This window comes from Phocoena sinus, chromosome X (assembly GCF_008692025.1).
Source record: "Phocoena sinus isolate mPhoSin1 chromosome X, mPhoSin1.pri, whole genome shotgun sequence".
Taxonomy (NCBI): Eukaryota; Metazoa; Chordata; class Mammalia; order Artiodactyla; family Phocoenidae; genus Phocoena; species Phocoena sinus.
This window is the reverse complement of record NC_045784.1, coordinates 38,984,031-39,116,421: the sequence shown is the minus strand read 5'-3', so window position 1 is coordinate 39,116,421 and position 132,391 is coordinate 38,984,031. Positions and strand designations below refer to the sequence as shown.

The 132,391-nt window shown below is 42.4% G+C and overlaps 1 protein-coding gene across 1 annotated transcript; it reads right to left on the bottom strand.

The window, feature by feature from the left end:
• Positions 1–13,880: 13,880 nt before the first annotated feature.
• Positions 13,881–89,405, bottom strand: MAOA (monoamine oxidase A). The gene is made up of 15 exons (XM_032620525.1): positions 89,114–89,405; positions 71,259–71,353; positions 61,431–61,568; positions 42,150–42,254; positions 41,368–41,459; positions 33,666–33,807; positions 30,660–30,809; positions 30,071–30,230; positions 29,087–29,183; positions 25,414–25,467; positions 21,551–21,608; positions 19,963–20,060; positions 17,460–17,571; positions 17,198–17,260; positions 13,881–17,011 (listed from the first exon to the last, which is right to left on the bottom strand). The coding sequence occupies exons 1-15, from the start codon at positions 89,184–89,186 to the stop codon at positions 16,865–16,867; spliced, it is 1,584 nt and encodes a 527-aa protein (XP_032476416.1). The 5' UTR covers positions 89,187–89,405; the 3' UTR covers positions 13,881–16,864.
• Positions 89,406–132,391: the final 42,986 nt, after the last annotated feature.

The following is a 132,391-nucleotide window of genomic DNA, read 5'->3' as shown; positions in this document are numbered from 1 at the left end:
ATCTAATCAGACCCTGCACTTAGCCTGGGCTGCTACTTTCTGATGTGATTGTTCTTGGCATTTCTGCTGAGATCACGCAATGAGTCACTGACAAGTCGTACACAACTCCGGCAGAAAGACATTCCAGCCTCTGGCCTCCATCCATGATCACCTTGACCTCTTCTTTCACCTTTCTTTACATCTCTAATCCTCCACCATTTCTTCCGTAAGCATTCTGGTTCAGTTTATTCTCCTTGAAAATCCATTTCCCTGCAAGGCAAAATGCTGAGTGGCACTGAGCTTTTGTTCTTGAGTTTGACATATCTCTTTTACCTCTAGGCCATTTCATTGTATTATAGTTTCTTTTCCCTAACCCGCTGTCAAAAATCTTTTTAATACCAGAATCTTCCCTGGGTTTTAGAAAATCAAGCAGAAAGTCCTGGAGTTATGTGGGAATAGTGAGAAGGAGACCACCAGCTGTTTCAGAAAAGACTTAGAGCTGGCCTGGGCCCTAAGCCCCTCATCCCCACGGTTGATCCCTCCTTTCTGGTCTCGTGTTGTCCTCTACCTGCCCTTCTCCTCTTCTGCTGTTTGACCTCCAGTGCTGTCAAGCGCTCAGGCCCTTAGTCCGCTGGTGAAGCCTGGGTTTGAATAAATATAACTCTTTCTGGAGCTCGAAACTCAGTGATAATGTTGGCCCTTTGGACTATGCATCCCTATATTTTGGAAGCGCTCCAAGGACAAAATTTGTCTTCAAAATAATGTCCTCTAAAAGTTGCTTGGAGGGAGTTCCCTGGTGGTCTAGTGGTTAAGATTCGATGCTTTCACTGCCATGGCCCAGGTTCAAGCCCTGGTTGGGGAACTGAGATCCTGCAAGCCATGTGGTGTGGCCAAAATAAAATTAAATAAATAAATGAATACATAAATAAATTAAAAACTGCTTGGAATGTTAAAACCAGGAAATACGTTATGTGTCTTTCAGAAATATAAGAGCCTCCCTGCCAGCTCCCTGAATCCTTGAGCTTCCTTTGTTTTAGGTGCCCAATGCCACAGGCGCTACTTAAGCAAAGGACAGTGTAGGCAATGAAACCCGGCATAGAAAGGAGCAGTATAACGACAAGGTTCACAGAGGGAGCCCTAGGCATTACTGGTCGTTCCCCAACGGCCATCTCTTTTTGAGCCACAAGTTAGGACAGAAGATTGGGTATTAGACTTACGCAATATTCATCCTTCCACTTCCTTCCTAGTAGAATCTTGATTTTGTTTAGCTATTCACCCACCACTATGCCTCAGGGTAACTAGGCTGGCCACATCCTCAGTCCTAAAAGATGGGCACTGGTTAGTCTAAGCTGATCGTGGTGGGCCTGTTTCCTTTGTCAATGGTTACCTTAAGCCTGGGTATGTTACGTAATTCTGGCTAAGGGCAAAAAAGAAGTCTTCTTAGGGGGTGGGGGGTGGGGGGGCTGGAGCTTCTGGAAGAGAGTCTGTCACTCTTAAAAACAGACCCATGAAAGAAAAAGTCCCATCCCATCCTTTCTCTGGACATCATAAGTGTCTGGATGTGACACTTGTAATGGCTGCAGCCATCTAACTTTCAAGCTAAGGATGAGGCCCATACACAGAAAAGGTCAGGGCCAGAAGAGTCACAAAAAAACTGAGTTGTGGTCCTGATGCACCCCGCTTACAGCCTACCCTGTCCTATGAGTGCTGGTCATAGGAGAAATAAATTCAACAAGTTTGCATACAGATTTTCTGATACTTACAGTCCAAAGCATCCTAAAAGATACACCTGACTTGGCAAAAATTAATACCTTCTTCTAAGGCTACCTTTGGATAATAATCATGCTTATTGTTAATTATAATAACAGCTCCTTTCATTAAACATGTATTATATAGAAGACACTGTACATTATCTGATTTTATCATGAAATCACCCCCACCTACATTTGACAGATGAGGAGTCTGAGTCTCAGAGATGCTATGAGGCTAAGGTCTCAGAATCAGTAAGTACTGGACATGGCTTCACACCTACCTGGGAATTGTTCTTAACCTATGAGTGTTTTCTTCCCTGTCTACACTCCCTGATCCAGCCTTATAAGATCACTTATCCAGAATACTTAGGACCTGCACTTTTTTTTTTTGCATATATCTTTTTAAAAATATATCTTTATTTGAGTATAATTGCTTTACAATGGTGTGTCAGTTTCTGCTGTACAACAAAGTGTATCAGCTATACGTATACATATATCCCCATATCTCCTCCCCCTTGCATCTCCCTCCCACCCTCCCTATCCCACCCCTCTAGGTGGTCACAAAGCACCGAGCTGATCTCCCTGTGCTATGCGGCTGCTTCCCACTAGCTATCTATTTTACATTTGGTAGTGTATATATGTCCATGTCACTCTCTCACTTCGTCCCATCTTACCCTTCCCCCTCCCCGTGTCCTCAAGTCCATCCTCTACCTCTGCGTCTTTATGCCTGTCCTGCCCCTAAGTTCTTCAGAACCTTTTATTTTTTTAGATTACATATATGTGTGTTAGAAGACCTGACCGTTTTTTTTTGTTTGTTTGTTTTTTTGCGGTACGCGGGCCTCTCACTGTTGTGGCCTCTCCCGTTGCGGAGCACAGGCTCCGGACGCGCAGGCTCAGTGGCCATGGCTCAGGGGCCCAGCCGCTCCGCGGCATGTGGGATCCTCCCGGACCGGGGCACGAACCCGTGTCCCCTGCATCGGCAGGCGGACTCTCAGGCACTGCGCCACCAGGGAAGCCCAGACCTGACCTTTTTGAATCACTAGTATTTCCAAAGCTTAGACATTTTTATTTTCGAAAGAGCTTTTTCTTGCTCTCTTACCACGCAATCTAGTCCCAACATCTTCTTGATGATGTTCTTTTGCCTTTTCCACAATGTGGATCAAAGAATGAAAATCATTCAACAATAACTCAACAAATATATATTGAACACTCTCTCTATTCCAGGTATTTTTCTAGGTGCTGGGAATAGAGTCGTGAACCAAAGTGAGGAAGACTCTTTCCTCATGGAATGTAAAATCTAATAGGTAGACAGTAAATAAGTCAGTAAATAAATAAATGAATGCTGCCATATATTCTGTCAGTGGAGAGACTGACAGTGTTATCAAGAAAATGTAAGCAAGGTTAGGGGGTGGGCAAAGGGTGATGTGGCAGTGCGGGATGGCTGTAGGAAATTTGGTGGTCAGGTTAGGCTTCGCTGAGAAAGTGACTTTTAAACAGTGGTCTAAATGAAGGGAATGAAGCATGGTGCTATTTGGAAGCAGGGCACTGCAGGCAGGAGAGACAGGAGGCACAGGGCCCAGAAGGGAGAGGGGATGGTTGGAGTAATAAGGGAAGAGAAAAGGGGCCAGGGTGACAGGAGGAGCGGTAGCAGAAAACGAGTGGCAGGAAGTGAGGCTGGAGAGTTAGATAGGGGTCAGATCAGGTAGGGACTCTTAGGCTATACATAGTAAAGGCTTTGGCTTTTATTCTAACTGTGAAGACAATCCACTGGGGGATTTCTAGTAGGGGAGTAGGGCTGACAGATGTTTACTAGAATCACTCTGTGGTAGATACTGTGGTGCACTGCCCACATCCTACCTTCAGGACTGCTGCCCTCATTCTCCCAGCTGCTGGAAGCTGGGAGGCTGACAACTCATGGCTGTGTCCCTTTCTGTGGGCTGAAGAAAGCCCCCAGGCCCAAAGATATGCCCCTTCCTAGGGGGAGCCCACACCCAATGACTGAGCAATGAGGACCATCCCAGCTTCACAGCTTCCGTGGGATCAGCTGATGCCTCTGTTGTAATTGCATCGGAGTTCAACTTCACTTTCTGCCCCGTTTTGCTTCCTTCACTCCCTCCCGGGTGTTGATCCCAAGGGCACCCTCCAATAAACTTTGTGCGTGCAAATCTCCATCTCAGTGTCGGCTCCTTGGGGAATCCAGCCTGCGACACGCTTTGCAATGTAGAGTCACGTACAGGAAGAGGGGAGGCAGGAGGCTAGTTCAGAGGCCAGGGCAGTTGTCCAAGCCAGAGACTCTGGTGGCTTGGTCTAGTGTAGTAGACTGAAGATATGTATTAGATATCCGTGGACATCCAAGTGGCAATGTTGGGTGGTCTGTTCACTATATCTGTTACAGTTTAGGGGAGAGGTTGGGGCTGGTGATATAATTTGGGGAGCCATGGAATTGAGTGTAGAGAAATGTCTCCTTTCAGCATTTCTGTTATATACTTCAGGAGTTCACACACCTGGTTAAACAATCTGCTGCTATATTTAGGTATTTATTGTCTGCTACCTCCCAAAGAATTTGAGACAACATCCAGTACATGTAAATATAAAGTTAATAAAACAAAAACAGAAAATCAAGGCTCATGCCAAAAGGAGTTGATAGGTGAGCAGTCAGTGGATGAGGAGAATGTGGACACGGGGAAGGCCAACTGCTACATAAGTGGGGAATCCGAGGAACTTAGCAGAGACACCCTGACCCAGGCCTGAAATGTAACTATTTCATTTTGTCGCACTGGTGAAATATTACGTCAGAAATCCTGTGGGATGGGGGTTTCTCAAAATGCACATTCAACTCACCAAGTGGATTCCTGGCACATCTCACCCTAGTGTGAATAAGCTTCATCAAATTGTAGTCAACCAGGAATAAAATCTACTCTGAAAATGAACTTCTGGGCAACATCAGGATGTTGGGAGACCCAGTGACTCCTCCTTCCCCATGACTTCCTGGGTTCCTCTTTCTGCCCTTCTCCTCCATGTCAGCTTTTCCTCGTGTCTCTCCTTGGCCTCCTCCTGGAGCCCTTTCAGTTGGTGACCTCCTCCTTTCCCAAGGTCCTGCTGATGCCCAGAGATAAGCCCACGCACCCATGGTCAGCTAATCTACAGCAAGATTGGCAAGAATATACGATGGAGAAAAGACCGTCTCTTCGGTAAGTGGTGCTGGGAAAACTGGACAACTCCATATAAAAGAATGAAATTAGAACATTCTCTAACGCCATACACAAAAATAAACTCAAAATGGATTAAAGACCTAGATGTAAGACCGGATACTATAAAACTCCTAGAGGAAAACATAGGAAGGACACGCTTTGACATAAATTGCACCAAGATCCTGCTGATGGAAGGAAGAGGGTCCCATGTGCGTGCAGTGCTTCCCAGGGGCCAGCAGGGGGATGCTAAAAGATACTTCATGGCTCGGCCTCAGAAAGATGGGTTCCCTATTTGAAAGAGTTACATGAAAAAATGGATGGGTAAGAGAACTAAAATAAAGATAGGTGAGGGGGGGAAGACTGCAATGAGTTTGATTGGCTTTTTGTCTACCCAGCTGACTGTGACCTGAGAACCTCCCCCTGGGACTTGCCCCTGTGAGCAGTACTATTTCCTCTCCCTTGGGCATCCTTCCCTATTGTCAGCCTGGAGAATGTCTACATTTTGTCTTCAGCCACTCAGCTCCAGAATATCTTTCTTCAGGAAGCCAAGGAGAGGAGAGTCATCTGGGTCCAGTGAGGGTTTTCCCCCGGGGCAACGCATCAAGGCTCTCAGTGCCAATCACACTAGAACACCTGGCTTGGTAGGGTGACCCAGACAGGTGAGCGGGGCAGAGCACAGGATCCCAGGTCGGGCAGGCAGGTGATTTAGTCGAGGTTCCATGGAGACTAGTGCAGGTGGATTCAGGGGCCCAGACCTCAGCAGGGGTATGAAAAGTCATATTCAGCAGGAGGGTGGGGAGGGTAGGAGATTGGCGGTGCCTGGGTTCCAGCTTTATCCCTGCTTCCTAGGGAGACATGGTGAGAACATGGTAGTTAAGGGGCACAGTGCAGACCACTGGCCTAGGACTGGATCTCAGGTCCCATATTCTCACGAAGGGTCTGCCTGAGGGGACAAGACAGAGGATTCCATGCCCAGTAGCCATCAGCAGTCCCCTGGGAATTCTGTGGGAGGCCTAGCAGCCTCTGCTTCTTTTGTGTGTGTGTGTGTGTGTGTGTGTGTGTGTGTGTGTGTGTGTGTGTGTGTGTGTACAGGTCCTCCTGCCTGAACTTGAAAGTGTGCCCTGCCCTGGATTAAGATTTGCTGCTGTTATTCTCTGCCAACCTCCCTAGAAAACTTGACTGAGGCTCGCTGGACACTTGCATGGCAAGCCCATCTTTCCCCCTGAACGTTCCCTGACCACCAAGACTATCGTTTCCCTTTGCTTACCCTGGCCATGCCCCTATGTTGCCTCTGCCTCAGGAGATGGAATTGTACCAGGCACAGTCTCCTTCTTTCTGTCTCAGGGGGACTGGCCATGCAGATCCAGTTTTCCTAGACATTGATCCATGAAGGATGTTATCTGCCAAGCGCTTGAAAGCACCCACCTGATGCTAAACAACCCTCATATTGTCCCAATACTGTCTTCTCTATTTACCTAACCAGGAATATCTACTTTGGACAGATTCATGTGTGTGCCTGGGTCTGGGGGCACAGAGGGTGGAGGAGAAGGTTGGCCTGACTTTGAGAAGCCAGGGGCTGTCCTTCCCGGGTGTGCCCTGTGTCAGTCCCAGCCCTTGAAGTGAGCTGAGGTGAGGCTGGATTTGTTCCTTTCTGTGCTTGTTAATTTTAATTTGTTAATTTTGTATTTCAGCCAGATACCCAGCTTCCCCTCAAGACTGGGCATGTCATAAATGATTGAGTGAAATAAATAATGAATAAATGCTTCTCACTTGGATTCCAATTTAAATCCAGGGAGCCCTGGTGAGATCTGAGGACTGGTCTTGTCAATTATTTCTTCCAGACTAACCTCCGGTTACTAATTGGCTCATTTAAATTCCTTCTTTTGAGGACATGTTACAATGGAAGTAAGATAATTAAAGAGCAGCAAACTTGAATTTGCGGTTGGATACGTTTGAAGCTATGTCATTACCATTGTGATACTGGGCACCATATGAAATTGTGGTCCAGGGAAACAACAGTCAGTTTTAATCTTTCTCCTGCAAATGATGTTTCATAGTAAAATCTGAATATTAACGGTGATCCTTGATTTTTACTTGCTTATATCTCTATGTGTACCCAAAATACTAGCTTTAAGGCAGTAATTTCCAAACTTTTTCACATCAAATTACATAGAAAAAAAATGACTGTATTTGTATGGCATATTTTGTAAATGGATAAGGTTACTCCATGCCTGGAAGTGAAGAGCTTGAGGGCTCTAGGCACGCGAGACACATCCCTGTGCCCAGAGGGCTGATGGCCTCCAGATCGCTGCACACATATAACCCATTTGGGGTGGGACTTATCATCTGGGGAGACATCAAACATCATTTAAACAAATATGTAATTTTAAATCTTTATGGAGGGAAAGTAAAGATAAGGAATTATGATGGTGAATTAATTGTGAGGAAGGTATTGTCAGGAAAGGCATCTCCTAGGAAGCGATATGTCATCGGTGACCTGAAGGATTTAGCCAAGTGAAGAATGGAGAAAAGAACCTTCCAGAGAGAGGCAACTGAGACAGAAAAGGACCGGCTATGTCTGAGGATTTATAAGCAGAACTAGATGGCTAGAAGGTTCTGAGGGAGAGAGGAGGGATAGGCGAGGATAGGGAAGCAAGCAGGGGATAGACCAGGCGAGGCCTTGGGAACCATGATCCGTCATATCCAAAGTGCAACAACAGCTATTGAAGGGATATCGTCTCTGACTGAGGATCAGATTTGTACTTTTAAAGAGATCACTCAGGCTACTGAGTGGTGTGGTTTAAAAAAACAAAAAAGAAAGAAAGAAACCAGGGCATTTTGATAGAAGACTAACGGGAGACATGATAGTAGAGGAGAGAAGTACTTCAAGATGTATTTTTAGAAGTAGTAGTAATAACAGACCACAAACTGCTACTGCATCTTCATTTTTTAAAATTAATTTTTATTTTATATTGGAGAATAGTTGATTTACAATGTTGTGTTAGTTTCATGTGTACAGCTAAGTGATTCAGTTATACATATATGTATATCCATTCTTTTTCAGATTCTTTTCCCACATAGGTTATTACAGAATATTGAGTAGGGTTCCCTGTGCTATACAGTAGGTCCTTGTTGGTTATCTATTTTATATATAGTGGTGTGTATATGTTCATCCCAAACTCCTAATTTATCCCTCCCACCCATTCATTTTTGTTTTTGAGGCTATCACTTACTGTTACTAACAGCTTCACCTGCCTTATCCTATTCAATGCTCAGAACAAGTGAAGAACTCCACTTAACAGGTAAGAAAATCTACACTCAATACCTAGATTCAAACCCAGGACTAGCTGGCTCCGGAAACCTGAGCTCTTCACACTTATGCTCTTCTACCAAGGAGGGTGATTTAACCAAGAATCTGTTTCCAAAGCAAATTCTTAGGGCTAATAAATCAAAATGTACATGTAAGAATAATAAGTATTCTCAGTTCTGTGTCAAATCTAAGAACTACAACCAACATACTTTCCTGTCCCTGAGCTAAACAATATGAGAACGAATCAAAAGTAACTTGGGGGCTTCCCTGGTGGCACAGTGGTTGAGAGTCCGCCTGCCGATGCAGGGGACACGGGTTCGTGCCCCGGTCCGGGAAGATCCCACATGCCACAGAGCGGCTGGGCCCCTGAGCCATGGCCGCTGAGCCTGCGCGTCCGGAGCCTGTGCTCCGCAAGGGGAGAGGCCACAACAGTGAGAGGCCCGCGTACCGCAAAAAAAAATAACAATAATAACTTGGCTACTTGTCCCAGGAAGTACTTGCTCCTTGTATACAAAACTTTGAACCAACAAAAATAGACTATTTATTGAGATGAACAGCTTGCTCATCAAGACCCACTTCAAGACCCCCGCTTCAGTGTGCCTACCATCCTAAGCTATTATGTCATAGACTCTGCCAATCCAAACCAGTTTTCTGCCTTTCAAGACTGGCCTTAAAAATCACCCACCCCAAACTGAAACTTATAAACCCTATAAACCTATAAACCCTATAAACCTATAAACCCTGCCCTAATTTCTCCACTCTGAGACACTGCTGAGACCCTGTCAATGTGATATTCGCCCTTACAGCAGTGAGTCTCATAAACTTAGCTTTGCTTGATCGACATGTTTCCTGGTGGTCTTTTGGGTGGTCAATGGTTGACAAGTGTCTGGTAGAAAGCTCTGTTACCTAAAGGGAGACCTGAGAAGAAGGTTCTCATAAGAGCACAGTATTCAGTTGTGTGCAGAATCTGAAAGAATTTGGATTAGAGAATAGAAATTTATTTGGATTGGAGAACAGAAATCTCTGTTCTCTAGTTTATTAAAGGTGCAAAATTGAAGTCTAGTTTTGTGCTTACGTAAGACAAATACACTTCTCAGGACCACAGATTCCGATCTTTTTGTATCTAAAAAGCAAAACTGGGAAATGGCTATATTCAGGTGTGTGGTGGGGCAGGGGATGGGGCATTGGTGGGAGCAGAGGACAGCCCATATGGTTTTAAATCATTCAAAGTTCTACTTAATGCTCCAAATTCAGGTGCCTGAACTAGCAGGAATTTGAGGACAGGCCAATACTGGCATTTAACTCTTCCCTCTCAAGAACATCAGGGCCCACGTGGTAAGCTGAATAATGGCCCTGGAAAAGATGTTCACACCCTAACCCCAGAACCTTATGTGGGAAAAGGGATTTTGCAGATGTGGTAAGTTAAGGAGAGTAAAATATGGAGATTATCCTGGGTTATCCGAGTGGACCCAGTGTAATCATAAGTGTCCCATAAGAGGGAGGTAGGAGGGTCAAAGTGAAGAGGAGGTGATGCGTTCATGGTAGCAAGAGATTGGGGTGATGTGGCCATGAGCTAAGGAATGCTGGCAACTTCTAGGAGGTGGAAGAGGCAAGGAATGGATTCTCCTCTGGAGCCTCCAGAAGGAACCAGCTTTGTTGACACCTTGATTTTAGCCCTGTAAGACCCATTTCAAACTTTTGACCTCTAGAACTGTAAGATAGTACATTTGTGTTGTTTTAAGCCACTAAGTTTGTGGTAATTTGCTACAAGAGCAATAGGAAACTAATGCAGCCCATAAAATTAAATGGCTGACATAGCAAAGGTATTCATGATGACTGTGAGAGAAGCTGATCTGCTCTCACTCCCTCTGGCCCACTTCCCAATGAACTTGACTTCAGGGTGCACATTATGGCCTGCTCTGCACGGTTCAACACCAGCAGATGGGCCCCCATCTGCACCTCCTGTGTTCCCTGGCTGATGTTGATACACTGACCCACGGTAGCTGGCTGAAGACACTTACAGGGCAAGCAGAACTCCTTTACTCATTTTCTTAATAAAATCGAATTCACTGCTAGACCTATTTGGTGTCTATTTAGTCTGCGGTGCGTGGTTTACCAGCTTAGATGTCGGTCTTTTCAGGGTAGAGTGGCTGAGGTTCTTTATGTTTAGCTCCACTGAGATCCCATAAACGGAACCTACAGGACTCTTAGGCATCGTTCAACATGTCAGGCACTATTAACCATATATTTTTTGAATTCATATAGCCCAGAATAATATAGGCTGTTTGGGGGACCTCCAAGTTAATCCCAGTACAATATGATGTGTAATCACAATTTTGACTCCCAGTGCTCAAAGAGTGGTTGCAGCAGTTTATTGCACCAAACGACTCCAAGTCAAGCTTCCCCCCAAACCCTCCTTACATTCTGTCTCGCTACGCTGTCAAGGCAGCTTTTGAAAACCCCTCCTTCTCTCCGCCTGCACTCCAGAGACCCAAGTTGATTTTCTGAAATTTTCTCTTCTTCTCCCCACTTCCCTTTTCTTGCTTTTCCCGGATTAGTTCCCTACCCGATTTAAGGTAAAAGCCATTCCACCTCTCTCAGCTCACACCAATGTTCTTCCTTACCCATTACCGAGATGGACACAGCAGAGACTGAAGAACCAAGCAGTTCTAACAAAAAAATCTTACTGGGAGATTAGGGCAGTGGAAAGGCTGTAGATACTAGACATGAATATTTTTGATCCATGTCACAACCGGAAAGTAAGAGAACCACAGGTAGATGTGTTTGGAGGAAATTCTGGAGGTGACGCCTCTTTAGTTTAGAGAAGGATGAAATTGTCTTGAACACTAGGTTTTCCGTTGGAAGGAAACAGCAGTGTTTGGCCAGAAGATGGCACTCTTTTAAAACAAATTTAGGCAGCCCTTCAGCACAGGGGGCTTGGGAGACAGTGAGTCCTAGTTGATAAAGATCTCGGAGTTCGGAGAAGGGCCAGGTAGAAGGGAACAGATGACTGTAGGGGTGAACAGTAGTCAGTGGAGCAAAAGGGATTTAACATTCAGCACTTAGTGATGCTTGTTGTGGTTTTCCTTAACATTTAGCCATGCCATCTGCTGCGGTCTGAATGTTTGTATCCTCCCAAAATTCATGTTGAAATTCTAACCCCGAAGTTGCTGGTATTCGGAGCTGGGGCCTTTGGGAGGTGATTAGGTCATGAGGGTGGAACCTTCATGAACAGGATTAGTGCCCTTACAAAGAGGCCCAGCAGAGATCCTTTGCCCCTTCCACCATGTGAGGACACAGCTAGAAGTCTATGAACCAGAAAGCAGGCCCTTATCAGACGTCGAATCTGCCAGTGCCTTGATCTTGGACTTCCCAGCCTCCAGAACCGTAAGAAATAAATTATTGCTGTTTAAAAGCCACCCAGTGTATGACATTTTTGTTATAGCAGCCCGAACGGACTAAGATACCATCTCATTATTTTTTATTTCCTTTCTCTGCCCTATGTAGTGTTCTTACCGACTTGCTCCACAGTGATGCTTATAGAGGTTTGAGGACAGATCCTCAAAACCTCCCCTTAAATCTCATGTCCTTCTAGAAACTCCCCTTGCGTTCATAATATCTCAGGCTTTCCTGCCATAGCCACAGTGAATGTGTTGGTGTCTACAGTAGGCTATGTTCTCCACGAGGTAGCTGTGGCTCTATCTGTCTTGTTCACTGCTGAATCAGGGAACAGAGCCCTAAGTTCTGATAGAGGAGAAGAAATTCTTACTGTTACCCAACACCTTCCTTTGTTTCCATCCTGGTCCTCCAATGTCTCAGCCAGCTTCTCCTGGCTAAGGGCTATGTCTTGCACTTTTACCACGATCTCGGTGTAAAGCGGACAGTGTGGTTTTAAAAAGTTAATCCATTCAATATTGATGTGCTGCTTACCAGAATGATATCATAGTCAGCAGAGATTAAATGCTGACAAAAGAGCTACAAGTTCTATCTTATATAGTGAGGGTGCAGTTTTTCTAATAAACTTTGGCACTGCTCTCATCATCATGGCATTGACACAGCAGAAGATAAGGATTGTCTTGGGATGGGCTGCTGGAAGGGTTATTTCTTGAGGGGAATTTCTGTTCTAAGAGGGCTTTTTTCTAACTTTTTCGGCCCTATCTTTTTGCCCTTAACCAGGTCTTTCTTACCCATTCCCAGTAGTTTTACAAAATGGTTGCTGGTCTTGGTACTCGTTTTTCAGAAAATCAAAGGCATCCAAAAAGAATTTGTCATTCACGTGATGTAAAAACCAAACCTTGCATTTATTTATTAGAGACCTGAGAACGATTTGGACTTGTGAGTAAAGCCTTCATATGTTTTGCTCGGTTAGGAATCTTTTAAAGGAATTTGAATATAAACGTTCTTCTGAGGGGCAGATACTTCCCAGGTCAACCACAGTCCCTACTACTCCCTAAAGTCTCATGCCTGCTGCTGTTCATTTTTAGCTGCCTGACTCCTGAAGACATTGGATTTTGGACTCCTGCTTATAAATGCACATTCCCCACACCTCCACCTTTAATCTTTCTATTAGTAACCTGTAGATGGGGCTCCTTCATTGAGACAGAGTTTGAATCATTTCCAGAGTACCTTCCAATTTTGATTTTTGATTTTTCTTCCACATAAATAGTGAAGAATACAATCTCCTATAACACAAAAATAGTGCAGAAATACAATCTTCTAAATGCAACTCTCTTACCTAATAGGGATATGTTCACAGAGAGAGCTCCATTCTACCCGTAAAATCAAAGCTCGAGTCCACAATATCTTTTACCTGACAAAGGGCAACTCTCTATATTTTTGGAGCATGTAAAGCGGATACCGTGGGTGCCCCTCTCTGGACTCCCCAGCAGCAGGGATTCCAGGTGGAGCTCAGTACACAGCTGCAGTTCCTCACCCAAGGTAACACCCCTTCCTAGAGGGGGATACAGAGGCCAGACCCCTTTGCCTCAATGGGGGACGATCCTGAAGGGCCTCCCCAGCTCCCCTTTAGGATCTGCTGAGGCCCCGGCTGCAACTGCTTCGTAGGTCAACTCCTGCCCAATCCCGCCTTCCTCACCCCCTTATGTGTATTTCCTGAGAGCCACCCCCAATAAACTTTCTAACCTGACTCTGCATGTCAGAGTCTGTTTCTAGAAAACCCAACCTAAGACAAGCAGTGAACCGAGATACAGAAAGGCTGAGTGACTTGTCCCTGCCGTACTGATAGGCGAAGATAGATAGAATTCTGGCAACAAATGCATAAATCACATAATGTTGCTGTGAAAAGAATCCTTGGAAGCTATCAAAGGCAACCCACCCTTTTCCAGACAGGGAGACTGAGGCAGAGAACCAAAGCATTTGTTCAAGGAATCATAAGCTAATTAGGTGAGAAAGCTCTGATCAAACTCCACATTTTCTGTGGCCCAGTCGGGCAGACAATATTCTAGCATTTAATCAGCTCCCAGGAAACCTTGAGAAAAATAAAAGTCAAACTGAACTTTGAGAATTTGGAGTCAATACCAGGTGGCTTTTTAAGCCCATCCTCCACGGACACCGTCTCATTGTGACCTCCTGCTATATGAAGCCATTTAACCTTCAAACCATCACCTAAATAGAGGAGCCAGGTCTGAATCTGAGGTGATAGTGTACTTTATTAACAAACAAAACAGTACCACACAGGCAAAATCGTACTTCAATGGCAACACATACACACATGTGTACTCCCACGTGTAGCACTGGGGCACGTTTCAGACAGAACATTAGGCGCCAAGTTCACAAACTAAACACAGTTCACAATCGTTCGATATTTTGTCTTCAGGCTAATATAAGTGCTTATTTAACAGCTGTGACAAAAAGGTTAACTTTTCAAATCTCATTCTCAACCTTACTATGGAGTGAGGCTGACTCAGCCTTCAGAACTGTGAAGCGGCTGACTTAACAGGGCCAGGTTCGATCAGCTGCCTAAACCGACTTGAGTATCTCTGGGTGGAAGAGAAGACCTATGGCATCTTGGTGCTGGACCACCTCATGTATGTTGGGAGCCCTCAGCTCCAATTTCATGCCTAGGCACACCTGGGCTGGCCTTTATTTTTGATAATCTGGAGCTTAATGGGGCTGATCTAATTAGGATGAATTCATTGGTTTGCTAAAAAGTTTGAGGAGAGGGTGAATCACATACTCTGGAGTCCTTCAACATTTGAGACTTAGATATGTTAACAAGCTGATGACTGTTAAAACCATTGCCAGTTAAGTTGAAGTCAGCATTTCCCAAAAGGTGTGTCAGAACCGAGTTATTCAGTAAGCAAACAGAAACAACTGAAATAGATCAGGGATGTGATTTCTCAAAGCAGTTTGGTATAAAATGCAGCAAGTCCTTATGTATTGGAGCCTATCCAAGACAATACCATAATTCCCAAGTTAGCTAAAACACTTTTCAATTGCAAGGTAAGGAGTGGCAGAAAAATCCTGCTCTTTGCTTTGAGGATGTAATTTTGGATTTACAATAAGGTTAATTATGTAATAAACTTGGGTTGGCTCCTCTGGCAATGTTTAATTCCCATTCGATAAAAAATAGACAGTGGATTAGATTGCGTTATGGGGAGATAAAAAGGATATGAAACGAAATACTGAATATGGGAGAAGGTAGAAGCAGCAGACTCACCAGCTATAAAACAACTGGGTGACATTTAGTACAGGGGCAAAGACAAGGGTATCACTATTAAAAATGTCATCATTCTACTATAAATGGTATACTCTATGATAAAAGTATAAAATAATCCAGATGCAGAATGATTGACCTGATTAATTTTAAAAAAGGAATTTAATCTAGCTTATATAATAAATGTGTGGAAGTAGGTCCATCAAAATTTTAATTGATTTAAAAATTTTGGCACATAAAGAATAAGCTTCAGCTAGCTAGAAACTTCATTTAAAATGAAAGGCCTCGTTCATCAATGATGCAGGATAAGGTATTAGTGGGTATCTACCACCTGGGTAGCTGAGTCCACAGAATCTTCTTAACGGCTTTATTTGATCACATCTGTGTTGATTTTTCCCAGATATTTATATTTAAAAAAAGATACTTTATGGCTGAAACCTTTGGAAGGGGTTTTTAAAAATCTGACAGTCTTTTTTTTTTTGGCTGCACCTCAGGGCTTGCGGGATCTTAGTTCCCTGACCAGGGATCGAACCCAGGGCCCCCGGCAGTGAAAGCACCGAGTCCTAAGCACGGGACTGCCAGGGAACTCCCCTGACAGTTTTTAAAATGGGAGAGATAAGAGGTGAGCACTGTTCTGAGCCCACATTTCTCCTAAGACAGAGAACTTAGTCTTCATATATAAAATCACTCAATTTCATGTCTTTTATAAATCTTAATAACTAAGGCAAGTGGGGTTATAGTAAGAGCCCTCATTTCCTTTCAGTATTTGATAGTCTTGAGAAATAACACTCTCAGCGCCCCCTCGATGCTCTTAGCTGAGTGTCCCACGGAGCCCAAAGCATTTACTTTGAAAAAATTAGTGTTCAAAGCAGGCCCCCCCCAAAAAAAGAAAGAAAGAAATAACAATCAGAAATTTGTCATGTATTTCAGTACTTATTTGAGAGAAATTGGCAAGATGGTATTTACTCAAAGGTAACCATGTTGAAGACATGTTTAAGTTAACAGATCTGCCTAATTTTACTATGGCTGTAGAAAAAAAAATATGCCACTAGGGGCCTTCAGAAGGCCAGGGTGTACCTGAAAAAAGGAAACTACAGTTTCCCTGGAATTGGCAGAGAATGTTATGGACAACAAGCCAAGTCTAGCCACCTTCCAGGAGGACGAGAAGAAGCCTATTGCAGTCGGTCTCACGCAGAGCGAGTCAGGGAGGCCTCCTGGGGGACACTCTTGCCACTATCTGAGTCTGCTCACCTGGGGAGCTACAGACAAGTCACAGCAAGTCAATTTATGCATTCTACCTTGGTAAACACTGTCCTCTTTAAGAAGAAAAAGAGGACAAATACAAACAAACCAGCACGAAGCCTAGATGTCTAGAAACTTCACAGGCATTAGAAGCGGTCAGGAGATTCCTGAGGCAGCTGCCCACAAGATGTTGTCCCCTCACTGGTCTGAGGGCCTGAATCCTACCTCCACTGCTTTCCCTCATCCAAAGTGGGAGCTGCTCACCTCAGGAAGCTGTGAGTCTCTGGGGTCTGGGCCTACACTTCACCCTTTGTTAAGGACTTCAAAGGACAGTCACAGGCTGGGCCTTAACCTACTCGGCCTCTACAGGGAGAAAGTTAAATGCTTCACTTCTGCGTTCATCAGACGTTTTGTGTTAAAGGGGAGAAAAACAGGACACAGAAATTGTTTCTTATGAGCATGTCAACTTTAACTTCTTGAAATTAAGAAATTGATCACAAGGTTATCTTCTACCAATCAATACGAGCTGGTCTACAGACAAATCACAAGATGGAGTTTGATCTTACGGAAATTAAGGAGGTGATACACTGAGATTAAACTGAGGGGTTAAATCAGTGCACTTAAAAATGATCCGATGACACAGCCTTTCAATTTGTCAACATTTTACTTTTGATGATGCTGGGAAAGAGTAAGCAGAAAGCATGAAGCTGAAACTTCAGCATCGGGTCAGCAGCCTGAATTTGCACACCGCAAACCACAGGGCAGTTATCGATGTGGAAAATCCGACGATCTTCAGCAGGCCTGTCACGGAAGGCAGGTTCCTCTCCCAGAAGGTGTGGGTGATTTCTACAGCTGGAACATCCTGGATGAATGAACATAGATCTTTAGCAGAAAACTCTTACATGGACAAGGAGGGGCAAAACATATCTGTAAAATCAGTGCGTGGATCTGCCCTGGAGAGTGGCATCTACAATGACATCAGAGGCTAGAAGATGAGAGATTTTTACGTGCAATTCCTGGTCTATGCAGACGGAGCTGCCAAACTTACCTCTGATTCAGGTTCTTGGACCCATATGTCTTTCTTTGCCACCTTCCCCAAAGCATTCAAGACCTGAAAGAAAGTGGCCATGGTATTATGAAATGAGGTTCTTCGACAGATTCAAGGCCCTGCTGGCCACAGATGAGCCTTATGTGTGGAGTGAGGGGCAGAGAAGTGGACATATAGACCATCAGTGGTAAGATCTGGAAAGACCAGATGCCAACTATGTTGCTGGACTTGGGAGGGAGGGTGACTAGGCTTCCTGTCTTACCTCTCTAGCTGCCCGTTCTCCGGCCTCTACTGCTCCTTCCATGTAACCGCTCCACTGTGTGGCCGTCTCCGTGCCAGCAAAGTAAATCCTGCCCACGGGCTGGCGGATCACCCTTCAAGGGAACAGAGAGGCCACACAGAGTTACCTGGGAAGGTGCTGAGGATCAATGAGCCAGTTACTGCCCTCATCTACCCCGCAGAAGACAAGGAAACTCTCAGATTGTTTCCAAAACTCTCATGCAACTCAGCCAAAGGTGAAAGGTTCCTCCTCGTTTCCTGGGCCTGCACCGAAGGATCTGAACTTTCAAGCCAGAGACGATCAGGCCGTCAGTTCGTCAATCACTAAAGGTGATGATGACCTTTTTCTAGCCAGCCAGAATTAGAAATATAAGAATGTGCATTAAGATCACACTCAGATCTATGTGCTGCATGTTTCCTGTTTGCAGCCCGTTCTGCTACCTACAGTAAGGGGTGAGTTCTTCATGAGATCACATCTGACTGCAGACCCCAGCCATGCAGATACTCCCAGGGTGCCGGGAGAAACCATGGTGGTGAGTGGGAAGACAGGGAGAGAAACTGATTTCTAGCAAAGGAAAGACCCGAAGGATTATATGTCTATCTCCTTAAAAAACAACCTCTGGTGGGCTTCCCTGGTGGCGCAGTGGTTGAGAGTCTGCCTGCCGATGCAGGGGACACGGGTTCGTGCCCCGGTCCGGGAAGATCCCACATGCCGCGGAGCGGCTGGGCCCATGGGCCATGGCTGCTGAGCCTGCGCGTCCGGAGCCTGTGCTCTGCAACAGGAGAGGCCACAACAGTGAGAGGCCCGCACACCACAAAAAAAAAAAAAAAAAAAAAAAAAGAACAACCTCTGGGAGTTTGGGGTTAGTAGATGCAAACTATTATATATAGAATGGATGGACAACAAGGTCCTACTGTATAGCACAGGGAACAACAGTATATTCAATGTCCTGGGATAAACCATAATGGAAAAGAATATAAAAAAGAATGCGTATAAGTGCATAACTGAGTCACTTTGCTGTACAGCAGAAATTAACACAACACTGTAAATCAACTATACTTCAATTAAAAAAAAACTTCTGTACAGTTAGTTTCTATGGATTTATCTAGAGACTGCCTGAGGGTAGCAAAATGGGCCTTCTCTTATGAAGAGGTCCTAGTGAAGAGACCCACGGAAAGGTTGGGCTGAATGAGCAACTGTCACCTCCTACCTTGTCATCTTTGACTCCTGCCACGTCTGCAGCCATTTTCATGAAATCTCCTAAACCGTTACCTCCGCCCCAAAGGCCTTCACCTCAACCCACTGTCACGCCTTTTTCCAACTCAGAAATCCTTAGCTTCAGCTATTCATGATCCTCACCCCATCTTCTAGACTCCAGAAGCACTCCAGTTCATCAATACAGTTATCCCTAACAAAGGCTATTCATTCTCAGCTTGAGATCTGACACAAATAGCCAACACTAACTGTCCTTTGGAAAAGGAATTGTAAAAAGCACCCAAGACCTAAGTAGATTTTCCCATGAATCATTTAATCTTTCATCAGATATTGATGACTTTCACTGAAATACTGCACAAGTCTAAAATGATTGATTCTGGCATAAACCTAAAATTGAACTAAAATCATTGCTTATTTAATAATTCAATCAAGAAAAAACAAACAAAAAGCTCATGTAAGGTAAGGGTTAACAAACCCTTCTTCCTTCTCTGTGGACACACGTGACCTTGAGTTAATCTTCTAGTTCTGTTCCTCTAGAAACCTGATGAAGGTATAATGCCATATGTGTTGCCAGGCAGCACTGCCTGTGGTGAAAATGGCTCTCTTGCATCCCCACATTGGTAAATTGTATCTGGGATGGGAAACTGTCATGAATTGTAATTATCTGGGAAGAGTCTATATAACTTTGGGCTTTCTTGAGTGTGGTACATCTTGTAACTGGGCATGTCCCTTGCGGGGACCCTGGACACTGCCTATGAGGCTGTTATAAGAGACCATGGCTCCTGTGACGCATGGGGCTTCTAAGCTAAGGTGAACTCTCCCATCTTGCACGCGTGTCAACTCCCCGTGAGTGAGGATGCTTCCCCGTGAAGAGGAATGTCTGATGCTGCTCTGCCGGCAAGACATGTTTAGCCCATGTCCTTCTATGTAGACTGCTGTCCAGGAGCCTAGAGTAGTTGTGCGAGACTAAATGTTTAGTTGAGCTCAAGAAGGCCCCTTGGAGGACACTGCAGCTTGCAGAATTCTCACACGTAGCGCCAACATCTGAAATCCTCACCAGTGCTCTACGATTATTTTATGTGCTGTCAGCTACTGTCCTAGGTACGGACATACTTCTTTTCCTATGGACATCCAGAAATATACAAACTATCTGGGACATTAGAAATAAGAATGCTGATTGCTATTTTTTAAAATTCCCATTGAGCTTTGCTTCTCTATTTCTAAGTTTGGCTCACGCCTTGTATCAACTGGTATAGCGTCTGGGTAGTACCTTCCGTACTGAGTCATGATACCCGGGGGGAAGTAGGCCGTGTAGCAGCCCCCGGAGTACTGCTCCTCACACCAGTTCTTCTCTTCATAGTGCACCGGCTGCAGTTAAATGGGGAGAAAATTTCAAAGGGAAGACAAAGCTGAAAGGCCACCAGTCAACAATAAAGGCTCTTATGTACTTTGCTTTAACAGAAAGTTTACATGAAAAAAAAAGCAGCACTGCTCCTGGGCTCTGCGACCACGTGTGCTAGAATATCTAGTCACCTTCTCACGGCCACCTCTTCCTGTCTCTCATTTACAGATTCAAGGCATGTGTATGTCTCCTTGTTAGAATCTGCACTGCTTAGGAATCTTGAGAGATGAATCTTCTCTACCTCCAGAAAGAGGGACTTTAAATGTGGGAAGTTAATAAAATATAAGGAAAGTATTCAAAGACGTTGGATAGCTACAGATGATTAAAATCCATGAGGATGAAGATTTTAAGTGTTCTGTGAGAAATAAAATTATAGTCTGTACCAAAAAAAAAGCAGCACCGTTTTTCTAACTTAAGGGGAAACACGACAGTACCAAGTAATGGCCTTTTGTGAGGTACCAACTGACAAAACGTGTATACTTTGACTTTCTCAACCTCTTGCCCAGGAGAGACGTGAAGTATTCCAATATCTGGAAGACAGGGCATCTCCATGCAGATTCTGATCAGAACCTGATCAACAATCAGATTCTGGAAAGGTCTGCTCCAATCTCCGCATTCTCTAAATAACAGACTTTACTTCCCCATCTACCAAGGCATTACTGCCGGAAAAAAAAGGGTGGGAGGGTAGAAGAAAAGCACAGTGTCTAAGAAAAAGGCTTTTTTCAGAACCCCTTCTCTCAGCTGGAAACGTGAATGATGGGAATCCTGCTAAAAAGGGAACAATTAAAGATGAAAAATGTTTCCCAAGGGACATGAGAGAACCTTCTCTGATCTCCCTAACACATTCTGCAAGTTTATTCTTTGAACAGTTCAGAGATAATCCCCTGAAAGAGCCCCCAGCTATCTGGTAGGGCCTTTAAAAAGAATTTCATTCTCATAATTGCTTTCAGTGGTGGATTGAAAGCACTGAAATTTCTAAATGAAGTGTGAATAGAGTCTTCAGATAGAAAAACAAATTAGTATGACTTTGACCTGGGCAGAGAGTCCAGATTCAGTCTATCTTATCAAGTATATACTACTGTGTCTTCACCAACAAATGACGATACAGCTGGGATTTTATTTTGCAGCAGTCATTTGACATTGACAAGAGGGCAGGGCCTCTGTTCTGGGAACTGATCTCAATCACCCTGGAGATAATACCTGTAGCTCCTGCCTCTCATTACAACTGGCTGCCAGTTATCCAGTGAACATTTAAACAGCCCAGGAAACTGCTGCATCAGAAATTGCATGCACTGACAGCCGCTTTTAATGGTGTTTTGTGATTGCTGAAGTTAAACCGCCAGTAAGCATATTCCTTCTCTTCATAACACTGTCAGGAAACCAGAATCTGCTTTGCTTTACCACTTAGAGCAAACAGAGCAGAACCTGCTAGGGATTAAAGCTGGGGATTTCTTACTTGTAAAGCTTCTTGGGATCCTAGCACTTTGGCGTACAGCTCACAGATTTTCCTCTTCCTATAAAAAAGAACCAAAAAATGTTAAGGAAGTAATGACTGATGAGTACAGAATAAACACAATGAGTTCCAGGGCTCTTGCCAATGAACTAGATTTATTAAGGGAAAAATGAAAATCAATGGCCTTCTGTATGAACACTTCCATGAATCTCTGCACTCAGATTAACTCTTTTCCTGAATACAGTCATGTGCTTTGAAGATGCAACAGAATTTTTCTTCTCTTTTACATTTTTGCCTCTTTCACTACCTAATACCATAACTATTCAGTTAAAATGGGGGAAATGAGATGAAATTCAGTTTTAGGAGTTGATTCTAAGTCACTTTTCTGGAATATGTAAAATTCTAAAATAATCTCTTTTACAAGTCTATAGTAAGTATGATGGTGTCTTTTAACTATCCTATATTTATGTTTTAAAGATCTATGAACATATAAAGCTCATTTAATCTTTTTTTTTTTTTTTTTTTTTTGTGGCACCGCATGGCACGTGGGATCTTAGTTCCCCAACCAGGGATCGAACTGCACCCCCTGCCGTGGAAGTGCAGAGTCTTAACCACTGGACTGCCAGGGAAGTCCCCATTTAATCTTTTTTTTTTTCTTTTTTTTTTTTTTTGTGGTACGTGGGTCTCTCACTGTTGTGGCCTCTCCTGTTGCCGAGCACAGGCTCCGGACGTGCAGGCCCAGTGGCCATGGCTCACGGGCCTAGCCGCTCCGCGGCATGTGGGATCTTCCCAGACCAGGGCACGAACCTGTGTCCCCTGCATCGGCAGGGGGACTCTCAACCACTGTGCCACCAGGGAAGCCCCCAATAAAACTTTTTAAAAAAGTGCTCCAAAATATTTTTTACAGGCTAATAATCAACTGTAAAAAAATATGGAAAAGGGTTTAATTCAAACCTGTAAGACAAGCATTAGAAGCTAAAGAGACAAAAGGCAAAACAATGTTGAGCTGGGAAGAAAGGGGGGAAGGGAAGGTTATAGTTATTAGTAATAAACAGATTTTAAAAGACGCCAATTTTGGAATTCCCTGGAGGTCCAGTGGTTAGGACTCTGCACTTTCACTGCCGGGGGCCCGGGTTTGATCCCTGGTCGGGGAACTACGATCCCGCAAGCCGTGCAGCACAGCCAAAAAAAAAGACGCCAATTTAATGTTGCCAAGTTATATTAGAAAATATTTTTTAAATGTGTCCCCAATCTCTCTGAATAATGTGGGACAAAATGTAACTTTATAAATTTATCCAAATGCTCACACTTACACCATTTATACAGCTCCTTCAAGGAGCTGTTCATACTACAGATCAATAATGATAAAGGAAAGGCAGAACTGGAAGAAGTCTCAAGACTACTGTCCACCTGACTGCCTCTCTCTGTCTAATCCAAGCCCCTCATTTCAGACATGAGGAGGCTGAGGCTCAGTGCACGGAAGAGACTGGCTCAACATCACTCAGCTAATTAATGGCAGGTCGAGGGTCTACTCTCCTGAGCATCCCTCCTATAGTAAGTGCTCAATAAAATTTTACTGAATCAAAATCCATCCTCAGCCAAGTATGGTACCATCTTTCCTATTCTATGATAAGATAGGTGACTGATTCTTACCTACTTCACATGAGTGTTACAAGAAATAATTCTGACATTTTGAGTCAATTAGAAAACAAAAGTATTGACAATCATTATTCTGAAAAACTTAATAATGCTTAACTTATTTTCAGTATATAAAGAATAATAAAATCTTTGTTAAAACAGAGTGAACCTTAAAATCTAATCAACCTACTTCGTAGGCTATTTTTCATTCATGAACAATAAACTAGTAATAATAGAAATATGTCATTATTTACTATACTTCACATTATTAAATGAGTCAAGGATTAGCTCATACAAACACATCAGGAAATTATCTTCTCCATCCCTTCCTCCCATTAATACAAAAATTTTTTAGAAAAGTTATATAAGATAAGGATGTTGGAGCAATGCACCGATTGATTAGCTGGACTCTAAAAATAACACAACATACTTTACTATTTTTTTAAATTAATTAATTAACTATTGGCTGCGTTGGGTCTTCATTGCTGCGCGAGGGCTTTCTCTAGTTGCAGAGAGCGGGGGCTACTCTTCGTTGCAGTGCACGGGCTTCTCATTGCGGTGGCTTCTCTTGTTGCAGAGCACAGGCTCCAGGCGCACGGGCTTCAGTAGTTGCAGCACGCGGGCTCAGTAGCTGTGACTTGTGGGCTCTAGAGCGCAGGCTCAGTAGTTGTGGCGCACGGGCTTAGTTGCTCCGCGGCGTGTGGGATCTTCCCAGACCAGGGCTTGAACCCGTGTCCCCTGCATTGGCAGGCAGATTCTTAACCACTGTGCCACCAGGGAAGTCCCAACAGAGCATACTTTAAATGATGGCCAAAAGAGGTCATTGTGCAAGTTGAATTTACCCACTGGTTTCTAAATCTGGCTGCTCATCATAATCACTCAAAAAGCTTGTTAAAAAATACAAGTACTCGGGCCCCACCCCTAACCTACCAAATCATAATCTACCAGCCTCAGAAAAATTTTCCAAACATTCTTTGGGAAATGTTGATGCAGTTGGTCCTGAGAACCATTACTTTAGTCAATGACATTCGGAGTTCTAAGGGTTTTTGCCTTATAAAAATTTTGAGAAGTTTAGCCACTATGTGGAATCATAACCAAATGTCTACATCCAGGCTGGTATTTATTTTACTATTAATAAGGAGGGAATGCAGGAAATCCAAAAGAAAATGTCAAGCTTAGTGTGACGTAATGAAAAAAAGCACACATTCGATGCTATTTTTGACTTTGTCAGAAGCTAGCGGTGGAGCCTTGAACAAATCATTCCCCATCACTGGACCCCCAAATTCTTCCTCTATTGAGTGAGTAGGCGAACAACAAAAGGGTTCCCCCTTCCTGACATCAAATCTCACGGCTGCTCAAATAAACAAATCCGTGTGCAAACGTGGGAACTTCTGTGGCCTTTCTCTGACTTGCAAAGTCATCAAAGTAGCTCTCAAAGCAAGGGCTGCTAGTGGATTTGCTGCTTAATTTTTAAATCAAATGCAGAGAGAAGTATACATTTGCCTGCGTATTGGCCCTCTTCAAAAGCTAACAAAGGATTTAGGGTTACCCTAAAGAAGGGAAGCCCAGAAATGTCCAGAGGCAGCCCCCGCCAACAGCCTAATGAGTGTTTCCAGGTAAGAGTTCCAGGTAAGATTTTACTTGAACAAAGGATCCCAGTGCAAAACAAAGCAAAACAAATACAACAAAACAGGAAGAGAGAAAGGGAGACAAAAAGAAAAAAGCCATTGTCCTAAAATAATTGTTTTCTACTGGGAAGCTCTTGGGAGAAGGGAACATCAGAGCTGTATCCCAGATAATCAAAGGAGCATACTTTTATGTATACAAGTTGGAATAGGTTGGAAGACCTATGTATAGATTTGCTTTTCAGAAAAAGTACATGTCAGAGAACCTTGGAGAAAGACTAATGGTCTGGCAAGGTGATTGGGACTTGTCCTTTTAAGCTTTATTCACAGCTAACTTTTTAAAGTGATTTTTCTCCATCCATTTACTGGGAAAGCCTACCTCCCGACCACTGTAAAATGAACACAAAGATGTGACACTAAATTGATATACGCATATGGGCAAGGACTGAGTCAAGGGGGCGTAGTGAAATACAAAAAGGTTGATTTGTTGAGATTTTGAGATTAATGAATTATTGCAGTTTTCATAATGCTGTCATCCTGTTGTTAGTGCAACAAGCACAATATAAAGCTAACCTTTTATACGTTTCAGGTGTAAATACTTACCTTAGTTCTTTATGGACTTTAGCAAGGCGGTCAGCTTTTCGAGCAAGGATGAAGCTGGAGAGAGAGGTTACATTTGAACGATTAGGCGACAGTGGTTTATCTTAAGAGTTGTCTCTTTAAAGTGTTCTTGCCTCCACCTACTCAGCATTAATAGACTCTCCCACACCCTCCCATTATTTCCCTCTACTAGAGCAAATGCCAGACTGTCTTCATCTGCCTCTCTGTCCTCCCTGCTAGGCTGTGGGATCCTAAACAACAGGTCACCTCCTACTCAATATTTTACCCCCAAAGTTTAGCACAGTCCTTGGCATACAGTAGGAAATGAACTGTCAGATGAATTAATGTTGCTTTAAATGATTATCCTGGTAATGACTGTTGCTGTCTGACAAGTACTTGATAAAAGCTGGAGAAACAAATATCAATAAGTGCTTGTTGGGAATTCCCTGGCGGTCCAGTGGTTAGGACTCTGTGCCTCCACTGCAGGGGGCACGGGTTCGATCCTTGGTCGGGGAGCAATGAGATCCCGTATGCCACGAGGCGTGGCCAAAAAAAAAAGTGCCTGTAGTGGCTGCCATGGTGGGCCACCCAGATCCCTCTTCAGGACCAAATGCTCATTACCCTCAGCTCACAACCAAACCCCTCCCTAGCAACTGCACTCTGTAGCAGAGAACTGCCTGGTGCAATGTCCCATCCCTTCCCAGAATGACTGGCTCTGTTGTGTGGTGGGTACCAAAGCCCACCCCCTCGTCTCAGTGCAGACACCTCTGAAGGGCCATCCCCGCTCCAGAGTTTCCCAAGGGATGGCTTTGGCCTCTGTTGGGGCAACACCGGAGCCCAGCCTCTCCCTCTGCTCAATCCTGATTCCTTCCCTTCCCCCCAGGTAGCGGTCCCCATAGCAGTTCCTGAAGAACCTCCTGCACCCAAATCTCCATCTCCGAGTTGGCTTCCTGGAAAACTGGCCTAGCCTATGCTCAATTCAGTGACTCAGTAAAACTCAGTTATAATCTCTCTGCTTCCCTTTAATCAAATAGATTCTATTTATTATACTGATATTACTAATTGCATGTATATTTTAAAGAATTGAATTGTGACAAGAAATCCTTAGTTATGCTATTATTAGAAAGCTTTCAAAAAATCCAAATGAGCTAAAGGACAATGAAATTATTTCTCCATTTAAAAAAAGTTTTAAAATTGTATTCTTTTGTTCTAGACCGAAAAGACAAGTAGATCAAGACTGAAAATGTGAGGGCTGAAAACAGGTATTTCATCCTCTCCCTCAAGCTCCCCTCCCAATTAAACTGTTCTTCAATTTGATTGGCAATTCCTTTAGAGTTGTTATTCGAGATCATTCTGCGAAACAAAGATACAAAGCTGTGGACTGTTTAAGAAATTTGAACCATTGAACTTCTGGGGACATAGTCATGATTTTGGTTGATTTAACTAACACTTTATGTTGTGGCTTGCTGGTAATGATTTTAGTTAAATTTTAGGTTTCTGCAAGAATCAATCATTTTAGACTTGTGCAGTATTTCAATGAAAATCACCAACATCTGATAAAAGATTAAATGATTTATCTGAAAACCCTTTTAGATCTTGGGTGCTTTTTACAATTCCCTTTTCTAGTGGGAAGCAGCCGCATAGCACAGGGAGATCAGCTCGGTGCTTTGTGACCGCCTGGAGGGGTGGGATAGGGAGGGTGGGAGGGAGGGAGACACAAGAGGGAAGAGATATGGGAAAATATGTATAACTGATTCACATTGTTATAAAGCAGAAACTAACACACCATTGTAAAGCAATTATACCCCAATAAAGATGTTAAAAAAAAAATAAATGGCAGTTAGGTTTGGCTATATCTGTCAAATCTCAAGTCATGAATGAAATAACCTCTTTGATCTAATTGTAACAACGGACAACTATCATTGAACTTCCTTTGGTGTTTTATTGGAGAAATTAAACATCCTGGCTTTGGGTTGGGAACATTTCACAGCTCTAAAGTACAAGGTCCTTTCTAGTTTCCAAAAGGCACTAGTTATCACAAACAGTGCTGGGCAATTATACCACCCCTGTCTTCAAGGCTTTCATTGCCTAGAGCAAAGAGCAGGGTAGAGGCAATATAGCTTCAAGGCAAGAACAGGGTGGAAGCGATTGTCCAGATAAAACAGATCAGAGTATCACTTTCTAGGAGCTGCCTAAATAAGCCCATTACCACCTAGAAGGCTTCTGCAATACATGTCCTTGTTAAAAAACATAAAGAAACGCCGGAAGAGCAGATGCCGCAATATTTAATACCCAGGGCAAGAAGAACATCAATATTCTTTCATCTACAGTTGGATTGATCTTGACCGACAAGTCTCCTGAAACCTCTGCCTCAACCTCCTGCATTTCTTTGGCACATAGAAGGCGACGGCAAACTGCCCAAACAATCTATGTATTTTCTTGCCCAGGGGGGTCAGAGATGAACAGGGTGCAATGTTCCTATAGTCTTTACATTGTGAGCACCTGCCCTTACCAGGGAGGCTGGTGCTATTTCTTATATTTTACAGCCAGAGAAGTAGTTATAAATTGTCTTGTTGGCAGTCCAGTAGCATAGCCTTTTTCTAAGTCCCTAGGGTCATGGGTCTGCTCCTTTTGATTTTGTAATTTCCCTTCAGTGACGCAATGCACATGAGCTCAACTCTCCTCGGGGTGAAGGGGAAAACCACTGGTTTCTAGAGTCACTGACTGCTATAGAAGCTGTGCTCTTTTATTGCAATGTGGTAGAATAAATAGCCCTTTTGTTTGTATTGCTTTGAGGAGGACTAAAAGACATGGCAACTGGGAGGCTACGGCACTCCTTAGAAATCTCTTTGTGGGAGCTCCGATTCCCTCTCTGGACCCCTAGTCTCCAGAGGGCAGAGCAGCTGTGTGAGGGGATGGTAGGAGAGAAAGAGAGCTCTCCTCTTCCAGACACAGAACCTTGCCCTGGACCATCCCTGGTGAAGTAGCCATAGAGTGACCTACTGGAAAAAGTGCCCTACACTCAAGGCCTGGTTCTCCTTTGAACTGCACTTCCTCATTAGTCATCCATCTTATCTCCCAGGGTAATAATTAACATATTTTTCTTCACTTTCTTTCTTTTTTTTTTTTTCTTGGCTGTGCCACACAGCTTGTGGGATCTTAGTTCCTCGACCAGGGATCGAATCCGGGCCCTCGGCGGCAAAAGCGCGGAGTCCTAACCACTGGACCACCAGGGAATTCCAACAATTAACATATTGACACTTGCTAGGTAGTGATGTCTAGAATGGAGAAAGGAATAAAGCCCAGAAAACATTACTTTGGAAGGTTTTACAGGATAAAACAGTTCTCATTCCAGAATGGTTGTCAACATCCTGTAGGCAAGGTGGTCTACCATCCCGCCTGTCTAGCTGCGTTTTTTTCTCTGTCCTCCACGTGTAAGTTTATGGGGGAAAGAAACATATGGGCACAAGTTCAAAGTGGTGTTAATTTTAGTAAAGTTTCTCAGTGTTCTTGTGCCACATACTCTAATATTTTCATACATGGAAACGTGACATAAATTGTCTGTAGGGTTATTTAGCATTGCTTGAGCTCTAGTGCAAAACAACATGTTCTGCCAGCACACACACCAATACATCAACAGAGTTTGAAAAATGCAGAACACCCAGCTCTAACTTACCCCATGATGGCGGGCAGCGATCCATCTGGCTTGGTGTCATCCAGGGTTATTGAAATCGGAGCTTCCTCGTCTTCGATGATCATACAGCCACAGTAATCTTAACCAGAAGAAAATCAATAGGAGACTGAGTAACCTCACCAGAGATTTAAGAGGGATATATATATATATATATATATATATATATATATAAAACTCTTTTGCTAAGAGGAAGGCAAATCTTAAACTATTGGTCTTTGCCCCAACTCTAGAAGTTATTTACTATTAAATACGCACACTGACTATACAAGGATGTTTGGTTGGTCACCCAGACACATTAGAAAATGACCCATCTCGGTGACCTTTACATAAATGTCAGGTATGATCAGTGTATGAGTAAAATGAAGATGGCCCTGGAGTCCTGGAATACACGGGAAAGAGGGGGGTGTGTTAGAGGGAATCGCCCCTGTGGAACCATGGAAGAAGTGGCAGGAAGGAATCCTTTGAGTGTGAGCTGGAGGCTTAGCGACAACAGACACCATATCTGCGCAGACTCTGCCTCGTTTTATCCTCACAACACCCCAACAGCAGGTCTCATCACCATTTTACACAGAGGCTGAGGCTGAGAGAGGTGAAGTGTCATTTGAGGCCTCACAGCTCGTAAGCAAGTGGAGCCCAGGGATGTGTAACTTCAAAGGAGTGCTCTTTCCATGGTGCTCCTTTGTCTCTGCTCATGAAGAGTAAGTGGTGAGACATATGCCAGGGGTCTGGGCAATGTGGTCCCGCGACCAGAGGGACCTCTTCCTTCCCCCCCACTGCCAGCAAGCGCTCTTGGGGTCATTTTGTGTTGCCTGGGGCTATGAGGAGTGGACAGACTGAGATTTCTGATCCTTTCTCTACCAGCTGGAAACACTTATCTTTTTTTCTGTTCGGTGTGTAGCATAAAATGTTCCTAAAAGAGCATGGTCTTTGCTTAATACAATTTAAACATGAATAAGTGCAACCTACCCTTTTTCTTCCAAAAGGCCTCCTTGTAATACATCATGCACTTAATGACAGCCCCCATTGGAAGACGCTGAATTAACTGGTTTCTCTCTGAAGGAAGCTCTGGTCTGAAGTGTATCTTGGCAGTCAAAGTTGGAGGGACGGCACTAATTACGTATCGGCACTAAAACACACAGACACAAGATACCATCTCAAACCTGAGTCGCAGTCTTTGCAGGGAGCGTGAAACATCACATTTACCATTTCGAATGACAGTAAGCAGTAACAATGTACAGTATGAGGCCACTGTGAGGCAACAAAACAGAATAAGGCAGTCGACCAAGTCCGGTAATTTGGAAGACCGAGTCAGAAATACGCCAGCATTAATTACGCCACTGCTTGGATTATATTTAGTTAGAAGCTACAGAAGACAGGAGACCTATTTAATATAAGTTTCTCTTTTTTTTTCGGCCTTGATGTGCGGCATGCAGGATCTTAGTTCCCCCACCAGGGATCGAACCCGTGCCCCCTGCTGTGCAAGCGGGGAGTCCTAACTAATGGACCACCAGGGAAGTCCCATAATATACGCTCTTTTTTGACGAAACTGAATTACCTCATAAAGTTGATGATTCAATGTCTCTATCATGATGTTGTCACCTGACTGGTCAACATAGGTGACAGGACACCTCAGCTTCACTCTGTCCCCGAGGAGCTGCATTATCCGCTCGCTTACTTGACCAGATCCACCTACAAACTTCCGTTCCTACAGGAGAAGGCAGGCAGGGAAGGAAATGTTATAAAAGCCCAAGGAAGGAAGATCATATTTACCACTGATCAGAAACCTCCAGAAAGTCACAGGCCATATACCTCCACCCTCTGCACCCTTAACTATTGGAAGAACTCATTAGGACAGAGGCAGTCTACCAAGATACCTCAATCATTATGCTCTACACAGCGTCTGGTGACAAAAAGCTGTTACCAGCTTATAAAATCACAGAATGGCGGGGGAGGGATAAATTGGGAGATAGGGATTGACACATACACACTACTATGTTTAAAATAGATAACTAATAAGGGCCTACTGTATAGCACAGGGAACTCTACTCAATACTCTGTAATGGCCTATGTGGGAAAAGAACCTAAAAAAGAGTGGACATATGCATATGTATAACTGATTCACTTTGCTGTACACCTGAAACTAACACAACATTGCAAGTCAACTATACCCTAATAAAAATTTAAAATAAAATCACAGAATCAGAAGGAAGGTTCCCCTATACCACTGGCACCTTGACCGAATGCAAGTAACAGCAAGTCCATGGGCTTCAAGTGCCCAAGAGTGCAGTGCATAGAGGGAACCCTGGGACAGGGAGGATGCTGCACTTCTCCCAGGGTATGCGGTTTCTTTCTTTCTTTTTTGTTTGATATTTTAAATAATTTAATAGTGAAAAAGTAAAATATATAAACCACTTATATGGTATAATCTTAATGAGGAAATACATTAAAATGTTAACAGTAGACGGGGTGAGATTATGTGTGAAGCTTTTGTCTTTATTCTTTATGTTCCAAGTATAAACACAAACTATAATGACCTTCTCTTTGCTAAAAACTGTTCAACTCAAGACAACAACCCTTGATTGATCTCCTTCAACGGGCAAGGCCCTGGCATTAGGCTCATTAGAAGACACAAACAATATAGCAGACATGAAGTTGCGTGATTTTTGGAACCAAAAAGGCCCACATGTGACCCAGCAGCCGATGGGTAGGGGGGCCTTGGCTTCATAGTCTGTACGGGAATCTAAACTTTCAGAAGATTTCTTTTTTTTTTTGATTAATTATTTTTTTCTAGTTTCACTGAGATGGGGATGCGGTGCTCTCAAGGATCACCTGGTCATCACCCAATGATGTTCTAAGAATCCAAACCTCAGCTCTTGAGAAACTTTTGCCAAAATGCCTGCAAGTTTCACTGCGGGGGCCGAAGGGTGAAGACTGTAAGACCACAAGTGCTCTGCCCTACTGCCATCTGCTACACTCACCATGGTCACGCTTCCAGCTTAATCTAGGGTCAGTCCGTAATACAGTGCATTTTGTAAGAACCAGGGGGAATGTCCTTAGCCTGCTGTAGAAGATTCTTTGAATGGTTACAAATACATGTAGGTAGACTGAAGAACAGCCCAACATTTGACAATCACCTTCCGGAAAGCCTGTGTCAGCAGCCACAGAATGATTCTTACACTTGAATAACTGGCTATTGTTCTAATGACACAACCACAGTTCTTTATAAAAATATTCCCAAAGCAGTTTAGCCCTAAATTCATGATCCATCCTTCCTCACAAAACTGGGACCATTTAATTTATAATGTGACTTCTGTTTTCCGAGAGTTACTTTGAATGTTAGTATAGTGGAAAGACCATGAACTATTTCCATTTGTGTTCACTATCCACTCCTTCGCGTCTAGTATTTCTGGAACTAAACTATTAAAGGATAAGTCTAAGTTCTTTGTAAAGATACTGTGATAATGGTCTGAGATTCATAATGTGAACTGTGCCCTCCAAAAGGTCATGTGGAGTTTGCCTAGAAGTATCTTGGCTCCCCTGAATGAGGGATGTAAATATAAAATAAGAGTCACGATATCTCGGAAAGTAAAATATAGGTTAAAAAGAGTAATGTGGGATTTCTAAGTGTAAAGACACTTAAAAAATGCAACTGCCTTAAGTTTGCTAAAGCTAAGGGTTAAATGGGCAATAACTCTTGGGACCACAAGAACAACTTGGGGACTTCTGGAGATCTCCCAAGGAAAGGAACATTTCACTCAGTTGACAAGGACTCTACACCTCACACTATGAAACAGAACATAAGTTAGAAGTAAACTGATCCTAATTAAACCTTAGCCCATCGAGGCAAAACATTCCTAGAAAAGAGATATCCATTTTCTTCCGATAAAGGATAGCCTTGAAACAAAGAATCTCAGAATCTGGAAAATCAGGGAATTAAGATTCTGGTTTCACCACTGGTTTGCTGTGTGTCCAGCCAGTAAGTCAAATGAGTTCATTCATCAGTAATGGCAGTAGTATGGAAGCTGGGCAAATGCTAGTGGGCAGCAAAAATTTAGAAGCCAAAATGTAGAATTTACTATTGAAAGAGTAACCAATAAATCACTTGAATTAGGAGAAAGAATAGTCACTTCCATTCTCTAACAGTTAACATAAAATAATAACTCCGAGACACAGAATGGGACAAAAAAGCCTCATGTCTGGAACAGAGATGACTTGAAGTACAATTTTACAAGTACTAGAAATTTTTGGAAATAAGTTGATTTTAGTAATTTAGCTCCTCCTACATAAATAGTCTAATTTTACCTACTTCCAAAAGGAAGGAACTGAATTCCTCAAACCTAATTAATTCAAAATGAAACATTCTTTAGTTGTGAACTTATTTTCAGGAACAAGAAAAGGAAATGAGAAATTTTGTTTTCAGAAAAGTTTCTTGGAGATCGTTTCAAAAATCCATGTTTCAAATTCACTCATGTTTCAAAATATAGAAGCAAGTATTAAGGTACTGCACTCGATGAGGGCAAAATCACAAATGAAGTTTAGTGTGAGAATGGACACTCCATACCTGGCCCCCATTGGTAATGGAGAATATCCGAGCGGTGCCTCCACACTGCTTCACATACCACAAGAACCATAGGGCAGACACCTCGTGGGGTTCAGAGGTCACATTGATATTCACAAAGAGAGATGCAAACTGCCTAGCAGTCCTGGTCACAGAACAAGAGCGGAAGTCAGGAGTAAATACGTACATGCTTCACAGGACATTACCTTTTTAAAACACAATTTAGCATGGCTGGAAAACAGTTCTATTGCTTTTGAAAAAAAACAACTCATGGACTCAATTTCTGAAGGAATGCAGATTTTAACTCTTGGGGAAAATAAACTTTTCCCTTACTTTTAGGAAATTATGGGTTAGTCCAAACATGCTAATCCCAATGCAATCTAAAGGGTTAATATGCTTGTCAGAGTTCATTAAGGATATTGTCTGCATTTATTTGAACAAACTTTCTCTCCTTAACACCCCCCCTGCTCCCACCCTGGTCCAGGCTACCACTGTCCCTCACCTGGCTTAAAACAATGGTGGCTGCTCCTGGGCCCTCATGATCCTTCTCTACATTACAGCCAATTAAGTGTTTTAACAGTCCAAAACTTAAAAAACAAACAAACAAATAAAACCCCACTCTGCTTAAAATCCTTCAGTGACATTCACAGCAAAAGTCAAAAGTCTTGAATATGGCCAATATATCTTGCACCATCAGCCTGTCAACAAGTTCTCCAAACTCTCATTCCATCACTTCCTCATGGCATCTTTATGACCCAGGTACACTCTCCATTCATTGCTAAAACGTGTCAATCTCCCCATCTCAGGGCCTTCAGAAGCTGTTCCCTGTTCCCTATACTGGGGTGGGGGAGCATTTCCCACACTATCCAACCATCACATTTCCCGCCATTATCTGTGGCTAATAACTGGAAAATATCATGCCTCAACCATTTATGCTTCCATCCATCTCATCATTCAGGATTCATTCCTGAAAGAAACCATCCCTCCCCTTCCTTATTTTTCCCCATCTACTAAGGCTCGCTACTGGAACATCATCCCCGCCACTAACCCTATCTCCTGTCTCCTCCATCCACTATGGCTTATTCCTGAAAGATACCATTCACTACATCATCCATCTTTCCTGTCTTCCCCCATCACTGTGGCTCACCCCTGTGAGATACCAACACCCCACACCATCTATTGGTCCTGTTTTATCCAATTCATTATGACTCGTTTCTGGAACATATATCCTCCCCATACCCACATGTCCGATCTCCACTCATCCAGTGTGCTCATTTGTGGAAGATATATGATCCCCCAACACCATCCATCCTTCAGTCCTGTATCCCCCATCAATTGGCTCATTCCTTTAAGATACCATTCACTCTTCCTGTCTCTCTCAATAACTGATACATCATTGGAGGAAAGCATCCCCCTCACCATCTATCCTTCCTGACAGTCCCCCACCATTAATTGCAGGTCATTCCTGGAAGATACCATCCTCCTACATCATCCATCTTTCCTGTATCCCCCATACACTGTAATTCATTCCCGGAAGATACCATTCTTCACACCCAGCATGCACCAACCTGTCCCCCACCCCCATCCACAGTGGCTCATTCCTGAAAGATACCATCCCCCACATCACTCATCTATCGTGTGTACAGCCCATCCAGTATGGCTCATCCCTTCCTGATACCTTGCACCCAGAACATTCACCCTACCTGTCTCCTCTCACAATCACTGTGGTTCATGCCTCATGATACCACCTTTTCACACCATCCACTCTTCCTGTAGCATTCCCCCACCAAGCGCTGTGGTTCCTTCCTGGAAGATGCCATCACTCCAATGGCTTCTTGTCTCCTCCTAACCGCTGTATCTCATCTTGGAAGATACCAGTTCCCTCACTATATTACTCCTGCTATATCCCCCATCATTGTGGCTCATTCCTGGAAGATACCACCTCCTCACACAACCATACCATCTAATCTTCCTGTACACACACCCCCACACACATAACTGGGGCATTCCTGGAAGATGCCACCCTTCCCCCACAAACACACACCACTCATCATTCCTGTCTCCCCTCATGCACTGTGGTTAATTCCTGGGAGATACCATATCCTCACTCCATCCACTATTCCTGTCTCTCCCATCAACTAGCTCATTCTTGAAAGATATCACCTCAACATATAATCAACCCTTCTGTTTCCCCCCATTTTACTATGGTTCATTCCTGGACCACACCATCTCCTCACACCATCACTCTTCCAGTCTCCCCCCCACATACTGTGGCTCATTCCAGGCACATACCATCCAAACATCATCCATCTTTCCTGTCTTCCCCATCTACAGTCACTGATTCCTGGAAGATACCATCCCCCCATGCCATCCACTCTTCCTATCCTTTCCATACACTATGGTTTAATCCTAGGCATACCATCCCCCCACATCATCCATCCTTCCCCTCTTCCCCTACCCACTGTGGCTCATTCCTGGAAGATGTAGTGAATGGTATCTTCCTGGAATGAGCCACAGTGATGGGGGGGGAGGGAAAGGAAGAGGGGATGGTGTGGTCCAGGAATGAATCACAGTAGAAAGGGGGGAGACAGGAGCGTTCATTGTATGTTAGTATGGTATCTTCCAGGAACGAGCCAGTTGATGGGGGAGAAAGGAATAGTGGATGGTGTGAGGACAGAATGAGCCAGTTGATGGGGGAGAAAGGAACAGTGGATGGTGTGAGGACGTGGTATCTTCCTGGAATTAGTCACAGCAGGTAGGAGGAGACAGAAAGGTGGAGGGGTGGGGGGAATGGTATCTTCCAGGAATGAGCCATAGTAGATGGGGGAAGACAGGAAGAGTATGAGGAGATGGTATCATCCAGGAATGAGCTACAGTGACTGTGAGGGGAGACAAGCACGGTGGAAGATGTGGGGACATGGTATCTTGCCCCCCCATCACTGTGGCTCTCTCCTAGAAGATACCAACATCCTATACCATCCATTCTTCCTCTTTCACCCCATACACTGTAACTCATTCCTGGAACATATAATTCACCCCACAACTACATGTCCTGTCTCCACCCATCAACTGGCTCATTCCAGTAGATACCATCTACTCTGCCTCTCCCAACAGTGGTTTATCACTGGAAGAAAACATTCACCTCACCATCCATCCCTCCTGACTCCCTCCGATTAACCGATATTCCTGGAAGATACCATTCCCCCACACCATCCATCTTTCCTGTCTCCCCGTCCACAGTGACTCGTTCCTGGAAGATACTATCACATCATGTAACCACACCATCTAACTTTCCTGTTGACACTCTCACTTCCCCATTACCCTGATTCATTCCTGGAAGATACCATTCTCCCCACCCACCATGCACCCACCTGCAGTTCATTCCTGGATGGTACCTGGTTCATTCCTAGAAGATACCATCCCCCCACCCATCCCCCCACCCATCTCACCCTACCTACTTGGTGCATTCGAGGAAAATATCATTCCCTTACTATATTTACTCTTCCTATCCCCATCAACTGCTGTTGATATCCCCATCAACTGCTGTATTCCTGCAAGATACTATTCCCATCTTTCCTGTTTCCCCCATCCACAGTAGCTCATACCTGGAAGATACCATATTTCCACATCATCCACCCTTTTTGTCTCCTCCCTACAACTATGGTTGACTCCTAGAACATACCATTCCCCTATACCATGCACCCTTCCTGTATCCCTCCCCCCCAATCCACTATGGCTCATTCCTGGAAATTCCCATCCAACCACACACATCCTATCTCCCCCACTCACTGTGGTTCATTCCTGGAAGATACCATCCTCCCACACCATGCACTTTTTCCTGTCTACTGCCATCTACTGTGACTCATTCCTGGAAGATGGCATCTCACACCATCCATCATTCCTGTCTTCCCCCATCACTTGTCTCATTCCTGGAAGATACCATGCTCCCACATCATCCACCCTTCCTCTCCCCCCACCCCAGTCACTGCCGCTCATTCCTGGATGACACCATCCACTTACAGCATTCACTTTTCCTGTCTTTCCCATTCACAATGGCTCATACCTGGAAGATACCATGTTCTCACACCATCCACCTTTTTGTGCCCCCCATCAACTATGGCTGACGCCTGGAACATACCATCCTCCCACACCATCCATCTTTTCTGTTTCCCACATCCACAGTCGGACATTCCTGGTAGATACCATCTTCCCACACCATCCATCCTTCCTGTAACCCACCATCCACTATGGTTTAATCCTGGCATATACCATCTCCTCACACCATCTATCCCCTTACTGTCTTCCCCTATCCACTGTGGTTCATTCCTGGAAGATACCATCCTCCCACACCATATATTTCCCCATAGGACCACAATCCACTGTGGCTCATTCTTGGAAGATGGAGTCTCTCACACCACACATCATTCCTATCTCCCCCAATACTTGTCTCAGTTCTAGAAGATACCTTGCCCCCACCTCATCCACCCTTCCTGTTTCCCCCTACAGTCACTGTAGCTCATTCCTGAAAGACACCCTCCCCTCAAACCATCTAGCTTTCCTGTCGGCCCCTGCCCTCACCCCTCCCAACTCACTCTCCTTCATTGCTAGAAGATACCATGGAAACTTCTAGTCTCTCCCCAAAACTGACTCATTACTGGAAGACAACATCTTCCCACACCATCTACCCTTGCTGTCTGCTCCCATTAATTGCATCTCATTCCAGGAACATAAATCCCCCTATCTCATCCATCCTTACCATCTCCCCCTACACTCTGTGGCTCATTCCTGGAATATACCATTCCTCCACACCATGCACCCTTCCTCCCCAACCCCCATCCTCTATGTCTCACTCCTAGAACAATCATCCTCCCACACCATCCATCTTTTCTGTCTCCCACATCCACAGTGGCTCATTCTTGATAGATACCATACACTCATCCTGTCCCCACCATCAACTATGGGTCAATCCTGGAATGTAATGTAACAGGGTAGAGCTAAATCGGACTCTACGTTGGACCTGTTTCTTTGACTTTAACCTTTGCTTTTCGTTGCTTTTGTTATTCTAATCACACATAATGGCCTGCCTCAGGGAACCCTGCCCCTCTGCTGTTCAGCTCACAGGGAGGCCATCTGACCCCACCCACCTGTGAATGGCTGCAAGAAAGAAGAAACTAGGAGATGTTTTGCAAGACTGATGGCCCTTTTACTTTACTTCCTCACCGCCTCTCCCTCTCTGATTCTATAAAAGAAACTGGCATCCAGGCTCCGAGAAGATGGTTTTTCAGAGACACTAGTCTGCCATCTTCTCGGTCTGTCGACTTTCTGAATAAAGTCATATTCCTTCCCTCAACATCTCGTCTCCGATTCATTGGCCTGTCGTGTGGCAAGCAAAGAGAGCTTGGACTTGGTAACAATAACATCCCCCACAGGATCCATCCTTCCTGTCTCTCCCCTTGCACTATGGCTCTTTCCTGGAAGATATCATTCCACCAAACCATCCATCTTTCATGTCTCCCTCCATGCACTGTGGCTTATTCCTGGAAGACACCATCCTCTCACACCACCCACTCCTCCTTTCTCTCCCATCAACTGGCTCATTCCTGGAAGATACCATACCACCACACTGTCCATCCTTTCCCTTTCCCCCATGCACCGTGGTTCATTCCTGGTGACACCATCCCACCAAATAAACCATCCTTACTGTCTCCCTTATGCACTATGGCTTATTTCTGGAAGATACCATTCTGTCACATCATCCACCTTTCTCCATCTATGCCCATCCACTGTGGCTCATTCCAGAAAGATATCATCATTCACATCATCCATCCTTACTTTCTCCACCATCCACTGTTGCTCATTCCTTGATGATACCATCCCCTCACACCATACTCTTCCTGTCTCACCCATCAGCTGACTTTATTCGTGGAAGATATCATCTCCCCACAGCATCCACTCTTCCTGTCTCCTCCATCAACTGACTTATTCTTGGAAGATACCATCTACACATACCATCCCTCTTTCCTCTCTTCCCCCATCCTCTGTGACTCATTCCTGAAAGATACCATCATCTCACATAAAATATCTCTTATATCCTCCACCAACTGGTACATTCCCCAAAGATACTATCCCCACACCAGACACCCTCCCCCATCTACTGTGGCTTATCCTGGAAGACACCATTCCACCACACCATCTATCCTTCCTGTCTCTACCCATGCACTATGGCTCATTCCTGGCACATACCATCTTCCCACACCATCCATCTTTCCTGTTTCCCCTGTCAACAGTGGCTCACTCTCAGAAGAAACCATTCTGCCACATCATCCACTGTTCCTGACACCTGCATACAATATGGTTTATTCCTGAATGTACCAACCCCACACACTATCCACCCTTCCTGTCCTCCTCCGTGGTTAATGGCTCACTCCTGGAAGATATCATCCTACTGCACTATACATCCTTTCTGTCTCCCCTCATGCACTATAGCTCATTCCTGGAAGATACAATCCGACCCGTCTACCCTCCTATCTCCCCATCCACTGTTGCTCATTCCTGAAGATACCATCACCTCACACCATCCACTCTTCCTTTCTTTCCCATCAACTGGCTCATTCTTGGAAGATACCATCTGCACACACCATCCATCTTTCCTGTCTCCTTCCATCCACTGTGGCTCATTCCTGAAAGATACCATCCCCTCACAACATCCATTTTCTTGTTTCCCTCAACTACTAGATCATTCCTGGCATATACCACCTCTGCACACCATCCACTCTTCCTAACTCCCCCATCCACTGTTACTCCTCCTGCAAGATAACACTTCCCCACACTAAACACCCTTCCTGTCTTCCCCCATCTATCATGGCTCATTCATGGAAGATACCATCCTCTCACACCATCTATCTTTCCTGTTTTCCACATCCATTAGGGCACATTCCTGGAAGATTCCTTGCCCCGACACTATCCATCCTCCCCTGTCCCTTCCCAACCTCTGTGGCTCATTCTTAGTTGATGTACTAACTCCTTGGCTTCTGTTTAAAGATTGCTTCAACAAGGAATCTCTCCTTTGCCATCAGACAGGTCAGGTTCCCAGTTTCAGTCTCTCCTAGAATTATGTAATATGTGTAATAATGACAGTCTCTCCTGCTAAAAATATATCAACTCCGTGAGGTTAGGGGCCATGCCTAACAAGTTCACCACCATTCCTCAGTGCTTCATACTGCGCTTTCACATAGCAGCCCCAAAATGCTGGCTGAATGATCTGTAAGTAACTCAGCTAATAACACAGATTCTCAGTGAAAACATATCGTTTATATTTTTCATTAAAATAGACTAGCTTCCCTCCAGTTCTTTTATATTTATATTAAATTACTTTAATATCTTTCCAAATTGCTTCTGTAGCTGACCTCTATATTATCTGAAAACACAATTACTTCTTTTACTGCAAAGCACACAACCGTTTCATTAAAAAAAAAAAAGTTCAGCTTCCTTCACCTACTTTTCTTCTTATGTTTTAGATACATTTTATGTTCAATCCTGCTCTGAGTGTCTAAAGGGCCCCCAAAGTTGCTACTGATGGAAAGGTCATTAAGTTTCCTCTTAACTTTTTTCCTATAACTTATGAAGAAAAACGCTGCAGTTCAAGATAGGATAGGAACGATCTGAAGGGAAGATTTAAAAAAATGTTTTAAATAGTCAAGGTTACTTTGTCCAGCAGATTTTTTCGATGAGATCTTTCATGGTCATCTTGTCCCATTCCTTTGCATGTGGTGCCTCCCACGGTGCATCAGCTGGAATCTGCAGAGAAAGAAGGGCCCACATTTAGGTCTGATGGTTACTGCCCACTGCCCTGCCAAGAGGCCCTCAGGAAAACCTCTGAAAACTGGTTTCTCTGTCTATGTTGGACTGTGTGATTGGCATAGAATTCTATGTATAGATAGTGGTGGGTTTGGGATGGATAGCTCTTTGGATTCTATGCCTTAATGCTGTTGCCAAAATAATAATAATAATACATATATATATGTATAAATTAATATGTAATTATGATGGTCAACATCATAATTATTATTGAAAGCTAACACCCATTTTAAAACTTTGGGGAAATGAATCCTTCTCTCTTTTACTATCTCAAGTGGCATAACATATGGATAAGATCACTATAAGTAGGACTCCCGGCAAAAATATGTCACATAAATTCTCAGTGGCATAGGTTGAAAACACAGGCACACACATTAGCATCAGAGACATGTGGGTTTGAATCCTGTCCCTTGTTGTGTGGTCTTGGGGAAATTATGTAACCCCTTGGCACTGATTTTCTTCATTTGTAAAGCAGAAATACTACCAGCTTGGCAGAGTTGTTGGGTACACTGGAAATGATATGCATCAACGTCCAGAGCAATGTTCCCTGCACTGTGGAAGGATGGATACTAAACATTTGCTGTTGATATTTCAGTAACAGGTCATGTGCAAGCTGCACACACACTTTACCTCCTTTCCCATGTTATCCATTGTCCGCCACAGATTGTTGTAATCCAGATAGGCAATGGGATTCCACACTGGAGGGAAGGCACCCCGAAATGGATAAGTTCTCCCCTGTAACATTTAAAAGCAAAGGATAATACCTTAAATTAGGATGACATTCAAAAAATCCCAAACCAACCAGCCTACGAGCCATTTTCAAGGAAACAGGATCCTCTACTGTGTCAAAAACATCACCTTTGATGGACAGTAAATATATTTGACCTATACAGGCCCCAAATTTCAATTAGATTAGCAAGATTTCCCTGGTGTTATATTACCCGTTTTTAACTTACAGGAAATAATAGCCTTGAACTTGTTTCTACTTACATAGAATAAACAAACAAACAAACAAATAAATAAATAAAGGTAGCTCATCCCGGTATCTCACATTGATGCCACAATATTCTCAGCTCCTGAGTTCTTATCTAATCTCTTTGAAAGGATGTTCCCACTCAGATGAGAGCAGGATGACGACATGGAGGACTGTCTCTGGACCACATACAGGACTGGAATAACAAAGTGGAATATCTCAAACTATGTCTTAAGGTTCACATAGGCTAAATAAAGACTGACTAGACTATGGACCATGCCCAAAGTCAAGAATCAAAATATTAGAAATGTGGAATAATGGGCATTTGCCATTTTGGGTTGTCCAGCATCTGTTCCCCTTTCCTAGTAAGCACTTTGGTTTCTTCTTGGGAAACTGAATCTTCTCCTCTGTGAATAGATGTGTAGAAAGGACAGTCCTGGGTACCATCTCCCATTCCAGAAGGCGATGGGTTAGATTCTTTCTCTCGCCTCGGCCAGGCTGTGAGTCTGTGATATGAGTTTGGCCAATCACACACTCTCAGAGGACTCTGACCCTGCAATGGGTCACCCAAGCACAGAAGAAAGTTGACTCTGGGTTCTCCTTCCCCATGGCAGCACGCTGAGCAGATGCTTCCTGCTATAAAGACCATGGTTGTGGTTCCTGCCCCTAAATTGCTAGAGTTTCCCTGGTCTCTGCCCATTCTCAAGTGTGGCCCTTTAGCCTCCCATTGATTTTGTGGGCCCTCTGATATCCTTTCAGTAAATCCTCTCTCGTGAGCCTGAGTTGGTTTCTATTGCTTGGTACCAAAACCTCCAACACAAAGACAGCTAATTATTAGCTGCCATTTACTTCATTTCAGTTGTGTGACAGGCACTGTGCTACTGTGAGGGGAGGGTGAATCCTTAGGAAAAGAGAGCATGTCTAGATAGTTTCTAAGACTTTATTTCCTTCTCTTTTTTTGGTCGCACCGCACAGCTTGCAGGATCTTAGCTCTCCGACCAGGGAATGAACCTGTACCCTCTGCAGTGGAAGCACAGAGTCCTAACCGCTGGACTGCCAGGGAATTCCCTTTATTTCCTAATTTAATTCCTTTTTCTTTAAAACATCTTGTAAACCTTCATAAGGTGAAAACGTTGTCTATTAATACAATTTTGCACAAGATTTTGATTTTATCAAATAGAAACATATTCAATATTTGTAGAAAGGCTACTATGTGCACTGAACAATATTAAGAGCTGGATTTTAAAAAAAGGGCTAAAGCAAAACTCCTGACCATCAAGGCAGGGACATGAGACATAAGAGCATTTGTATTCATGTGCACACATTCATACACACACACTCCAACTGAGTAAGAATATATGGCAGATATTAAGTGACAAAGAAGTAATTTTCCCTTCCACAGTAGCAAATTCAAATAACCTTGGCAGATTATGTGACCTGATTTCTTATCTGAAAATGCTATGCTGCAGTGCTCCAATATAACTTTTTAAGACTCCAAATCCTTTATCATCATCACTACCACCATCACTGCCATTATTACTAACATTTATTGAGATCTTTTTCCATGCCTGGTACTGGCCTAAGCTCTTCATGTGCGTTATCTCATGTAATGCTCACCCCAACCCTCTGGAGGCAAGAGCTATTAATATTCCCGTTTTATAAATGAGGAAACTAAAGCCCAGGGATATTAGCTAGAAAACAGTAGGACAGAAATTTCCTGCTCCCAAAACCCTTGCTTATAAACCTTGAGATTTCCAGCTTCCTATATGGTTGATGGAATGTTGAGATAGCTTTGTCCTAGAGACATCTTAAACTTCCTGATTAAAAGAAAGAGAACTTTGAAATATGAAACTTATCAGTCTTCCACACATCTTTTATGTTTCTAAGGAATAAACAAGGAAACGAAGAAGCTCTGGGGTAACAGGGTCAACTTTGGAAAATGCAGAAGCATGTTCTGAGAAAAACAGGCAGACACAAAAATAACTATGGAGAGGAGAGACACTGGGTTAAGTAATAGATCACGGGCAGCCTTCAGAACAGTTGGTTCTTGTTATAATTCTTCCCTTAATTGAAATGGGGAAAAATCTGTATGTTCCTTATGTTCAAGTAATAGTCTCATACCAAACTGATCTTTGCTTTGAAAAAACTTGTTTAAAAAAACCCTTCAATGGGCTTCCCTGGTGGCGCTCGTGGTTGAGAACCTGCCTGCCAATGCAGGGAACACGGGTTCGAGCCCTGGTCTGGGAAGATCCCACATGCCGCGGAGCAACTGGGCCCGTGAGCCACAACTACTGAGCCTGCGCGTCTGGAGCCTGTGCTCCACAACAAGAGAGGCCGAGACAGTGAAAGGCCTGCGCACCGCGCACCGCGATGAAGAGTGGACCCCGCTCGCCGCAACTAGAGAAAGCCCTCGCACAGAAATGACGACCCAACACTGCCAAAAATAAATAAATAAATTTATTAAAAAAAAAAAAAAAAAACCCTTCAATATGCATAATCATCTGGGGACATTAAGTATTATAAATAAAATTCAACAAAATGTGTCCCACATTCCCAATGAACTTCTTCACGGGATGATACCAACCAGAATATGATTTCACACAAGGTCCTAAAGACCCCATGATCTGAGCTTTGATAAACAAAGAGAGGTGGCAGGAGAGGTGAAGAGTTCAGGGAAAGAGAAGGGTCTAGCCTGGCAATCTTTTTTAGAAATGGGAGCCATGGAATATTTTAAAAGAAGATCATAAAGGCCCACCATGACGTTAATTTTTATCCTGTTGACAGAGGCACCAAGTTGATAAAAGGATTTCATGAGTGTTTCACTCAGCAGTTTTTGGTTTTTCTACTCTTTTTTTGGGGCTACGTTGGGTCTTTGTTGCTGCGTGGGCTTTCTCTAGTTGCGGCGAGCGGGGGCTACTCTTCGTTGAGGTGCGTGGGCTTCTCACTTTGGTGGCTTCTCTTGTTGAGGAGCACGGGCTCTAGGCGAACCAGCTCAGTAGTTGTGGCTTGCAGGCTCTAGAGCGCAGGCTCGGTAGTTGTGGCGCACGGGCTTAGCTGCTCCGCGGCATGTGGGATCTTCCCGGAACAGGGCTCAAGCCCGTGTCCCCTGCATTGGCAGGCAGATTCTTAACCACTGCACTACCAGGGAAGCCCTGGCTTCTCTACTTTTATTCCACAGAAAAATCTAAATTTGCTAAAGAAATGCATGTATGTGGGAACAGGCACGTACCTCTTCCTTTCTCACAAGCCCCTGGAAGGCTTATTTCCTCCATGCCCTGCGTCTAAACTAAACAACTCAAGACTACTTTTTGCATGTGTAAATCTCTAAAGTAGGGCAATGGGAGGGCCTAGAGACGGCTCTTGGTTGGGTAAGAACTGCTTCCGAACAGACCTTCTCAGTATCTTAAATGTGATTCTATAGTTTTCTCACAAAAGTGTCAGCTGTTTTGCAATCCTAAACCACTTCTCAGCAAGAAATGCCTTTAAGACCTAAGAGTGTGAGGCAGGATCTCCTGGAATACTTCTACATGGCTACTGCTCTTTAAAAATAAAAATTTAAAAAAATCTTGGGTAAAAGTCAAGTTCCATTTTGTGCCTATACTATGAAACCTTCCTACCCTTACTAAGTGGCCTTTAATCTCTAAAATGTCTTTGACACAGCAGAAGTTGATGTCGAGTAGAATACAGTGTCCCTGGAATTGTGCCCCAAATACTTAAGTTCCTTTGAGAAACCACACCTTCAATCTACCAGTGTTCATAATAAAGGGAGACTATTGCCAGGAGAGGACAGTTTTTTTTTTAATTTAATTTTTTTTATTTCTTGGATGCCTGCCCAATGAGGGCAGGGGGAGGGCGTTCTTAACACACTGATGCTACTGAGCAAGCTATTTTATGTTATTAACACTTTACTATGAAATATGCCATATATGATAAAAATAGATAGCTTAAAGAGGAATAATAGAAATGAACAACCATGTGCACACCATCCAATTTGAGAAGCGTGATATCACCAGAAATTTAGAAGCACACCATGTGCTTCTCCCCATCACGTCCAGCTCCCTCTGCACAAGAGGGAGCCACTGTAGTGAATTTTGTGTTTACCATTCCTTTCCTTTTCTTCCATCTGCCCTGTATACATACGCAGATGATACACTGTTTTGTTTTGCCTATTTTTGAGCTTTATATAAACGGACTAAGACACACACTGTCCACTGTGGAGCAGTGAAAATGAATAAACTGTGAACAAACACTAATCAACATGGATGTATTGATATCTTTAAAATATGTTGGTGTGGGAATTCCCTGGCAGTCCAGTGGTTAGGACTCAGCGCTGTCACTACTGGGGCCCCAAGTTCAATCCCTGGTTGGGGACTAAGATCCCACAAACCGTGCAGCGTGGCAAAAAAAAAAAAAATGTTGGTGAAAGAAGCAAGTCAAAGGATACATGTAGTATGAGTCCATTTATATAAAGCTCAAAAATAAAGAGAGGACAGTTTGTGGCTCCCACATCATTCTTCATTGTTGGTCCTATAAGATAAGCCAGCAAGTAGCATTCACCGATTGGCATGTTAGAGAATTTCACCTCTCTGTACTTTTATAGTTTAGTTAAACAAAAGGAAATGAATGTTGGGACTTCCCTGGTGGAGCAGTGGTTAATAATCCACCTGCCAATGCAGGGGACACAGGTTCGAGCCCTGGTCCGGGAAGACCCCACATGCCGCGGAGCAACAAAGCCCATGCACCACAACTACTGAGCCTGCACTCTACAGCCCGCGAGCCACAACTACTGAAGCCCGCGCGCCTAGAACCTGTGCTCCGCAACAAGAGAAGCCACCGCAATGAGAAGACCGAGCACCGCAACGAAAAGTAGCCCCCGCTCACCGCAACTAGAAAAAGCCCGCGTCCAGCAACGAAGACCCAACGCAGCCAAAAATAAATAAATAAATTTATTTTTTAAAAAAAGGAAATGAGTAGTATTAAAGAATATCATAGGCCACGGAGGAAAGCTGCCAAATATTTTTCTTTAATCATCTTGAAAATAAACAGATATGTTCTGCATTGATTTAGGAACATATCTGCCCAACCCATACGAATCCCTTGGCACCCTTCTAGTCCCACTGTTTTGTGACAGGCCTGTAAGAGAAATCTTTTGGTGGTTTATTTTCTATAGTTCATAACAACGCTTTAAATAAAGAAATCATCTAAAAAGAGACCCATTAAATAATATCGTGTTGTATTAGTAGTTAAAAAAATCACCTTCTTCCTCTTTCCCTATGCAGGTAGACAGACTCTTTTCAAACATTATACATAGTGCTACTTTACCCAGAAAAAGCCATCATAATCGACATGGAAACATCTATCCTATCTTTTTTTCTTTTTTTTTGGCCATGTCACGAGGCTTGTGGGATCTTAGTTCCCCAGGGACCAGGGATTGAACCTGGGCCCTCCACAGTGAGAGTGCTGGAGTCCTAACCACTGGACTACCAGGGAATTCCCATATCCTATCTTAATGTATTGGTTCTCCCAAGTGGCCATCTGGTTCCTCTGTTCTTCTTTGCAAGACCCTTTCTTCTCTCATCTACTGACTCCCCTGGGGTCTGATCCTCAGCCTTCCTTGGCCCATCCATTTCCCTGGAGAACTCATCCATCGTCTGGATTTATTATTATTATATTTGCACAGTCTCATGGTTTGCATTTTTCATGCCTCTGCTCCCTCTACCTCTCACACAACTTCAAGGGCTAGCAGCACATTCCTAAGTTCATGACCTGATTTTCATCTTATGCTCAGTCCCCTCTCTTAGGACTTGTACAGCTAAAACAATGGGCACTTGAGTTGTGCAATCTCACCCCTGGAAAAAGAGAACCATTACACTCAGGTATAAATAATGCCATAACATCAAGAATAAAAGGTTTCAAATGCATTGTTATGCCATCTTTCCCAAGGGACTCTAGGTATATATGGACATTACAAACCAACCATTTAATATAGAAATAATATGAGTTCTTCTGGATGCTGTTGGGTAAGTAAAGATAACTGAGAGGGCATTGAAAAAAAATATTTTTCCTCTTTCACAAATGCCATTAACTCAGGAGAACTAGGCAGTTAGAAAAAAGATGAAAATATTACACTGTGAGGATGAGCGGCTGTTTTTCTTTAACAGCTTTATTAAGATATCATTCACATACTCTATAATCCATCCATTTGAAGTGTACAATGCAATGCTTTTTAGTATATTCACAGAGTTGTGAAACCATCACCACAGCTAATTTTAGAACATTTTCATCACCCCAAGAAGGAACCCTTACTCGTTAAAAGTCACTCTCCATTCTCTCCTACCCCATTTCGAAGAACTGCCAAACTATTTTGCAAAGCAGCTGCCACCCTTTTACATTCCCACCAGCAATGTATGAAGGTTCCGATATCTCCATATCCTTGTCGACACCTGTTATCGTCTGTCTTTCTGGTTCCAGTCATCCTGGTGGATGCAAAGTGGTATATCATTGTGGTTTGGACTTGCATTTCCCTGATGACTAATGATAGCCAAAAGTCAAATCTGGCTTGGTGAGTGGAAGGTCATATTGTTGAGCCCATACATTATCTCCGTCCTTGATGCCATGGCCACTTTGTATGTGGACCCACTGAGCAAGTGATAGTGGAAACAGATGGTGTGATGGCTTTGTACTGTGTCAACTTGTTCAGGCTGAACTGGATTTCCCAGAGTTTTCTTTCCTATATATTTCTGGTTAGGGTCACAAGAGAGATTCTTATGGGAAATTTAGAGAGTAAAAGTGAAGCAGCCACTCATTTTGTAGTTCACACACATTATTGCTGATTTTCATGGCATGAGATAGCGTCTGAGCCTGCAACTACTCCACCCTTCCGGGATCCTCCTTCAGCTTCTACAACTTCTAGGCCTGGTATATGTATTTAGCACTATGATGAAGGGTCCTGGCTTCTGCAAGACATCCACAGTGTCAAGATCAGAGGCAACAAAGACTGACCTGGACTTCAGCTCACACTTGTGGGTTCCAGCTTGTTCTTGGCTTTCCTCCATCATACATCTATCTTCCCTTCCTGACTGCCTGCCCTTCAAGCTCCAGCATCAGATGCAAACACAAGAGCCTTACAAAGACTCCCACAATTAGGTAAGGCCAAATCCCTATAATAAATCCTTTAATAGTTTTGCTTATCTCACTGGACTTTGACTGATTATCCTAAGGATGGATCATCTCGCACCTGATTATTAAAGCTTACTCTGCAGCAGATGCCCAATGGTCAGCATTCAACATGGGACACAAGGGCAACCCCAGCCAGTGAGGGACGAGGATAAATTATCTCAGCTTCTCTGTTCTTCATGGGGCAATTCTTTGGCACATTCCACACAGTTCCTCAGGGAGAACTAGGGGGAATTGAGCCTCAGTTGCCCACAGCTGTAACAACTCATTAACCCTTTATTGCCATTTATTCCCTTCCCTCCTATAACACTGTCTTCAGGCTCTATATCTGGAGGTTGGTAAAGTGCTATATTGAGATCCCTTGGATATTCTGAGTGATATACACTCCTATAGAGAGTCTGGGGGGAAATGTGTCTTATACCGAAGTCTACATAAGTTGATATTGGTGTTTGATTGTATAGTACTTGAGTGGAATAGCTGAGACATTAGAGGGTAGGTGGACAGACCATTTTGAGAACTTTTTCTTTGGGGACCTAGAGTTTTTAGGGAAAGGTACTCTTCACTGTTACCAGATTTGATCTAGAAAGATCAGTATCACTCTCTAGTGAGAATGAAGGGGCTTTGGTCCCGGTAGAGTAGTGGTTCTCAACCAGGAGTGATTTTGCGCCCCAGGTTATATTTGGCAATGTCTGGAGAAAGTTTGCGTTGTCACAACTGGATGGGGGATGCTGCTAGATATCCTACAATGCACAGGACAGCCCCATTACAACAAAGAATTATCCAGTTCCAAAAGTCAATAGTGCCCTGGTTGAGAAACCCTGCTGTAGAGTAACATATAAATGTGAGCGAGTATCACTAACTTTTCTGGAATCCTACCCTTTCCATTTGCAAGATTCCTGGATTTGTAGCAGAAGTTGCCCCAAAATAACTCAGGGTGCAGGGTATGGGGATCCTGCCATCAGGCCTACTAAATTAGGGGTGTGTGGCCAGGCTATCTATGTTTTTAACAAATCCCAGGTAATCCTAATGTTCACTAAAGCTTGGGTCTTATCACATTATAGTGTTTGTATAAAATTCCTCTTATTCATTTAGCTATGCATGTTGTCAAATTATTTGAATGAAGAAAAGTAAAAATAAAAATACCTACACCATTTCTTTTTAGTCCTTATCTCTATTAAACTTCAAAAAAGACTAAAGGAAATGGGGACTTCCCTGATGGTCCAGTGGTTAAGACACTGCACTCCCAATGCAGGGGGCCCGGGTTCAGTCCCTGGTCAGGGAACTGCAGTCTGCATGCTGCAACTAACAGAGCCCACGTGCCGCAACTAAAGGAGCCCACACGCCGCAACTAAGACACAGCGCAGCCAAATAAATTTTTTTTTAAAACTTAAAAAAAAAAAGACTAAAGGAAATGATGATTTCTGTTATGGCTGTCCATTTTCTTCATTAATATTTATTTCCTCTTAAATCTTTTTCTTAAAAAATCTTTTAGTTACTTTACTCTTCTTCCTTACATTTTTGATTTTACTATGTCTGGATTCCATGTCTGATTTCTCTTGCTTTTCACTGCTCCAAGGTAAAATCTTGTGATCATAATAAGTGAGATGCATCACAGGGTGGTACATTTGGACAGCTTTTGATAAATTTAGCAAGTTCACTATGTCTTTGAAGATATTCAGAGGTCCACATTATATATGTATTAAGTTTTTAATATATATGTAGATGTACAGTAGGCATATCTTTGTTTTATTATGCTTCACTTTATTGCACTTCACAGATGCTGTGTATTTTTTTTTTTTTTTACAAATTGAAGGTTTATGGCAATCCTGTGTTGTCAGATGATGGTTAGCAGTTTTTAGCAAAAAAATATTTTTAAATTAAAGTACGTACTATTTTTTATACATAATGCTGTTGCACACTTAATAGACTATAGTATAGTGTAAACATAACTCTCATATGCACTGGGAAACAAATTTGTGTGGCTCACTTTATTGTGATATTCACTTTATTGCAGTGGTCTAGAACCGAACCCGCAATATCTCTGAGGTGTGCCTGTGTGTGTGTGTGTGTGTGTGTGTGTGTGTGTGTGTGTGTGTAATTTGTTTAAACCCAGCTGGTACCTGGCAGAGGCAGAGTTCATGTCTCCATGCTTTTGGTTCAGGCTCCCCCGGCCCCTACCTCTGTGCCTCAGTCTCCATGTTAGAAAGATTGGACCTGCAGTGGCACTGAGCTGGATCTTCCATCGAGAGCCTATTAGGATGTGCTTCTAGGCCTGGAGGTTGTAGGCATGAGTGAATATTGATCTGAGAGAGACATGGTCCCAAAGATCTCACCTAACTGCCTAGGTCGGAAACCACTTCAGCTTCCTCTGGTGCACTAGAGCACTTTGTTCATTGCCCATGGCACTTTGCCATTTTCTACAATGTATTAAACGAAATTAAGTACATGTCTTACCTTCTGGACTAGTCTCAACACACCTGAGAAGGACTATGCCTCATTTCCTACATTGCCTTGTAAATACCAAGGTTCTAAGAAATGCTTATTAAATGAAGGAATAAAAAGAAGAGTGGAATTCTTGCTTTTTTATAGCCCATCTCATATCACATCTAGTTCCCCCAAGCCCCAGAAAGGGTCTGCTCTCTTTCTACACAAATGACCCCCTCTTTTCCCGCCTCAGACAAGACCTTCGAATGAATGCCAATTTTGCACTGATTTTTCCTTATCAATTCACAGGCATACCTTTTCTAAAATAGCCATAATCAATATTACCATCAAATTTACTAGAATGCACTATGTGTAAGGTGTGAAGGGAAGAGAAAGATGGGAGACTCACTTTCTTAGGGAACCTAAATCCCTAAAACCATTTTCTATGTTTGCATTTCTCACTCTGATCTTTCTGGGTGCTATATGAAGATGAGTTCCATGGTCATAAATCTGGGGAATCCTGGTTTATAGTTAAACAGCTTTTTTTAAAAAAAATTGCTGGTCCTCATAAGACTCCTAATTTGCTAATGGACATCTTGGCTCTCAAAGATAGGATTAGAATATGGAGCACTTCCAAAATTTATCTGACCAACAAACCTCCTCTTTCGCAAAGCACTTTTGGGATTAATATTGCTTGGAACATATTCCCTTAGGCATGCTTTCTTCATATTCTGGCTAGCACTGGTAGGAGCCTGAGAGAACACAGGAAAACATAGGCTAGAAAGAAGACCTACAATAACCAGAATATTTTCCAAATGCTACAAATGGGAATAAATCCTCACACATACCTCTCCTGCACAAAAGGGTACATCATCCCACAATACTGAGTCAAATAGGAGAAATCAAATGAAGTTGTTAGGGGAACCATTGACCGAAACCGCCTGCCCTGGCCAGGCACCATAGTAACCACTTGCATGAGTTATCTTACAGCAGGAGGTCCTAGTAAGGAACACAGAACTAACAAGCTACCACCAACTAGAAGAATTCGGGAAAGGTCAAAAGGAGAGAGGAAATGCCAGTCCACATGGCCTACCATCTTCCCAGAATCCTTCTCGCTGGAATCCATCTTGGCTGAGCGATGCACGCGCCACCAGCAAGGACCCTGAGTCAGAATGAGTGGCCAGAGACAACCGGAAACTAACCCCATCACCATAAAACCCCAGACTGCGAGCCATGTGGCAGAGCAGTTCTTCTGGGTTCCCTTACCCTGCTGCTCTCCACCCAGGCACCCCTTCCCAATAAAGTCTCTTGCTTTGCCAGCATGTGTGTCTCCTTGGACAATTCATTTCCGAGTGTTAGACAAGAGCTCACTCTCGGGCCCTGGAAGGAGTCCCCCTTCCTGCAACAAAATCACTTGTACATCTAGCTAAAACTGCAAGTGCTTTGTGCTGAGTCTCAGGTCTGGGCTCTGCCCCCTTGGAACAGGGCAGTATAGAGGAAAAATACATCAGAGCAGGTGGAGAGGGTCCAGGGCAAAGCAAACTTCTTGCCAGAGAGGCTGTTAACTGAGAGTATTCACTTTGTGTATCCCAGTGACCGGGTAGATGCAGCCCTGCCCCTCTACTGGATGGAGTTACCTCAGTGATGGCTCATGTGATCACAATGGTAGAGATGTGATAAGGGCTTGCACTGGGAGAGAGGGTGGACCAGCAGCCATAAGATTCTTAGCACAATCTTCCCAACATTTGGACGTCAGAAAAGTATTTTTTAATACACTACAGATTGGGGGGAAAGTCACAGATACTCAGGACTTCTTGGGTGTGTGCCCAAATAATTATGTAGATTAGCAAGTGACTGCACCCATGTCTGTGTCTCAGGGTTTCCTTTTATCACCTGCTGCTGGTCAGGAAGTGTGAGCCAGTAGTGATTTCCTCCCATGTCTCTAAAGCCCGATGCTTTTTTCAGAGACATTTATCTGTTGGGTATGGCTGTGGAAACTAGGCCACTGGGTACTTTGGCAAACACACAAAATTAAATCTCAACCTGAGGTTCACTGTGTATCGTTTGAGTCTGACAAATTACATGAGAGCTATGGGAATGAAAGCAAATGGACTAATAGTTCGGTAATTATTTTCTTTGTGTGAAAAACCTGATATGAGTAAAGTCTTTTAAATGAAAAGGACCCAGTTCAGCAGCTTTTGGGATCAAAGTGTTGATTACATTTAACTATAATTAACACTCAAATTTTCTGTGATTCCACCTAGAATTTTCTTCTTCTAGTTGCACTAAACCCAAGCACAAGGCAAAAAATAAAATGAAGTGCTATGAAAACAATACTGCACTGTTCAGATATAAAGTATCAACATTATTTCCATTATTTGTCTCTCTTCAGTTCCAAGTTCTGTGTCTGCTAAGGTTAATTATCAACTAGGCTTTCACATCTGTCTGTCGTCTGTCTGTCTGTCTCTGTCTCTCACTCACTTCTGTAGGACCTTGAACCAAATACTTGCATTCTTACAACTTTCTCCTATCTCTAAAGTAAGAATAACTGTCCCTAAAACTCTGAGATCCACTAGGTTTTCAAAAGGTATTCGTTCATTGAGTTTGACACAAGTGAAAAAGCTTGGAGTCCACACCTGAGACAGAAGGCTATATAGTAGCATCGATCTTGTTAAGTGGCAGGACAGGGCAATGACAGGAAAGACTTTCTGGCAGGGTCAGCGGGACAAGAGAACTTCCCTTCTTCAGGAGGCCCAGAATGGACAAGATATGGGATTTGAAACTGAGTAGGACCCTGTGGGTGTCCTCCCTGTAACAAATCCTTTCCATGGCCCCATTTCTACTTCATAGGAAATAGGCTTCATTCAGCCTCCTAGACCTTCCCTAAGTTCCAAAGGGCAGATTCAAAGAGTTGCTAATGAGGGAAGGAAGGGGGATGCAGAAACGAAGGAGGAGCAGTCAAGAAACAATAGTGCATACTGAGCCTGCGCTCTAGAGCCCGAGAGCCACAACTACTGAGCCTGTGTGCCACAACTACTGAAGCCTGTGCACCTAGAGCCCATGCTCCGCAACAAGAGAAGCCACCGCAATGAGAAGACTGCACACCACAACGAAGAGTAGCCCCCGCATGCTGCAACTAGAGAGAGCCCGCATGCAGCAACAAAGACCCAGCACAGCCAAAAATAAAATAAATGAATAAATAAATTATATATATGTTAAAAAAAAGAAACAATAGTGCAGCGATGAAAGCAGGGTCCTGGTTCCTGCTCGAGGAATATACATAACAATATCTTTGAGTGCTTCTGCAGGAACTAAGGTCCCCACCCAGGTGGAGGATGGTAACTTCAGGCTGAGTACAGAGGTTCCTGGAGCACCGCCCTGTTACCTCACCACCCACCAATCAGCAGAAAGTCACACACCCTGCAGCCCTCACTCTAAATTTTGCCTATGAAAGCTTCTATCCGAAAACCATTGGGGAGTTCAGGATTTTTGAGAATGAGCCACCATTCTCCTTGTTTGGCCCTGCCATCAATCTTTCTCTGCCCCAAACTCCGACGTTTCAGTTTGTATGGCCTCACTGTGCATTGGGTCCTGGAACTTGCGTTTGGTAACAGATTCATAGGACATTAGGGGGGTTTTAAAGGTTTCAACTATTAGAAGGCTACTCTGCAAAAGTTTATGATTAAGCCTTTTGGTTGGGGTATTTGGGTGTGTGCTCTGAGGTGGGAATAGGGGCTACAGAGGGAGGAAGTAGAAAGCAAGGATGGGGGAGCCTGGGGGAGATATGAACCTCAAACTGGCAACTACATTCTAACCTGAAAGGTCAGAACCTCTAGGAGTTGCATAATCACAGAGACTAGAGCAGTTTCTCTTGAGGAAGCTGCTTTTATGTTTCATTCTATTCACAGGGTTCTTTTTGCCGTTAACCAGAATGCCAGGGCCCCACCTGAGGAGGTGATCGAAAAGTTCCACAGCCTCAGTGAGAGAAATGCTTTGTGTCTGACCTAATCCCCTTTCTATGCTGCCAGTGAAGGCCAGTCCAAGGCAGGAGGGTGACTTTAGACTCGTTCTCAATGAATGGCTAGAAAATATCTTCTGTAGTGAATTACTTCCTATTAAAAATGAATGAAAGGAAGATGAAAAGCATTCTGTGGATGGTAGCACAATATGAATGTACTTAATGTCGCTGAATTGTCCACTAATTATGGTTAAGATGGTAACTTTTATGTCTATTTTATCACAATTTAAAAAAAAATAAATGAAAGGGGAAAATTGAATCATTAACGTGACTTTGCTATATAGTGGGCTGTCACTTCAACTGAGTAGAAACTTCATTCTCTAGAAACTAAACCTGAGATTTACTCCTGAAAGTTTAGAGGAAAAAGAAAGGAGCCTTTGAGAGAAAATGGCTAATGCCGACCTAGCTTTCTAAACAGTACGAGGCTTTAAGAGTAATTTCTGTCATTAAGCTTTCCTATGATCCACAGGAAGTAAATGAAGTCTTTTAAAAATGGAGAGGAAAAAAAGAATGGAAGTTACTAGCAACTGTTTTTTACAAGCTATGTCTATATATCTTTATACTGAATACTTGATAGATTAGAGTGAAAATATATAAACATTTTGAGTCTCTCCGCTTTTAAAATCCTATGTATAATTATAGTTTAGAGAAAAAAAATCCCTTTTGTATTACTTCATTTCTATGATCAACAAAGAATTTTTTATCATGAACACAGGCCCATTACCACTTGGCTGTCCTTAGCTAATTGTCTTTCTCCATCTTCTACTCTGACTTATACAAATTACTTTAAATCCTCTTTTTTTCTTTTTTAAACCAGGCAGAGTATAATGGCATAAAATAAAATACTCTTATCTAGATCATACTTTGATTATTAAGTTTACGTAAGTCACTTATGAAAAAGAATATACAGCCAACAATTCCAAGCCATGCCCCCAGACCTCTAGCCTTAGTATTTAAACACAATAATAGAATCCGTCTTCTTCCGCCTGCTGAGCCTAACTGGGCTGGCCTCAGGGTTTCTCAGGAGTCAAGTGCTCACTGAAGGCCAGTGGGGGACCAGATCTATGGCTCAGGATACAAGAGAAGAGGCCACTCTGGTGAACAGTACCACATATGACTCCTAGGCACACCCACTCCCCTCCAACCGCTGGAGTCCACAGGAGCCCTTACAGCTAAAGTAGCATCTTAGGACTCCAAAGCCTGTTGGGGTAAGGTGATTTTTGCCATATCTTGGAGCAGTTTATTAAAGGGGTTCACAAGTTAACTCTGCTCACAGAATAAGGAACGATGTGATATAACTCACAGAACCTGGGCTCAAGAGATGGAAAGCCTCACTTTGGCTCCTAATCTCTCTGAGCCTCAGTTTTCTCATTTGTAAGATGGGAGAAATAATGCTTATCACCTCAAAGGATCATTGGGAAGCTCAAATGTAACACAGGTATAGGCACATTACAGATGGAAGGCAACACCAATGCACAGAGCCAGGAGGGATGGATCTAGGTGATTAAAAGAAAGACACGAGGGCTTCCCTGGTGGCGCAGTGGTTGAGAGTCCACCTGTTGATGCAGGGAACACGGGTTCGTGCCCCGGTTCGGGAAGATCCCACATGTCGCGGAGCGGCTGGGCCCGTGAGCCATGGCCGCTGAGCCTGCGCGTCCGGAGCCTGTGCTCCGCAACCGGAGAGGCCACAACAGTGAGAGGCCCGCGTACCGCAAAAAAAAAAAGACACGACAATCAACATCCCTACAAGAGCCTAACACCTTTGGCTTCTTGAGTTTCCTACTGAGAGGGGTTGAAAGTGAAAGTATAATTTTCTTTGACAAAAGAAAAGAGTTCTATGAGTTGGTATGGAAAGGTGTTAAAAGCAGCTTAAAAATATATTGTCCCGAATCCAAAGGAAACACCCTATTAGAAGCAAGAGGTCAAAGACGCAGTTATATCTGGAAGCAGTAAGACAAACTGATAAAAAGTACATCCTCTGCTTTCAATACAGCCTACTGGCTAAAACAAAGTTCACCTCTTAGCAACAACAAAAAAAATTACTTAGTATTCCAGAACACACACGTTCTGAAAAGCCTGTGATTTCAGTCGTTGGCATAGAAACATGGAGTAAATGGCTGTGGGAAGAACAGAACGAATACTCGGAAAAATTGCTTGCTGAGCTGTTACTATCAGGAAAGCCTATGTTGTTTTAAATAAATCTTTATCACACCATCCTCTAAAAACAAATGTGTGGTCTATATTTATAGTCTTGATTTTTATTTAGAGAGGATGTGAAAAGCAGGGAGAAAGTGAGAATGCATGAAAATGTCAATGTCTCCTTTAAAGTAGTTCCTGCAAAATGCCTTGCTCCATCTCTGGCAGTGTTCTCCCTCTTGACACCCTACCTGCATTACTATGATCTGGAGGAACCCATGGAAAGAAAAAAAAAAAAAGAGGAATCAAGTATTTCTTTCTTCTTCTCCAAGACCTGGCACTGCTAAACTTAAGTCTCCACAACTCAATGAAACTAACTCATAAAACGATCGTAATGATGGTGCATCTTCTTTACTAATGCAAGTAATCAATCAATCGATCCAAGAGGCATTCAAGTCCACCTGCTTCCTTTACACCTTCCAAAAGAAAAGAATCCATAGAGAACACTTTAAACATATCTAGCTGACACCACTTCAAAGCCACCTTTTAGGTTAAAGACATGATTAATTTATATTAACTTCACAAATCAGATGTAGTCTCCGAAATAAAGCCGTATTGAATTCACAACATTCATAAAACCTGCTCACTGTAGGAACCAGTCAAGAACCCTATTACATGAGAATCAGGATCTACTAAACCAGAATTAGAATAGAGATTCTATTCACAAGATCCATGAAGGATAAAGGCAGAAATGTTAGCGACTATTATTTATTTACTTATCTCCTCCCTTGAGATGGCAAGCTCCATGTGAGCAGAAACTTGGATCATGTATCCACCGCTGTATTTCCAGCCTACAACAATATCTGGTGCAGAGGTGATTGTCCAGTAACGACTTACTGAAACAGTGAATGAGTTTAGCATAATGGATCATAAAGAATATGGCTTGGTTTAACTAGACAGTGGCAATCTTCCAGTGATTCACCCACTTCATTTCAGTGTTATTTACAGAAAAGAATACGCTGTATTAGATTACAGAAGCTGGGGTTGTCACGAGAGCTGATGCAGGAAGTGTCACAAAAACAATTTGCACTATTAACCCAATCCACTATCATGCCAGGGGGAAAATGCCTTTTTTTCCCTAGAAGCGAACAGAACAGTGAGAGTTGAGATATTCTTAAATAAGTGGAATTATTTTTTGCTATACAGTTTATCATCAGTCTTACCTGGAATAGTTAGATGAATATCTTTCTGCTTTTTCCCTAATCTGGCCTCCTCACTTTCTAGTTTCCTGGTCATTATAAAAACATCCACTACCCTGAGTATTTCTCATTGCAGAAATGATATGATTTATCAGAAACACTAGCAGAAAGGCACTTATTCAGATAAAATAAATTAATCTCTAACTGATGCACTAGTTTTTTACCTTAACTTTGCTGTCTACCTTGGGTGAAAATATGTGTTCCTTGGCAGGGTAAAGTATGTGAGAGGACGGTTTAATGGTAAGTATTTATTTATTTGCTGCACTGCGCGGCTTGCGGGATCTTACTTCTGCAACCAGGGATCAAACCTGGGCCACGGCAGTGAAACCACCAAGTCCTAACCACTGGACCGCCAGGGAATTCCCTAATAGTATTTCTATTCTTCATCTTTTTATTAGATGAGATTGTCTTAAATGAAAAGAACAGTGTTTAGCATCTTAAATATGTGCTTATTTGTAAGTAAATCCTAAAATTCATGAAGAGCGTATACTCAGGGGGTAGGCAGACCATTACTAGTTTTATACCTCTGTTCAAGTCACTTTACCTCACTGAACCTCAGTTTTCTCCTCTGTAAAGTAGAGCATAAGTTTGCTCAGATTCCAGGATAATCATCAGACTCATATGCTTCCCAGTTGGACTAGACAGTGAATTTATATGACTGTTTAATTAGCAGTTGAGTGCAAAGGATTTGGTTTCTCTCCCTACATTAAATATGATAATACAGGTAAAAGTGCTCCATAAAGGTTAGTTGCTATTACTCTTACCTTTGTTATCACTTACTAGTCTGGGTAAACAACATGCCGTGCAGAGATGACAAAGTGGGGAAGCAAAGGAGTTTTTCCTTTTTGATCATGGCCTGTTGAAGCCAGCATTCATAAACACTTTGTATAATTCTTTTGTAGTTTCTTCATTTCTCCCTTGACCTCTGAACCTAGTTTTTCTAAAGGCTACCGGTTTGTTTTTTCATGTGTCTCACTGCCAGACTTTCCCAAGCATCCCAAACCAACCCAGATCAGCTATCAGAGTTTCCCAAGATTCCTGATCTCCCTGATTGCACATCAGTGTGCATATACTTCAAGTATCCTTCATTCCCTGCTCTGAAAGGCCCTGAAGATGCCAGACCCACATGATTGCTGCGGTGGAGTGGAGGCTTAAATGTGTCTGTTGAGAAGTGATGTGGTTACTGGTGTGGGAATCCTGGCATTAGACTGAGTAAATAAACCCTGTCCTGATGACTCTAGTTCCAGGAAATGGGCTACAATGTCAGATCGGAAACTTGATTTCTCAAGGCACATTTCCAGACTCCAGCTGCTCCATGTTTGGCTTCAGTAAGAAAGAATAACATGGGCAACAGCTGCTGTTTCTTGAGTGGATATCAGCACTTAGAGTTTAAACAATCTCTTGTTTAAACAGTAGGAAACTGCACAACTGAGCTAGACTTCCCAAGAGTCATGGCTAGGTGCAGAGAAAATTATCAAAGTGTGCAAAGAAATGTCAGGTAAGGATGAGGATGAATGACCCATTCAAAGTCTTAAGAAGTGGCCTCAAACTGTTGTGTTCCTTGGGGCCTTAGAACTGCCTCATAGGTGCCTCAGGGGCTGCCTGGGCTCTATGTGTGTGTGTGTGGGGGTCTATTTCTGGTGTCTCCCCCACCTCCAGAGGGAGGGGAAGGAAGGAGTGTAGCCTTCAAGGGCCATAGTGGGTGAGGTGGAGGAGAACAAAGCTGAAGCATGATCACTTGCAGTGATTCTAGGAGTCCGCAGGGATTTTTTAAAAAGAAGAAGAAAAGAAAGGCAGAGTACTACTTTAAAGCTGAGAACCTACTTTTATGATTGCTTTGAGAAAAAACAACTAAAAGCAAAACCAAATGCTTTCCCAAATAAAATGCTCCCCTGTTGGTCAGTTGAGTCAAACATCAGGCTTACCTTGACATATTGAACAAGACGCTCATTTACGTTCACTTTGTAAGTTTCTAAACCCAGTTCCTTAGATAACCGTAAGATCCTGTTCTGGGTTGGTCCCACATAAGCCCCGCCAACGTCTACGTAATCAACATGTTGGTTCTGTAGAAACAGAAAAAGTGTCCGGAAGACTTTAGTTAGAACTCTAAAACAGATGTTTCTATGTCTTATAAAAAATAACCCTGTTTATTTTTTACAATTTAAATGTGCCTTACATCTCTCTTATAAAGTGCCACTGAAAATAGCAAATCTTTCTACTCTACTCCAACCCTATAGTACACTCATCATTAAGCAATCCCATTTGTCGAGTTATTGGTGAGGCTGATTCAGCAATAACACGCATAAACAATAAAGAACACTGTAGTACGCCCTGCCGATCTAGATCCTTTTCAAAGCATTTAGCTTTATTTTCTATGCTTTTCTTTGGGGTTGTTGCTGGAGGGGTCACCCAGAGTTTTATTAGACCTAATTCTCTGATTTCCAGCAGATGAAATCTTCAATCAGCCCACACTGGTGGGCTCCTGATTCTATTTTAAAACACTTGCAGGGAAGAATGCATCATAGGAAAAGAGTACCAAAAGGTATGAAAAGATTCATATACCTAAAAAATATTTTATAAATATGCAAACCTTCCTCCATAAACCAAAATTTACTTTCCTCTTCTTAAATGCACTTTTCCATTTTCCTCAGCTGTTTTAGTAACACATTTCCCCATGGTTTAATCAATAAATTGCAAAAAAAATTAATAAATAAAATAAAATTGTGCATTGGTGAGTAATAATTCCTCCATGTGTTTGTAATAACTTCTTATGGGTCTGTTTCTATTTTGTTGTTTATACCAGTTCTAATTCGCGTTGCCGTTTCTCCTTGTTTGCCTGATCATTTTTTATTGTGTCCCACTGACTGAATTTGAGAAAATATAGAAATTATCTGAATTCTGGGAGGATTATATCTTTCTCAGAGAGGATTTATGACTGCTTCTGCCCAGCATCTGGGGACACTAACAATACTAGATAACTTTATTGCATTTTGTGTGCCTGAGACAATTTGAAGGCAGGCTGAAATGCAACATGGCCTAGTCCTTTTGCTGTTTACCCTTAGCGCTAGGACACAGTCCAACCCAAAGCACAAGGAGTTTACCAACACATCCCTCCATATACACACTTTGGTGGGCTCTGGACTTGACCTTCAGTTGCCCTAGCTTTGTAAGACTTTTGAAAAGTACTTCTCAGTCTCTCACTTGCTTCTTCAGTGGTCAGCAAACTCTCACTTCTCCACTCCCAGGGGAAAAAGCAGGTCAATGTTTTCTGGATGTTGGTCTAGTGATTCTTCACTATCTTGTTAGTTCTCTGATGCTTTGAAGGTGTGTGTGTGTGTGTGTGTGTGTGTGTGTGTGTGTACACAGTGCAATTTGTCTAGTTTCCTTATATGTAGTGGGAGGGTTGGGATAATTTACCTAATCTGTTATTTCCAGAAAATCGATTGTCTAGAATTACGCAACCTTGCCTTCCTGGGGTAATATAACCTAATATTATCTTTCCATTGCAAGATATGCTTTGCTAACATTTTGTTTAGAATTTTTATATCTGTGTTTATAAATGAGACTGAGATTGCCCCATGATTCTCCTTTCTTCTCCAGCCCTTGTCTGTTTTCTTGTATTACAGTACTGTTAATCTCATGAGTTAGAAATCATACTTCCTTCTATTCTCTAGAAGGCGTTCGTATATAAATAGAATAATCTCTTCTTTGACCATTAGGTAGAATACACCTGTAGAGCTATCTAGGCTTAGTGTTTTCATTGTGGGAAAAATTTAAATTACAGGTTCAATTTATTTTGTGGTTAAAGCACTACTCACGTTTTCTATTTCTTAAATTTCTTTCTATTCTTAAATTATATTTTCTCATTATATATACATTTCATATGTTTCAAAACTATTGCTTTAAAGTTCATGATCTCTTCTTTTCATTTATTTATTGTTTATTGTATCAGTAGTTATATCTTCATTTTCATCCCTTTTATTGTTTAGAGATGTCTCTTTTTCCTTTTCCTTGAAAAATCTTATCAGACACTTGTCTAGTTTTAATAGGACTCTTCAAAGAATCAACGTTTGTTTCATTGATCATCTTTATTGAGTATTTTCTATACCATTGATTTATGCTCTTTTTTCCTCTTTTTTGGATTTTTTATACTCTTAATTTTCTAATTCCTTGCATGCTTAGCTCATTCATTCAACAAAAGAACATACTTTTGTTCTTTTCTAATACAAAAATTTAGGCTATGAATCTTCCTCTAATATGGTTTTAGCTACATCCACAACTTTATTTTAGTATTTCCATTATTGTGCGGTTTTAAGTATTTTCAAATTTCCATTACAATTTCTGTCTAGATCTATGTTTCTAAACGTTTTGTCATGTTTTAATTTCTACAACTGGAATTTTTTTAGTTATCTTTCTGTCATAACTGCATTGTGGTCAAAGAATATGGATTATATGATATCAATCCTTGAGGCTTACTTTATGACCTAGCACATGGTTGATTTTCAAAGATTTTCCATTTCTGCATGAAAAGAACATAGTCTTCTGATAAGTAATATGCATGTTTTATACATGTCCATTAGAAAAAGATTAATTGTGCTCAGCCTTTGTTTGCTTCATTTATTATTGACTTAGAAAAATATGTTAAAAATCCCCTACACTATTGGGCATTTATCTTTGATTCCTGTCAATTTTTGCTTTATATTTTGAGGCTACATTATTCAGTATATACATATACAAATTTAGAATTGTTCGGTCTTCTGGGTCTTTTATCACTATGTATTGAAACTTAATTCAATGAAACATTTTTTTGTTTAAACCTTATTTTGTCTGATATTAATATAGGTAAAATAGCTTAGATTAGTATTTGTATACTATCTCTTTTTCTATCCTTCGGTTAGAGTTTTCTTTATTCTGACATTTCCCCCCTTTTAACTGAGAAGTTTAGCCCATTTATATTATTATTTCTTTTAAAATGTCTTAACTTTACTTATTTTATTATGGCTTTCCATTTGTCCCACTTTAACAGTTTTATGCCTGATTTCTTCTTTTGGATTAAGGGTTTTCTTCCTTTTGTTTTAAGTTTTTCTTCTACTTGTTTGGAAGTTATACTGTCAGGCCTATTTTTTTTCTAGCTATATTAACATGCATACTTAATATATTCTAAAGTTTATCAATATATTATCTTTCTATTGAAAAATACAAAACCTTCATGCATCAACTGTGATCAACCTTCTTCTAATCTGTAAACCATAAAAGTACCTTACTTCAGGTTTATTTGTCTCCCAACAAATTTGATGTTATTTTGTTTTATTCTGTTGATGTTGCTGAATTTTATTTAAATATTTACCAGTATCTTTGCTCATTGTCTCCTCTTAAATTTCAGACCTTCAATTTGTTATCATTTTCCTTCTTCTTAAAACACAGCCTTTATAATTTCCTCTAATCTGGGTCCTAAACTCTCTATTTTTGTCAGTCTGATAAAAAGATAGTTCTAGCAAGTAACAAATTCTGGTTATTTTCTCTTTCTCTCTCAGAACAGTGAAGATATTGTTTATCTTCTGGCATCTGTTTTTGCTGTTGAAGGGTCACTCAACAGCAATCAATAAGTCTAATTATTGATTTTTTTCAGAGTATGCATAATTTGTCTTTCTCTTTTTTTAAAAAAATTACTTTTAGACTTAAAGGAATTTTTTTAAGATCTCTTTTCTTTGGTATACTGCAGCTTCTGTGTGGGTGAGAATTTCTTTTCCTTTTTCATGCTGTGGACTTGTTAGGTTTCCTGGTATCTTCCAACAATGCTGGAAAATCCTCAGCCATTATTTTTTCATACCATCATAACACTATCTTTCATGTCTTAGTTGCTCCTGCCCTTGCCCCACATAACGTATTTTCCAATCTTTATCTCTGAACTGCATTATAGATAATTCCTTCTGATCTAGTTCACTCATTCACTTCAGCTATGTCTAATACACTGTTTAATCTGTCCCTGAGTTTTTTCATTTTAATCAGTACATTTTCATTTCTAGAAATTATTTTTAAACTACTTGATCATTTTTTTAAGTTTCTTTTCCCTGCCGCTAATTTTAAGCACGTCTTTTCTTTAAAACATGCTACAGTAATTTTTTATTCTGTGTATACTTCAACTATTGCAAAATCTTTCTGGATCATTTTTTCTATTTATTTTCCTTTAGTGCCTTGTTTCCTTGTATGCTGTCACTTTTGACTATGAGTTGCTGATTTTCCTTAGAACTTTTTCTGTGTAAGTTATTTGAGGCCTGGGTGGAAATGATTTGAGTCTATTTCTGCCAGCCACCTTGGCACTTTAAATATTCTGTCCAAGGTTTTTCACACCATATAGGTAGTGTAAATTTAGATTGAAGCCATGGATGAAGGCAAGCTTTATTTTTCTCCCTTTTAGAAGGGTAAGGTTTATTTCTCTTTCACTTTCATGTACAGAGCATAGCACAGGGGATTACAATTTGGAGTGTTTCCTATTAAATTCCCAGGTTCTGGATTTTATTTCCTGTCCCCTGCATGCCATACAGCCATCACAGTGGAATTGCAGAGTCTTCAGGGTTCAGCAGACATTCGAGGTGAAAGTCAAATTTTGAGCTCATTTAATCCCTAGGCTTCATGTTTTTACTTTGCTTTGGGGATTCATTAGTTCATTCAACAACTATATCTTGAGTGCCTACAAGGTGCCAGGTACTGCTCAAGAAACTTCTGTTACATCAGTGAACAAAATAAAAATCCCTGCTCTCAAGGGGCTTTCATTTGGTAGGAAGAGACAGAAAATGAACCACAAACATAATAAATAAGTATCTTAGAAGTTGATAACAACAGTGAAAAAGAAAAAAAACAACTAGAGAAGGACAGGGCAGATTGAAACTGCAGAGGAGAGAAGGAAAGATTTCAGCTTCAAATACAAGGGACATGTAGGCCTCTGAGAAAAGGTGATATTTGCGTAAAAGACTTGAAGGAGGTGTGGGAGTTATCCATGTGCATATTTGGGACAAGAGCGTTCCTGGCAGAAGAAAGAGCCACTGCAAAGATTCTAAGGGAGAAATCTGCCTGGTGTGTTCAAAGAACACAGGCCAATGTGTCTGGAACAGAGTGAGCAAGGAAAAGAGAACTGGAGATGAGAGTAGAGAAGTTGCAGGGCGGGGGTGGGGGGGGAAGGGGGCAGATCATGGTATGTGTCACAAGACATTGAAAGGACACTGGCTTTTACTCTGAGTGAGAAGGGCAGCCTTTGAAAGGTTTTGAGCACAGAAGTGCCAAGATCTGACTTAGGTTTGAAAGGTTCATTCTGGCTGTCGCACTAAGGCTAAGGCTAGATTATAAGGGACAAGGGTAAAAAGCAGGGAAATTATTTAAGAGGCTACTGCAGTAATCTGCCCTAGAGATCACGGTGGCTCCCACAGCTGGGCGCCACGGAAGTGGAGGGAAGGGTTGAATTCTGGGTATATTTTGAAGGCAGAGCCAAAAGAATTTCCTGACAGAATGAATGTGGGGTCTCACAGTGTTGAGCATGACTCCGAGTTTTTTTGGGAGTTGCCATCCTCCTTTACCAGGAAGGCTGCTGGGATAGTGTTCTTTTTTTTTTTTTTAATCAGTTTATTGGATTTGTTTGTTTCTTTTTTTAAATATAAATTTATTTGTTTATTTTTGGCTGTGTTGGGTCTTCTTTGCTGCACACGGGCTTTCTCTAGTTGCGGCGGGAGGGGGCTACTCTTCGTTGTGGTGCGTGGGCTTCTCACTGTGGTGGCTTCTCTTGTTGCAGAACACAGGCTCTAGGCACGCAGGCTCAGTAGTTGTGGCTCGTGGGCTCTAGAGCACAGGCTCAGTAGTTGTGGCACACAGGCATAGTTGCTCTGCACGGCATGTGGGATCTTCCTGGGCCAGGGCTCGAACCCACGTTCCCTGCATTGGCAGGCAGATTCTTAACCACTGCGCCACCAGGGAAGCCCCTGTTTCTTTTGTTTTATTTTGCTATTGAGTTGTATGAGTTCCTTATAATTTGTTATTAACCCCTTATCAGATAGATGGTTTCCAAATATTATCTACCATACTGGTTGGCTGCCTTTCATTTTGTTCATGGTTTCTTGTGCTGGGGATAAGCTTTTAATTTTTATTTTATTTATTTATTTATTTAGGCCATGCCACACGACATGCGGGATCTTAGTTCCCCGACCAGGGATCGAACCCGTGCCCCCTGCAGTGGAAGTGCAGAGTCTTAACCACTGGACCACCAGGGAAGTCCCTAGAATAGTGTTCTTGATGAAGAAGAAAAGAAATTCAGTTTGGATGTGTGAAGTTTGAGATGTCTGTTCAACATCCAGGAGATCTGCAAACTTCTAAGTTCAGGGTAGCACAGTATATTTTATTCAGCATTTTATTTTAAGAGGGAGAGTCAATCAGGCTTCCACTCTGCCATAATACCAGAAGTGATCTGTTCCTTTGACTTCTTTCATCTGTCCCTCATATAATCCTAACTTTCCCTTTTACTAACTATTGGTGTTGTGCTCCAAACCTTCTCTAGTCTCCAACATCCTTTTTAAGACAGGAAGCACAAAACTGAAGTCAGTATTCCAATAAAATTTAACAAAGACAGTAACCGAATTCTTGGGAGTTTCCAAAAAAGATGTCTTTAGAACACAGACACTATTTAAAGTAAATAATCCTAAGTGAAGTAGTAAAAAGCATGAGGCGTTTTACAGAATGCTTCTTTACAAAGTCGAAACATTTGAAAGGAGGTGCCCCAGATTCAGCATGAAGATACTGGAACTGTAATACCATATTCTGCTATGTTGCCCCTCAGTCTTTAGGATCTTGCATTTGATCTCATTATTCAGCCTTTGAAGAGGCCACAAACACGCAACTATATTAGGAAACAAATAACACCAACCCTGTGGTAGCCTTGCAGGCATTTCAACTTAATTAATTTGGTCCTGAAGAATTATGGGGGAATCACACTAGGGAAAATTGGGAGGTTCTGAACAAATAGAAGATCTATTTGAACAGTTGCCAAGTGACAATATCAAATTTGACATTTCGATACTTAAAGATCTAGAGTAATTTTTATGGCATCTCCTCCCCAAATCCTAATTGATTATTCTAGTAGAAGCAACTGTAAGAATATTAAATTCAGTTTCTGATTAAATACCATTTCTGTCCCTGCTTTGTAAAGCCCCCCTTTTTCCCTTCTATTTATTTTAAATCTTATAGATGTCAAGTCCTACTTTCTAAGCATTTCAGAGTTCCTCTCTCACATACCTAAAGGGAATTTTAATATGATGCTTAATACGCAATAGTTCCTGTATGGTGCTGGCATATATAAATGATGTAGCATGAAAAAGCAGCCTGGGACAATAACAGAGATGGGGATAAGCACGTTGGAATTCTCATTTCCCTTGTACAAAGAAACTTGTTCTTAACTGAAAAATCCGTAACATGACGGATGCTCCTATTTAATAACCAAAAGGTTTTAGAGATAAGAAAAGTAGGGCAAAGGGACAACTTAATACCTATCTCCAAAATAAAGGAATGTTTTTCAGAAAACGACAGGAGAATCATATGTAACAAGCTGGTACAGGCAGAATATGCAATCTTTCTTTTGCACTACAACACATTGCCTTCAATTAGAACTTGAAGTCGGAGGGAGCTTCAAGTACATTTAGATTATATCTCACTGCCCAGATGAGAAAAGTGACATGTAAAGTGCTAATAGTACTTACCCAAGGTATGACAGTGTGTTGGGCCAGTACAGGGGCCAGAATCCCAGTCTCCTCACTCCCAGACCAATAGCCTCTCAGAGGACTACATCTGAGGAGGTACTCAAATTCTCCAAATGCAATTAATCTGGATTCACATTAATTTAAAGCAAGCGAGCATACACCAAAGAGCAGCACTTCTGTAGCATCCCCTACGGATCTTATCAAAATGCAGAGTCAGATTCAGCAGGTCTGGGACAGGACCTGAGATTCTGCATTTCTATCAAGTTCCAGGGTGATTCCGAGGCTGCTGGCCCACAGGTTACTTTGAGTAGCAAGGCTGTAGGGTACTCTTAGAGCTCAGCAAGGTAAAAATGGCTTATGATACATCCCTGTACATCTAAAATGGCAGAAAGTGAATGACAGAAGGGGAGCTTGGCTTGGGGTGACTGAAATGGCTGGTACAATATCCTAGTTCAGATGTTGGTCGGCTATTTCATATCCATTTATATTCCCCCTTTCCCATGCCTGCTTCTATTATGCAGCCTGGAAATGTTAAAGACTTGCTTTCCCAGGCTCCCTAGCAGCTCAGGGTAGCTGTGTGCCCCGAACCTAGCCAATGAGACTATAAAGCAAATGTCTGCTGGGGTCTTCTGGTAAAGGAAAGGCTTTGTTGCAGATAAGACTGGGGCCGCCTCTTCACGCTCTTTCCTGCCTTGAGTGAGGACTTGATGCTGACAGATGCTGCAGCCATCTGGTTACCATTAGGCAATAAGCCAACGGGAAAAGAATGGCTGAGCAGAAAGACAGAAAGAGCCTAAAGATTCTATGACAAAGCTGAACCCCGGCCCCAGCCTGGACTACCTACCACCGGACTTCTTCTTATGTAAAATAACTGAATGTTTGTATTGCTTAACCCATTGTTATTATCACTGCATAAGCCATTCTGTTATAAATCTGACACATCTCCTAATTAGATAGAGGCTTCCTCTCCTTCCAGTCACTTCAACAGTCTGGTTTTGTCCTTACTGCCAATCTCCAGCCTTCAGCGCTCTGTTTCTGTGCTCTAGCAAGGGGGCTCATTAGTGACCTTCTAAATGCCAAACACAAGGGCCCCTACTCAGCCTTCATCCTGTGTCAAATGCCCCTGGCATCTGATTCGATGTATCACCCCTTCTCTTTCCTCCGCTGATTTTCATGGCACTGCCCTAATCTGGTCTTCCTCCCCAGCCTCCACTGCTTCTCTCTGGCTCCTCTGCCTCTGCACCCCCTTTAAATCTTAATGTTTCCCAAACTTCCATCTTTGTCCGTACTTCCTTTCTACCTTACCTTCTTCCCTGTGTACTTTCATCAGTTCCAGATTTCAACATCCTGCAACCATTTCTTCAAATAGTAGTAAACACCAGTTAGCATGCATTTTTCCAAAACGGTGATGTAAGCCCAAGTATAAGAAGGCAGTGATGTAGCAAGAACTGGGCTTCCTTATGTCTAGCTGACCCCACCGGAGCAGCACACCTCTTAGGGAACAAGGACTAAGGAAAAAGCGACACAGAAATACGCTACATTTGCCTCTGCTTACTGTGGTCACACTTCTTTTAAGTTGTGTATTCTTGGATAAATAAATAAGGAACCTATACTGTGTGTGTACGTCTGTGTGTGTGTGTGTGTGTGTGTGTGTGTGTGTGTGTGTGTGTGGTGAACGTACAGTCACTTCAAGTCCAGCCCAACCGTAACCTCACCTGAGACGCTATATACTCTATTTAGGTCTCTAGTATGGAAATGACGCCGCTGTATTGAAGTTATTTGTTCACGTTTGTTTTCTTCACTAGAATGTAAGCTACTGAAGGTCAGAAGCTGTCACTCTTTGGTGGGTGCTTGTTGAAAAGAACAGATACTTATTTAATGCAGTAGTTTAGGGTTATGGAGGACCAACGGCTTAACTGCATAAACTCTTGAGATTTCCTCCAGCTCTGTGACTTCCAGTGACCCCCATCTCTAGTTTGTGTGAGATTTTATACGTTAAGTATTAAAATCATTTACCCTCACTGTGTATGTTCTTCCTCCAACTCTGTCCCGGGCTTCTAAAACCAAAACATTAACTTCATGTTCTGCTAAGAGTTTGGCGGCAGATAATCCTAAAAGGAAAAAAAAGGAAAACAAAGTCGAGGAACATATTAACACCTATATGTGAAACATTCAACATTTAAACAGGTCTACATATAATATAAATGCAGGTATCAGACACAATTCATTGACTGTGCTATCTAATAAATTCTGAGTATACTGTGATGAACTGAGCCACAAATTTTATAATCTAGCATATATTACATTATCTATCATAAGTTAATTTTATTATCTATCATAAGGTTGGTTGAAAAAATGTAATAATTTTAAAAATGTATTTGGGGGGTTTTGGTGATAATCATATGTAAGGGAATTTGTTGAACCCCTAAATCAACCCTTATCACGCCACTCTTCTAGAAATCCTGATTGTATAAACAGAAGTATGTTTTCCTGGAAATTCCCCCTGGCTTACAACAGCCCCCAGTATCTCTGTGCTTTTCTCAATTTAAACCCCCCCTATAATGACCTCCTATCATTTAAACCTGGATTACATGCTTGCTATATCATGTTTTCCCCGCTAGATTAAAAGTTACCAAAGGCAGGAAGCACGTTTCATACTTTATTCATTGGCTCAAAGCTGAGTACAGGCTTTCACTCATAAACAAAAACCTTCATAGAAGATAGATTTTTAAACCCAGTATAGTAAGGGAATCCCCTGGCAGTCCAGTGGTTAGGACTTGGTTCTTTCACTGCCGTGGCCCTGGTTCAATCCCTGGTCAGGGAACTAAGATCCCGCAAGCCACACAGTACAGCTCAAAAAAGGCAAAACACAAGCAAACAAAAGTATAGTAATACCAGAAAAGTAGAGGAAAGTGTTGTGGATTAACATTATATCAAGGGTGCATGTTATCAACATGACTTATCACTGATGTTAATCTTGTTCACCTGGCTGAGGTAATGTTTGCCAGGTTTCTCCACTGTAAAGTTATTCTTTTTTTCCCCTTCCATGCTATACTCTTTGCAAGGAAGTCTATGTACAGCCTGCACTTAAGAAGTAGGGAGGTATGTCCTACTTCCTTGAGGGTGGAGTATTGACATAAATGACTTGAAATTCATCTGCACAGGAGATTTGCCTCTTCTCTCCCATTTATTTATTTACTTCACCACTGACTTATATCCCTATGGAGTCATACATAGTTGTTTTATACTTTGGGTTATAGTCCAATACTATGTTATTTATTTTGTTGCTCAAATTGTTTCAGCTTTGGTCACTGGGAAGCTCTTGTGTCCCTCTGATGTGCCTGCATCATTATGTGTGTATGCGTGTGTTTGAGCACTTCCTTACTTTCTGGCATTAAGAGATGTTCCAGGCTCTTCTTGTCTTTCTCTGCCCAGCCCTACAATCAGCTATTTCTTCAGTGAGCCTTGGTGCCTTTTATTGGAGAACAGTATTAGAAATCAAGATTTGGGTTCTAGGTGTGCCCATCACTACTGGGCTATCATTGCTTCTGGGACTTCTCAGCTCACAGAGTAAGGAAATAAATGTCTGTATACACATTTTTAAATCTATCAATACATTTTTGCACTTCAAATGCTATCTTATACCTAGTTATCTTTATCCTCCTGTTACAAAAAATACGAAGCAGACTACACAGATAAACATACTTCAAGGAGAAAAAAAATGTTAGAATATTAGGGTGAAAGGGAAATAAGAATGACACCAGGGATAAGTTTAGTAAAATGATACAAATGATACCTAAATATGTATACCAGTGGTTGAGGAGAGGAACTATTCTTAGTGATTTTAAAACTCAGTAACTTGACAGTTCTAATGGTATCTATCCTAAAGACAAAGATCAGTGATCATTTTGTGGGTGCTAGGATTAGAACTATTATTTTGAGGCCATTATGTATATAATGCAGAATAAAGCAAATGAGTAATCAGGCTGCTGTCACTGAGATCCAGGGTTTTGGGCCTGGAGATCAGGAAATTTAGATGAAAGAACAATGAAATTAAGTGCAAATTTAGGGCAGGAAATATACAAGATGGGTCTGGAACCTCAAGTCACCAGAAAGCAAGGAGGCTAACAGAGACCACAAGGAGTGTGACAAAAAGGCTCAGAAACCTACCTAGGTGAACTCCCACTGGCTAGAGATGGAACAATTTGAGTATCAAGTAAAAATAACAGGGACTTCCCTGGTGGCACAGTGGTTAAGAATCCACCTACCAATGCAGGGGACTCGGGTTTGAGCCCTGGTCTGGGAAGATCCCACATGTCGCGGAGCAACTAAGCCTGTGTGCCACAACTACAGAGCCCGCGTGCCACAGCTACTGAAGCCCGTGTGCCTAGAGTCCGTGCTCCGCAACAAGAGAAGCCACCGCAATGAGAATCCCGCGCACCGCAACAAAGAGTAGCCCCCACTGCCTGCAACTAGAGAAAGCCCGCACAGCAAGGAAGAGCAAACGCAGCCAAAAATAAATAAATAAATAATAACAAAGGCAATGGCTTAAATCCACTCATAACAATACTAAACAAACAAACAAAACCTCTCATTGGTCACCTTTGGAGAATGCTAAGGAACAAATTTATCATTTAAAAAAACAAAAAAGGGTTTTCCCTGGTGGCGCAGTGGTTGAGAGTCTGCCTGCCAATGCAGGGGACACGGGTTCGTGCCCCGGTCCGGGAAGATCCCACATGCCGCGGAGCGGCTGGGACCGTGAGCCATGGCCGCTGAGCTTGCGCGTCTAGAGCCTGTGCTCCGCAACAGGAGAGGCCACAACAGTGAGAGGCCCGCGTACGGCAAAAGAACAAAAAAAACCCCCAAAAACAATTTGGCATTCATTCTACCCTTCTTATTTGCACCAAACCTCAAGGCAACCAAATAGCTAACAAAGGGAGATTTCGCTGTATAAAAGTATGCTAGCTAATAAGTGAAGACAGGAATAATTAGAACATCAGCATTTTGCAACCCCTAATGAATTAATAGATCTGGTGCAATGATTGTCAACAGCTGCTAACATGACCAAAAAAAGATAACCAGATGTTACTTGCCTCTTAATGGAAGCACATACCACCATGTATGAAGTAGTTACAAAGAAGGAAGGAAGGAAGGAAGGAAGGGAGGGAGGGAGGGAGGGTGGGGAGAAAGGGAAGGAGCAAACAATCTAAATTCTAATGTGATCCAGCCTCTAGATCTGATACTTAGGGGCCAGAAAAACATGTTAAATAATACCACTGGGGTGCAATCAACAAAATCTAGATTATAGGATTTATACAGGAGTACCCTGGGTTTTTCTGTTTGTTTTTTAAAACAACTCGCCCCCTCCTGCTCTCTTTCTCCTTTCTTCACCAGCTTTTCCTACAATAAACCTCTTACATGGCTAGTTATGTCTTGATGTCTGCTCTCAGAGAAGCCAGACTGACAACAGTATTTTGTTCATACACAGAATGGTATGAAATATACATAGCCAGAGTCAAGGATGAGTTTGGGTCTGTAAGATCTAAAATGCAGGGAGGCTAAACCATAATATCCAGCACTGCTGTCTGCTAATGTTTGTATGTATTTTTGACTCCTTCAAGTACAGTGTACCCTTACACTGCTAACATCCACCCAAGATTTAGGTGTGCAACGAATATTTGAAATCTGCTCACAAAGAAAGGCATCCCGTGACAGTTTAAATAAATGCAAACTAATGTCTGCAAACCTTGGTGCAATGTGCTTTCTGGGACACAGCCAAAGGCTTCTTCTGCTGACCATCATAAAAAAAAGGATGAAGGTGTAATGAAAAACATGTTTATGCATAAATCTTTGTTGTTATTTCTGACTATTTCTGTAGGATTAAGTCTTAGAACAGAGATTACTAGGTCAAAAGATTTGAATAATTTTTAGGCTCAAAGCACCACTCTGTATTTAAAAGCAGAGAAACTCAAGATGCAAAAAGTTGAATTTCTTCCCAGTTCCCCTTAGTCAATCTAACCATAAACCAATTAGATAGATAAAAACACCCTTGGGTTTGCTAGAATTACTCGAGTAGCTCCTCTTCTAAAGAGAAGCAGAGGTGGCTCTGAATTCCAGCAGCAGTGGGACCTGCAGCTGTCCAGCCCCCAGAGGCAGCCTGGCAGTTGGTTTAGCACTTTACATCCTACAGATCAATTTCAGGTGCCTTTCCTGTTGCCTCTCACAACCATTCTTCAGAATAGATTTCATTACCCCATATTCCAGATAAGGATACCAAGTGCTTGATATGCCCACAACAAAGTCTCCTGACAAGTGAAAATTTTTACTTCTTACACCCTCACTTATAAGGCTGAAGCCTTAATAAAATTGAATCTAGTGTGTAATTCTCAACAAGTTTGGTGAGTGGGGTTCAGTGCCAATAGTAAATAAACACTACTCCAGAGGCTAAAGGAGGGGAGGGAAGCAGGGCTAGCTGAGCCAGGACAAATGAGCACACCAGTGACAAAGGTCGTTTCGCACTTTGGCATTTAAGGATATAAACAAAATTAAAAAGGTGGATGGACCTAGAGTCTGTCATACAGAGTGAAGTAAGTCAGAAAGAGAAAAACAAATACTGTATGCTAACATATATATATATGGATTCTAAAAGAAAAAATGGTTCTGAAGAACCTAGGGGCAGGACAGGAGTAAAAACACAGACGTTTTAGAGAGTGGACTTGAGGACATGGGGAGGGGGAAGGGTAAGCTGGGACGAAGTGAGAGAGTGGCATGGACATATATACACTACCAAATGTAAAACGGATAGCTAGTGGGAAGCAGCCGCATAGCACAGGGAGATCAGCTCGGTGCTTTGTGACCCCCTAGAGGGGTGGGAGGGAGGGAGACGCAAGAGGGAAGAGATATGGGGACATATGTATATGTATAACTGATTCACTTTGTTATACAGCAGAAACTAACACACCATGTAAAGCAATTATACTCCAATAAAGATGTTAAAAATAATTCCCAAAATAACAAACAAACAAACAAAAAGCTGAAAAAAAAAATGGTTGCTCTGCATTACAGGAAAATGATTGGCCCTATCCTGGCAAGGAAAGTTTAAGCTCTTAGTTTGAGAAATAAGGAACATGTTTAAAACATTTAAAAGGGATTCCAGAAAAATGGTTTCCAAAAGGTCTTGGAATTTGAAGGGGGAAGATTTAAGTCATTTAGAAAAATATTTTTTTAAGATGCTGAATAAATTGGGGGGGGTACTGTTTCAGTTTGCATGTTTATTGTGAAGAAGACTCTGATAAGGAACCTCCATGGTAATTTAAAGCTAGAAAATACAGAATATGGAAATACAATCAAGATGCCATTAGAAAAAGTTATTTTTGAATAATAACTAATTTTGAATAAATAACTCAGTAAGTCATAAATAAAGCACAGGCAAACACTTGCAGTCCAGAAAGGCTTTTTCTAATATATTGACTGTGGCTGTCTGTTGATTCAAATGGAAAAAAAAAAAACCTAAGATAATGTCTGATTACATCTTGAATCAGGCATCTTGAATTATATTCCTTAATTCTTTTTTGTTATTATTCTGTGTATCACTATGCATCCTACCCTCCCCTCACTACAAAATTCAGTAATCACTTATAGAAAAAAAATCGTATGTCAACTCCACAGATTAGTTTAAGGGCTTTTGACATAAATTTCAAAATAAATAAATAAAAGCCTGTCTTTTTTTGGGGTAAATGGGATAAAATTGTTAGAAAAGAAACGGTTTTTTTTGTTTTGTTTTGCTTTTTAAGAAAAGGTTTTTAAGTCTGAAGGTAAGTCACCAAATACAATGTAGCTAATAAAAAACAGATTTTAAAATCAAATATTTTTTTACTTTCAAATCAAATATTTGTTATGAAGAGAAAATCTCATATTAAACCTATTTCATCTTGTTCCAAAGAAATATAGATTAGCCAAAGCTGAGAGCATTGTGCGTTACAGCTCTTCCTGTCATTCATTTTCTATCATTTAATGCCCACATAGAATCTAGGACAATAGAAGAAGCCTGCTTCCCACCCACCTCTCTTGGCACCCCTCCCCACCTCCAAGACAGGGAAAGGGTTTAGCACAGGGGCTTGCTGATAAATGGTTAACAACCATCCCTGGCCTCAGGGGATGGAGGGGACTCCTGATTTGCAGCATTTGGGTTTCCATGGTGTATATACACTCTCCACATGGCTGATTCAAAATCACCAGTGTGATTACTACCAATGTGATATCATTGACCGTGAAACTGGGAAGAGAAGTGTTCAATCAGGATCAGTCCTTTCATGACAGTAGAAGCTGGCTACAACACACACTGTCAGACCTATAGACTCCTGGCCTCAGGTCAAGTCTCAAGTCTGGGAGAGAGTCTATTAGATCGGCAAGTGTATGAGATTCATTGGTGTCCTAGACTCTCAAGTGTCCTAGTGTCTAGCCTGTGAATCTCCCATGGGTGTGTTTGAAGGAAGAGGTCTAAGCGGGCACAGGCAAAATATCCCTGCCCCTGCACCAAGAGCTCTTCCTCTCCCAAATCATGGCAAACTGAGCCCATTAGGAGGAAAAGAACCCCAAACTCCCAAATGTCCTGTGGTTTTCTGTGACAGTAGAGAGCCTGGAGAAGCTAAATGCACAGAGTTTGTTAAAGCCCTATTACGTACATAAGGATCTGATCACTTTCAAAATGCAAAAACCTGAAAAAGGGAAAATAGCAGATTATGGCACAAGAGAAACTTTAATCACTTTGCAATTAAGTATTTTAAATAGGGATAATGAGTTTAAAACATGGGCTTCCCTGGTGGCGCAGTGGTTGTGAGTCCGCCTGCCGATGCAGGGGACACGGGTTCGTGCCCCGGTCCGGGAAGATCCCACATGCCGCGGAGCGGCTGGGCCCGTGAGCCATGGCCGCTGAGCCTGCGCGTCCAGAGCCTGTGCTCCGCAACAGGAGAGGCCACAACAGTGAGAGGCCCGCGTACCGCAAAAAAACAAAACAAAACAAAACAATATGGGCTTCCCTGGTGGTGCAGTGGTTAAGAATCCGCTTGCCTGTGCAGGGGACACGGGTTCGAGCCCTGGTCCGGGAAGATCCCACGTGCCGCAGAGCAACTAATCCCGTGCGCCACAACTACTGAGCCTGCGCTCTAGATACCACGAGCCACAACTACTGAAACCCGCGCCTAGAGCCTGTGCTCCGCAACAAGAGAAGCCACCACAATGACAAGCCCGCACGCTGCAACGAAGAGTAGCCCCCGCTCCCTGCAACTAGAGAAAGCCCGCACCCAGCAACGAAGACCTAATGCAGCCAAAATAAATAAATAAATTTATTTTAAAAACCCAACAATATAATTCCTCTTCTGGTTTCTCTCTCTTCAACCATTTGGGTTTTAGAGAAACCAACATAAAATAGGTCAATGGATTTATTAGAGAGGCTTAAAAAAAAAAACACCAAGTCTGCTAAAAGCACACCTCATATGAGAGTTCAGGCAATTGTTAATCCTGGTTATTAGATCAGGAGAGCCTGGGTGAGATGATGTATACAGCCAGCAGTGCTGTTGCCATGGCAACCTCAAACCAAGCTCTAGCTTCTTAAAGCCACTGCCCATGGAAACTGTTTCCACAGATTCTGCAGTGCTTCCAATGTCCTGAGATGGTTACATCCCCACAGAAATGGGATAGGAAACGATTTAAGCCACACAGCACACCTGGAGAAGGAATTAATATCAGCAACAAAGTCTCTGAGGAAATGGTCCTTTGCTTCCTGGGCTATAAATCTGTACCCCTGCCTTCTCTACCTCACCAAGGGCTCTTTCCTTTACTTCTTCAAGTACACTCACATTACGAAAAAAGAGAAATTTGTCCATTTGACTCGTGCTACCCTTTCCAGTTCAATTACTGATTTTCCTTCTACAACAAATGATTAGAACAAACCTTGAAATGTAGCATATTCCTCATGAAAAATGTCCAGTGACCCCACTTTCAATACGGACAAGTGATATAATCATCTGTCACAAGCTGCTGTATTTTTCTTCTTAGCACACATCACCACCTGGCACTCTATATACATCTGCTGCTTCCAACCACTGCAATCTTAGCCACTCTTGTCCAAACCATTGTGGCCTTTTGCCCTTGTCCAAGGCAACATGACCTCTTGCCCAGAGATCTGCCTCTTAAGTAGTGTGTTATATGTGTTTGTTAGACACCTTTGCATCCCTAGAATAGAGCCTACCGTGTTGCAGGTGCTCAAACACTCATTGCAATGAACAGAGGAACCACATATCAAGAAAAGAAAACCATGCTCACCTGGATGAGGGCAATGGGGAAGTTTCTAATGCTACTTAGATTATATTTATCTCAAGCAACTAAGAAAGACTGACAAGGACAGGGTGTCTGGTCATTTAAACCTTTATGCCCAAGTAAATTTGCAGATTCTTAATACTACTGGTACATTTTCTGGTCTTTGAACCAGTATTACGCTTTTTTTAGCAAAAGAGAATGGAGAATATCAATGTGCACACAAACTTGTCCCCGATACATACATACATACAATACAGCCATTCGTATTATCTATCATCTATCTATCTACCTACCTATATCTATATCCATCTGTATTTTGTGCTTCCTTTCAGACAAATAATTACCTGCTTTTGAAAATGCCAAATCTTCTGATCCCTTTGATAAGCTAAAAAGACAGAACTGTCTCAAATGATAAATAGATAAAAGCTAACAATTAACTTCAATTTGCCCTGAATTCAACAGACTTGTTGTCTAGACAGTTCTAATTTATTTGATTATTGTTCAGCATTCATCTTCACTTTAGATAAATGGATCTCACACGACTTAGGGAATGCAATTACTCCTTAATTCATTATTTGCCCCATTCTTTCACTGAAACTGAAAATACACCAAGTGTATTTCCAAAATGTTTTATGGAATACTAGTCCTCAAGATGCTCTGGGGAAAAGTATCAATGTTCATGGAAGTTGGGACATATGCTGTTTCTCCTTCTGGGAAGTGTATGGTGCACACTGGCATAGTAAAGGCTCTGATAAGTCCTGCAGTGATGAGATTCGTTTAACTTAGCATTTCTCCACCTTTTGCCTTAAAAAAAATTACATCTCAAAAAATACACTTTGGGAAAGCTGGTTTCGGCTCTTAAAATACTGTCAAATATTTACAGTAATAAACTCACCTGGGCAGAGTCCCAAGTGAACAACGCCCAGAGCACAAGCTAAGTGTTGAAGCAAAGCTTTAGTGTAGCTATGGCTTATGTTCTGCTGGCTCTCCTAGTTCTTCCTGTTTATTTCTTAAAGTGGTATTTTTCTTCAACTTTGACGTTCATCACCACCTATGAATGTGTACAGTGTACATCACATATTAAATACTTTAAGTTAATTTTCTATTATTCAGTTAAGTGATCTCTGACCAACAGAATTCTTACATAACTGCACATTTGGACTCTTGGACTGAATACTCCGAGGAAAATAAAATGTACAGTCAAACAACAGTTCATACTAAAGTTTTAGAAGCAATGTTCCCAAAGAAGGAAAAAAGCAAAACCCATAAATTTTGCTCAAATCACATAGTGAGTGCTCGATCAATATTTATTGAATGAATAAATAAATGAATGAATGAAGAATACATGCAGACATGCAAGAAAATGGTCTTTCACTTAAGCCACAGCCCACAGCTAACTCATTTAATCTGAAAAAAAAAAAGTCACCTGAAAGGTCATCCTTGTTACATTTCAGAATTTACCCAAAATCCACAGCACTTCTGTCAAGCATTATTTTCTCCATGAAACCCTTTCCTGTCTGTCATTTCCTTCTCCCTTTTTGTGCCACCACTGAAGCCCTGAACCAACCTCAAACACCAAGGGCACTTCAGGTTCATGGTTGTAACCCCTGCTACATAGAGGGGTCCCATGCCTCACACGGTCACTGGAGAGACAAATAGACTAACATAAATTAAGAGAACTTAACTCCTCCATTTGGGTCTGAATTTTGTCAGATGCCTTAAATGACCAATGTCCTTTATAAAGTAATTACAAATGCATATTAAATTGAAATGTGTATTTAATATCGATGGCTTCAATTCAATACGTAAAATCTGTAAACACCAATCTTAGAAAACTATTTAAAACTCACATCAACCACCACAGCCTTCCATTTTCTTCACCAATATTGTCTCCCCAAATTCTTTCTTTTCAAAACATGGCAGGTTCACTGTTATATTTATCATGGTCTTAAGGTAGGAAATGGAGGTGCCTTATTTTTCAGCCTAGATGTCTTGACTGTTTTTATTATTGTCTATTTACATATTCACTACTGGTAACTGTCTAATGACCTAATAAATCCTTTGAATTCTTATTTTTCTTATTTTTCACCACTCTGTGAGTCTCAGTATCAGCCCCAAATCTTTATATTATAGGGACAGTGACAATGAAGATGTTTCCAGAATATCAGATGTTGGCCTGGTGCAGGGAAAAAAAGTCTATGCATAAAAATATGCTTTTATTTTTGGTGAAAAGGTCCAATAGCTTTCATCAGATATTCAAAGGGACATTTGCTCCAAAAGGTTAAGAACCACTGATCTAAACTATTCAAATAATTGCTATACATTGTCCTAAAACCACCAGGAATGGACTTTTCAAAAAGGAAATAAATTCTTCATATAAAAGTCATCCATCCTAATAGGGTGCCTAATATTTTTAAATTTAAATGTTCATGAAGCAGGGGAATTTCCTGGTGGTCCAGTGGTTAGGACTCCATGCTTCCACTGCAGGGTCACTGGTTCGATCCCTAGTTGGGGAACTAAGGTTCTGCAAGCCGGGCGGCCAAAAAAAATGTTCATGAAGCAGTAACATGTGATGTAATATAGTCTAAAATATGAATTACTGTGAAACAACAGCCACTAGTTTTTAGAGCATCAAGCCTCAAAGTAAAACAATAATAAAAGTTTACTGCAGTTCTGTGAATGAGCCTATAAAGCAAGCCTAAGTGAGGTGGGGTATATTCCAAGGTCAAGTTATGCCACTAAGAATACTGTGGCATTTGGTAATTCATTTGACCCTCCTGAGCCTCCGTTTTGGTCCCTTTGAGCTATTACAGGCTGCAATTCTGTGACCCTTGAACATGGTGAATATGTAATTAATTCAACTCTCAAAGCTTATCACCTGGTTTTTATGTTCTTATTGACAGTCTTACCTAATAAATCAACTGAATATTGCTGTAAAGTGGGATTTCTTTCCTTTGGCCTGGCAACAACTAGAAAAGGGCTTTTAAACTAAGGCTCAGAGGAGCCATGGAAAAGGTGTGAATGAGCACCTGTAAGGCAGACCCAGATCCTGAATTAAGTTAGTGTAGGATGTCAGTATGATGGATGATGAAAACCATTTCCAGAATGCAACATGGAAGGAAAAAGTGTTGGGGAGAGGGTCCAAAAGAGAAAGCTGAAGACATAGACCTTTAGGAAGCCAACTATACTGAAAAAGATACTGGAAGATATATCATACGTAACTTAATCCAACCTCTAATTTTACAGCTGACAGAACTGTGGTTCAAAGATCTGAAGCTGCCTTAATTCATAAGACTAGATGACAACATAATAAAGAACAGATTATCCAAAGGAGAACACAAATTGCTGGTAAAGCTGTAAAACATTTTTCAAATAAAAGGAGAAAGCAGTCCTAACAATCAACTTGTCTCAAACACTTACAACATTTAAAAATGTAACTGACGTCTTTTGATTCATTTTGTGCAGTTCTAATCACTCAAATTTAAAATGAAAAGTAACTGCCACTATGAAATCTATCTCATACATGCAAATGTAGTCTTCAAACCAGTGCTCATTGGATGTCTACACTCTTGCAAACCCCTGTATGTGACATGAAACTACAATATTACCTCAGTCTTTTTGCATATACCTGCAACCAAATACGGCAAGATTTATCATATGTAAAATATGTGTATGTCACACCTGTACAAAGATCGTATGACCCAATATTTGCCAATAACAGACTCCCACATTTCCTTTTCTTAATTATTGGTCTCTATGATCCAATTATACTATAGTTATACTATATTTATACAATTATACTATACTTAGATCTATTGGGTTTTGTTTTGTTTACCTTTTTGGGCTGCACCACGTGGTCTGCGGGATCTTAGTTCCCTGACCAGGGATAGAACCCATGCCCCCTGCAGTGGAAGCATGGAGTCTTAACTGCTGGACTGCCAGAGAAGTCCCTAGATCTATTGTTAAATATATTTTTCACATTAGCTGAGTATTATGTATAGATTCATATCAATTAGTATTGGCCAAATGCTAAAACTGCCCATTAAATGTCAGATAAACCCCAGAGCTCATTCAACTATGAAGATATCAAAGAATCAGAACCCAAATAAATGTAATTCTTGTATTCTTTCTTCAACATTAAAAGTTAATAAAGTAAAAGAATCCTCGCTTATTTTTATTTATTTTTTTTTTTTGCGGTACGCGGGCCTCTCACTGTTGTGGCCTCTCCCGTTGCGGAGCACAGGCTCCGGACGCGCAGGCTCAGCGGCCATGGCTCACGGGCCCAGCCGCTCCACGGCATGTGGGATCCGCCCGGACCGCGGCACGAACCCGTGTCTCCCGCATCGGCAGGCGGACTCCCAACCACTGCGCCACCAGGGAAGCCCCCCTCGCTTGTTTTTGAGAAAACAAAATTAGGGCCAAGAAGTGTTCTGAAAGGCAGAAAATTCATGCTTAGCTGGCAGTGAACCTCAGTACCTAAATAACCAAGGCACTGAAACTAAGTGGCATATTTTTTAATGTAAGCTTTCCTTAATCACTACAAAACTGTACGGTATGTGTTGCCAAGTTCTGAGCTAAAATGCCTAAATCACTCCTAGCAGAAATGATTCTTCAGGGTGATGTATTTCAGCAAAAAGGGAAACTGGGGTATGTTGTGGACTCGCTGGCAGGATTCAGAACATTAGTCAATCTTCTTGCGAAATGGCTTTTCTGTCTCCGATGAGAAAGATTCCATCCCAGCTGCTCTTACACAGCACAGTGTTCCGGGCGGCTGTGCTCTCAGTTCTTTTAGTGGAGCTCAGCTCGTGGATACAAATATAGGGAGGTTCTATTGCTCAGTCACTATTTGGAAAAAGCTCTCTCTCCAAGACACTTGGAATTTAATTTCAAAAAAACATGGAAAAATTCTAATCACCCAGGACTATCCGGTGTTATGATGAAAGCGTTTTCACTGTGCCCTGGCTAAATGTGGGGCAGATGTAGCACACTGGGGTAATCTCAGCAACTACCAGGATCACATCGCTAGAGGCACAGTAGGCAACTGTTTTCCTCCAGTAGAACTCTTGTCATGGGTTTACGTTAAACACTACTCATGTATGGCTTAGGGCCTCCTGACTCCGTACCTGTGCTCATCCATACTCTCTTGTTTGGTGTGTCTTTTTTCCATCCTCTTATCTCTACCCGTTAAAATCATACTTATCTCTCAGGGTCCTGGCATTTTCTTCAGATTCATAATATTAATATTTCTCTCATTCTATGCATGTCAATTATTTTCTCACTTGATTACTTCTTGCAAGAGGATGGGGCACCTTATGGGCAAGGACACTTCTTACTCCTCATTATATACCTCTTCTAGCTACTGGCCTGGCATACGGTAGAAGCTCCCAAAATGCTTGAACGAGTCCAGGCCCCAGGGCCACCCCTACCCATAATGAGCTGCTTTGAGGGGTACAGAATTCCCTTTCCCTAGATGTGTTCAAAGCTACAGCCAGATAATTACTAAGGAGATGCCATCGAGAGGATTAAAATCTTACGTGATTGGACTACACTGTCTTTTAAAAACTCCTTTGGCCCAAAGACTCTGAAGTATGCACTGTCCCCCGGAGGTGGGCGTTTTCCACCCCTCTTTTCCTTTTATTCTCTCTCCCTAAAGAGAGCTAATTCAGAAATTCTCAGTTAGGAGCAGATTTTAAAATCTTATACCACTGGGTTTCTGTCACTTGTTGTATCTGTGTCAGCTTATGAGTAAGAAGTAGCATGTAAAGTCAGTGACTCAACTGCTATATTTAAAATAACATCAAGAAAGAGAACATAAAATAAGTTCAAATGGTCAGATATAGATTACAAGCTCCACAAGAGGAGAGAAAAATCCAGAGAACCAGAACAATCAAGGAAAAGAGCGTTAATTGGGTATTGAAGAACGGATAGGATGTAAATGTTCAGAGAGAAGCACTTCCGTGTTAGGAAAAAAACAAAAACAGGGAAGGAAAGGAGGGACAAAATAAACATGGTGTAGCACTGGAGACAAAAGAGCAGTGTGACTAAAGCTATGTTAGGGATGGTGGGAAATGCTACTGCTCCAACAAGGTGGGACTAGATATGTGGAGGGGTGGGTGGAGCTTGAAAGGCTGGCAATATACTATTGAACATCCTGAGCAGAACAAGGTGATGAAAGAAGTGTTTAAAAAAAATCAAGTCTGGGATGGACATGAAGGGAGAGCCCAAAGTGTGGCCACTGGGAAGATGGTCATAACCTGGTGAGTTGAAGGGGTTAAGGTTCTGTCCGGGGGATGGGGGAGACACAAGAGAGGAGACAGCTCAAAGGAGGAGTTAGAAGGATCTGTTGACTGGGTGTAAGAGATAAAACAGAAGGATGCGTCAAAAATGATGGAAAGGATGGTGGTACCAAGAACAGAGTCAAGGAAGTGAGGAAGAGAAGCTAGGTTGGAGGGTAAGGAGGCTTTTGAACATGTTGAATATGAAGTAAGAATAAGACAATCAAGTGTGAAATACCCAAGAGCAGATAAGCTACGGGACAGGAGTTGGGAGAAAGTAAAGGATTCAAACTAGAAACTTAAGAGCTTCCTATAGATAAAGGGAAAGGTGAGGCCCTAGAATGAAAAAGAGAGGGAGTGCGTAAGAGCCTCAAAGTGATGAATAGCTGAACCTCGAGGCCGTTTCAAAAGTAGAAGGTCGCAAGAATATGGGCACAATGAAAGGAACAGAAAAGGAGCAAACAGTGTGGGATAAAAATTCAGGATCCAATAGTGTCACAGAAGGCATGAAAGAAGTTTCAAAAAGGACTTGGTGATAGATGATGGATAAGGGCCAGAGCATGTTCAAGTTACCATTATACTACTTACAAATGAGTGCGGGGTGGGGGCTTCCCTTCTCAATTACTAATAGAGTACATAAAATTACTTAATTGGTGAGTGGGAGGAAAAAGGGATTTTGTGGCTGTAAGACATGCTGTTCCATGATTTTTAATGACAAAAGGGAGATATTAAGATGCTGCTATTCTTTGTGCAAAGATAGTTATGAAGAAATGAAAGATAATTCTGTTCATATGGACTGCTTTTGAGGAATTGAGGATTTGTATGCTTCTGGGAGCTATTTTGTTATATAATAGGAATAACACTGCATATGCAAAGTATTGGCCATATATTATAAGTATGTGGGTAACATATTAAAATGTGCCGGTCCTGGCAGAAGAAATATCCAAAAGCATTTAAAACTGGTATGGGGACTATGAAGTAATTCATGGGATACTGCTAAGCACACACAAAGATGAGGTGTTTCTGAGCTCGAGAACCCTTGGGAAGTAATGCCTCTCACCTGCTCGTGAAACACCCAGTCTGTGTGCAAGGTTTATCCTAAGCCAGACTTGCATCTACTTTCATTTTAGTTGTGAACCATCTGGCAAGACACCACAGCCAGGAAGCGATGTTTCTGGTCAGTTTGGGTGTTAAAATCAAATCTGACTGATAAGAGATGATATTAAAGGAATCCCAGTGCCTGTTCCACTGTCACTGATGAAGTGGAAGTTGGGTTCTGGAATAGGAGTGTGAACTACTGTGCAAGAAATGCTCTCTTCTTCCCCCAAGTGGAAATGAACAAATTAATAATTAATAGTGACCACGGAAAGATCCAGGTTTTGAGGAGGCTGAAGCTTATATAATTTGGGTGTCCTCTTCAAGACAAAAAAGAAAAGAATGCAAAAAGAAAATACAAGATTCAGCATGAAACTGGTTATTTATTTAGAATGAGAACCAGAAGGGACCTGCAGTTGTAAGGCCATAGAGCATTAGCATGATCAGCTACATGGTAAATCCAATTCTGCTCACGACCAACTACTTGGAGTGAAGCGTGGAAAGGGAGAGAGAGCCAGTCATCAGGCAGAGAAAAAGTAACAGACAAATGCTCCTTAAGGAATACTGGAACACAGAACAAGAAAAAGACAAGAATAAAATCCCAGAAAGAACCCTGAATTGTGAAATATGAATGGTATAGAGATGGGAATAGAGACAGAACTCCTAATCAATTTACACAACACATTGTCATCATATTTATTTTCCAGTGACGAACAATCATATTGCTTCTAGGAGGCTCGCATACAAGAACTAGGCTTTTAGAAACACCAGTCCACTTCATTGCAGGCAGTCAACAAGTGTTTGTTGAATGAATAAATAAGCTAATAAATGAATGAAGGGAAACAAGAGAAGTACTTCTTTTTCGTACTGTCCACCAGGATCTGCTATCCTGATGCTCCAACATACATGCATGTTTTTATTGGCACTGGCTGGAGTTGTCAAAGCAACAGCTCATGCCAATCTCTTCTCTGGTGATTAAGACTGTTATCCGAAACAGGCCAAGTCAAAAGCTATCTTCACCCAAAAGAGTCTCCTCAAAAGGATTATACATAAAAATGGCTACTTTGGGGCACTCTACTTACTCCCTCCCACCTTATTTTTCCCTCTTTCTAAATTAGATCCTGCAGGTATATTTCAGAAATGATTAACATTCTCCCAAGTTGTGGACAGACTAGTGTGGGACTCTAGCTAGAGCTGAAACACAATTTCTAAATTTCAGACATTTTACTAATTATGACAACATAAGTGACAAATTTAATATATCAATCATGATGAGGTTTCCAGGAAGATATGGGAAAGTCTTATGCATCACTCAGCTGGTCAGCTACAAACCCAAGCCAGGACCAGAGGAACCCAGGCTTGCCAGCTGTCTCATCACAGGGCAAGATTCAGGCAGTGCAGAAAGACACAAACAGGACATTCCCTTATCTGCCCTCAGCCCCTGCTTCACAGAGAGATTCCCTTTGGATAATAAATGCCCTACACTTTCTGCAAGTTCTAAAAGAAACGGCTGGAGTAGGTTAAAACTAAGAGCCCACCTCTTTCCCCCCGCCCCCACCTTTTTTTTTTTTTTAAAAAAAAAAAAACCTTTTCCTAAAAGATTCTTCCTCCTTCCTCTCCAGTTACCAAATTTTCTAAGGAAAAGCGCTTTGAGAAGAGCAGGACTGAAATAACACTGAATACTACCAAAATCCGTATACTGATGTTCTGTTTAGGGCAAAGGGCGTGAAATCAGTAAGGCAAAGCAGCTACCTCAGGAATTAGGAGTGAGGGTCTTAAATGGGAGAAAATCATCGCCACTTCCCCGGTTAGGTGATTTGACATCTGCAGAGTTACCTCCGTTTCTAGGTTTTGTAAAATAGGGACGAATAAAGTACCCACCTTACAGGACAGCTGAGGATTGAGAAAATCCACGTAAACTGCTAAATATAACTGCACGGCAAGAGCTAATTAAATGTTAGCATTTCATAGTAGTAGTAAAATTATTGTGCCTGCCTCCCCCAGTTCACACCACCAGCAAACCCGGCTCAACCCCACCCCCCTCCTCGCAGAATCCGGGGCCCGGCCACTGTTGCACTCTCGCGTGCACAAGGGAGACCCCCACCAAACGCCACCTTGCGGCTGCAAGTCCCTCACCCCAGGCCGGCCAGGGTCGCTCAGGCTAGCGCTACGGTCCACACTGACCTGAGATGCCGCCTCCTATCACGACTACGTCGAACATGCGTCCCGCTCTATTCGCCTTCTCCTGACTCTCCATGCTCTGGTCGAGGCTCTCCCGGGTCGTGGGTAGAGGAGTGGGGCCGGCCAAGGGCGGAGCGGACTTTTCTACCGACTCTCGGGGGGAGCCCGAGGGCGGAGCCGATTCCTCCACCGATACCCGGGCGGAGCCCGGTGCTGAGGGCGGAGCGGACCCTGGTACTGGTACTCCCGGGGACCCCGGGGGCGGAGCCGATTCTTCCACCGATGTTCGGGGGTAACCTAGCTCTGAGAGCTGGGTGGACTCTTGTGTTGACACTCGGGAGGAGTCCGAAAGTGGGATAGATCCTCGTACCGACCTCTCGGGGGCGGGGGCTGAGAACCGAGGTCGGGGCAGACCCTTGTACCCATTCTCGGGAAGAGTCCAAGAGCGGGGCAGATCTTGGTGCAGATAGCCGGGGGTAGTCGGGCATGGAGACCTGGCTGGACTCTTGTACTGACAGTTGGGGGGAGCTACTGGGTGTAGGAGGTCCTCGTACCGAACCCCACGGGAAGCCGGATACTGAGGGCGGGGTGAACCCAAGTTGTGACACTTGGGGAGTGTTACTGGGTTGTGGAGGTGCTGGTACCCATATTTTGAGGAAGCTGGGCATCGAGGGCGAGATGGATTCTTGTACCGACCCTTGGAGGGAGTTCTTGGTTGTAGAAGTTCCTGGTATTGATACCCGGGTGGAGTCGGGTACTGAGGGTGGGGCGGACCGACGTCGGGACAATCGGGGGGATACTGAGGGCGCGACAGATCCTTGTATAGATGCCCGGGGGTTGCTGGTGTCCGAGTTAGAGGCTGGGGCGGCTCCGTCCGAGGTGGTCGAGCGGGTCGCAGGCGTAGGGATCCGGTCGGTCTGGAGGCGGGCGCCAAAGCCCTATAGGCCAACCTTGGTGTCTGTGTCAGTTCTTAGGCCAGGAGCATGGCTGAGTTGGGAGGGCGCGCTGTGTCTCCGGGAGCACCCCGCGTCCGCTGCGGACGCGTTCGACAGGGCTTTGGAAAACTGACGGGAGACGGTCCGCCACTTTGAATGGATGCTCCACATGGGCGTAGAGGACGAGGCCGCGCACAAGGCGGAGGCCGGGTTCGAGATCTGCGCAGCGGGGTCCCCGACTCTGGGAGCGCTCTATGCCTCGAGCCCGCTCTCGCCGCCGCCACCTCCGCCGCAGCTGAAGGAGGCCGCTGAGTTGTGTGCGCTCATTGTTCTGGAGCGCGCGCGGGGGGCAGGCCTGGGGGGGCGATGTTCTGCTCCCCTCCGCCCCTCCCTCACGGGCGCGCGTCTCTCCCGCCCAAGCTGGCCCGGATCCGCACCCTCGGAGACCCGCCCCGAGAGCTGGGCCCACTGCGGGGTGGGGAGACGAGGCGCTGAAGCGGCCTGGCTCCGCTTTCCCCGCCTGTACGCGGCGCGCGCGCGCGCGCGCGCACACGGGGAACCCTCCCGCCAGGTGTGGCCTGGCTACGCCACCGAAATAGGGGGTGTGACCTGGCGAGAGTGTGGGCGTGGCCACACGAGGGTTTCAACCTGGTGATTTTATTTTTACGCTTTAACTAAAAGGAGAGGACTGAGGGGGGTAGGGGGTGGGCTCAGGGAAGCGGGTACTGAAGGAAGCGGATCTAGAAGAAGTGGTCGCAGGGCCGCCCCCCCACCTGGTTTGGCTCTTTTATGACGTCACCAGGAGCCTGTGAGGTCTGCGCAGTCGCACTCCCTCCCTCGGGAGGGGGTTGGGGTGGGAACTACCCCCAGGGGGAGACTTTGCAGTTATTGGTTCTCAATGGGGTTTTTCAAGCTGAAGTTCTTAACCAAAATCGAAGCAAGTAGGCGAGAAAATTAAGAGCTCAGCTATCACAGACTAAGTGGGCCCTGCAGTTTAAAAGCGAAGGTCAATGGATGACTAAGGTGCAGAACCAAATTAACACGTGTTTCCCCATCCTACTGAAAAGAGGACTATTTAGTGCGTATATTTTATTGTGCAGTCAGGCTCTTGTCTTGCTAGTTTTATCCCTTCCTTAAATTTCCACCTTATCCTCCTAGAGCTGAATTTGTCATCACTAGAGCCCTCAAAAAGACGTGATTTTCACATGAATTCAGAGTAAGTGTTGAGAACTCTAGGAAGTTAACTAGTATCCATTCCCACTTACAAACATTTCTCTTGCTCACCTGCCCACCTCCCCCCTCCATTTGTATCAAATAGTATCTTGTTGAAGAAACTGTAAAGAAATACAGATTTGGTTTTTTCTTTATACAGTTTTAATAGCTTTTACTTTCTAGCAAAGGGGTTGAGACTTATGACTAAATAGTCTTAGACTTTGAAGCAAAGAAAGAGGAAATAAAGAATTCAGCCCTTTCTAATGTGATTCTGTCCAACTTTCTCATTTGTCCCATTGCTTTATTTTCATTCAAATATTTGATTTCATACTACGTGCTAGGCACAGGGCATGGCACTTGGGATATACATGTGACACAAGACAGCTGGAGACCTTCAGTGACATACAGCCTACTAGAGGAGCTGCAGAGGAAATAAACCACATGCTTGGTGTGTCAATTCAAACTCTGATAAATATTATTTTGGAAAGGTCCATAGTGATAAAGTGTTCGGGCGTCTAGACCATTCTGCAAGTTAACTTTGGGAGGGGGGGTATGTAAAAATGTCCTAGAAAGAGAGAACAGTGTGGATGGAGGCCCTGTGGTAGAAAGAAACATAGTTCATTGGAGTAGCTGAAAGGCAACCCATGGAGCTATGGCAAGGGGACAAGCGCGGGAGGCAAAGCTGCTGAGATCAGCTGGACCAAAGTGAGATCCTTAGTCTGTATTCTAAAGCAGTAGGAGTTCAGCTAGAGATAAAAATGTGGGAATCTTATTAAATAAATAATGGATGGAATAGATGGGCAGAAATATGAGTATTTTCTCTCTTTATTTTACTTGTTTGTATTGTATATTTTATCTTTTGTAATAAAAACAGTACAAGTTATTTTAAGATAGATATATAAATAATTGTGACATTCTACAAGTATTATTTCCTCCCTTTGAGGCCTTGGGCAAATTACTTAACTTCTCTGTGCCTATCTCCTCAACTGTAGAAACTCTTAAGTTGTTGTATCAGTCAAGGTTCCAGCAGAAAATGGCACACCTCATTTGAAGAGAATAGCACAGAGGAAGTATTTTAAAAGATGTGGGAAGGGAATTCCCTTGCCGTCCAGTGGTTAGGACTCCGAGATTTCACTGCCGAGGGCCTGGGTTCAATCCCTGGTTGGGGAACTAAGATCCCACAAGTGGCACAGTGTGGCCAAAAAATAAATAAATAAAAATTAAAAGATGTGGGAAGATGGAGATGTGCTCGGCCCCGGGCGTCCCCGGGAGTCCCGACCAGCAGGACAAATCCTTGTGAGTCCGAGGAGGAACCTGTAGGGGTTGAAAAGAGAAGAAGGGGCAGGAGACGCGAAAGAATGGAGGCAAGACAAAATCCTGATCAAGCCTCAAACCTTTATTGCTGCAGTAGCTGTATTTATACAGTACAGAGAAAGGGGGGCGGGATCCAGAATAAGGGAAGTACTTGGGCAAATTATCATTGGTGCTGCGTGCGCGGGCTTTCGTTTTTAGGCGCGGGCTTTTATCTCATTAAGCAGGAAGAGAAGCAGGATGTCGGCCATCTTCTAATGGCGAAAACTTCTTGGCTCCCAACATCTCCTCCCTTTTTTATTTCTTTTAAGGAGGTGGGCATTAACCGAGTGAGGGAGTAGTGACCTGAATCCTCCCGTGGACAATGTATGTGTGTCCACCATTGCTGGCTCTTGGTATCTTTTGGGGAGGAGAGGCAGAGCCAAGAATAATCTTAGATACTGAAGCCAAAAACAATGTTTAGATACCAACCTCTTTCATAATTCAGGTATACTCACAGGGAATAACAGAGATTACCTTATGTATAAAGGTTTTCCCTTGTGCATGCTTTGCTGTCACACTCAACTCGGTACCCATACCCTCCCATCAAAGAGGGGGGTAGGCATGTCTCTGTCTCATGCCGCTCCAGTGGAGGGGCAGCCAGAATCATCTTTTGGTTCTGCTTCAGGTTAAATTCTGAGGCAAGTGTGGAGGGGGTTCAGCCTGGCTGACAACCAGCAAAGATGACAGGATCAGGGTCACAACGGACAGTCCTTGTTGTCTTTGTCGTCTTTTCAATGCCAAGAGGATCTCCATCTTTTTCTGAAAAGGAAAAGAAATACAATCTCAGGGAAAAGGGCCCTGGATAATTTTCATTATTTCATAGAATTTATAGGTTTAATAAGACGCTCGGGCAGCCAACGTCTGGGTGAGGGGAACTTGTCCAAATTTTTGAGGAACAAACCGAATCGCCCCTTGGTTCGGTTCCAAGGAAGGGGCCAGGGGCTGGCCCCGTGAAAAGTTTCCCTGTTTTTTGGGGAGTAGTTGGCCATTTATGTCCGTTTTTGAATAACATTCCGAAGACCAATGTTTGCCTCTTTTACAGCGAGGACAAACGGTGGTGGGAGGAGCTCGGGATTGATGTTGGGGTTGTTGTGGGTTAGCCTTTGATGACTGTCCTTGTCTATATAGTGGACAATCCCGGGCAAAGTGTCCAGGTTGTTTGCAATTATAGCAAGTTTTTTGTTGTTTGTCTAGGGCGGATGTGTCTTTAAATAAAATCTTTTAGGGCGGCTCCTATTGCAAGACCAACAGAATGGGAGGGACCAATTCCGGAACACAATTTAATATAATCAGCAAGGCTACCACCACGATGAGCCCGAAGGGCAGCCTGGCAGGCCGGATTAGCATTTTCATAAGCTAAATGTTTAACAAAGGCGTTATCAGTTTCACTGTCGCCCACCAGACGTTCGGTGGCGTCCGTGAGGCGGCTAATAAACTCACAATAAGGCTCTTCTGGTCCCTGGCGAATTTTCGCCAAGGAAGTTGTGGCCGAACCCTTAGGCGGAAGGCGGCGCCAGGCCTTAAGGCCAGCATTTTGTATTTGAGCCAACAGACCAGGGGGAAAAGCAGCCTGAGCCTCATTGGAATCATAGGGGCTGCTTTAAGAATTGTTTCTCCGGTCTCAACAACCTTTTGGATATCGGGGTCAAAAAAAATGACCCATAAGAATCTCTCTAATTAAATTCCAATATGAAAATGCAGTCACAGGTACTTTAGAAGGCCCAAAAGTCTTATAATAATCATTTAAACAATCTCCTACACGATTCCAACATTTTTTATCTATCGTCCCTTCTTGTGGGAACCATGGGCAAACATCAGACAAAAATATAAAAAAAAATCACGCAAATCTTTTTTTCTAGCCTTAATCTTTCGCATCTTGAGGGAATCCTCGATCCCCTGAAGAAAGAGTTCGTGGGAACTCAATTCCTGTCCCATTTTTAAGCTCCACTTACCTTACTCTCTACCGGTCACAACTGCCGAAGGGCGGCTAGTCCTCCGGGGACCTAATCGAGCCGCACTTTCGAGTTCACTCTCGCGGCGGCTCAGTGGGTGCCTGGCCAGGCGTTCGTAAGCGTGCTACCTCCGTTAGGATCCGTTCCTCGTGCCCCACGTTGGGCGCCAATTGTGCTCGGCCCCGGGCGTCCCCGGGAGTCCCGACCAGCAGGACAAATCCTTGTGAGTCCGAGGAGGAACCTGTAGGGGTTGAAAAGAGAAGAAGGGGCAGGAGACGCGAAAGAATGGAGGCAAGACAAAATCCTGATCAAGCCTCAAACCTTTATTGCTGCAGTAGCTGTATTTATACAGTACAGAGAAAGGGGGGCGGGATCCAGAATAAGGGAAGTACTTGGCAAATTATCATTGGTGCTGCGTGCGCGGGCTTTCGTTTTTAGGCGCGGGCTTTTGTTTTTAGGCGCGGGCTTTTATCTCATTAAGCAGGAAGAGAAGCAGGATGTCGGCCATCTTCTAATGGCGAAAACTTCTTGGCTCCCAACAGGAGAGAAACCACAAGGAATCGTGCAGTACCCACAGGCTGGCGACAGCAAGAAGGCATGACTATAAAGGGGTAGGGGGAGAGAGCAGTAATCAGAACCTGGTGGCAGAGGTGTTTAGAAAGGGCTACCTGACACTAGCTGTGGCCTTTAGTTCAGAAAGGCAGTCAGTCCACAGGAAACCCAGAGAGAGGGAGCCAGGACATATAAACACCCAACCTCCCTCTCCTCCCTCCCTCCAACAATCTCCTGCTGGTCCTCTCCATTGACCCAAGCCAATCAGAAGTTAGAAGGCAAGGAAGCCTGTTGATGCAGTCCATACAGGTCAGCCTTCAGGGAACATAACAGGTTAGAGAAAAGTGGTGGGTACACCTGGAAGGGCCAAGAGAATCTCTGTAGTGAGGTTTCAATGAGCAAATGAATATAAAATACTCGGATAATTACTCAATACTTGCCCACATTTTAATTTCTAAAAACTACACTATATTCATGTCACGGACTGTTATTTACTTAACCATTATCCTCTTACATTAAGCATTTAGTACTTTCCATTTTTTATATAATACATAACATGGGGTTGAACATTTTTGTGACTAAAGTATTGTACATATTTCTTAGAATTTCCTTGAGATAGAATCCTAAAAGTAGAATTACGGGTAAGAGAGTGGTGGCATCTTTAAAGCTCTTTGATTGAAATTACCAAATTTCTTGCCCAAGAGATTGTCCAGATTTATACCTCATCAGCAATGTCAAAGAATGGCTGTCTTCTTACCACCTCAACTCCAACATTAAGCAAGTTAACTTTTTAACCTCTAACTTGAAAGTTGAAAGTCAACATGGTATTGCTATTCTAATCACTGTTTCTTTGGTTATTAATAAAACACTTTCTTCACATATTTAATAGCCATTTCAATTTCTTCTGTAGTAGATGATCAACTCTTGTCTTTCTGTAGTTGATTTCTGTAAGTGCTTTATACAATAACGTATTAACCACTTGCTTGGTATTTTCACTGCAGATAGCTTTTACAACTTATATTTTAGTATTGTTTATGGCATTTTACATATGCAAAAAATTTAAATGTATGTGAGTCTATTCTTTAGTGACTTCTTCCGTTGCTTTTAAACAAATTTTATTTATTTGTTTGTTTGTTTGTTTGTTTATGGCCACGCCACTGGCTTGCAGGATCTCAGTTCCCCGACCCGGAATTGAACCCCGGCCATGACAGTGAAAGTGCCGAATGCTAACCACTAGACCACCAGGGAACTCCCTTCCGTTGCTTTTAAACTTAGAGAGCTGAAGGGATAAAATCTATGTTTTCTTTGGTTTTTTGATGGTGATATTTTAAAACGGAATTATTTAATCCTAATCTATTGGTGTGTATTTTGTTATGTGCTGTAAGGTGAGGTTCTAAATAACACCCCTCCCCCCCAAACACACAAATAGTTAATCAATCATAATAAAACTATCTGTTAAAGAATCCTTGCATTCTCCACTGATTTGTTTTGCCTCATATAACACATATACTGAGATCTGATTTTGAACTCTTTCTTTTGTTATATTGACTTGCTTATTTTGCCACATTACCATCAATGCCACATTGATTTACTTATTGTTGCTTTATAGTAGGTTTTACCAGAAGAAAGGATTAATCCCTTCCCAATGCTCTTCCTTACAAATTATTTACTATATTCTTATATATTCTTTCTATTAATATATTCTTATATATTTAAATGAATTTTAGAATCGTTTCATCAATTAAAAACTCTTTTGGTGGGACTTCCCTGGTGGCACAGGGGTTGAGACTCTGTGCTCCCAGTGCAGGGGGCCTGGGTTCAATCCCTGGTCAGGGAACTAGATCCCACATGCATGCCGCAACTAAGAGTTCGCATGCCACAACTAAGGAGCCCACCTGCTGCAACTAAGACCCAGTGCAACCAAATAAATAAATAAATACTAAAAAAAAAAACCTCTTTTGGTTAATTTAATTAGGATGATGATTATCCCTAAATGTGGATCTACGAAATTTATATTTGGCAGCCTCTTTTAACATCTTTTAAAAAGATGTCTTTATTTTCAGAATACTTATAGGAAATTGTCTTATTTATCTCTGAAATTAAACAATTTTGTGAGAATAATATGAGTCTGAGTGTGTGTGCGTGCATGTGTGGTATGATAACTATTTTCAATCTGTGGATTTTTAATTTTGGGTTTTTATTAATCCTCATGATAGGACAGTTATTCTTGTACCCTAACTTGGATTACAAAATCTGTTTTAAGTGGTTTCTTCCTGAGAAACACCTGTAATTCTGTTATTAGAGCATCCTTCTATGTCCTTTATCATTATTGTCATCTCTTTGTCCGTTTCTTCTGAATTCTGAGAGAGCTAATCATGTGTATCCTTCATATTACTCATTTAATTTTCTGAAGTTCTAATTCATTCTTTACTGTTTCTACTGTAGATTTTGACTATGCCATTTCAGTTAGGATTTTTTAAAAAAAATTTAAATTCTTATTTCATCCAACTCACTTTCTATTTGCCATGTATATCTCAGTATAGTTTTTTTCTTTTGACTTCCTAATTTTGTTTCACAGAGATCTAGTTTTATGCATTCAGCATCAACTGTTTTTGAAAAGGCTCTTCTCTGTCTGCAGATATGGATTGCACTCTCATACACTGTTAGTTCAAGTGCAGAATGGTACAACCCCTGTAGAGAAGAATTTGGTAATATCTAACAAAATCACTTATGCATTCACCCTTTGAACCATCAGTCCTAAATCTAGGTATTTACCATAATGATACACTTCCACAAATAGGAAAAAACATAATTTATTGTGGAATTACTTTTAACAGCAAAATATTCAAAACAATTTACATGCCCATATGTAGGAAACTGGTTGCATAAACTTTGATATGTCTACACAATGAAACACTATGCAGCCATTTAAAAAAGGAATAAAGGTGGTCTCTAGGAACTGATATGAGTGATTTTCAGAATATAAGTAATAAAATCAAAGTATGAAAAAATACATATCTTTATGTGTATATACGTGTGTGTGTGTATGTGTGTATTTGTACCTTCATGTAAGAAAAACATTAACTTATATTTGCAAAAAGAAACACAGGAAGGATAAATCATAAATGGAGAAATGTATGACAGTGCAGTGGAGGGGGTAGGGATGGAGTAAGATTTCTCTGAGTATTCTTTTTTTAGTGCAACTTCCATTAGGGGTCTTCATGCGTTCAACTAAAACCTTCAGACTCACAAAACTACCATGGGCCAAATTTGGCACCTCACACCTAACTTTTGGGAGAGTGGATTGGTACTCAGAACAACTATACACGCAACAATAAGGAAATGCATAGTAATATGTCACAAATATGCCAGTGGAGATCATGCAGTCTTCAAACATTATGCTTACAAGGAACTTTTTCACGGCATATGAAAATTATTATGATATTACATTGAGTGAGAAAAGCATGATAAAAATGTAAATGGCATGTGGTCTCAATTGTATAAAGCGAAATGTATAGGGTGGAGAATCACTGAAACATTAAGCTAAAAATTTTAGTTTTATTTTGAAATAATTATAGAGTCACAGGAAGCTGCAAAAATAGTGCAGACGTCCAGTCTACCCTCTTTTCAACTTCCCCCAATGGGAACATCTTATGTAACCATAGTACATTATCAAAACCAGGAAATGCATTTACAAATGTTGGTATGTGCTCACAGGCAGCACTGAAGTTATTTCTGAATGATAGTACTCATAAGCCCTTAGCAATAATACTTGATTTATATACATATCACTATTGAAGTGCTAACAAACACTTTAATTTTAAAAAATATTTATTTATTTATTTGGCTGCGCTGGGTCTTCGTTGCTGCACTCAGGATCTTCCTTGCGGCATGCGGGATCTTTAGTTGTGGCATGTGAACTCTTAGTTGTGGCATGTGGGATCTAGTTTCCTGACCAGGGATCAAACCCCGGGCCCCCTGCATTGGGAGCGTGGAGTCTTAGCCACTGGACCACTAGGGGAGTCTCTAACACTTTAATTTTTAAAATACTGTTATTAGGTAAAGTCTGAGTAAGATAATATAGTCTAGTTAATTGTATTGTCAATGTCAATTTCCTGGTTTGGCCCTCCACTCTCCCTCCCCATCCCCAGCTCCCAGCACACACACACATTCTATGCACCAGCAAGAGCAGCACAATGATTCATAATTTTTTTTTTTTTTTTTACTGTGCTGCTTCTTGGGCTTCATTCTCCCTCTATATGAATTTTTGCCTGGATATTCTCTATCCATTCTTCTAGACCAAATCCCAAATGAGGCTGCCACAGGTTGTGTTCTCTGAGAAGCAAAACTTAGTTGGAGCTAGGAATGCAAAAGGTTTATTAGAAAAGGAAAAGGGCAGAGGCAGGTTAGGGCAGGAGCCAGCAGGCAGCAGTGCAGCTCTAACAGTCTCTGCCGGCTTAGCGGGAGCTCCAAGCAAGCCCCACATTGGGTGGGAATGGCCAGTCCGGAGTACCAGCGCCCTGCTCAGTCATCACTGGGAGTTGCCCTAAGAAGACTGCTTTTCCTTAATTATTGGCTTGTGCTTCCCCAAGAATATTGTCAAGGAGGCTGTAAAGTTGAGGCAGATCCTGAAGAAAATCACACCTAGAGCCCATTAGCTAACCACACTCCTCACTTCTGGGCAGAGGGTCCTTTCTTTTTGTTTTCTTTCTGTCAATTAAAAAAAATTTTTTTTATTGAGGTACAGTTAATTTATAATGTGTCAGTTTCAATTGTACAGCCAGGTGATTCTATTATACATACATATTCTTTTTCAGATTCTTTTCCGTTATAGGTTATTACAAGATATTGAGTATAGTTCCCTGTGCTATACAGTAGGACCTTGTTATTTATAGAGGGCCCTTTCTTGAAGGGGAAAATGAGTGGCACACGTCTGCCACAGCACCCAGGGCTGGCTTCCTAGGCATGTGACCTGGTCAGTCCCACATTCAGAAGGGCCCTGCCATTGTTTTAACGTCCTGCTGTCACTGTCTTGAAACTTAATAATTTTATCTTTGAACTTGTGTTTTGTAAATGAAGTCCAAGGAGACAATGGCGCATGCGCGTGAACTGAGGAGATAAGCACAAAATGCATGTTCTCTGTTCTTTATCGCCACATTTGCATGTAGCATTAGTGATGCCCTTTTTGAACAAGAGGCTTTGCATTTTCGTTTTGCACTGGGCCATGCGAATTATGAAACTAGCTCTGACAACAGCCCTCCCTGATCAGGCTCCAATCTTGAATAAATGTCTATCTTCTGATCCTACTGTGAGTATTACATCTTCTACTGCATGTAGTATAAATGTATTAAAATATATATCTGTTGCCACATTATGGGTTCTGATTTTTCTTTTAGTGTACTCCACTCTTAAAAAGAATAAGTGCCAAGAATTTATGCATTGTTTCTGTTATTTTATCTGTGTTTCTCCCTCTAATTTTCTACCCATCTCTTATTCCATTGTAAATTGTTACAAAACAAAATTCAACTGAGTAAAATTTTAAGATCTCATTGGCTTTATTCAACGATTCATGAATCAGGCAGCATCCAATCTAGCAAATAGAAAGGATCTCCAAGGCGCTGTAGAAAATTAAAGATTGTTTTAGGCAGAAGGGAACAGGAAAAAGAAAGTTATACTAGGCAAAAAAACGTAATGGTGATTGCAAGGTTACTTTTCCTTAGGGGATGACAGGGGTCTATCTGCCTAACCTAACTAGTGCTTATCAGGCAATTTCTGATTGACTAGTTTAAGATTCCATTTCTAGGATAGCTGAAATTGTAATTGAGTTTCAGTATGATGATGTGGGGCTTAGCATAAGTAATCCCATTTGGGACTTGTTGTCTTGTTTTTAACAAAATGAAAGAAGATCACTGTGATTATCTTTGTGGAAGAGACAGTTATCCCCCAATATCTGTCTTCCATTTCTTCCTTAGGAATAGAGCCCACAGTTTTTGCTGCCCAGAATAAAGACTATAATTTCCCAACCTCCCTTGTAGCTAAGTGTGACTAAGTTCTGGCAAATAGATATAATTGGAAATATCATGGGAAACTCCCAGGACGTTTTCTTAAAGGGAGGGATTGTCCCCTCATCTTTCCTTCCTGTTACCTGGAATATAGACATGAAGGCTGGAATTCACATTGTTATCTGGGACCATGAGATAAAAGGAGGCTGGCAGAGTAGTAAGATGTAAGGAGTATGTACATTTCTAGACTTGTTTAAAATATAAATATACTTTATTTACATTTGGCTGCATTGGGTCTTCGTTGCTGCACGTGGGCTTTCTCTAGTTGTGGTGAGCGGGGGCTACTTTTCATTGTGGTACACGGGCTTCTCATGGCAGTGGCTTCTCTTGTTGCAGAGCATGGGCTCTAGGTGCGTGGGCTTCACTAGATGTGGCAGGTGGGCTCAGTAGTTGTGGCTTGTGGGCTCTAGAGTGCAGGCTCAGTAGTTGTGGTGCAAGGGCTTAGTTGCTCCACGGCATGTGGGATCTTCCCGGACCAGGGCTCGAACCCGTGTCCCCTTCATTGGCAGGAGGATTCTTAACCACTGTGCCACCAGGGAAGTCCCTTCCAGACTTCTTTACATGAGAGATACACTTCTTTTTGTTTAAGCCATTATTATTTAGAGTTTTCAGTCACGAACAGCTGAGTTTAATCCTTCTGATATAGTTCTTTAAATGAATGCGGAACAGTAAATATGTGTCTACTGTTGTCCTGCTCAAAAAGGATACTCCCAACTGTTTCTGTTTAGGTCCACCTTCCCAGAGGCAAAGATTCTCCTTTCTTGCCTCCCATCCCCACCTTTTGATCAAGGATGGGGTGGAAAAGGAAACTTATAAACATCCAATATTGTTGAAAATTGTTTGTCCGGAGGTTATCAGTTGGCAAGGTGAGGGGGAGGGGGATCCCTTTTACTCAGCACTCTGGTTATTGTGGCAGAAAATTCATTCCTCCCATTCTTCAGTCCTTCTTCCATTTGAGCCTCTACTTTGCCATCTCTTTCCACTTTGCCTAAACTCTGTCTCATCTAATCTCTGGGAGAAGAAAAGCTGGCACACACATTTCTGAGACTCTTCATTGACACAAAAGGTAGAAGTTTCTTAGAATATTTAAAAAAATATTTTATATATTTATTTATTTTTGGCTGCATCGGGTCTTAGTTGTGTCACTCGGGATCTTCTTTTGGCAGGCAGCCTCTTCGTTGGGGTGTGTGGGCTCCAGAACGCGTGGGCTCTGTTGTTTGTGGCACGCGGGCTTAGTTGCCCCAAGGTATGTGGGATCTTGGTTCCCCGACCAGGGATCAAACCCATGTCCCCTGCGTTGGAAGGCGGATTCTTAACCACTGGACCACCAGGGAAGTTCCGAATATTTTTAGTGTACCTTTTTGTTTTGTTTTGTTTTGTTTTTTGTTTTGTTTATTTATTTGGCTGTGTCGGGTCTTAGTTGCGGCACGAGGGATCTTGGTTGAGGCATCTTCATTGCAGCATGCGAGCTTCTCCCTAGTTGTGGTGCGCGGGCTCCAGAGCACGTGGGCTCTGTAGTTTGTGGCACACGGCACTCTTGTTGAGGCACGTGGGCTTAGTTGCCCCGTGGCATGTGGGACTTTAGTTCCCTGACCAGGGATCGAACCCGCGTCCCCTGCATTTGTAGGCGGATTCTATACCACTGGACCACCAGGGAAGTCCCTTAATATATCCTTATTTCATCTACAGTGTAGACTGGAGGAGTGAAATTGGCCCTGAATGTATCAGTGAGAGCAGAGGGGGCAGGGAAAATCATGGAACACAATCAGAATAATACTTTGAGATATAGCCCCACTGTGGGAAGGAACCACACTGATTATCATGGTAATAACCAGAGATGGTATCACTGAGATAGGACATATGTGGGCCGAATGAAATTCTCAGAAGAGTGTACCACATACAAGAAGAAACAGAAACGTTTGTGGTTGAGTTTCTTAATAAGTGACAGGTGACTTAAGTTCAGAGTGGGGCGTTGAATGTAGAGCCGTGAGATAGGAACTAACTATGTCATCTCAGCTGGTCAAGGGCTGAAGTTAAGTTTCTGTACTCAGACCACAAGAGCTTCTGGCCCCTTTAAAGAGGTTCTTGTGTGCGGTGACAGAGGATCAGGGAAAGGTAAGTCTTTCCAAGCACATCAACATCAGTTCTTTCCCAGACTTCTGGTCAGCAATGATATTGAATCAAGCCCTTTGGATAATTTTTTTAATGCCGTCTCTGGCTGTCTGCATCAATAGCCCCTAGAGGGGCTGTGTCTGACATTTATAAACGTGTTTACTCTTCCCTTCACCTAAATAGACGAAGAGTCGGAGAACCCTCTGAATCACGTGGCTCTAGGCAATTTGAAGTCCAGCCTCTTTAAATCATTCCTTTAACTTTCAATATTTCAAGACAGAATTTGAACAAGATGATTAAAACAACAACAACAACAAACAGGCAGTGCTCTCCTTTGAGCGGATAAACAATTAAGCTCAAATCAGCCTCACTTAACAGATGCAGCTCCAGGCATTCCCACTGACTGGGACCAGGAAGGCAATGTAAAATGGTAAGGTAAACAAACAATTATCTCTACAATTTGATCAATATGGAAGTGAAACGACAGGCAAACAAGACGTCCCTTAGAAGCATCATCTTAAGAGGGACTTGAATTATAAACCATATAACTGCTTTCAATTTCCTCAACTTGTTCTGTTGTATAAATACTGTTCGAAAAAGCTGAGGCCGTGTGCTGGTTATTCTCCATTTCTCCCTTCTCTACTGTGATTTTCCACCCTTCTCTGCCCTGCTCTGATTCCCATGGAATACATGGCCTGGGCACCCCTGCCTTTTAGCTTCTGGTTGGGTTGGGCCATAGGAGTGGGGGTTACCAAGAGAGTGAAGGGCAGGAGAGAAAGTTCAGGGTGTTTATTCCATCAACATCAACATCTCTGCCCACCCACTCCCCACCACCCCCCGCAAGTTGTGTGAGGTCATGGCCATGGTTGCGTTAGCCTCATTATTTTCAATAGCTTCATGTTCCAAATTAAAAAGAAAAAACTGGAGTTAACAGCTCTTGCTACAAGTACAGAGCACCTGTGTCCCCAGAAATCCTTTCAGTTTACATCTGTGATACATTAAGATAAATTTTAAAAAAATTTCCTGCGGGAACTAAAATCTGAAATGGTGATTATTATAATAATTTTTTTTAAATGATGAGAGTCACATAGGGCCATCAGAGACAAGGCAAGCTGAGAGAGTTATGGATAAAAAGTTGTCAACAGAAACTATGCAAATAGCAGAGTTACCAGACACTGCACAGTCTTCGGACCACTTCTCTATGATTTGAAGAGAGGAGGGGTCTAGGAAGCCTTGGGTATTGTCTCTAAGCATGTAGTTTGGTACATAATGGGGACTTTTCTCGGTACACACTAGCAGACCCAGTGTGGGGAGCGTACAAGAAGACCACAGATTTTTAGGACAGGGGTTCTTAACTGAGGGTCAACTAATAGAATTCAGGAAGATCTGTAATCTTGAGAAGGGAAAATCTCACATCTTCACTTTTGATGCCGAAAACTCGGCCTCTGTACACCAGCGCCACATTGAATCTTGGAGACAGAGTTTTGGGTGAAGTAGACAAGAATAGCTTTATTGCTTTGCCAGGCAAAGGGGGACACAGTGGGCTCTTGCCCTCGAAAATGTGTGTCCCAACCCGGGAGGATTTGATGAGGAGTTTAACAGCAATGGTTCAAGGATGGAGTTGCTGTTAAGGATCAGAGTATGCGCAGGGCCTGCACTCCTTTAATCTGGCCTCAGGTAGTCTCTTTTTTGTTTTATTTTATTTAATATATTTATTTTTGGCTGCACTGGGTCTTGGTTGCTGCGCGCAGGCTTTCTCTAGTTGTGGCAAGCGGGGGTTACTCTTCGTTGTGGTGCACGGGCTTCTCATTGCAGTGGCTTCTCGTTGCGGAGCACGGGCTCTAGGCACATGGACTTCAGTAGTTGCGGCACGCAGGCTCAGTAGTTGTGGCGTATGGGCTTAGTTGCTCCAAGGCATGTGGGATCTTCCTGGACCAGGGCTCGAACCCGTGTCCCCTGCTTTGGCAGGTGGATTCTTAACCACTGTGCCACCAGGGAAGCCCTCAGGTAGTCCCTTGATGAGCTTCTCTGGTTCCTTTAATCCGGCCTCAGGAAGATGTTAACATCTTCCATTTGTTGGGGGTTTTAGTTCTGTAAAGAGCTCAAAGATATAGTTATGTGTATCACTTTAGGCGGTACCGTGACCTTGACCCAAGGCTGCACTATTTGCTTTTTCTTTTCTTTTCTTTTCTTCTTTTTTTTTTTTTGGGGGGGTCACACCATGTGGCATGTGGGATCTTGGTTCCCTGACCAGGGATGGAACCCCTGCCCCCTGCATTGGGAGCATGGAGTCTTAACCACTGGACTGCCAAGGAATTCCCAAGGCTGCACTATTTTCTTGGCTACTCCTCAGTTGTCTCTGCATCCCCTCCCTTCCTTGATTATCAACTGTTTGAAAGGCTTAGGTGCCCAGGAGCCCCACAGGGTCCTGCTCGGTTTCACTTTCACTAACCTCTAACTGAAATTAGCATGTTTTTCAATTTTGAATGTGGGTAACAAACAATAGAAGTATTAGCAATACCTGTGACTTTGTCACCAACAAGAATCACAAGCATTGCTACATCATATAGTAGTTCTTGCAGCTATCTTGTAAATCCTTTACATTAATTACAATACTTCAAAATTAGTCACAAAGTCCACTGCTAGACCTTGCTATTTAATGCACTAATAAAGAATTGCCTGTATTATTGTATTATAAAAATGTTAATACTTTGATAACTGTGTTTTGATGTAATTGGTTTCCTTTGTAATCTTAGATCTTTTACTTTATTAATTTAGAAAGATTATTATCCAGACTGCCAAAAGGTCCATGACACAAAAATCTTTAAGATCATCTGCCTTAGTCAATAGCTCTGACTTAGAAGTCATTGAAAGTTTTCTAGTCTCTATTGATTTTTAGGTCCCAACGACCATTTCAGTCATTACCTTTTTTAAAAAAAATAAATTTATTTATTTTTGGCTGCGTTAGGTCTTTGTTGCTGTGTGCGGGCTTTCTCTAGTTGCGGTGAGCGGGGGCTACTCTTTGTTGCTGTGCTCGGGCTTCTCATGGCGGTGGCTTCTCTTGTTGCGGAGCACGGGCTCTAGAGCGCAGACTCAGTAGTTGTGCTGCGCAGGCTCAGTAGTTGTGCTGCATGGGCTTAGTTGCTCCGTGGCATGTGGGATCTTCCCAGACCAGGGATTGAACCCGTGTCCCCTGCATTGGCAGGTGGATTCTTAACCACTGCGCCACCAGGGAAGTCCCTCAGTCGTTACTTTTTGAATGATCAGAACAGATGTTTGGCTTCTGCTGAGTCTAGGAGGGAGTAAATTCCATGGATAATGCTCCCAGGAACACTGTCCCTGGGGACAGAGAAATCCATTCTCTATTACTTTTCCTGTTCCCATAGAAGGGTAACAGAATATGCCACACCAAAATGTCACTTTGGCATAAAGATTATTTTGATCTGGAGGCAAATGGGAATCAACAGAAGCAAAATGAAGCCTTCTAGAGCTTTCCCTATCTAAATAAAAGCAGACACTTCTGAGAAATGAGGACTGCCATAAATCCCCTCTTCCAGGAGAGTTTTATGGCCATGAAGAAGATGGAAAGTCAGCACCAAAATTGACCCCCCACAAATAACCCTTACCTTCCATTAGTTTTCTGCCCTGTATTTACCTTCCAACAGTTTGCTACCCTGGGAAGCCTAAAACCCTGTTTCTTTGTCTTGTCAAATCTCTGCAAATTTATTGTTCTGTTCTTAAGGGACTATATAAGCCCAAGTTTTAACCACTCCTTGAGTTTCTCATTGCTGAGTGCTCCCATGTGCATGCATGATGCACATGTTAATAAATTCTGCTTGTTTTTTCTTATTCATCTGTCTTAGTCTATTTTATAGGGCCTCATCTGGAGAACCCAAGATGGGTAGAGGGAAAAGAGTCTTTTCTTTCCCTACACCATTTTGGAAACCTCACTTGCCTGCAATCGAGGAGCAAAGGACAAAACTACCAAGTTTGATAGGTCAAAGTCATGGTTTGCTTATAAATACCTGATGTCCCAGCAGAAACAGCAAGCAGCCCTTTGAACACTTTAGACTAAAATTTTTTTCTGCCCTATTATCTTTGGGCTACATGGAGTTACCACTGCAGGCAAGTTTCCAGTTGTTCCAACAGGACTGCTTCCACCTTGAACTCTTATCAACAACTTAGATTGTGTATTCATTTCTATTTGCATTGTTCAGCTTCCCAAGGGGATTGCATACTTCCATATGACAGGAGCTGTCTGAGTTTCATGCCAGTAATTATACTTACATAGGATGGCACATACTTACCATCATCACTGAAGTTATTTCTGAATGATAGTCCACACAAGCCATTAGCAATCATCCTTGACTTATATACATATCACTATTGAAATGTTAACACTTCAATTTTTAAATACTGGTATTTGGTGAATTCCAAGCAAGATCAGTAGTCTAGTTAATCATATTGCCAATGTCAATTTCCTGTTTGGCCCTCCACTCACCTGCCCCACTCTCCACCTCCCACACATACATTCTATGTACCAGCAAGAGCAGCACAATGTTTCATAATGTCACCCCTTTGTTTGTGCTGCATCCTGGGCTCCATTATCCCTCTGTATAAATTTCTGCCTGGATGATCTCATTTGTTCTTTTAGGCCAAATTAATCATTATCTCCTCATGAAGCTGTATCTATCAGTAAATGTCGTAGAGTCCCATTTGCTTCAAGGGTCTGCCTTTCTAGGCAATCCAGCTTCCTTTCTTTTCCCCCACCTCCAAATAATCAAACTTAGGGTTTTTCTTCCCTTCCTCTCATTTCTTTTTGTATTGTTTGTCTTTCTCATCATCTTCTTGCCTGTTTCACACTTGCCACTGTCCATGTCAGAACTTTGAGGTGTGAACCTATTCTTTCTGTTTTGTCATTATAAACAAGATCCAAAGCTCATTCTCATCATATTATCTCAAAGCCACTTGCCAAAAGGATCCAGAGAATACTTAGGGTGAAACAACGGTTCCAAAGCAGCCTCAGAGGGAAGATATATTCAGTAGGATTAATCCCTTGCTTCGAGGAAGAAGACAGATCCAATATTCCTAACTTGTTTAGGATATCTGCTTCCTTGGCTGGCACATTAAATCAGGGATAGCAGACCCCCAGGCTTCTGGCCTTTCTTTGCTATCACTGTCTCTCTCTCATTCTTTCTCTCTCTCTACTTAGCTCTTACCCAAGTGAAATGTAAAATCTTTCAATTGGGTTTAAGTTTTAAATACTAATGGATGCTTGGGGAAATTGGCCATGGGTGGAGTTTTATGAAAAGAAGAAGTTCTGCAGGATGATATGTGTCCTCACATTCACTTCCTAGCCACCTTTCCTTGCCTACAGAATAGGTTGCAATTTGTTAGGTGAGTGCCTGCTGTGTATTCTAGGGGCCTTTGAATTTTTTATATCCCTCTCTCTTGGATGGAGGAAGTTTAGATTATATTGGAGCCAGGATTTTATTTGCTCAGTATCCTACTTTGCTCTCCCCAAATCTCTGAGGGAGAGATTGTTATTGTTGATATTTTAATAGAATATCTCTATCTCTCCCAGGGGTATTATTACATAGCTGATGACCCAGTGACTAGAAAGTCACTAAGTAATTGTCCCTTCCATAAGATTCTTCCAGTTCTGCTGCTAGTCCTTATGTAGCTTTCCAAGCAATTCTTTAAAAGACAGGATGTATAAATTTTATATCCCTTTTTAAAGAAATTCAGTCATCATATCTTTTTTTTTTTTTTTTTTTTGTGGTACGCGGGCCTCTCACTGTTGTGGCCTCTCCCGTTGCGGAGCACAGGTTCTGGACGCGCAGGCTCAGCGGCCATGACCCATGGGCCCAGCCACTCCGCGGCATGCGGGATCTTCCCGGACCGGGGCATCGGCAGGTGGACTCTCAACCACTGTGCCACCAGGGAAGCCCAGTCATCATATCTTATTGTTTTTTACAACCTTTGTTCTACTGAATATTATTTCTTTTATTACTTATTTATTTTTATTTGTTTTTGGCTGCACTGTGCTGCTTGCAGGATATGGGGCCACATCAGTGAAAGCACCAAGCCCTAACCACTGGACCACCAGGGAACTCCCAATTTTTAAGGGCTTTATGGAGGTATTATTGACATACAACAAACTGCACGGATTTAAAGAGTATAATTTCATACGCTTTCACATATGTATACACACCTGAAACCATCACCACACTTAAGAAAATGAACATATCCATCAGCCCCCAAAGTTTCCTTGAGCCACTTTGCCATCCTTCTCTCCTGCCCCTGCCAACTCCTAATTCCTAGGCAGCCATCGATCTGCCTTCTGTCACTGTAGATTAGTTTGCATTTTCTAGAATGTTGGATACACAGACTCAAAATAGAATGTATTCTTTTTTATCTGGCTTCATTCAGCATATTATTTTGAAATTCTTCCATGTTATTATGTGTATCAATAGTTCATTCTTTATCGCTGATATGGGGTATCTGTAGATATTGGACAATTGTAGATATACCACAATTTCCTTATCCACTCACCTGCTGATGGACATTTGGGTTGATTCTAGTTTTTGGTTATTGCAGATGGAGCTGCTACGAACATTCATGTGTAAGACTGCATAGTTTTATACTTTCATTTCTCTTGGATAAAACCTTCAGGTGGAATGGCTGTGTTGTACAGTGGGAATGTGTTCAGCGTTTTAAGAAACTGTCAAACAGTTTTCCAAGTGGTTGTACTATTTAACATCCCTACCAGCAATGTACAAGAGTTCCAGTTCCTCCACATCTTTGCTATATTCTGTTGAATACTGAGTGCTGTCTTGACAACATGGACTTGCTCTAATTATACCTAAGGAGAAAGTCAGGGTTTTTTTTGGCTGTGCTGCGCACCTTGTGGGATCCCACTTCCCCGACCAGGGACTGAACCCAGGCCCTCCTTGGCAATGAAAGTGCAGAGTCCTAACCAATGGACCACTAGGGAATTCCCTTTGTTTTCGTTTTTGGTATAGGAGTGCATGTAAATCTGTGGTTGAGACAAATAATCATACTGTTATAACAAATGTTATCTGCTCTTAAAATCCAGGTTTCTATTTCCTTCTTATAGAAAATCATATCCCACTGAAAAGAAATAAGACAATAAAATTCAAGTATTAAAAAATAAGAAAACCGTTTACTTCATATTTCATAGCCAAGGTATTTTAACACATATCAGGAATAAGTTTTGCAAATTTATATGGCAGGAGGATAGATGATACATTTCTCATCACATTTTTTGGGTTTGAAATGTAAAATTAAACAGTCAGATTGTTTGATGATGAACGCTTTTTTTTTTTTGATAATACATAAGTGATTTGCCAAGTACTGCTCTGGTAAAGGAATAGACTTATATGTATTAAACCCATCCAGGGCAGTGATGCTAAGGAATTAAGTCACAGACCAAGCTATCTGATGAGCGTTTCCTCCCTCAAGAATTATTGTTTGAAAAATGCAGACAAATGCAATAGAAGTTTGTCTGTGTTTCTAGTCCCTCACTGTAGATTTTGCTCTGGAACGTTTGTACAAAACATAAAGAGCCATTACTATCACTTCTGGCTGTATACCACTCAAATAACACAGGGACTAACTAGTTAATGATGAATCAACTCTTCCTGCCAGAGCTAACACCAGCAGGATGCAGTCTCGCTGCTAGAAAGTCCTTGGGCTCTACTGTTGATGGCTTTATGGGTTGAGTCACCTTGAGGCAAATTCCCTTTGGCAGTTCAGTAAATAAAATCTTTTCACTGTATTTGCTAGAGCAAATACAGTTAGAGCAATGATCCAGGGTTTTGGACTATTTAAAAACCCTAAAATTCTTGAAGTCATCCCACAGTGGTACGTGTTTTAACCTTCTGTTGTATTGTGTTCCAATCGAAGTTTCAGTGAACCATTCTGTCTGATAGAGACGACAGATGTGAATGAAGCCATGTCCAAGACAAGAGGGATCATCTTAAAATTAAGTAAAACTGAGATACACAATATCTTTTCAGTATCTTAAATTGTTGAGAAAAAAAAGTATTTTAAATGAGGGATATAATTGTTCAAAAGCGATATCAGGTGGAAGAGAAATTTTCCACTCAAGAGCAGAGAGGAAATACAGAATGTATGTATCTTTTAAAATTTCACTTAGCATTAAGTTATGGGTGTTTTCCGAATTTGTATGAACTCTTTGTAATCATTTATGATTGCATAACAGCCCATCAAATGTATATATAGACTTAATGTCTCACATTTGTTTTCATGTTTTTGCAAATTGAATTAATGTTGTGATGAAAAAAATATGTAGAACACAGCTTTTTCCATATTTGGAAATGTTTCTTGAGGATAGAGTCCAAGAAATGGAATTACTTTAACAAAGGATATTAATCTCTTAGTTTTACTATCAAACGTTAAAGTACTTCCCAAAAAGATTGTGCCAATTTGCACCCCACTGGCAGTAAGAACTTGTTTCATTGAAACCTCACCAGGGTTAGGCGTTTTATAATTTTTTAATATATGCTAATTTAATAGAGAAAATATTGCTTTGTTTTAATTGCATTTTAAAGTAATATTGTTTGTTCTTAATATTTGCTTGCTTCTGAGTTATCTACTCATACCATTAAACATTTATATCTTTTGAAGTATCCATGCTTTTATTTATTGATGTATATGAGCTTCTTAGACATTAAAAATATCAACCCTTGGTCTATCCATGCACAATTTACCACAAACGAAAAATCGGCACTTCTGCCTGGGTCTCCAGTTCTAAAATAGCTGTAGGTTGAAACATCCCTAAAACCAAAACTAAGTCTAAGCTAAATCTTTTTTTTTAATTGCAGTTTTGTTACCGACCCTCCAGAGTTGGTCCCCAACAAGGGTCCTTCTGCCTGGCGTCCTTGGAGCCAATGGAAGGAGACAGAGCTCAGTTGAGAAGCAAAAGGAAGCTTTTATTCTTTTTTTTAAAAACATCTTTATTGGAGTATAATTACTTTACAATGGTGTGTTAGTTTCTGCTTTATAACGAAGTGAATCAGTTATACATATACATATGTTCCCATATCTCTTCACTCTTGCGTCTCCCTCCCGAAGCTTTTATTCTTGAACAAAGACGGGAAGGAGGTGCTCGCACGTTCTCTCCGCTACTGGCCAAGCTGTGGGCGGGGCTGCTTTGTGGAGATCTGTATAGCGGGAGGGGGGTGGAGTTCTCGCGAGACGATGCCGGCGCGCACCATCTCTGCGCACGACCCGCCACCACCATCTTGAATCCCCGTGTCGGTGCTGCTGGCTGTTTCGCGCTAGGAGCCCCGGTCTTCAGTGCTGGGTGCAAGGACTCTGCACGCGACACCCTCTGAGCAAGCGAAACTAAACAAAGCACAAAGGAAAAGAAAAAGGTTAGACTTTATTACCCAGGTTCTATTTGTATTTCCCCGGCATCGTTAATGGGCTTTGCTGGTGACGGTTTAACGTTGACCTCCTTTCATAGTGTCTCAGTTTACCGCTGCCAAAACAATATTCCAAGGAAGATATTTTCTGCTGCGTTCGTATTTTAGCTATTTGCACTCATGGTCTTTCTGTTTCCCAAACTTATAATACCTTCTGTATTTTGTAACAGTTTGTTTGAACCCTGTTCCCAGAAAACTGACTGAGCCAGAGCTTAGTGTATAGCTTATTGTATAGGAAGTAAATTCAGGATCATTCTCAGGATCACAGTGTGCGGGGAAGTGAAGGAAGCAGGACCAGGTGGGGGTATACTGTGCTGCAGACACAGCAAAGGTCTCAGCTGATTTCCCAGGGAGCTCTGAAGCTGGGATGGCCCTTCAGAGTTGTTATCTTGCCCTCAGATAATGGGACTAGGCTTTCTACCCCAACCTTTAACTGGTCATTGGATGAAGTTTGCTCCTAGAGAGGGAGTGTGACCTTGTGGCAGTTGGCTGTTTTTTTGGCTTTTGGCAGTTCCTGGACAGGGACTTAGCTAAGAACTATCAGCCGCCAGCGTTCCTGGCCACGGGGATAATGAATGTCTCAGTTCTCAAGGTGGAATTTGGGCTGATGGATCACAGCATCTGCTACAGGATTGAAAACACTGGCAAGACTTGCAGTTCTTTGGGTCGACCGACTTCTTCTCTGACATACCTGGTCTTCTATAGGCCTGAGAAGTTGAGTATGGCTTTGTTAAACCTAATCTGGTCTCAAGTCCAATCAATTCTGGGTCTTATATAGTACTTTATCTTAGAACTTTGGATCAAGTTCATGCTCTTGCTGGGACACAGAACTGCCATTTCTGTGTGGCTATGTAGGTTTTATCAGAATTACACATACTCATCTTATTGGCCCAAGGAGAGGCCTGCACCAAGCCCTCCAGATCTGATAGGATTCTGGGAAAACTGGACTCCCTGAGACCATTATATACCAAAGTGGGTCTCACGTCTTCCTTGTCCTCTAAGGTCCCACATTCTCATTCAATGTGGACTTGATAGTTCTTGATTGGTTCATAAATCAATCAGTCTTGAACTTAGATGTTGACAGAGTGGTTACCCAGGCATTGGCTTGAATGCTTAAATCAGCTTTGAGGTGAAATTTGTAGGCCCCAACAGATGATATTCATTTTGCAGGGTCATTTCTCTTTAAATATATATTACTATCTACAACTAGGGAGCAGATGTGCAGAGGCCCCTAGAAATAAAAGATGGCTGTGCTCAGAACCTAGCTATATCTATGGTAAGGCACGGTGAATGCCTAATGAAGAATCATAGTTTCATTGCTCAAAAAAATGCCAGTGCCACTCAAAGCAGGTAAGGAGGAGTCAAGGGAGATGTTAAGGGGAGTCTTGAAGATTGGCAGCACTCACAGACCATCTTCTTATCAGACCCTTGTCCCTGAGATGGCCCAACCCCTTTGGCTCTGCCTCTTCTCTTCCAGATTACCATGTACTCATACAAAGAGTAGTGAGAAGCATAATTTACTGCTCCTGGAGTCAGAGGAACTTGACTCTAGGCTTTCTGCATGTGCGACTATTAAGAAATTAGGTAACTACCCTGAGCCTCAGTGTTCTCCTCTGTAAAATGGGGGCAGTGGTCCTGGCCTGGTTCTTGTGGTTGTTCCAATGGCATTAATGTATTAATACTTTATTTCTTGAGCATCATGGAAGTACAAGGTGTTCCACTTAAGTCAATTTTTTCAGATAATAGACCCAACTTGGTGGCATAATATTACCTAATTTTAGCAGAAATCTTTTAAAGACTATGTTATACACTTGAAGTTTTGGAAAGTAGTTCACAATAAACATAACAATCTTTTTGATCACTTAGGCCACCATTATGAACATCAGTTGTACCTTGATGTCATATGGTTCATATAAGCTATGTTTTTCCTCAATTTTAACTTTTAAAAAAAGATATAGTATACATCCAGAAAAGTGCACAAACTGAACACAGCTGGGTAATTAGCACTCAAATAAAGAAACAGAACCTGCACCCCTCCAAGAGAAAGCGTCATCCTGACTCCTAGTAGCATAGATTAGTTTTGCCTTAAACACTATCTCACTGTAATTATATTTATTTAACAAGGAGAATTTATCATCTCTTCTTATATGCTCTCACAAATTTTATCTTATGTGTAATTCAGTATACTTTCATTCTGCCTTGTTTATTGGTTAGTTTTTGAGCAGTTCATTTATTCAGGCCACGTTTTTGAATATTTGCTGTATGCCAGGCACTGTTCTAGGAATTGGGGACAAGACACACATAGTCCCTGCCCTCATGGAATTTACATTCTATTGGGAAATACAAACAACAAAAGTAAACACATAAAATTACTACAGATTGTCTTTAGTGTTCTGATGGGAATCATTAAAGTGCTATGATAGGTGGTAAAGTGAAACACTTTTAGTGAAATTATCAAGGAAGGTCTTTTTCAGGAGTGATGCTGAGGTTGAGTAAGAGCCAGTCATGCAAAAGCCAGGGGAAGCGTGCTCTAGGCAGAGGAACAGCAAGTTCAAAGCCCCCAAGTTGAAAAAGAATTTAGCATATTCTAGGAACTAAGATGGGGCCTATGTCCCTGTCCCTGTGTGGAGGAGGTGGTTTTTTTTTTTTTAAGGTTATGATAACTTCTTTTTTTTGGAGGAGGTGTTTTGAATGAGGGAAGTGTGGAAAGGTAGTCAGGAAAACATGTAAGGTCTTTCAGGGCATGGTGACAATTTTGGATTTGATTTTCCGAGCAGTTGGAAACCATTAGAAGGTTTTACATAGGCGAGTATAATGATCTGATCTACGTTCTAGCTGCTGGATATCGGGAGGAGACAAGTTAGATGGTGTTAAAGACTAGACAGAAGGCTCCAAATGGAGTCGCTTATGCTAAGCCCCACATTACCAAACTGAAATGTAATTTAATTACAGTTTTGCCTCTCCCAGTAATGGAATCTTAAACCAGCCAATCAGGAATCTCCTGATCAGCACTAGTTAGGTAATCTGACTGATAAACCCCTGCCATCCCCTAAAGGAAAGTCATCTTGCAATAATCAGTCTGCTTTTTTGCTTAGTCCAACTTCTTGGTTTATGCTTCCTTCCATCTATAAAATCTTTTACCTTGCATGACTCCTCAGAGCTCCTTTCTATCCTGCTGGATTGGATGCTGCCCAATTCATGAATTGCTGAATAAAGCCAATAAGATTTTAAAAATTTACTCAGTTAAAGTTTTATTCTTTAATAGAGGCTACTGCAATAGTCTAGCTGAAAGATGCTAGTGGTTTGGATCAAGATTGAGGCAGTGGAGATGGAAATACCAGTCAAATTCCAGATCTGTTTTGGAAATAGAATTGACACGGCTTCCCAGTGAGTTGGATATGGGGTGTGTGTGTGTGTGTGTGTGTGTGTGTGCGCGCACACGCTCGGAGGGTAGGTGAAGGAAAGGAAGGAGTTCATGTTGACTCCTGGGTTTTTCCTCCAAGCGACTAGATGAATGGTGGAATGGTGGGGTCACTATTTACTGAGGGGGGAAGCTTGTTTTTTTTCACCGATTCATAAAATTAAGACAATGTTTTTTTCATCAAAGTATTCTCGTAAAACCTATTATAGTACTAGGTGAATGTTTGTTAAATAAATGAATTAAATATCCTTTAAGATCAACTGTTTCTTTTATAATGGTCAATGTACTTGCCCCTAATAAGTCCACACCTTTTAATTTCTTATTTTTAATCTTATGCGGCCTGGAAACCTGATAATAAAATCCTCTCAACTTTCTGCAATTACATCTACAAACCTTTCTCAGCATTCGCACCAGTCTTTTCCTCATTCCTTCCAGTTGCAGTAGAAACTGTGCTCTGAATTCTCTCTCCTTAGTATTCTTATTATTTCTGGCCATTGTCATTCCTTCTCTTCCTCTTCATCTCCATCTTCCTCCTCCACTTTTATTTTTAACCCTTTCTTTTCTACACTCTCTTTCCCATCAAAATGTAAATCTGCAAATATCTCCCATTCAAAAGACAAAGGAAAAAAATCTCTCTCTTTTTAAAAATAGAAGTATAGTTGATTTACAATAGTGTGTTAGTTTCACAGACATAGAAAACAACTTATGGTTACCAAAGGGGAGAGAGAGGGGGGAAAGACAGAAAAGTTTCTTTTTGTCTCATCTGCTTCACCTATTGCTTATTCAATCCATTCTCATTTTCTTGCCCACTCACTGTCCAAGCTCTCTCAACTCCCTTGTACAACCAAACTTCTAGAATGAATTGTCTATACTTGATGTTTCTCCTAATTCAGCTCCCACTCTAGCAATCTGTATTCTGTCTCTACCACTCTGCTCAAACTGGTTTTGCCAAGTTTATCAGTAAGTGTTTTGTCACTAATCTAATTAACGTTCCCCAGTTGTCATTTTACTTGGCACTCAACGTTCCCTCCCTCTCTGAGGCACTCTTTTCCCTTTCCTCCTGGAGCAGTGCACTCTTGGATTTCTATTTACTTTTCTGGTAGCTCTCTCTCCGACTCTTTTTCTTCTCCCTCTTTCTGGATGTTTTTGCCTTTCGTTATATTGCCCTAGGCATCCTCTCTTCCATTCCATGTCCTCTGACTGGGTAGCTCATTTACCCCTGTGGCTTCCTTTACCAGCCATACGGTGGAGACTCCCAAGTCAGACGTCTCTTGTGAGCTCCAGACAAGGTTCATCCAACTGCCGCTAAAATATCATAACTTGTGTGTAGGCACCATAAGCTCACTCAACAGGCCTAGAATAAAATTCTTCATTTCCCCTGCCATCACTACTCTCCCTCCTCTATTATCTTAATGAATGACATCATCTTTTACCTGGCTGGAAAGTCAGCCTTCCCTGATTGCCTTCACTAGTTTAGGTCTCCCTGCCACGTGTTCCCTTAATTCTCCTCCAATAATGACACTACATTTGAAAATTTGTTTTATAGTACTACATATTTTATTAAAGTCATTTGTTCAATGCAGTATTCATGAGGGCAGGAACTGTTTCTATTTTGTTGTCATAATCCCAACAACTAGCATAAGGAGCTGACCTATAGTAGGTGTTCAGTATTTGTTTAATGAATGAATGAAATATGTTAGAATTGTGAATTAACTCAGAATGATAGTTTGGGGCTGTCTAGTATGCATAAGTTACACGGGATTTAGTGCATGAGCTTTCTTTTAGGTGATTAAAGGGAAGGTGAGGAAAAGGCATAGATGTTTCCTGTGTATTGTTAGACATTTCTTCAGCACTCTTCCTCTGATACTCATTAAAAATATGTTCCAGACCTGAAGTGAAGTAAATGCTATCCTGGTTTAAACCATCACTGCCTACCAAAGTAGTTAAGCATTAAATAGACAACCTAAATTTCGTGGAAAAATACGCTTTTCTTTTAATAAGCAATTCTGCTAATTGTTCTAGCCAGTCCTTCCATTTTCAAAACCTAGTCTCGTAATCAAAAGTGAATTTGACAGTCCTCCTGTGTTTAGAGAGTTTTAAGTTATTAAAGTCAGTTTTTATTACGATGTTTTCCTATAGTTGTTTACATGTATTTTTATTTGCTTCTGTTTCTTAGTGTGAAGTAATAGAAAAAATATATATTGGCCTCTGCCTCCAGTTCCTGGCACAGAGCTCTTAAAACCCTTGTAATTTCCTAAGTGATAAGAGTACTAAGAGCATCTTTTGTTCTAATGAAACAATGCTTGGTGGGCTCCTGGATGGGGACTGGTCACCAGAAAGACCAAGCTATGACTAGGAGCTTGGAACGTTCAGGCTCATCCCCCATCTTCCAGGAAGGGGAGGTGGGATGGAAATTGAGTTAATGATGAATCTTGCCTAAATAATGAAGCCTCCATAAAAATTCCAGTGGTATGGGGCTCAGGTTGATGAACACATGGAGGTGCTGGGAGAGGTCCTGGAACCTCTATGCCCTTTCTTACATACCTTGCTCTATGCATCTCTTCTGTCTGGATGCTCATCTGTACCCTTTATCTTATCCTTTTTATAATAAACTGGTAAGTAGTGTTTCCCTGAGTTCTGTGTCATTCTAGCAGATTATCCAACCCAAGGAGGGGGTTGTGGGAACTCAATTTATAGCCGGTTGGTCAGAAGTACAGGTGATAACCTGGGACTTGTAATTGGCATCTGAAGTGGGGGTGAGGCAGTCTTGTGGGACTGAACTCTGACCTTGTAGGATCTGATGCTAACTCTAGGTAGATAATGTCAAAATTAAATTGGATTGAATTATAGGACACCCAGCTAGTGTCTCAGAGAATTGCTTGGTGGGGGAACCTCCCCCATTTGGTGGCTGGAAGTGAAGCGTTCTGTGTGAGTAATAAAGAAGAGACACACAAGACAAGTGAGTTTTTCTTACTCAGTTAGCAAGTCATAGAGTTGAAGTGAGAAAATAAATATTAAAAAAATCAGTACTAAGTGAGCATTGCATAGTATTGGTGGACTATCACATGAGGAGCGTTGTAATCTAAGACTGCTAATTCCTTTAGAGCTCAACAATGTAGGCTTCATTTCATCTTCTTCATTTTCTATATTCTTAAAATCCTTAAACATGTATGAAAGATTCATTGCAATATGAAATCTCTGTTTAAAAACTACAAAAGCAGCTCTTATGTAACACATTTTTTTCATACAGAAATCCTTGCACCATTATCTAGATACCACAGCTGTCACTGCTTTCATGGAATATATTTCCTAAATATAGAACAATAATCACATGATGGGTGCACATACTGTGCAAATGTCTGGAAGAGGAAAATGAGACTGACATACATATTTGACATTATAAATATATCACAACTTGGCATATTGACATAGTCCCTTAAAGACATAGAGCAAGAAAAGAATCTCAGGTTTAAGACTAATCCTGAAATTACATAACCTTGGCCTTTCTCAGTGATTTGTAACTTATAGTAAGGCAGTTCTGCATCCACACGTGCATAACACAACCTTAATAATTGCACATTTCATCTAGGGTTAGGTATCTTGGTATATCAGGATATGAGTTATTCACTTATGAAAACTTCCCAGGAAAGCCTAATCACTGACAAACAAATGCATCTTTTGTTTTCCTTAGACCTCAGGATTCTCAGATTTGCCAAATTCTGGAGTTAGTCCTAGACCCATGGAAACCTGTCTTTCTCTTCTGAGAACATCTTGTTCACTGCCAAGTTTACTCCATGGTACTGTTAGTCAGGGAGAGAGACTAGAACAAAGTTTACACCATTTAGTATACTCCCAAACTGTAATGCTGTCCACCTAACCTGAACATGATTGAATTAGGATATGTCTGTAATAAGTGCTTATGCTTTACTTACAACAGATCTGAATACAGATCAACTAATTTTAGATTAATGATCACCTACCAGTAGTATATTAGTTATGTAATGCTGCATTACAAATCACCCCAAAAGTTATCAGCTGAAAGCAACAAACATTTATTACCTCCCAGTTTCTGTGGGTCAGGAATCTGGGTTCTCCTTAGCTGGGTCTTCTGGCTCAGGGCCTCTCACGAGACTGCAATCAAGGCCTTGGCTGGGGCCACAGTCATCTCAAGGCTCAGCTGGAGGAGGACCCACTTCCCACCTCATTCATGTGGTTGTTGGCAGGATTCAGTTCCTTGTGGGCTGTTTGGACTGGGGGCCTCAGTTCCTCCCTGGCTGTTGGCTGGAGGCCATTCTCAGTTTCCTGTCACGCGAGCTTCTCCTTAGGACAGCTCAAAACATGACAGCTGTCTTCATCAGGGCAAGCAAGCAAGAAAAGCCAGAGAGAAAGTGAGCAAGGCAGAAGTCACAATCTTTTTTGCTCTAATTTCTGGGAGATTTCCTCATCTATATTTTCCAAACCATCTATTGAATTTAAAAATTTTTGCTGTCTTGTTTTTGAGTTATAATAACTTCTTTTGATTGTTTTTTTTACATCTTTATTGGAGTATAATTGCTTTACAATGGTGTGTTAGTTTCTGCTTTATAACAAAGTGAATCAGTTATACATATGTTCCCATATCTCTCCCCTCTTGCATCTCCCTCCCTCCCACCCTCCCTATCCCACCCTTCTAGGTGGTCACAAAGCACCGAGCTGATCTCCCTGTGCTATGCAGCTGCTTCCCACTAGCTATCTATTTTACATTTGCTAGTGTATATATGTCCATGCCACTCTCTCACTTTGTCACAGCTCACCCTTCCCCCTCCTCATATCCTGAAGTCCATTCTCTAGTAGCTCTGTGTCTTTATTCCCATCTTGCCCCTAGGTTCTTCATGACCGTTTTTTTATTTTTCCCTTAGATTCCATATATATGTGTTAGCATACGGTATTTGTTTTTCTCTTTCTGACTTACTTCACTCTGTATGACAGACTCTGGGTCCATCCACCTCACTACAAATAACTCAATTTCAATCGTTTTTATGGCTGAGTAATATTCCATTGTATATATGTGCCACATCTTCTTTATCCATTCATCTGTTGATGGACACTTAGGTTGCTTCCATATCCTGGCTATTGTAAATAGGGCTGCAATGAACATTTTGGTACGTGACTCTTTTTTTTTTTTTTCCTTTTTTGTGGTACGTGGGCCTCTCACTGTTGTGGCCTCTCCCGTTGCGGAGAACAGGCTCTGGACACGCAGGCTCACTGGCCATGGCTCACGGGCCCAGCCACTCCGTGACATGTGGGATCTTCCCGGACCGGGGCACGAACCCGTGTGCCCTGCATCGGCAGGCGGACTCTAAACCACTCCACCACCAGGGAAGCCCAAGTCTTCTCCCTTGTTTTTCTTGATGAGTCTGGGTAATGGTTTATCAATTTTGTTTATCTTCTCAAAGAACCAGCGTTTAATTTTATTGATCTTTGCTATCGTTTCCTTCATTTCTTTTTCATTTATTTCTGATCTGATCTTTATGATTTCTTTCCTTCTGCTAACTTTGGAGTTCTTTTGTTCTTCTTTCTCTAATTGCTTTAGTTGAAAGGTTTGGTTGTTTATTTGAGATGTTTCTTGTTTCTTAAGGTAGGATTGTATTGCTATAAGCTTCCCTCTTAGAAATGCTTTTGCTGCATCCCATAGGTTTTGGTTCGTCGTGTTGTCATTGTCATTTGTTTCTAGGTATTTTTTGATTTCCTCTTTGATTTCTTCAGTGATCTCTTGGTTATTAAGTAGTGTGTTGTTTAGCCTCCATGTGTTTGTATTTCTTACAGATTTTTTCCTGTAATTGATATGTAGTCTCACAGCGTTGTGGTTGGAAAAGATGCTTGATATGATTTCAATTTTATGAAATTTACCGAGGCTTGATTTGTGACCCAAGATATGATCTACCTGGAGAATGTTCCATGAGCACTTGAGAGGAATGTGTATTCTGTTGCTTTTGGATGGAATGTCCTATAAATACCAATTAAGTCCATCTTGTTTAATGTGTCATTTAAAGCTTGTGTTTCCTTATTTATTTTCATTTTGGATGATCTGTCCATTGGTGTAAGTGAGGTGTTAAAGTCTCCCACTAGTATTGTGTTACTTTCGATTTCCTGTTTTAAAGCTGTTAGCAGTTGCCTTATGTATTGTGGTGCTCCTATGTTGGGTGTATGTATATTTATAATTGTTATATCTTCTTCTTGGATTGATCCCTTGATCATTATGTAGTGTCCTTCCTTGTCTCTTGTAACATTCTTTATTTTAAAGTCTATTTTATCTTCACCCTACTTCCCACTCCTGTCTCCGCCCATGAAGGGGCTTCCTAGTGTGTGGAAACCTTTCCTCCTTCACAGCTCCCTCCCACTGGTGCAGGTCCTGTCCCTATTCTTTTGTCTCTGTTTATTCTTTTTTCTTTTGCCCTACCCAGGTACGTAGGGAGTTTCTTGCCTTTTTGGAAGTCTGAGGTCTTCTGCCAGCATTCAGTAGGTGTTCTGTAGGAGTTGTTCCACATGTAGATGTATTTCTGATGTATTTGTGGGGAGGAAGGTGATCTCCACGTCTTACTCTTCTGCCATCTTGAAGCTCCTCTCTGTTTCCTGAATGTTATTTTGTTATAGTATCCTAGTGTTTTTTCACCAATGCCATATTTTCTCTTAACTCCCTGGGGACATTAATGATTAAAAATTTATATTCATTACTGTTCAGCTAGAGAGGCAGAGCCACAAGGATGTGTGTGTGTGTGTGTGTAAATCTTTGTGTCTGATGCTAGCATGTGAAGCCCACAGGGCAGGCAGTCAGGAAGGAAAGATGGCTGTAAAATGAGGAAGAGAAAAGGCAGGCTAGAACCCCACAAGGACAGACTGAAATCCATGTTAGTTTTTGTTGCCCCTGACCTTAGTGGGTGTGGCTGTGATGTTTCCTCAAAGAGTAAAACACACACACACCTGCCTCAGGAATTGGAGCTGCTGTAGGAGAATCCAGGGAAAGGTAGAACAGTTGCAGGTCCAGCTGCTGCCTCACACCAGTGAGTGAGTCAGCAGATCAGCAACAATATGTATGAGCTACAAAATGCCTGCTGCTTCCCTTCTGTGCTCCAAAGTTCCCAAGACTCTCCCCTGTCGCTGACCCTAACTGGAAACATACAAGAAAGGGAATTCTGGAAAATGTAGTTCAGCCTAGCCAAGCTGACACATTGTAAAGCCACCACAATTACCAAGCCATTTGTATAGTTTGCTAGCTAATCAGTTATACCACAACGCTTGAAAATGCATCTCATAGAGATTTACTTAGTCATCCAACATTTATTGAATCTCAGTAGGTACAGTCCCTGCTTTCAAGGAATTCACAGTTCAATGGGAAAAACAGAAAAATCAATGGAGAGCAAGAGTTCAGAGGGAGTTCCAGAACTCTACATTCTCTGGTTACAATAATCTATTCCTCAGTCTCCGTACCACCATTGACAGGAATGAAAAGAAGACCAGAGCTCTGCACGTTTCTGGCAAAACCTCCATGTCCAAGCCCTCTTCCCCCTTCACTATCTGCCTTGAGAGCACCAGGAATGATCTCACAGTGACGTGAAGCCCATGACAGCTCCCATCTCAGCTCCCATTTGTCTTCCTTGCTTTGTTTTTCTTTGTACCACATACAGCATTTTGACCCACGATTCATCTCGCTGAACTATTTGTTTGTCTGTCTTTATCCATTAGAATGTAAGCTTTAAATGGGCAGAGAATTCTTCTGTATGATCACTGTTATGTCTTCAGAAGAAACTGCCTCACACTTAATATATGTTCAATACATATTTGGAAATAAATCATCTACTCATCTCAAGGAGGTAACCCATGATACCTATCATGGTTTTATTAAACTGAGAAAGAGATGGAATGAATCAAAGGTATTCAGATGCCATATTTATCTATCAGTTTAGATGGCATGAATGTTCTGGGAAAATTCTCTTTATTCATATATTTAGAAGAAATGATCCACAGAAACAGCCTCAGTGAGCTACCTAATCTTATCTTCTGAGGAAGAGTGTAGAAGAATGCCTATCTTGCTCCTTGGTGTTTTTGACAGACCACCACAGTCCTCTATTGATTCCGGTTTTCTTAAAATTGTGAAGATTTTTTCTAAAATATTATTTGACCCTGAGCATATTTATGTAGTTTTTCCTACTCATCATTTTTAATACCCCAGCAGTTTCAGGGTTTATAGATAAGCTAAGGTAGTAGTCCCTAGATGCCAATTGGTCTCAAAAGTATAATTTAATGTCTTCTTCCCAAAAGCAGTTGTTTGGCGTTGCTGGTATGCAGTGCCAAATCTGGGATTATTTAAGCCAGATGAAAGTAAGAGTAACTGAGAAGTGGGGTTTAAGGGTCATTAGGATTTTCTGCAGAACCAAACTGCCATCTGTTGCTCATTACATAAGAGGCAATGCTATGTGCTCACCAAATGCCATTTCATTTTCTACTGTCTGGATACACAGGAAGGTTACAATTCCCAAATTCCATTGCCTTGAGGTTGTAGCCGTGGCACTGGATTCTGGATAATGAGTTGGCATGTAGAAGTGGGTGGAGAACATGTTTTCTAAATGGCATAGCTTCTATACCTTGGGTGACTGAGTGTATAACAGTCTCCCATTGACTGTATTGATTGTATAATGTGAGTGAGAAGTAACCTTTTGTCGGGTTAAGCCACTGAGCTTTTACGGTTTGTTATTGTTTCCTGACTAATCTACCCACCTTGGATAGGAACCTGTGACTGAACTGGAAAATTCAGAATTTAGATTAGAATTATATTCTGGTTCCTAGGCACACATCTCAGAAAAAGCTACTTTACTCCACAAGGTCGGAAGTTTCTAAGTAAACTAGGAGTTTGCTGGGATCCCTCCCTTCTTTCTTAAGAGGTGTTATCTGCTTATCTATAACCATAGCCAAAAGGTTTGGTCTTATTTTCTGCATATGCTCTCTCTCCAGGACGTTTCTCTTAGGGGCTTGGTGCTTTCTGCTGCCTTTGGCTTAACTGCGGGAAACTTTCCAGGGCCGGAAATCACCACAGTGTTCTCTCTCAGAGATATGGGGGATTCCCTCTGGCTACTCTGTCCCTAAAGGGATAAAGTGTTTTTAGAAAAGAGGAACAGAGAATAGAGATATAAATCAAAGTTCTTGTTTCATTTGAGTTTCTTTTCCATCTCCCAAGGGATGCACCCAGAGACATAGGTCTTCCCTTGGAGAAGGCCACCCTTTGCCAGCTCCCCCTAATTCCTAATTGGCTTTTCTCTCCTTAGTTTTGGCCTCTGCTTCCCAAGGATACTATCTTTCAAATCTTTCAGTCTGAATAGTCTCTCCTCCCTATCAGGAGAACCACATCCCATCCCACAGAAGAAGATTGGTGTGGCTCGGTATTCAACACAGAGCTGCACCACCCAGCTCTTTCTTCAAGGAAGGCTTTGCCTTCAGGGTCTGCCTTATCTGCAGAAAGAAGCCTTGTGGGAGCTCATGCCCTTCCAGGGCAGCCCATATCCAGTGACTAAGAGCGGCAGTGGTATAAAGGCCCTGCTGTTTTGTCCTGATAGGAGACAACTCTGATGAACAATCCTATCTTCAGAGATCCTCACTGGATTGAACTGGGCTGTATTGGGCCTGCACTGTAGCTCAGCTTCTCCCTCTGCTCCCCTTTCTTTTAAACATATTGATCTCTAATAAGCATCTTGTACCCCAGACTCTATCACAGTATCTGTGTTAGACCCAAACGGTCTACGAGGGATTCCAACTCGCCCAAGAACCGCCAAGAGTCGAGAGCCGCTGCAACACGCAAGAGGTTTATTAGGAGCCGATGCACCGGGGTTCCCTGAACCTCACGCAGGAGGCCGATGGGGAACCCCTAAAAGCGGAATCACATACTTTTTATAGGTTTATTTACTAATAGGGCGGGTATATTCTCACAATGATTGGGTAAATGTGGTGACTTTTGAATTCATTGGCTTAGGAACTTTTGTCCCACCTTCTGGCCGTTATAGTTGTCTGTTCATTGTGGCGGTTAGGGCGTATACCTGTTACGGGCAACTGGAAAATTACCCGCTGTCTGGCAAGTCCCCGTCAACTGAAAAACTCCAAGAATTGGTTTCGATAGGGAGAAGGAGTGGCGCACGATAGGGAGAAGACTTGGTTTCGATAGGGAGAAGGAGTGGCGCATGATAGGGAGAAGAATTGGTTTACGGGAACAAGTGAGGGGGTGGAAAGTCCCTAAAGGCCCCACATTCCCCCCTTTTTTTTTTGTAACTAATTTCAATCATGGAATTTCAGTTTTTTTTTGCGAGTTTTGGTATTGTTGCCTTAGCATTAAAACTTGTACCGTACTAATGCGTTCTCTAATAAAGGCTATCAGGCGATTCAGAATGCATGGTCCAAAAGTTAAGAGCAACAATAAAATAATGAGGGGCCCTAACAAGGTGGAAACTAAAGTAGTAAGCCAGGGAGATTTATCAAACCACGATTGAAACCATCCTTTTTGATTTTTCCTTTCCTGTTGTCTTTTGTCCAGGCGCTCCCTAAGTTTGTCCATAGTTTTGGTAATAGCCCCAGAATGATCAATATAAAAACAGCATTCTTTTTTTAGTGCAGCACATAGTTCGCCCTCCTTAAGGAACAGCAGATCTAATCCCCTCCTGTTTTGCATTACCACCTCTGAAAGCGAGGTGAGGGATTCTTTTAACTGAGTTATGGAACTTTCTAATGCCCGGAGGTCAACATCTACAGCTTGCCTTAAGGCATCATAATAGTGGGGTTGTTGGATGAGGGCTGTTGTACCCGTTCCTACCCCGGCTGCCATTCCTAGTCCTAGGAGTACAGCCAGGGTGAGTGTTATGGGTTCCCTCTTAAACCTTCCTCTGCCCTCATATTTATCTAGAAAGGATGAATCTGAATGATAAATGAGTCTGGGGACCAGCTGAACTAACACACAAAAATCGGTTGAAGCTTTAAGGACCTCTAAAGAAATGCAGGGGGTCAATCCTGTGTTACATGCCCACCATCTATCCGGAGGAGGGAGGAGATACCCTGAGCCCTGTGGGAGGCTTAAATTGGCACAAAGATGTCGGTGGGACGAGGGGGGCGTTCCTACACATGTACCGTTTCCTAATACTGAGGCCAGGGTCAATTTACTATTTTTTTCTTGTTTCCATCGACATTGATCTGGAGTGTTAACATTATTATAATTAGAATTATATCCTATAGCATCATAATAAGGGGGGAGGAGCAGCATAGCAAAGCCAACATGATTTGGTAGCCTCCGGGTTTGTGGCATTTAAAACCTCAAAAGCCGCCTGGACCAATGAGAGCATTCGGTCCCGGGGGGGTCTTGGGCTTGATTGTTATTCCTTTTGGCTCAGAAGTTTGGTTTCTTATCTCTGGTAACGCTGTGGGAGGGGCCAAAGGTAGCGAAGAGTGCCCTATCTCAGGGTTGGGGCTTATAGGAACTGGAGTAGGGGTTTCAATTTTTAGTTTGATGGTCATTAGTAATTCATCATTATATTCTTCTTTATAAAACCTGATTCCCCATGAATGGCCATTTATCCAGTTTTTATCCTTTTTTCCTGGTTCACTAAAAGAGATCTTAAGGGGATGGCACCATTTAGTACATTCAGGCCTATAAGTTAAGGGGTTGGTTGGGTGTGTATAATTGGCTGTCACCTTAATAAAGTCTCAGCCAGAGGTGGGCTTCCAATAGGTGTCTCCTGTGGTTTCACACCCCCAGCTTTTACAATAAAAATGTTCCTTTCCCCCACATTGATAATTTAGGGACCTATGGCGATGAAATCCCGGGCATACATAAAAGGTAGGGTTGCTAAGTTTCTGTCGCGTACCCGAGTTTTGGCAGCCGTATTGGCCGGCCCGACCGGGTATGGATGGGGCATTTTGACGATCATGGGAGTGTGCTGTGTCCCAATTGGGAGCTCCTATGGCTAATTTATAAACATCGGGGAAAAGGTCTGGCCACCAGGTCCAAGGAGCAGCAGTATGGCTAACAGACCATATTACATCTCCAGTTTGGGAAATTACCTGCCAGGTTAAATGCTGGGGCAGGTGAGGACTAAAATTACTCACAGTCAGTAGGGGTAACAAAGTTAAAGTTATAAATCTGATGATCGCAGAAGCTTGAGCTTGAGCGGGTTGCTGGTCTTTTGGGCTCGCCATTCCGATGTTGCAGATGCTGGTGCGGCCTTCACGTGTGAAGCGTGGATCCACGCAGCGATGCCGTCTACCTTTATAGCCGTGGGGGTGGTGAGCAGGACGATGTATGGTCCTTTCCACCGAGGCTCTAGAGTCTGGGTTCGGTGCCGACGGACGTACACGGAATCTCCGACTTGGAAGGGATGAGCCTCTGCTGGTGTTCCTGGTCGGTAAGCCTCTGCCAGCTGGGACCACACCTCCTTTTGGACCAACTGGAGTCCCAACAGCCTAGCATATAAGTCAGTGTTATTCTGGCAGTCAGGACTTAATTTCTCCCTTAGCGTAAAAAGAGGAGGTGGGGCCCCGTATAGTATTTCAAATGGAGTAAGATAATAGCGGGAGGGGGTATTTCTAGCCCGGAACAGGGCTAAGGGAAGGAGCACCGTCCAATCTGTACCGCCAGTCTCTATGGACAATTTAGTTAGGGTCTCTTTTAGAGTTCTATTCATTCTCTCTACCTGTCCTGAACTCTGGGGTCTATAGGCACAATGTAATTTCCAATCAGTCCCCAGGTATTTGGCCACACCCTGACTTACCTGGGCGACGAAGGCGGGACCATTATCTGATCCTATTACCTTTGGTGCCCCGAACCGGGGGAAAATTTCTTCTAAGATCTTTTTGGCCACCACAGTAGCTGTCTCCTTCTTCGTCGGGAAAGCTTTTACCCATCCTGAGAAGGTATCTATAAAAACTAGAAGATACCTGTTACCGTACCTTCCAGGGCGTATTTCAGTGAAGTCGACCTCCCAATAGGCTCCTGGGCGGTCTCCTCTGAGCCTTTTTCCGACCTCAAGTTTTCCTTTATGGGAGTTTACCTGTTGGCATGGAATGCACTCTCGTGCAATCTGCTCAGCTAATTTAGTTAGTCCAGGGGTATCATAACCTGTCTTGTGTAGTAGGGACACCATCTTTTTGGTTCCCAAGTGTGTCCATCTGTGAATCTGTTGTAGCATGGATTTTGCTTGTTGAGGAGATAATGTTCCTTTAGTTATGGCTGGGGTAATTGTTCCCCTATCATTTGGTTTCCCAGGACTCTCATCTGATAGTTTTAGTATGATTTCCCGTAGAGCCACTTCTCGTGCCACCCTATCTGCCAATTTGTTGCCTCTTGTCACCGGGGTATTGTCCTTCTGGTGTCCGGGGCAATGAATGATGCTGACTTTAGTGGGGAGCATGAGGGCAGCTAGCAGTGCCATTATTTCTTTTTTGTTTTTAATTTCTTTGCCCGCCGAGGTGAGTAACCCTCTTTGTTGGTAAATGGCCCCATGGACATGGGCGGTAGCAAATGCGTACCTACTGTCCGTATAGATGTTTACTTTTTTGTTTTCTGCTAGTTCCAATGCTCTAGTCATGGCGATTAGTTCAGCCCGTTGGGCCGATGTCCCTTGCGGTAATGCGGCTGCCCAGATGACCTCTTTCCCGTCTACCACGGCAGCTCCCGCCCGATGCTTACCTTCCTCTAGGAAACTGCTTCCGTCAGTAAACCAGGTAACGTCGGCGTTGGGGAGGGGCTGATCCATCAAGTCTGGTCTGCTACCGTGTGCTGCAGCCAGTACTTCCTGACAATCATGGATGACGGTAGTGTTTTCCAGGTCAGGGTCGGGTAGCAAGGTGGCCAGGTTGAGTCCTGTGGCTGAGGTAAACTTAATACGATCTGAGTTTAACAGCAGGGCTTGGTAATGAGTCATCCTGGCATTTGTTAGCCATCTGTCGGGTGGCTGGCGAATTACACTTTTTAATGCATGGGGGGCTGTTATCGTTAGGTTCTGCCCCAAAGTCAGTTTGTCAGCATCTTTGACCAAAGCGGCCACCGCGGCGATTATTTTTAAACAGGCGGGCCATCCTGCTGCCATAGGATCCAATTTCTTTGATAGGTACGCAACCGGGCGATTCCAGGGGCCCAGTTTCTGAGTTAGTACTCCCTTTGCAATACCTTTATTCTCGGCCACGTACAGATGAAAAGGCTTAGTGATCCTTCCCCCGTTCCTTTTTTTAGGGCATTCTCTTGCCCAATGACCTTTTTCTTTACAGTAGGCACATTGGTCCTTGTCTAATGGCCACCTTCTATCCGTTGTTCGCCCTTCCTGTCTATTTCTGTCTCTACTGTTTCCTCCTCTGACTACAGTGGCCAGTATCTTACTCAAATGTCTTTCTTGCCTCTTATCTCATCTTACCTCACGAGCCTCTTGTTCCTTCTGCTTTCTTTCTTCTCTTTCTTTTTCTTCTGTCTCCCTCTTATTATATACCTTATCTGCCTCTTTTACTAAGTCCTGAAGGGAGAAACCTTGTAGGCCATCCAGCCTTTGTAACTTCTTTCTAATATCAGGGGCCGCCTGGTCAATAAAGGCCATTGCTATGGTGGCCTTATGTTCCTCAGAGGTTGGATCATAAGGAGTGAATCGTCTAAAAGCCTCCATTAAGCGTTCTAGGAACACGGTTGGCGATTCCTGGGGCCCCTGAGTTACCTCTCTTACCTTAGCCAAATTTGTGGGGCGCCTGGCCGCTCCATGGAGACCCGCCACCAGAGCCTGGCGATACATTTTCAGGTGCTCCTTACCTTCCGGGGTATTAAAGTCCCAATTCGGCCTGACGAGTGGAAACCCGGCATCAATCTCGTTAGGCAACTGGGTAGGTTGTCCATTGGCGGCTAACACATTCTTTTTAGCCTCCAGGAGAACCCGTTGCCTCTCCTCAGTTGTGAGGAGAGTCTGGAGGAGCTGTTGACAATCATCCCAGGTGGGTTGGTGGGAGAAGACAAGAGACTCTATTAAAGCAGTAAGAGCCTGTGGGTTTTTAGAGAAAGTAGGGTTATGCATCTTCCAATTATAAAGATCTGCAGAGGAAAAGGGCCAGTATTGAAGGGGTCTGTTCCCGTGGTTATCGGGGGGGCCATATTCTCTAAGGGGTAAAGCAGTAGAATCTGGGGAAACAGCCCTCTGGCTTCTGGTGCCCGCCGAGGGACCCCCCCTTTCCGCCATAACAGGTGGCCCTACTGGTGCGGAGGGTTGTGAAGCTGGGGGTCCTAGGGGCGACATGGGATTTAGGGCCGGAGGATAAGGAGGTGGGGAATCTAGAAGAAGCAAATCAGACTGCAGGTCAGGATATATCGCCTTTGGCGGGTCCGGGGCAGCAGATGACTTTTCCGTGTCTGGGGTTTTCTTCAGGGCCAATATCTCCGATTGTGCTGGAGCGCATGCAGACGTGCCTGTTGAGGAAACAAAGGGCCGGACCCACGGAGGCGGGGAGAGAACTAGATCTTCCCAGACCAAGATATATGGTATCTGGTCTGGGTGTCCGTGGGGTCCTGTGTTAAAGACCCTAGACTTGACTAGCCCAACCTTATCTAACAAAAAAGATCCTTCGGGTGGCCACCCTGTCTGAAATGTAGGCCACTCAGAGGTACACAGCGTTTGCCATTTTCCTTTCCTTACTTCTACCGAAAGGTTGTGGGCCCTAGCCCTAACTTCGGTCCAGTGGCTTAGGGTAAGAGAAAGAGGAGTCGTCATAGTTTGTCCCATTGTCGTCCGTCAAAAGAAAGATAATAGTACAGAAAAACAATAAAATTTCAAAAGACACACATTGATATTGCCGCCGCGAACTTAAACCCGAAACCAACTCAAATTCAGATGGCAGCTTATATAACCTGCCAGAACCAGCCGCCGCGAACTTAAACCCGAAACCAACTCAAATTCAGATGGCAGCTTATATAACCTGCCAGAACCAGATGAAGGGGAGACAAAATTTGTTTCTCCTTCCAGATGGACCACCAGGGCGTCCCCCGGGGCCCGTGGACACCAGCTTTCGGCACGTCTGCCTAGCCAGGAGTCCAATACAGATTCCACAGCAAGCCGGTTCGCACGGCTTTTTCTTAATGGCGGCTAGCAACAAACAAACGACAAACAAAGAGACAATTGGGCTCGAGCCTACCTGATACCTCCGACTCCCGATGTTCTTGTGACCCGGGGG

What these genes read in the sequence shown, in the direction of transcription:
- MAOA (XM_032620525.1), bottom strand. Translation starts at nt 89,186, where the DNA reads ATGGAGAGTCAGGAGAAGGCGAATAGAGCGGGACGCATGTTCGACGTA. An exon ending in GTCTTGTTCAATATGTCAAG is followed by an intron (nt 42,255 to 61,430) that starts GTAAGCCTGATG and finishes TAAATGTTACAG; the next exon opens with GGGAGAACTTATCCATTTCG. An exon ending in CCATTACCAATGGGGGCCAG is followed by an intron (nt 30,810 to 33,665) that starts GTATGGAGTGTC and finishes CTTCTCCTGTAG; the next exon opens with GAACGGAAGTTTGTAGGTGG.